This window comes from Patagioenas fasciata, chromosome 23 (assembly GCF_037038585.1).
Source record: "Patagioenas fasciata isolate bPatFas1 chromosome 23, bPatFas1.hap1, whole genome shotgun sequence".
NCBI classification, from domain to species: domain Eukaryota; kingdom Metazoa; phylum Chordata; class Aves; order Columbiformes; family Columbidae; genus Patagioenas; species Patagioenas fasciata.
In genome coordinates this window covers 7,392,027-7,531,529 of record NC_092542.1, presented here as the reverse complement: position 1 = coordinate 7,531,529, position 139,503 = coordinate 7,392,027, and the positions used below count along the sequence as shown (strand labels likewise).

Here is a 139,503-nt window from a genome sequence, read left to right as displayed (position 1 = left end):
TAGACAGAGGAAGAAGAAATAAAAAAAATCAGAGTCAGACGCAGAGATATAAAATGCCCCAGAGTAAATACAGCAGCTCCTCTCAGGAACATTTTTCCACTCAAACCCTTGATAGGAAATCCATTGGATAAATTTGATGAAAGCAGCTGAGTTTGATCTGCTCACACACTGGAGCACAAGGAGGGTGATGGCTGGGTACGATGCCATGTGGTCACTCGTGTCTCGGGAACTCATAGTCCAGTAGAAGCCAATGGCTGTGGAGGGGATGGTGAGGTCACTTCTGCCTCTGCAGGGGACAGGCCAACAGCAGGAACATGGCTGGGAAAGGACTGTGAGGTCACACATACGAGATGAGCAATCGGGCCCAATCCGCATGGCTTTGTGAACGGCACGTCCTGCTTGACCACCCTGATCTCCTTCTATGACAAGGTGACCGGCTGAGCAGATGAGGGAAAGTCTGTCGTGGGGAGTGAATGCGCCACACAGGCTGTGCGTGTTGTGTCCTTAGACTGCAGTAAAGCCTTTGACACCGTATCCCACAGCATCTCCTGGACAAGCTGCAGCTCATGGCCTGGATGGTGTATCTGTGATGGATAAAGAACTGGCTGGAAGGCATTAAGAGGCACTGGTCCGCTTCCTGTTCACATAGGCAGGCAGATGAATGCATCACTGCTCTCTACCCCAATGTAGACAGGCACAAGGCCTTCTCCTGGATTTCCCACCAACACCACTGTTTTCTCCAGCATCCTCATCCTGGACTGTGGAATGGCCAGAACAGCCCTCCCAAGACATTTTGACAAAGCGTTTTTTCTGCACCATCCCCACATCCCTGCTCAATCCCCTCATCCACAGCTTAAGGACCAGAAAGGTTGGATACAAGCGGGGCAGTGAGAAAAATGGTCAGGAAAGCTTTGAGGTGCACAGAGAGCCCATAAACCTGTTGGCAAGCTGTTCTCTTCTGAACAAGCCCAGAGGACCTGGACAGGATTTGCTGTGTCTCAGAAACTCACCTGGAAGGTTGGGATATGGAGAAAAGGTTTGGTCTGTGAACTGACAGAGAGGTGCTGGTGGAACTGGCTGGTGTGACCGTGAGACATCTCTCAAGCACCTCAGAAAAGTCCTGGCTCTCAGGGAGGTTGCATGGTCAGAGAGAAAGAAAATATCAAAAATGACTTATCATAGAATCATAGAATAATTGTGGTTGGAAGAGACCCTTAAGATCATCGAGTCCAACCATAATCTAAATCTGGCACTAAACCATGTCCCTAAGAGCCTCATCTATCTGTCTTTTAAACACCTTCAGTGATGGTGACTCCACAACCTTGCTGGGCAGTCTGTTCTGTTGCTTCTAAACCCTTTCCCTGAAGAATTTTTTCCTAATATCCAATCTAAACCTCCCCGTGTACAACTTGAGGCCATTTCCTCTTGTCCTATCACTTGCTACTTGGGAGAAGAGACCAACACTCACCATGACAGAACCTCCTTTCAGGCAGTTGTGGACAGTGACAAGGTCTCCCCTCAGCCTCCTTTTCTCAAGGCTGAACAGCCCCAGCTCCCTCAACCGCTCCTCATAAGACTGGTGCTCCAGACCCTTCACCAGCCTTGTCACCCTCCTCTGAACTCTCTCCAGCACCTCAATGTCTTCCTTGCCATGAGGGGCCTAAAACTGATCCCAGGATTGAAGGTGCAGCCTCACCAGTGCCCAGTACAAAGGGATGATCACTTCTTCAGTCCTGCTAAAGCTTGGATTGGATCAAGGCTTGAACACCTTGGTGTGACCCAGTTTCTGACAGGTTGGACTGCAGACTCCTGAGGTCCCTTCAACCTCAGTTCTCTTGTGATCCCATTGTCATGTTGGACTCTGTTTCTAACTGGGGCAGAGCAGATGATGATGGGGCAGGATCCACCTGTGCTGTAGGTGACCATCTAAACCAACATCTCAGCCACTCAACCAGCCAACACCTCAGTGTGACTCGCTCTGGTCAGAGTGTGAGGAGTCCTGGGCAGGGAAGGTTTAGAGGGCATTGGGTGCTATGCAAGACACAAAACGGTCTTGGCTTAATTCTTGTAGGCCCATCAGATGTCAGTTTGTGTCAAGGAAAATCAAAATAAGAAGAACTGAAGACAAAGATCCAAAGCAAAGGAAGGTGTCAACATACTTTATTTTTCTTTGAGAGGGCTTCTTTTGTCTGAAAAGGAAAGAGTTTTCCAGAACTGGGCATGGATTTAGAACACAAATGTCTTCAGCTCCAGGCACACAAACACCTGGTGCCAGTGTAGGTGCCCTGGGAACCCCTGCCCAGGCTCCATCTGCATTGAAAGGTGCTCTGGTCTCCCCAGGTCCTGTGTGATAGATGGAGATCCCAGGCCAGCACCTCAGGTACACTGGGGCCCCTAAAATGGCACTGGCTGTTTATGGTGAGACAGCTGATGACTGATGTTTGTCTGGAAGTGTAATAAGGGTAGGAGAAGAAATATTGGCCTTCCCCTGTACTTCTATTACCAACACCCTATTATTTCATCTCCCTCGTCATTCAGGAGTTCCCTCCTCTCCTGATTCAATGTCCCTGTCAAAGGACAACTTTCCAGCAGACTGTCTGGACATTTGCCCTTCCCAGTGCTCTCAGGTTTCTCCTCCACTTGCTCTTTTGTCATTCAGTGGCCTCTCAACTGTCTGGTTTCTGCTTCGAGCTTCGGGGAGTTACAAACTTGCCCCATTCTTCAGAGCTCTAATTAACATGGCAATCAACATGTTCATTGTGTTTATTTCTATCCTCTCCTGTCTCTCTGTCTTAACCAGTTCTTGTGTGGATGTCCCTTGTGGATGGTGGACCTCACCAGATCCAGCTTACACACACAGCTGAGGAAAGTGTTTTACTGTTTATTAAACTGTGCAGTGTTTGCACAGGAGAGCAGGTGGAGCTGGTGCACAGGAGCTGCAGCATCTCCTGCAGAGCTCAGTGGAGAAGTCTGATGTGAGGAGAAGCGATGCAATTTCTGGTGGCCAATGAGGGAACCGGCAGACTGGGGGCAGGGGGTGAGGAGCAAGGTTGTCCATACAGTGTCCAGCCTCAAGGGACTGTTCTCCTGCCTGTGCAGATGTCTTTGGGAGACCCTCTGGATCAATGTCCAGTGTAGAATGCTGCTGTCACTTTTTCTATAAACTGAAAAATGACAGAAAATACCCTGGAAAGAAAATACCCTCCTTTATGAAATCTTTGAAATCTTCATCAGCAAGTGTCCCATTGAAACCTCTCCAGTTAGTTCTACAAGTCTAGAAGATTTGAATGAAATTACCGAAAGAAACAGAGCTCGTTAGGGCTTTCTGTCTTTTAATGAGCCCCATGGTGTATTTGGTGGTGAGTCCATGAACCTCAGATACCAAGCACAGACTGAAGAATCTGCTCAAGAAGTCCAAGTCAGAGAAAACTCCAAAGTACATTGAAGCATTAATGGGCCCCACTGAGGGCTGTTACTGACAAAGCCTCCCCGGGGACTCGTTAGGGCAGATAATTGGAGGCTGTGATTGCATCAAGCAAAGGCAAAGTGCAGCAGCTCTGATGCTGAGAAAACCCTTGGTTTGTTTGATGAAGGACGATGGCCAAGCCTTGAGCCCCTGCCCCTAGGAAGGGAGATCCTGTCCCTCACGTGTGGCTCAGGGCTCTTGGTGGGGATGTGGGGAGTGCAATGCCCAGTGCAGGACAATGGTGTGACACCTTCTGGCCTCCATGGGGAGTGCAAGGAGGCAATGGGTGCCATGGCCGTGACAACCATGTGTCTCCTCTTAGGCCTCGCTGTCAGGGACATCAGTCACAGCCAAGGGGACAGAGACCTTGGCTCTTTCAGGGACATCAGCCATAGCCAAGGGAACAAAGACCTTGGCTCTTGCAGGGACATCCAGCCTTGCCAATGCCCTTGGCCATGTCCACCACAGTCCATCCTACACTGTCCCAGGCCTGTGGCTGTTTCCCCACAGGCTGCAGACATCCCATGTGCTTCCCAACCTTGTTCTCACCCCAGTGTGTCCCCACCTGTGCTGCTGTCTCTCCGTCCTCACCAGCTGTTCCTGGAAACACAAAGCCATGACTGATCCAGAGTCCTTCTGAATGACCACAGCACTGTGCTCAGAATGACATTTCTTTATCCTGAGCTCCACTCTGTGCTTCCAGAGCTGCATTTTCTGATGGTTTTCCTTTCTCATGCTGTTTTCCTCTACCATCTTGTAAAGAGATTTTCAAGATTTCTGAAGCTACTACTGCCCTTTCTTGTCATGGTTTTACCACAGCCACCAACCAAGACCATGAGAGCTGCTCATATCATGCTCCCAGTCCCCAAGTGGGATAAGGGAGAGAACTGAAAGGGAAGGGGAAACTTGTGGGTTTAGAAAAAATATAATAAGACAATGAAAATAATACATTGCTGCTACTAATATGCTTATACTAAAATACACATAAAGTAAAATATATGACACTCAGTGCAATCTCTCACATAACTCCAGTTGTGCTGAAAAGGCAGCCCAAAAGAAGAGAGCACCCTGGTCCTGAACAGCTGATCCCAGCAAGAGAAAGTAAAAGTGCAAAAGGCAGAGAGGCCCAAGGGCCAATTGAAAAACAACGAAACATCATAAAACTGAACTAACACTGAACTCCCAATAGAATGGAACTTCTGAACAGAGCTAAGCAAAGGAGCTGGAAAATTGAAATTAACTGGTTGGAAAAGGCATTTGCAGCTTTATACCGAGCATGACACTAATGGTAGAGAATAGCTCGTTGATTGTCCTTGATGTCAATCAAGGTTCTGTCTTGTCTGTGTCCCCTCCTGCCAATTTGCACCTGCATCTGGATTCCAGAGAAGTCCTTGGTTTCACTGAAAATAGTCCACGTAAATTAAATAGAAATATATAAATTAAAATAAGAAAATCTACTCAGTGCAATCCCTCATGTAACTCCAGTCACACGGAACAATTAAATAATCTGGACATCCATAAATCCATGGGCCCAGATGGGATGCATCTGCGGGTGCTGAGAGAGCTGGCTCAAGTCACTGCTGGACCACTCTCCATCATCTTTGCCAAGTCTTGGGAAACGGGAGAGGTGCCCGAGGATTGGAGGAAAGCAAATGTCACTGCAGTCTTCAAAAAGGGCAAGAAGGAGGACCCGAGTAACTCTAGACTGGTCAGCCTCACCTCCATCCCTGGGAAAGTAATGGAACAGCTTATCCTTGTTGCCATCTCAAGGCATATCAAGGATAAGAGGGTTATTAGGGGCAGTCAGCATGGCTTCACCAAGGGTAAGTCATGCTTGACCAACCTCATAGCCTTTTATGAGAATGTACCAAGGTGGATGGATGATGGCAGAGTGGTGGATGTGGTCTACCTTGACTTCAGCAAAGCCTTTGACACAGTCTCCCACAGCATCCTCACAGCTAAGTTGAGGAGGTGTGGTCTGGACAATAGAGTACTGAGGTGGGTGGCAAACTGGCTTAAGGAGAGAAGCCAGAGAGTGGTGGTCAATGGTGCGGCGTCCAACTGGAGGCCAGTATCTAGTGCTGTGCCTCAGGGGTCAGTACTTGGGCCGATATTATTCAATATATTCATTAACGATTTGGACGAGGGAATTGAGTGTACTGTGAGCAAGTTTGCTGATGACACCAAGCTGGGAGGAGTGGCTGACACTGGAAGCTGTGCTGCCATCCAGAGACCTGGACAGACTGGAGAGTTGGGCGGGGAATAACCTGATGAAATTTAACAAGGGAAAGTGTAGAGTCCTGCATCTGGGCAGGAACAACCCCAGGTTCCAGTATAGGTTGGAAAATTACATATTAGAGAGCAGTGTGTAGGGGAAAGGGTCCTGGGGGTCCTGGTGGACAACAGGATGACCATGAGCCAGCACTGTGTCCTTGTGGCCAGGAAGGCCAATGGCATCCTTGGGTGTATTACAAGGGGGGTGGTCAGTAGATCGAGAGAGGTCCTCCTTCCCCTCTACTCCATCCTGGTGAGACGCCATCTAGAATATTGTGTCCAGTTCTGGGCCCCTCAGTTCCAGAAGGACAGGGAACTGCTGGAGAGGGTCCAGCGTAGGGCAACAAAGATGATTAAGGGAGTGGAACATCTCCCTTATAAAGAAAGGCTGAGGGAGCTGCGTCTCTTTAGTTTGGAGAAGAGGAGACTGAGGGGTGACCTTATTAATGCTTATAAATATATAAAGGGTGAGTGCCACAAGGATGGAACCAGGCTCTTCTCGGTGACAAACAATGATAGGACCAGGGGTAATGGGATCAAGCTGGAACACAAGAGGTTACACTTAAATTTGAGAAAAAACTTCTTCTCGGTGAGGGTGGCAGAGCACTGGACCAGGCTGCCCAGGGGGGTTGTGGAGTCTCCTACTCTGGAGACATTCAAAGCCCGCCTGGACACCTTCCTGTGCGACCTCACCTAGGCGTTCCTGCTCCAGCAGGGGGATTGGACTGGATGATCTTTTGAGGTCCCTTCCAATCCCAAACATACTGTGATACAGTGATACTGTGATGACCATGTTCCTGCTGCTGTCCCGTCATGTTCTCAGGTGGGATGGACATGACAACCCATCCCCAAGGCCTCTTCCTGGGTAGGGTCTGTGAGCACCTAGGCAGAGGTTCTTTCCCAGCCATGTCCCTGCTGCTGGGCTGTCACCTCCAGAGACAGAACTGACCTCACTGTCCCATTCACAGTCCCATGATGCTTACTGGTTTATGAGTTTCTGAGACTCAACTGACCTCATAATACCACACCCATCCATCCCCCTCCTTAGCACCCAGGACCTGACCAAGACTGAAGCATGTTCTACACAGTCCTACACCTGCCCCTCTTTCCCACAGGCTGCAGACACCCATCTCGCTTCCTCACCTTGTTCAAATTTGTCAAATATATTTCCTACTAACACTGTGAGAGAGAAGCACTCCTCACTGGAACTCCTGTGTTTCTGTATCTCCTCTTCTGCCCTTCCTTTTATTTTTTTTTATTTTTTATTTTCTACCTCTTCTCTCTCCAGAAACCTCTCCAAGGCAAAAATTCTGACAAATCACAGAATAACTCAGGTTTGCAGAGAGCCCTTGTCTCACTCATCTTGTCTCACTCTCCTGCTCACGGCAGGTGAACCACATCAGGTTGCTCAAGGCCTCCACCCAGGTTTGCATCATCCTCAAAGGCACTGAAAGTTCACTCTGTTACATCATAGAAAGGGAGAATAAAAATGTTCAACAGTGTTGCCCAAGTGCTGGTCACTGAGAGATGACACCAGTAACTGGCTGCACGGAGGACTTTGGACCACTGATGATATTTGGGCTTGATGGTTCAGCCAAAGTCCCACCCAGCATCCACTTCTTGAGCCCCATCAGCACCACTCTGACCAGAAGGAGACCATGTCTGAGCCTTGCAAACACCCTGAACACAACATGCCTTTCTTTCCCCTGTCCATTTGGATTCAGCAATCCCTTCCTTGTCCTTCACATTCCTGGAAATGGCTGCAGGAGGACGTTTCCCATCCCCTTCCCAGGGAGGGAGGTAATGTGGCCAGCCTGCTATTCTCCCAGTTCCTATTCCTGCTCTTCTTGAAGATGGGTTTGAGGTCTGCATTTTTTAAGGACTCCAGAACCATTCCAGTTCCTATGGCACTTTTGAGAGCACAATCTGGAATCACAAGCAAGGGTGACAGAGCAGACAGGAGCACTTGCAATGATCCTGTCCAAGGCAGCTGAGATCAGTCTCATTGGGGCAGTGAGGTTTGTTCCTGGAGTCACAAACACGAATGTCAGGGTCTGACAGGCATCCATGTCTAGGCTGGCCTCATTGACCCCCTTCTGCACCCAGGGATGCTCAGAGACAGAGTCTGTCCCTTTTACACACACAGAGGCAGGAGTCACAGTGTCCCTGTGGCCTCCTGCTGCCACTCACAAAGGACAGGAAGCACCTCATCCCTTTAGTGTGTCACCCTGCTCTGCACCCATCTGAGATGTCCCCTGACAGGAAGAATGGACACAAGGGCTTCAGTTGAAGGAAGCACAGCTCAGTGCTGCATTCAGGCAGTTAACAATGGGATGTTACTTCGATCATGATGTAACCTCAAGATCTTGTCTGAACCACAGGCCTTCATGGAACCCCAAAGAATAGTTGATGGTGTTTGTGTTCACTCGGGTTCATGTCACCTCACGTACATGGTGTGCGTGCTCTCATCTCAGCTGTACAATACAATCTTGGACTGCTGACCTACTCATTCAGTGTCCCTCCACAGAGGGAAGAACAGCCTATGTGGGTGAGTCCTCAGTGCTGGAAATGGAGGTTGTAAGGGGGCCAGTCCATGATGATTGACTTGAAGCTCCTTCCGTGGGGTGTCCAGTGCACAGGGGCACAGCCCAGCCCCTGCTCTGCTGGTCCTGCAGGTCTCTGGCAGGAGACCTGGCTGTGAGAGGACACTGCTGTGTGCCAGCCCTGCATACACACACACTGATCAGCTGAACAATGGTGTTTCATCTGTGGGTAACTTTCTTGGGCATGTTCTTGGGAGAAGCTTTGCAAGAAGACCTAAACCCTCAGGCCCTACCCATAGGAGATCACTTTTCTTTATAGAAGAACTGTTCCAGAGTCCAGCTCTGTCACAGCAGTGCCCATTGCCTGTCCCTGCCTGCGCTCACAGCACTGACACACAGCAGGACGGGGACCAAGCTGCCAGAGCACTCAGGCCTTGCACCAACACAAGGGGTGAGAAGGAGAGTGGGGGAGTGGAACCAGAAAAGCACTGGTGCTTCCTGGCAGGGCTGCCACGCTGGTCTCTTTTCCCTTCCACCCATGCACATTGGAACTATCACTGCAGCTCCAGAGAGGACTTGGAGAAAGAATGTCAGTAAAAATATTGGTGAAGGACCCTTTATTTTGCTTAAACACAGAGAACATGATTTCACATTGACACAGCCACTCACTGAGAAAAGAAATGCAGGCAGTGAATTATAAAGGGAATAAAAATATTATCATAAAAAAACCAAAATAAAACACAACTAGAGACAAAAAATACTGCACACAGGATAAACCTGCAATGAGAATGTCTTCTTATGCAGAAGAACACAGAGACAGTTTATAGGTTCAGAAGAAATCCAGTCATCAGTTTCCTCAGGGCATCCTTGAGCTCCTGGTTCCTCATGCTGTAGATGAGGGGGTTCACTGCTGGAGGCACCACCGAGTACAGAACAGACACCACCAGATCCAGGGATGGGGAGGAGATCGATGGGGGCTTCAGGTAGGCAAACATGGCAGTGCTGCCAAACAGGGAGACCACGGCCAGGTGAGGAAGGCAGGTGGAAAAGGCTTTGTGCCGTCCCTGCTCAGAGGGGATCCTCAGCACGGCCCTCAAGATCTGCACATAGGACAACACAATGAACACAAAACACATAAAAACTAAGCAGGCACTGACCACAAGAAGCTCAAGTTCCCTGAGGTAGGAGTGTGAGCAGGAGAGCTTGAGGATCTGGGGAATTTCACAGAAGAACTGGCCCAGGGCATTGCCCTTGCACAGGGGCAGTGAAAATGTATTGGCCGTGTGCAGCAGAGTAGTGAGAAACCCAGTGGCCCAGGCAGCTGCTGCCATGTGGACACAAGCTCTGCTGCCCAGGAGGGTCCCGTAGTGCAGGGGTTTGCAGATGGCAACGTAGCGGTCGTAGGAATACCTAGAATACTCTGCACCAAACAAGAAACAAAAAAAGAAGACCTGTGCAACACACCCTGCATAGGAAATGACCTTGGTATCCCACAGAGAGTTGGCCATGGACTTGGGGACAGTGATGGAGATGGCGCCCAGGTCAAGGAGGCAGAGGTTGAGCAGGAAGAAGTACATGGGGGTGTGGAGGTGCTGGTCCCAGGCTATGGTGGTGATGATGAGGCCGTTGCCCAGCAGGGCAGCCAGGTAGATGGCCAGGAAGATCGAGAAGTGCAAGAGCTGCAGCTCCCGTGTGTCTGCGAATGGCAGGAGGAGGAACTGGGTGATGGAGCTGCTGATGGACAAGGGCTCTCTTCAAGGGAGGCAAGGAAGCGAGATGGGTGTCTACAGCCTGCAGGGAAAGAGGGGCAAGTATAGACCTGTGTAGAACACGCTTCAGTCTTGGTCAGGTCCGGGGTGCTAAGGAGAAGAATGGACAGGTGTGGTATTATGAGATCAATTGTGTCTCAGACACTCATAATCCAGACAGAAGTGTGTGGCTGTGAAGGGGCAGTGAGGTCAGTTCTGTCTCTGGAGGTGACAGCCCAGCAGCAGGGACATGGCTGGGAAAGAACCTCTGCCTAAGTACCCACAGGCCCTACCCAGGAAGAGGCCTTGGAGATGGGTTGTCATGTTCATCCCACCTGAGAACATGACGGGACAGCAGCAGGGACATGTGCAACTTGGAAGGTGAGGACTGGATATCGGGAGTAAGAAATGTCAGTGGAAGGGCAGTGCTGTGGTGTAAGAGCTCACCCAGAGGGAGCTGGATCAGCCCATGGTTTGTGTTCCAAGAGCAGCCAGTGAGGGTGCAGACACAGCAGTGAAGGTGCAGAAATGCTGGGGTGAGAGCAGGTGGGGAAGCGAGATGGGTGTCTGCAGCCTGCAGGGAAAGAGGGGCAGGGGTAGGACCGTGTAGAACAGCCTGTGGTGGAGATGGCAAAGGGCGCTGGCAAGGCTGGAAGGGACCCACAGAACCCAGGTCTCTGTCCCCTTGGCCATGGCAGTTGTCTCTGCCACTGAGGCCCAGGAGAAGCCATGTTGTCCTCATGGCACCGGGACCTCATTGCCTCCTTGCACCCCCATGGGGAAGCTGGAAGTTGTTGTCCCAGTGTTGTCCTTCCCTCGGCCTTGCACACCCACATCCCACGGTCCCAGGAAGAGCCCTGAGCCTCAGAGTGCTCTTTACACACCTGCCTCTTTACCTACACTGTCAGGTTGGGGCTGTGACACCTCCCTGAGGAGCCTGTTCAGTGTCCAGCACCTCTGGGTGAAGAACCTTTTCCTCATGCCCAACCTGACCCTCCCCAGGCACATCTTCTGCCATTCCCTTGGTTTCTGTCACTGTCACAGAGAAGAGCTCAGCCCTGCCCCTCCTGCTCCTGCTGAGAAACCTGCAGCCCCATGAGCTCTGCCCTTAGTCTCTTCTGCTCCAGTAGAGTACACCTAGGGACTTCAGCCACTCCTCATGCAGCTTCCCCTCCAAACCCTTCACCAAATTTGTAGCCTCTTCTGGACACTCTCCAGTAGCTTTATCTCCTGAGGTCTCCCCAGTGCAGAGCAGAGCGGGACAATGCCCTCTTTACCCAGCTGATCGTGCTGCGCTGGATGCACCAGGACATGGGTCCCTCTTGGCTCCAGGGACACTGGTAGCTCTTGTTCAATTTCCTGTCAACCAGAACTCCCAGCTCCCTCTCTGCAGAGCTGCTCTCCAGCATCTTGTCCCCCAGCCTGTATGTACCGTAGGGACAAAGTACCTCTCTGAATCGTGGTGAGAGGTCTGGGCTAGAGGGATTAGTCCATGATGATTAGGGCAGATTTGATGGGGTGTCCAGTGCACAGGGGCACAGCCCAGCCCCTGCTCCGCTGGTCCTGCAGGTCTCTGGCAGGAGGCCTGGCTGTGAGAGGACACTGCTGTGTGCCAGCCCTGCACACACACAATATTCAAGTGTACACTGGTGTTTTTATCTGTGGCCACTTTTGTGGTCATGGTCTTGAGATAATATTTGGAAGAAGACCTAAACCTTCAGGCCCTGCCCTGAGGAGATCACCTTTCTCTCCGGAAAGGCTGTTGTGAAGCCAGCTCTGTCACAGCAGTGCCCATTGCCTGTCCCTGCCTGTTTAATTGTTTAAATACAGTGAATTAGAAAGGAGATGACAAAAATAACATGATTTATTAAAAAATAAACATCACCAACACACAAACACACGAAAGTCTGGGCCTCTAATGAGTTTCATTAAAACTGTTATCTGTTAAAGAGCAGATGACAGACAGTTTATTACTTTTTAAATGCATCCCGCCATTATTTTATTCAGGGCATCCTTGAGCTCCTGGTTCCTCATGCTGTAGATGAGGGGGTTCACTGCTGGAGGCACCACCGAGTACAGAACAGACACCACCAGATCCAGGCTTGGTGAGGAGATTGAGGGGGGCTTCAGGTAGGTAAACATGCCAGTGCTGACGTACAGGGAGACCACGGCCAGGTGAGGGAGGCAGGTGGAAAAGGCTTTGTGCCGACCCTGCTCAGAGGGGATCCTCAGCACGGCCCTAAAGATCTGCACATAGGACACCACGATAAACACAAAACATCCCTCAAAAAAAAAAGCACCAAACATAAGAAGCCCAATTTCCCTGAGGTAGGAGTGTGAGCAGGAGAGCTTGAGGATCTGGGGGATTTCACAGAAGAACTGGCCCAGGGCATTGCCCTTGCACAGTGGCAGTGAAAATGTATTGGCCGTGTGCAGCAGAGCATGGAGAAACCCAGTGGCCCAGGCAGCTGCTGCCATGTGGACACAAGCTCTGCTGCCCAGGAGGGTCCCGTAGTGCAGGGGTTTGCAGATGGCAACGTAGCGGTCGTAGGACATGATGGTGAGAAGATAAAATTCTGCTGAAGCTAAGAAGACAAACAGAAAGAGTTGTGCAGCACATCCTGCATAAGAAATGACCCTGGTATCCCACAGAGAGATGGTCATGGACCTGGGGACGATGGTGGAGATGGAGCCCAGGTCGAGGAGGGCGAGGTTGAGGAGGAAGAAGTACATGGGGGTGTGGAGGTGCTGGTCCCAGGCTATGGTGGTGATGATGAGGCCGTTGCCCAGGAGGGCAGCCAGGTAGATGCCCAGGAAGAGCCAGAAGTGCAAGAGCTGCAGCTCCCGTGTGTCTGCGAATGCCAGGAGGAGGAACTGGGTGATGGAGCTGCTGTTGGCCATTTGCTGCCTGTGGGCGTGAGGACCTGTCACAGGAGGGAAAAACACTAACAAGTTAGCGGAGATACCTCTGAACAAAGTCAAATCCATTTTTCATAGACCCTCCACCAGCTACATGCACTCTTTCAGTTTCCAGGAGACGTTCCTTCATCTCCATGGCTGGAGCTCTCTATGAGGAGCAGTTGAGGGAACCGGTACGGTTTAGCGTGGAGAACAGGAGTTTGAGGGGAGACCTTATTGCTGTCTACAACTACCTGAAAGGAGGTTGGAGCACGGAGGGTGTTGGTCTCTTCTGCCACGTAGCAAGTGATAAGACAAGAGGAAATGGCCTCAAGTTGTGCCACAGGAGATTTAGATTGGATATTAGGAAAAATTCTTCCTGGAAAGGATTGTCAGGTGTTGGGACAGGCTGCCCACGGCAGTGTTGGAGTCACCACCCCTGGAAGGGTTTAAAAGGCGTTTAGATGAGGTTCTTAGGGACATGGTTTAGTGCTAGTGATCGGTAAACTTATGGCTGGACTCGATGATCTTACAACTTAAATGATTTTATGATTCTATGATACGATGAAGAGCAGGGCCTCTACCCATGGGGTCTTGATAAGTCACCCAAATTTGGCAGTAGGGGGTAGAGACAAGTTCTAGGGATCAGTTTGGTCATATCAAACCACTGCTAACACAAAGATGCTATAGAACATGTCTGCACCTTAGAGGGAATCATGCAGGATCGAAGGACACCTCAATGAGACAACCAAGTGTCCTAATGATGGCACTTGATTCAGGGAGACTCAGCTCATTCCCCAGCCCCATAGACTGCATTGCCCACACCCCACAGGTCAGAGCAAAGCTGGACACGTGTTCCCATGGACACACCTGCAGGAAAGGACCCACAAGATCAGGCTGTGACTCTGCAGATGAAACTGCCATCCCCAGAGAGCCTGACAGCAAGAACAAGATCCCAACAGCAGTGACCCAGAGCAGGGGAGCAAGAAGGACAATGCGGTGAGGGTGGGTGTGAGAGAGGCCAGGGCAGAGGCAGCCGGGCACTCAGACAGCGTCACCCTTCCCCAGCTGTGCAGCCACCTCCCAGACACCAACATTGCCGGGCAGCTGCTCTCAGCCCCTGTGCTCTGCAGAGGAACTGAAGCTCTGGCTGCACAGGAGCTGCTCCATGCCTTGGAGCCCCCGGCCCTGAGGGCAGAGGCTTTGCTGGGTGGGACAGGAGGCCAGGGGGCTGCTCACAGGAGGGATCTGCACTGCAGGGGATCACAGGGACTTTTCTCTGTTCTCCCTCCCATAACAATTCCGGGTTTAGTTTCCTCTCATTTCTGATCATTTCCCTGCTGCCTGGAGATTCTCCCCCTGGGAGGTGTTTCCCTGTCCATGTCTCTTCCCTGTCAGTGCTCACAGACCCCATCCCACCCTCTGTGCCCTCCCCCTGGCCCTACAGATCCTGCCTGTTCACAGGGCACTGCCTGGGGGCATCTTCCTGTTTGCAGGCTGGAAAACAGGACAGGTCAGACTAGGCTGAGGGGTCCAGCAAAGGTGATGCAGGTGCTGTGCACAGGCAGAGGGGTGGTGAAGGGATGTTAGGAGCCTTCTGACAGATGTACTGATCACTCAGAGCTGCAGTTCAGGAGTCTCAGTGACTTGTTTAAGCATGAGAGCTCATTTTCATTTTATCCCTTCCTGCACTCCACACCCCTTGGGAAAGGAAACTGAAAAGACAGGCTCAGGAAAGCTCCTTTTCTGTCTGGTAATCCTTGCACTGATCTTGTCCTTGAGGCATCCGATTGGAAAAATGCTGGGGGTTATCTGGAGCTGTGAGCACCACTGACCCACACAGCACCCTCTCCACAGCAGAGACACATTTCCTGCCCTATAGGGTTTGCTCCTTCCAGTCACATCTTCTCCCCTTCTGGTTGTTAGGATCTCCCCGGGCAGGCTGGGCGTTGACCCTGGCAGGTGGCAGAGTTCCTGCCCCAGCACAGCCGGGGGTGCAGGGACCCTGCTCTGCAGGACAGCCCTGGGCACCCCTGGGTGCTCCCCCTGCAGTCACCCTCAGCAGAAGGTGCCATGATGCCCTTTCTCATTGATGGTGCCGCAGGGAAGCCCTGCTCTGGCGTGTGTTCTTCTCTGTAACAGAGATACTGTGAGAGAGACCTGACAGATCCTGTAAATTGTGGGATGTATCATCTTTAGGGTCTCCCTCCAGGAAATGCAGCTGCACTGTCCCACAGCCAGAGACTTACCGTGTAAGGATTGTGAAGATTTGTCTCTCAATGAGCTCTCAGCAACGAACCACCTACATTGCCTTTCCCTCTCTCTGCCTGGCTCCTGTGCCCTCGGTGCTGCAGGCAGAGCCCTCAGCCCTGCTGCGTGTGCAGAGGAGCTGCTCCTGGGCAGAGCTGTCTCTCTGCAGCGCTGCCGCTTGCCAGGAGCTCCCTCTGTCCCAGGAGCCCAGCCCAGCTCAGCAGCACAGGAGCAGCCCGTGATGTCCCTTTCTCTGTCCCCTCTGGGCTCCCTCTACGTGTCCCTGGGACTGCAGAGGCACATCCTTTCAAACAGCCTCAAGTAATCAGTGATGTTGATTCTCTCTCCTCTGAACAGACACTTCTTGCCAGCATTATGTTCTTTGTATTAAAAAATAATTCAGTATGAGAATCATATTTTCTTGTCCCATCATTACACAGGACACCAGGAATCTTACAGTAAAGTATCTAATTTCTGTAAACTGTGGATGGGAATATCTTCACTTGGATGAGTTTAGGCATTATATTCTGGTTTTATACTCCTAGGTCCAGAGAGACATTCATCAATCTTTGGTCATGTCATGTCTGTGCTCTGAAGCAAATTCTTTGCACACATGGGGTCTTGGGCACTTGGTACCAGGTTTATTCTGACAGGTCAGAGCTGGGCTGGTGCCACCTTGCTCTCAAGAAGGCAATATTCTCCTATGCCACCTCCACGTCAAACACGGAAAAGCAAAAAAAAACCCCGAAAGTTATGAAAGAAGGATGATTTTGGGATAATTCTGTCCTGGAGGTGTATTTTTAAAATTATTAAAAAAAAAAAAAAGGGGAAAAAGCATTGTTCTAAGAACTTTGTTCAAGACACAACTACTGAGGTGTAGTACATTTTTAGAAAAGCAAGAATGACTGCTAGGAATGAACTTAAAGAGCTTCATTTATCATCATCATCATCAGGGAGAATAAGGAGTTCCCTGTTTCTGTTACTAGTGACAGTACCACTGTTCAAAAACATCCTTCAGAGCATCTCCATTTTTCCTGGGCTCCAAAGCTCAGCCTGCTCAGATTTTGAAAGGATTGCTTCAAATCCCTGTGACCCAAATCTCTACAACTGTCTCTCCTCAACAGCCTTTTACCCCAGGAATGGGAAAACTGCCAATGCAGACACCAAACCAGTGCCCAACCTGCCTGGAGAGCCAGGACAGTTGTGCCACACAACAGCGGCCTCTGAGGGAAGCTGAAGGTGATGGAACTGAAATGGTTTCAACCCAAACCATACAATCATAGAATCATTGAGGCTGGAAAAGACCCTTAAGAACATGGAGTCCAACTATAAATCAAAAACTGCCAAGGCCACCACTAAACCATGTCCCAAAGCGCCACATTATCATGACTTTTAAACACCTCCAGCAATGGAAACTCCAGCCCTGAGCTGGCAGAACACCATTGGCTGCAGTTGGCCATAAGATACTGGTCATGACTGTGAGTTCAGCCCTCGCTGGCAGAATGTCTCACACCCTCACTGAGGAGGGCAGGGGGCTGGGAGATGGGAGCACGTTTCAGTTTGCAGATCCCAGGACAGAGCCCAAACCATCCTGCCCTTGAACTCTGGCATCCCAGTTCCTGAGATGCAAAGCTGGTGGCCTCCTGTGGATAATCATGTTAAAAAGCATGAATAATCCTTCAAGTGTTTGTGGAATTTGTCTTGGAATGTGTAGTTATATTTAAATATCTGTAAAATAGTACCCTGCATCTGTGGTAGCCCCTCTGACAATGACAATTAGATAGGTACTGGCACTATAAGGCTTCAAACCTCATCCACAAGCAGACATCTAAGGGGTTCAGATGAAGGGTGGTCTGGCAAACGTCACCCTTTGTGTCCCCAGGTGCAGGGACACTGCTCATGTGCCTCTGCAGAGAGCAGCAGGAGCTGGATCCCCTTCTCGGGACAGACTCCTTCCAGGAGAGACACAGACACAGGGGGAACTCATCAGCTCTTTACAGCTTTCACTCGGCATCAGTTTTGACACATTGGGTGCTGTCCTGTGACTGCCCTTTCTGCACAAATGATCATACAAAGACAACCATTCAGTAAGACATGATCATAAAGGGGCTGTTATGGACAAGAAAGCTCACCATGAACTCTGGAGAGAGCGAGGAAGTTTATAACAAGCACCAGGAAGAACCAAGAAGCTCAAGGCCTCTTCTGAAGAGCGGGAGGCCCTGAGCAGCCATGATTGGCCATGTGTAGGTGTGGGAGAGGGTCAGGGCATGTCAGGGAGAAGCAATGAGATGGCTGATGGCTTCAGTGAACCCTTCCAGCCATGTCTGAGCCTAGAAAGGGAAAGCAGTTGATGTCTGCAGGTGGAGGAGGAACAGGAGGAAGATTTTCCTGGGAATATGGAAGGAAGAAAGGCCTCTCTTGGGCTACTCATGTATGGCAGTGACATTTCCATCCTGTGGGCATGGCTGTGCCTGGGAGGTGGGGAATGGCTGCTGCTGGGGTGGCTGTGCTCAGTCATGGCCCATGAGCTGACCCTGCTCTGCTCCTCTCTTACACTGCCCACACTTGGATGGTCCTCAGGAATCATCCATGAGCCTGGTGGATGAATGAACCTCCTGGAGTGATGGGTATGGATCCAAACAGAGGATTCAAGCAAGTGTGAGACTGGGACATTGAGGTGATTGGTGACCATTGCCAGGTGTATGAAAGAAGCTGGATGAGTTGTGAGGAACTCACAGACATTTGCAGCTCCACAGAAAACCATACCCTTGCAATTAAAGCAACAACGCTTGACATAAAGCCCACCCCAAAACACAAAACACTCACAGTGACCACAGGCAGAGCCTGAGAAACATTTGACTGAAAGGGTCTCCTTTGTCTGGTCCTGGGGTCAGGGTTTGGCCATTCTGATGATGAATCAACATCAACAGCTGACAGGGCACCAGAGCCACCTCCACATTGCCTTTACCACCTCTGACCATTGTCTCCAGGGACAGGGACTGCTTGTGTCAGCAATGGCCCTTCCTGGGGTCCCAAACACCCTCAGAAACTTGGGGTTTGTTTCTGCCCTTCAGTTCATGACAGGTTTGTTCATTCTTTCAGTACCTGCAGTTCAGGATCGCGGCAGCAGAGGGCTCAGTAACATCCAAAATGCCTTTACAAGACAAGGCTCTGTGCAGCACTTTCCTAAAGACTTGAACTCTGGTGTGGATGATTTCAGAGATTTCAGATTTGCAGCCAAACAGTGAGCATTTCCATAATAAACAGTAATAAAGCCAAATCTCTAATATTTCCGTCCCCCTCCCAAAACCCTCATTTCCAGAACAGCTGGTATCAACAATCTCCAATAAATATGGATCTAGAGAATCTCCTGATAATGACTGAATGTGTCAGAGAAGTGGGTGCCTAAAGCATCACTTGATGAGGAGACGGGCCAGGACACCTCAAGAGGAATCACACAACTCTGGACCAAGAGGTGGGTGTTCCTGGGAATCTCAGGTGCCACAGCACAGTGATACTTGTGTTCAGGGAGCTGGTCAAATGACCCATCTCCTGTTCTATAATGGTGTCTGAGTTTGCTCAGGTCACCGTTGACTTGAGCCCCATCCACTGCTGGGTGTTCTCCAGACTCCTGCCTTCAGGAACAAAGTCCCAGGAGACCTTGCTGATGAAGATAGATGCAAAGAAGCCATGAAGAACCTCAGCCCTGTCTGATTCTACTCTTATGAAGTTCACCAGGAGTTCCACATTCACCCTGTCTGTTATTTTATTGGAACTGAAGCAGTGTCAGCCGATTTCAGCTGACTCCAAAATGGACCCACTCCTTGCCAAATCTGAGCCACTCAGTGATGCTGGCAGCACCTCTGGGATATTGTAGTTGAGAAAGGGTAAAAAACGCTGCACAACAGCAGGTGTGACAGAGGAGGGAGGAGATGTGCGAGAAAACTGCAGGTACCAAGGTCATATCCCATAGGACCCAAGCAGGTCCCTCAGCAGGCCAAAGCTTGCTCTCCTGAAATCCTGCTCTTGGCCTTGTGATCATCTCCCAGGAGCCTCAGCTCCCCTTTCCCATCCCTGACTGTTCCATCCTGACCAACTCTTTGTCGTTTGTAAGTGTGAAGTCCCACAGGGCACCCCACCCCACTGACTCCTCAGTCACCCGTGTCAGGAAGATGTTGTCAATGAGCTCCAACCCCTCCTGGATGGCTGGTACCGTGCAGATATTGGGATATCTCAGGTCTGACACGAGGACACCGCCCTGAAAACATGATGCTTCTTTCATTTGTCTTGAAGGAGGCCTCATATATTTTCTCTTCCTCATCAGTGAGTCAGTAGCTGATGTCCAGTTACCACAACACTGCCCATGTTGTTCTGCCTTTTCCTGATCACTCCTCAACCTTCAGCTGACATTTTCTGTTCCCAGGCTGAATTTCATGCATTCCTGCTGTTCTCTCACAAGAGGGGAATCTACCCCTGTGAGTGCAGACCTCTGACATTGTGAGTAACAGACCGCCAAGACCCCACGGTTTCTCCAGGAGATGGTATTTGTAGTGTCCTGTAGCTCCTTATCCTGTTATCTTAGGAGAGAAACCCTCATCAGGAAAAACCATCTGCATGAAAACATTAACAGCTGAGCAAATGGAGCTTCAGTCCAGGGAGAGTCCAGACCTTGTGAATATCTGGTATTCGGCCAGCAGAAAGCTCTGAAGTTGTACAAAGAGAAGTGACCAGTGCTGTATCAGGGTGGGACAATAACCCCATCCATCAGGACAGAGCAGGACCTGACACGCTGAGCAGTGACCCTGAGGAGAAGGGCCTGGGCACTCCAAGGTCCCCACACCAGCCCGTGGTGCACGCTCTCCATGAACAAGGCAGCTGCACACGGGGCTGCATGAGGAGGAGCGTGGGGACCCAGACACCTGGAGTTCTCATCCCATTCGGTTCAGCACTGGTGTCACCCCACACACACGGGGGTGTGCCAGTGTGCGGCTTCCCAGTTTGGAGAAGCAGGGAGGAACTGGAGAGTGCAGGGCTCTGCCAAGGCAGGTTCAGCACCTTGTGCACATGGTGTGGGATGCTGAGGGACCTGGGCTGCTTCAGCCCAACAGCACTGGGGAGGCTGCATCAGTGCAGGAGTAGCCTGAGCATGCTTGAAGGGTGGTTTCAGAGGTGGTGGAGGTTTTCTGCATACTGGGAAAGAGCATGAGAAAGAAATAACGGCACAAAGGGCATCTGGGGAGGTCCACGCTGGACATGAGCAACAAGGAATGTGACTGGAAGGGCAGTGCTGTGGTGGAGCAGGTCAGCAGAGGGAGTCTGCATCAGCCCAAGGCTTTGTGCTTCAAGGAACAGTTGGGGAGGATGCAGAGATCTCAGCAAAGGGAGGAAGATGCTCAGACAAGAGCAAGGTGGGGCAGCAGGGGGGATGTCTGCAGCCTGCAGGGAGAGAGGTGCAGGGGCTGCCACAGCACAGGACAGGCTGTGGTGGAGATGATCAAGGGATGTAAAGAGGCTGAAAGCCCCAACAGACATGAGCTCTTTCTCTCCTTGGCTACGGCTGTCGTCTGCACCTCTGATGCCTGTGAGGAGAGACCTTGTCCTTCCAGCACAGGGGCCTCATGGCCTCCTTGGCCCCAGCCAGGAGCCTGGGAGGTGTGGGACCATAGTCCTGCCCTTGGTCTTGCACAGCCCCACATCACACTGTCCAGGAAGGGCCCTGGACAATGTGGGAGGGACAGGATCTGCCTTCTCAGGGCTGGGGGTCAGGGCTTGGCCCTTTGGTTAATGAAACACATTCAGGTTTACTCAGCATCAGAGCCACCTTTCGCTTGCTTACCCTTTCTTCTGCTTCAAGTTTTCTGTCCCAGCTGCCCTGGGGATGGTTTCTCAGTTGTGTCCCTCAGTGGGATTCATTAACATTACAAGAAACTTTGAAGTTTAGAACTGAGTTCGACTTCTTCAACTTGCCCTCAGGGTTTGAGGTTCATGGACTCAGCACCAAACTCAGAGAGGGGTCATTAAAGCGCCTTGGGCTGCTCCTGTGCTGCTGAGCTGGGCTGGGCTCCTGGGACAGAGGGAGCTCCTGGCAAGCGGCAGCGCTGCAGAGAGACAGCTCTGCCCAGGAGCAGCTCCTCTGCACAGCGCAGCAGGGCTGAGGGCTCTGCCTGGGGATCTCAGGGATGCGAGCAAGGCAGAGAGAGATTAAAGGTGGTCAGGATTGGGAGGATGACTGAGAGCTCACTGGAGGAGAAACCTTTGCAGCCCTTGCCATGGTAAGTCTCTGGGTGCAGGGCAATGCAGCTGTAGCTCCTGGAGGCATCTCCTAAAACTGGCCCAGGCACAGCTGGTGGGATCTGTAAGGAGGGGGCTCTTGTCAGGCAATGTTGAACAGCTGTGAAGCTGGGTGAGCACCCAGGGGTGCCCAGGGCTGTCCTGCAGAGCAGGGTCCCTGCACCCCAGGGCTGTGCCGGGGCAGGGACTCTGCCGCCTGCCAGGGTCAGCGCTCAGCCTGCCCGGGGAGATCCCATGGCAGCAGCTGTGGGTGGAAGGAGCGACCCCTGGCAGGGCAGGTAGGGAGCTTGTGGGGTTGAAGGGTGCTGTGTGGGTCAAGGCTGCTCAAAGCTCCAGATCACCCCACAGACATGGCAGAGGGTCCTTTTGAACAACGACATCAAGAGAGGAACAGCTGCAAGGGAAGGAGTCTGTGCTTTCAGTTTTCCACTCTTGATTGTCTGGGTGTGCAGTGGGAGATGGGGATATATTTCTCTCTTTGGAGAAGACACTGAGACCCCAGTTCTTGTTAGGACTTGTCTGATCTGCTCCTGAGCCCCTGCACACACAGAGCTGCCCCTGGGCAGTGCCAGGAGGTGTGAGCAGGGCAGAGCTGAGCACACAGCGGGTGGGACGGGGTCTGTGACACTGACAGGGAGCAGACCCAGGGACAGAGACACAGCTGCAGGCAGCACAGACATGGGCAGGGAGAGGGAGATGGACCAGAAATGCTGGGGTGAGGATTCATCGCCTGCAGTGGAAACGCTTCCCAGTTCAACCCCCTGGTCTGTTCCCCAGCAGACCCTCTGCCCCAAAGCCATGGGGTCCAGGTCACGAGTCTCCACCTCAGCAACTGGACCTCCAGGTGAAGGGTTCCTGGAACGTGGTACACAAAAAAGGTGCTAAAAGTACTTGCTCTACAGTGTCATTATGTGAGTGGCAGCAGCACAGTCGGGTAAGGAGAAGGTTCCACAGCATGCCCGTCTGCCTTTCTGTCCTTGTTTTCTTTTTTCTGGTAGCACTGCAGTGTCCTTCCCTGTTTCTCCACCTGTCCCTGGTGCTCTTGCTCTCTGGGGTTGGGGTGGCAGTATGGGTCAGTTTTTGTTCTCACACCAACTCAGGGGGTCTTGCCGCAGAGGTGTTTCATGGAAACGAGATGCCCAAGCTGCTTTTTAAACTTTGATTAACTGTTTTTATTCAGTTGGCAGAAAGAGAGAATGAACAGAAATATCCCTCCATCAGGGAGGGGGTTTTCCATGAGAAACAGCCTGTTTATTTTCCTCAGTGAAGTCTCCCCTAACTTGTCACTGTCATTTCCTCCTTGCACAGGTCCTCATACCCAGAGGCTGCAAATGTCCAACAGCAGCTCCATCACCCAGTTCCTCCTCCTGCCGTTCGCAGACACACGGGAGCTGCAGCTCTTGCACTTCTGGCTCTTCCTGGGCATCTACCTGGCTGCCCTGCTGGGCAACGGCCTCATCATCACCGCCATAGCCTGGGACCAGCACCCCACACCCCCATGTACTTCTTCCTCCTCAACCTCGCCCTCCTCGACCTGGGTGCCATCTCCACCACTGTCCCCAAGTCCATGGCCAACTCTCTGCGGGATACCAAGGTCATTTCCTATGCAGGATGTGCTGCACAGGTCTTCTTTTTTTGTTTCTTGTTTGCTGCAGAATATTCTCTTCTCACCATCATGTCCTACGACCGCTACGTTGCCATCTGCAAACCCCTGCACTACGGGACCCTCCTGGGCAGCAGAGCTTGTGTCCACATGGCAGCAGCTGCCTGGGCCACTGGGTTTCTCAATGCTCTGCTGCACACGGCCAATACATTTTCACTGCCACTGTGCAAGGGCAATGCCCTGGGCCAGTTCTTCTGTGAAATCCCCCAGATCCTCAAGCTCTCCTGCTCACACTCCAATCTCAGGGAACTTGGGCTGCTTTTGGTTAGTGCCTGTTTATTTTCTATGTGTTTCATTTTCGTTGTACTGTCCTATGTGCAGATCTTGAGGGCCGTGCTGAGGATCCCCTCTGAGCAGGGTCGGCACAAAGCCTTTTCCACCTGCCTCCCTCACCTGGCCGTGGTCTCCCTGTTTGTCAGCACTGGCATGTTTGCCTACCTGAAGCCCCCATCGATCTCCTTCCCATCCATGGATCTGGTGGTGTCTGTTCTGTACTCGGTGGTGCCTCCAGCAGTGAACCCCCTCATCTACAGCATGAGGAACCAGGAGCTCAAGGATGCCCTGTGGAAACTGATGACTGGATTTCTTCTGAACCTATAAACTGTCTCTGTCTTCTTCTACATAAGAAGACATTCTCATTGCAGGTTCATCCTGTGTGCAGTATTGTTTGTCTCTAGTTGTGATTTTTTTTTTTTAATGATAATATTTTTATTCCCTTTGTAATTCACTGCCTGCTTTTCACTTCTCAGTGAGTGGCTGTGTTAATGTGGAATCGTGTTCTCTGTGTTTAAGCAAAATAAAGGGTCCTTCACCAGTATTTTTACTGACATTCTTTTTCCAAGACCTTTCTGGAGCTTTAGTTCCCATGTGCATGGGTGGAAGGGAAAAGAGTCCAGCATGGCAGCCCTGCCAGGGAGCACCAGTGCTTGTTCTTCCAGAGCTGTTCTGGTTCCACTCCCCCACTCTCCTTCTCATCCCTTGTGTTGGTGCAAGGCCTGAGTCCTCTGGCAGCTTGGTCCCCGTCCTGCTGTGTGTCAGTGCTGTGAGCGCAGGCAGGGACAGGCAATGGGCACTGCCGTGACGGAGCTGGACTCTGGAACAGTTCTTCTATAAAGAACAGTCATCTTACTAGGGCAGTGTCAGAAGACTTAGATCTTCCTGAAATTTCTGTCAAGAACATGCCCAAGAAAGTGGCTCACAGATGAAACACGAGTGTACAGCTGAACAGTGTGTGTGTGCAGGGCTGGCACAGCAGTGTCCTCTCACAGCCAGGCCTCCTGCCAGAGACCTGCAGGACCAGCAGAGCAGGGGCTGGGCTGTGCCCCTGTGCCCTGGACACCCCATGGAAGGAGCCTCAGGACAATTATCATGGACTGTGCCCTCACAACCACCATTTCCAGCACTGGCCTCTCACCCACAAAGGTTGTTCTTCCCTCCACAGAGGGACACTGAATGAGTAGTTCAGCAGTCTGTGTTTGCTTTGTACAGATGTCAAGGTTTTGATTGTGGAGTGACAACCGTGGCAGATGTAGTGTTAGTCCCTTCTGCTCCCCCTTCCTTCTTCAGCCCCCTCCTCTCCCCGCTTCCCACTAAGGACAGGTGATCAGGAGAGAAATGAGGACAGAGAGAAGACAGTTGGAAAAAATAAAAATGTTTTACTAATGCTACTAATAAAAATAGAGAAAACAATACAAAATATACAAAACCAATCTCTAAAGTCCCAGCAACTGCTCAGGCAGATGAAGGGCTGGCAGCCGACGCCCTGGACTGGACTCCGCAGCTGACGGCAGCTGGATTCAGTCTGTCACTAGGCCTCACTTCACAAGGATTGCTAGCAAGGTCCTCTCCTAATGTCGGCCATAAGCAAAAGGGATGAGATCCCCGTGATTTCCCACTTTTATATGAAGTATTCAAATGAATGGGATGTTATATTCTGTTGGTCAGTTTCTGGTCACTTGTTTCACAGAATCACAGAATGTCAGGGGTTGATGGGACCTGGAAAGCTCATCCAGTGCAATCCCCCCATGGAGCAGGAACACCCAGCTGAGGTTCCACAGGAAGGTGTCCAGGCGGGTTTGAATGTCTGCAGAGAAGGAGACTCCACAACCTCCCTGGGCAGCCTGGGCCAGGCTCTGCCACCCTCACCATGAAGAAGTTTCTTCTCAAATTTAAGTGGAACCTCTTGTGTTCCAGTTTGTACCCATTACCCCTTGTCCTATCTTTGGTTGTCCCCAAGAAGAGCCTGGCTCCATCCTCGTGACACTCACCCTTTATATATTTGTAAACATTAATAAGATCACCTCTCAGTCTCCTCTTCTCCAGCTCCAGAGCCCCAGCTCCCTCAGCCTTTCCTCACACGGCAGATGCTCCACTCCCTCCAGCATCTTGGTGGCTGCGCTGGACTCTCTCCAGCAGTTCCCTGTCCTTCTGGAACTGAGGGGCCCAGAACAGGACACAATATTCCAGGTGTGGTCTCCCCAGGGCAGAGCAGAGGGGCAGGAGAACCTCTCTGACCTACTGACCCCCCCTCTTCTAATCCACCCCAGGTACCATTGGCCCTCCTGGCCACAAGGGCCCAGTGCTGGCTCATGGTCACCCTGCTGTCCCCAGGACCCCCAGGACCCTTTCCCCTACACTGCTCTCTAACAGGTCATTCCCCAACTTATACTGGAACCTGGGGTTGTTCCTGCCCAGATTCAAGACTCTACACTTGCCCTTGTTATATTCCATTAGATTTTTCCCTGCCCAACTCTCCAGCCTGTCCAGGTCTCTGATGGCAGCACAGCTTCCAGTGTCACCACTCCTCCCAGCTTGGTGTCACCAGCAAACTTGCTGATAGTGCACTCTATTCCCTCAGTTTCTCATTGCTCCTCTCGCAAGATGTACATTCGTCCTTATCAGTGACCTCACATTCCATTGCTATGTTAACCAGAACATGTAACTGATTTTCCAGGAAAATGCAGCTAATATGAAGCTTTAGCTGACAGGCAAATTCACTCAAAGAGAAACTTGTTTTAAACAAAACCAGGACAACAGATGAGAAGTGAGCATGTACATGAGGTGACATGAACACAAGTGAGCACAAACATCATCAGCTATTCTTTGCCTGTGGCACAGACAAGGTCTTGAACTCACTTCATGTTGGGAGGAACATCCCATAGGAAATCACCTGAATGCAACAGTTATACTTCCTTGAACTGAGGTCCCTGTGTCCATTCCTCATGACATGGGACATGGGTGACACACCAGAGGCCTGAGGTGTCTCCTGTCCTTTGGGAGTGGCCACAGGAGGCCAGTGCCCCTGTGTGTAAAAGGGACTGACTCTGTCTCTGAACATCCCTGGGTGCATAAGAAGTCCATGAGGCCAGCTCAGATGTGGACACCTGACAGACACTGACATTTCTGTGTGTGACTCCAGGAACAAAGCCCACGTGCCCAATGAGATTCATCTCGGCTGCTTTAGGATTCTTGTAAGTGTTCCAGTCTGCTACCTCACCATTGTCCATTATTCTGGATTGTGACCTCATAAGAACCAGGGTAATCAGAGAGGTTCTGGGGTCCTTGGAAAAGGCAAGTATCAAAGCCATGTTCAAAGGCCGGGAACAAGTATTGGGAGAATTGCACATTGGTCAGCCTGCCTCTGTCCCTGGGAAGGGGGTTGGACACATCCTACCATAGAGTGAGATTTCAGCTCTTTTTAAGGTGAGGAAAAGGTGGGTTGAGGCCTTGAACAACCTCCCCTGGTTCACCCGGCCTTGAGCAAGAGAGTGAAACAACATCAGTGAGACAAGGGGTCTCTTCAAGCAAGGCAAAGAGTTGGGATGTGTGTCTACAGCCTGCGAGGAAAGAGGGGCAGGTGCAGGACTGTGTAGGACACGCTTCAATCTTGATCAGGTCCTGGGTACTAAGGAGGGAAATGGATGAGTGTGGTATTATGAGGTCAGTTGTGTCTTAGACACTCATAATCCAGTCAGAAGTGTGTGGCTGTGAAGGGGCAGTGAGGTCAGTTCTGTCTCTGGAGGTGACAGCCCAGCAGCAGGGACATGGCTGGGAAAGAGCCTCTCCCTAAGTGCCCACAGACCCTACCCAGGAAGAGGCCTTGGACAGGGGTTGTCATGTTCATCCCGCCTGAGAACATGACGGGACAGCAGCAGGGACATGGTCGTGTCTGTCAGAGAAGCTGAAAGGCCAGCAGCAGTCCAGGGATTTAGAAGATCATGGTGAGGTTACTTGTCTTCTGTCAGGTAAATGACCACAAGAAGCCTAACGGGTTGGGTTCCCTGCATGAAGGGCAGTTTCTGAGATGGTCGAGCTTTCCTTGGTAATAGGAAAAAGCAGAAGAGGGAGAAAAAAAGTCAGAAAGTGCAACTTGGAAGGTGAGGAAGAAATGTCAGTGGAAGGGCAGTGCTGTGGTGCAAGAGGTCACTCAGAGGGAGCTGGATCAGCTCATGGTTTGTGTTCCAAAGAGCAGCCAGTGAGGGTGCAGACACAGCAGTGAAGGTGCAGAAATGCTGAGAAGCAGCTGAGGGACCCGGGGGTGTTTAGCCTGGAGAAAAGGAAACTGAGAGGAGACGTTTTTGCTCTCTACAACTATTGGAAAAGAGGTTGTAGTATGGAGGGTGTTGTTTTTCTCCTGAGTAGCAAGTGACAGGATGAGAGGAAATGGCCTCAGCTTGTGCCAGAGAAGGTTCAGAATTGATATTAGGAAACATTTCCTCATGGAAAAGGCTGTGAATCAGTGGAACAGGATGGCCAGGGAAGTGGTTGAGTCACCATTCTTTGTTCCTTAGAACAGCTTCTAGGAGGATCTGTGCCATGATCTTCCCAGGCACAGGTAAGAGGCTGACAGGTCAGTACTTTTCAGGGTCCTCCTTTCTACAGCAGAGAAACACTGCCACACAGCACAGCTTGGAACGTGGAGACTGGACATGAAGAGTGGGAAATGTCACCCAAATGGCAGTGCTGTGGCACAAGAAATCATCCAGAAGGAGCATCAGATCAGTCCATGTCCTTGTGTTTCCAGGAACAGAGCATGAGAGTGCAGACACATCAGTCAACGCATGGAAATACCAGGGTGAAAGCAAGGGGAGGAAGCGAGATGGGTGTCTACAGCCTGCAGAGAAACAGAAGCAGCTGTGGAACAGTGTAGGACAACCTGTGGTGGAGATGGCAAAGGGCACTGGCAAGGCTGGATGTCACCAAGAGAACCCAAGCCTTTGTCCCCTTGGCTATGGCCATGGCCTCTGCCACCAAGGCCTGTGAGGAGACATGTTGTCCTGAGGCACTGGGGCACCTCATGGCCTCCTTGCACACCCCCAGTAAGGCTGGGAGCTGTCACACCATTGTCCTTCACTCAGCATCACACAGCCCACATCCCCCTGGCCCTGGAAGAGCCCTGAGCAATGTGTGAGGGACAGGATCTGCCTTCCCAGGGGCTGGGGGTCAGGCCTTGGCCTCTGCTTCACCCAACAAAACCAGGCTTTTCTCAGCACCTCAGCTGCCTGCACATTTCCCTTTGTTTATCTGCCACCATGGCCTCCAATTCTCTGCTCTAACGAGTCCCTGGGGAGGCTCTGCTGGTACTTGCCCTCAGTGGAACTCATTAATACTTCAAGGTACTTAGTACTTTTTTCTTCTGCCTTTGACTTCTGGAAAGGTTTGTGCAATTTCCTCTCAGCACCTGAGTAATGTTCAAGGACTCAGCACCAAATGCACCATGGGGCTCATTACACTGAAGAAAGCTCTAACAAGCCATGTCTCTTCTTGTAATTGTCTTCCAATCTTGTCTAGTTAATTAAAGAGTTTTCTTGGTGTAATTATGGAGAAAGATTTCAAAAAGCTTCTGACAACAATGTCTTTCTATTGTAAAGAGTGTATTTTATTACTTATCAGTTTGGAGAAGAGCTGATTGCAGCATTGTCTGATGTGGATCCAGGGTCTCTCCTAAGCAGGTCTGGACTGGCTGGAGAAGCTGTCCCATGAGGTCTCACACCATGTGCACAACCTTGCTCCTCACCTCCCCAACCCCATCGTTTCTCTCATGGCCCCCTGGGCCTTGCATCCCTTTTCCTTACACCAGACTTCTCCCCTGCAGTCTGCAGCTGGATGTGCCGGCTCCTTTGCACCAGCTCCCACCTGCTCTCCTTGGAGACCTGGCTGCACACAGCAAATAGGGGCTTTGCTTTACCTTTGAACAAACAAAATAACACTGATGAGAGTCATGATTAAAAGAAAACACACTCCTCAACTGTACGCCAAGGACAAACTGCCACCACTGAGGTTCACCTTCTCCAAGGCATAACCATGCAAGTAATGTTGTAGAGAGAAAGGAAATTGTGAAATAAACACAATAAAAGAGTTGACTAAAGACAGAATTAGACAGACTACTGAAAGAAAAGGAAGCTTTTAAGTCCTTGGAGCTGAAAGCAGCAACTGGGTTGTTGACAAGTGTCTGAGTGATCAAACAGTAAGAGGAAGGGAAAACCAGAGAGCAATCGCAAGTGCTTGTGTGCAGACAACAGAGAGAGTACAGAGAAGGGAAATGTTGTCGAAGATCAGAACCTCTCCTCTTGTTCTTAATGCACATCCTGAAAAGTCTGTTTTCTCTCTTTTGAAAACACTCGTATTTAAAGTATTCAAAACAAAGAAAGGAGAATTAAAACACCAACAACGTTTGATACTTCATGTTGGAAGAAGACATTCCCTTCACTCTACATCTTTCATTTGGTCTGTTTTTCTCTCAATTTTTTTTTTTTTTTAATGTTCTCTAGATTTCTCTCCTACCAAAGCCTCCAGCATTAAGAAAGATAATCCTTGTGTCTTGCACAGAGTCGAAGGCACCAAACAATCCACTGCCATGGCCTGTCAGGGCCACTTTTTACCCTTGGCACACAGTGAGTCCTGCTGGAAGCTGTTGGCCACTCTTGTCTGATGGAGGAAAGAAGGAGAAAAAGGTTAATTGAACTGTTCTCTTTTTAGATGGCCATGTTGACAGTGATCTCAACAGATCTCTGTATTCTGTCTTACTATGTGATCAAAAGGAAAAAAATATATTTATGTGTTGATAGGTCTATAGTAAAATATATAATTGTGTCCAGTTACTCAGCAAAATACATTTCCTACCAGCACTCTCGAAGGAAGGATCTTTATTCTGAGAAATTGCTGTCCCCCAAGCCTCTGTGACTTGAGACTTGAATTTGGAGAACAATCAGCAGTGGATGGGGATCAAGTCAGGGGTCACTGGAACTACCACAATCCTTTCCAGTCTATGGGACAGCAGGGGCAGCATCCCAGGAGCTGAGACAGCAGGACGGTGTCACAGTGAGGCCACTCTACACCACCTTGGAAAGGTCATGGAGACTGGGGGGACTCCTCGACCACTGGCAGCTCTCACACAGTGTGTGCACTTTTCAAAATGGCCAATGGGTGAGCAGGGGAACTAAGGGCTGTGCCCCAGAACATGTCCACTGGGACCCCATTTCTGGGTGTCTGGAAGAGAAGGTGACGGGGTTTACCCAGGGCAGGTTGTGCCTGTCCATGCTCTTTGCTTTCTGTGAGGAAAGTACAGGGTTGTGGACGTGTGGAAAACATTGATGGTCTGTTACCTGGAAGTCAGCAAGGCATTTGGCATCATCCCCCACAATATTCTTGTGCCCAAGGCAGTATATTATGGTCTGTGTTAGTGTGTAACAAGACAAGAAAAAGCAATCTGGATGTTTGGGCTTGAAAAGTTGCTATAGGCAGTGAGAAACTTTCCAGTCATGAGGACAGTCAAGCACTGGAACCTGTGTCCTAGGAGTGTGCATCCACTCTACCCCAGAAAGTGACCAAGATGTGTTTGGATCAAGCCCTGAGTAATCTGGTCTGACCCTGCTTTGAGCAGGAGGTTGGTCAGAAACCTGCCGAGATCCCTTCCAGCCTGAATGACGCTGTCCTTTCATCCTCTTCATGTTTTCAATTTAGAGACAGCTTTCAGGTTCTCTCGAGCACAGGAATAATTCAGAGAAGGTCCAGGGCTGCTTTACAAGTGCCCTCAAACAGCCCTGACCAAAACTTGTTCATCCCCTTTCATTTACCCCCACCCAGGTTCTTTTTTGCTGTCCTCACGCCCACCTTGTTCATCCTTTCAGAGCAGGTCATTCAAGAGGTGTCAGCCTCCATGTACAGAGTCTGCGCATCAGCCAGGCAGCAAAGCCACCACTACAGAAATGTTGAAAAGGCACTTAACCAGCTCCTTGCACACAGGAATCCGAATGCCATGTCTGCTGAGATGGCAGTAAACACCCAAACTGTAAGTGAAGGGAATGTGAGGATTTTTTGGGTATCCTGGCTTGTCTGCTGACCCGTGCGGTGCTTCAGGCTGTGAAGAGAATCAAAACCAGCCATTTGACTGGGGTAGTTCCATTTTACACGTGTCACACAGGGCAGATGAAGGGAGCTCAGAACTCCAGACTCTGCTGCACAGCTGGGACTGCAGAGACTGGAAATGCAGGTGACAGTGTGTGTCAGTGCACACCACATAAAGATTCTGGCTTCCTTTGTGCCTCTGCACTGACCTGGGATCTGTTCCTTGGCCACCTTGCTCTCAAAAAGGCAATATTCTCCTATGCCACCTTCACCTCAAACACGGAAAAGCAAAAAAACCCCCAAAAGTTATGAAAGAAGCATGATTTTGGGCTAATTCTGTCCAGGAGGTGTATTTTTAAAATCATTTTTAAAAGGAAAAAAAGGGAAAAAAAAAAAGGAAAAAAAAAAGGAGAAAAGTTAGGAAAGATGCGTGATTTTGTGTTATTTGTGCGCAAGAGGTGTAGTCTTTACATGATTAAAAAGAAAAATATGGGAGAGAAAAAGCATTGTTCTAAGAACTTCTTTCAAGACACAACTACTGAGGTGTAGTATATTTTTAGAAAAGCAAGAATGACTGCTAGGAATGAACTTAAAGAGCTTCAGTTTATCATCATCATCATCATGAGAATAAGGAGTTCCCTGTTTCTGTTACTAGTGACAGTACCACTGTTCAAAAACATCCTTCAGAGCATCTCCATTTTTCCTGGGCTCCAAAGCTCAGCCTGCTCAGAGTTTGACAGGATTGCTCCAAACCCCTGTGACCCAAATCTCTACAACTGTCTCTCCTCAACAGCCTTTTACCCCAGGAAAGGGAAAACTACCAAAGCAGTGCCCAACCTGCCTGGAGAGCCAGGACAGTTGTGCCACGCAACAGCAGCCTCTGAGGGAAGCTGGAGGTGATGGAATTGAAATGGTTCCAACCCAAATCATAGAATCATAGCATCATTTATGCTGGAAAAGACCCTTAAGAACGTGGCGTCCAACCGTACATCAAACACTGACAACTCCACCACTAAATCATATCCCTCAGTGCCACATCTCCATGTGTTTTAAATACCTCCAGCAATGGAAGCTCCAATCCTGAGCTGGCAGAACACCATTGGCTGCAGTTGGCCATAAGATACTGGCCATGACTGTGAGTTCAGCCCTCGCTGGCAGAATGTCTCACACCCTCACTGAGGAGGGCAGGGGGCTGGGAGGTGGGAGCACGTTTCAGTTTCCAGATCCCAGGACAGAGCCCAAACCATCCTGCCCTTGAACTGTGGCGTCCCATTTGCTGAGATGCAAAGCTGGTGGGCCTTGTGTGGATAATCATGTCAAAAGGCATGAATAATCCTTCAAGTGTTTGTGTAATTTCTCTAGGAATGTCAGTTTTTAAAGAAAAATAAAACTTTCATATGCTTATATTTAAATATCTGTGAAATAGTAACCTGCATCTGTGGAAGCCCCTCTGGCAATATCAATTAAATAGGTATTGGCACTATAAGACTTCAAACCTCATCCACAAGCACACATCTACGTGGATCAGATGCAGGGTGGTCTGGCAAACGTCACCCTTTGTGTCCCCAGGTGCACGGACACTGCTCATGTGCCTCTGCAGAGAGTGGCAGGAGCTGGATCCCCTTCTCGGGACAGACTCCTTCCAGGAGAGACACAGACACAGGGGGAACTCATCAGGTCGTTACGGCATTTCACTCGGCATCACTTTTGACATATTGGGTGCTGTCCTGTGACTGCCCTTTCTGCACAAATGATCATACAAAGACAACCATTCAGTAAGACATGATCATAAAGGGGCTGTTATGGACAAGAAAGCTCACCATGAACTCTGGAGAGAGTGAGGAAGTTCATAACAAGCACCATGAAGAACCAAGAAGCTCAAGGCCTCTTCTGAAGAGCGGGAGGCCCTGAGCAGCCATGATTGGCCATGTGTAGGTGTGGGAGAGGGTCAGGGCCTGTCAGGGAGAAGCAATGAGATGGCTGATGGCTTCAGTGAACCCTTCCAGCCATGTCTGAGCCCAGAAAGGGAAAGCAGTTGATGTCTGCAGGTGGAGGAGGAACAGGAGGAAGAATTTCCTGGGAATATGGAAGGAAGAAGGGCCTCTCTTGGGCTACTCATGTATGGCAGTGACATTTCCATCCTGTGGGCTTGGCTGTGCCTGGGAGGTGGGGAATGGCTGCTGCTGGGGTGGCTGTGCTCAGTCATGGCCCATGAGCTGACCCTGCTCTGCTCCTCTCTTACACTGCCCACACTTGGATGGTCCTCAGGAATCATCCATGAGCCTGGTAGATGAATGAACCTCCTGGAGTGATGGGTATGGATCCAAACAGAGGATTCAAGCAAGTGTGAGACTGGGACATTGAGCTGATTGGTGACCATTGCCAGGTGTATGAAAGAAGCTGGATGAGTTGTGAGGAACTCATAGGCATTTCCAACTCCACAGAAAACCAAAGCCTTGCTGTTAAAGCAACAGTACTTGACATAAAACCCACTCACACTGACCACAGGAAAAGCCTTTAAAAACATTGGAGAAAAATCTACCAGGTCCCAGGGGTCAGGGCTCAGCCATTCTGGTGATGAACAAGCATCAAGGGCTCACATGGCATCAGAGCCACCTCCACATGGCCCTCACCACCTGTAACCAGTGTGTCCAAGTCTTTTCTTCACCAGCCTCCAGGGACAGGGACCTGCACTGGTTGTTTCCTTCACAGCTGTGTCAGTGATGGCCCTTCGTGGGACCTTCAACACCCTCAGAAACTTTGGGTTTGCTTTTGCCTTTCACTTCATCAGAGGTTTGTTTCAGTAGCTGCAGTTCAGGATCACGGCAGCAGAGGGCTCATGAACATCGAAAATGCTCTTACAAGCCAAGGCTCTGTGCAGCATTTTCCTAAACACTTCAAGTCTGGTGTGGATGATTAGAGAGATTTCAGGAGTAGTCAAACAGATAGCATTTCCATAACAAATAGCAATAAAGTCGTTTTTCTTCTATTTCCTTCCCTACTCACACTTCCCTCCCTTTCCAGAACAGGTGGAATCAGCAACCTCCAGTTCATACTGATGTGGAGCATTTCCTGATAAAGACGGAATATATTGCAAAAGTGGGTGCTTAAATCACCATGTGAGTGAGGAGACAGGCCAGGACACCTCAAGAGGAATCATAATCCTCCTCCACTCCTCTGGATTAAAAGGTGGTTGTACCTGGGAATCTTAGGTGCCACAGCACAGCGATACTTGTGTTCAGGGAGCTGGTCAAGTGACCCATCTCCTGTTCTGTAATGGTGTCTGAGCTTGCTCAGGTCACCCCTGACTTGAGCCCCATCCACTGCTGGGTGTTCTCCAGACTCCTGCCTTCAGGAACAAAGTCCCAGGAGACCTTGCTGGTGAAGATGGAGGCAAAGAAGCCATGAAGAACCTCAGTCCTGTCTGATTCTACTCTTAGGAAGTTCAGCGGCAGTCCCACGATCACCCTGTCTATTCTTTTACTGTAAGGAAGCTGTATCAGCTCATCTTGCTGCGCTTCTCCTGCAGGTATCAAGTCCAGGGCAGCTTTGGCATCATCCCCACATCCATGGACAAGGTTTCTAAATTCCTCCTTTGCAGCTTCCCCTTCTTCCACCTCCTGTGTGCTGCCTTTTTGCCCTGGAGCTCCATCAGTTCAGAGGAGCAGCGTCATGACATAAATGCTTCTTTTCACGGGTACTTGCAGAGATCATTCTTGTACTTGGAGCAGGCTGTCCTGTAAGGCGTCTCAGATTTCCTGAGCTCCTTCACGCTTCAGACCTACTTCCACGTCACCACGTCGCCCACCATCCCCCAGTACGTCAAAGTCTTCTCCGCTGGAGCCCACCAGCCTGTGCTCTGCTGCTGGCCTTCCTCCCTCCCCTCTGCTGCCTGGGACCCCACTGTGTCCTGGTCACAACAGCCAAGGTGGACACTGATGTTCACATCCCTCACCAGGGTTTCCTTGTTTCCCAGTTCCAGATCCAGGTGAAGATCACCCTCGCTGGCCCACAAGGCAGCTCTGTCGAGCAGTTGGCCCAAGATCCTTTTGGACTGTTGGCACCTGCCACTTCACCAGGGCAGTGAATGTCAGGGCAATTACAGGAGTTTGACCGATGTGAGACAGAGCCCATTTCAGCTGGCTCCAAGATGGATCCACTCCTTGCCAAATCTGAGCCACTCGGTGATGCTGGCAGCACCTCTGGGATATTGTATTTGAGAAAGGGTAAAAAACGCTGCACAACAGCAGGTGGGAGAGAGGAGGGAGGAAATGTGAGAGAAAAGCACTGCAGACACCAAGGTCATATCCCATAGGACCCAAGCAGGTCCCTCAGCAGGCCAGAGCTTGCTCTCCTGAAATCCTGCTCTTGGCCTTGTGATCATCTCCCAGGAGCCTCAGCTCCACTTTCCCATCCCTGACTGTTCCGTCCTGACCAACTCTTTGTCGTTTGTAAGTGGCAGCTGCACACGGGGCTGCATGAGGAGGAGCGTGGGGTCCCAGACACCTGGAGTTCTCACCCCATTCGGTTCAGCACTGGTGTGACCCCACACACAGGGGGGTGTGCCAGTGTGCGGCTTCCCAGTTTGGAGAAGTACGGGGGAACTGCAGAGTGCAGGGCTGTGCCAAGGCAGGTTCAACGCCTTGTGCACATGGTGTGGGATGCTGAGGGACCTGGGCTGCTTTGGCCGAGTGGTGCTGGGGAGGCTGCAGCAGTGCAGGAGTAGCCTCAGAGTGCTTGAAGGGTGGTTTCAGAGGTGGTGGAGGTTTTCTGCATAGTGGGAAAGCACTTGAGAAAGAACTAATGGCACAAAGGGCAGCTGGGGAGGTCCAGGCTGGACATGGGCAGAAAGGAATGTGACTGGAAGGGCAGTGCTGTGGTGGAGCAGGTCAGCAGAGGGAGTCTGCATCAGCCCAAGGCTTTGTGCTTCAAGGAACAGCTGGGGAGGATGAAAGATCTCAGCCAAGGAAGGAAGATGCTCAGACAAGAGCAAGGTGGGGCAGCAGGGGGGATGTCTGCAGCCTGCAGGGAAAGAGGTGCAGGGGATGCCACAGCATAGGACAGGCTGTGGTGGAGATGATCACGGGATGTAAAGAGGCTGAAAGCCCCAACAGACATGAGCTCCTCCTCCCCTTGGCTACGGCTGTTGTCTGCACCTCTGATGCCTGTGAGGAGACACCTTGTCCTTCCAGCACAGGGGCCTCATGGCCTCCTTGTCCCCAGCCAGGACCCTGGGAGGTGTGGGACCATAGTCCTGCCCTTGGCCTTGCACAGCCCCACATCACACTGTCCAGGAAGGGCACTGGGCGACATTGATGGACAGGATCTGCCTTCCCAGGGCTGGGGGTCAGGGCTTGTCCCTTTGATTAATGAAACACAACCAGGTTTACTCAGCATCTAAGAGAACTTCACCTTGCTTTTCCTGACCTGTTGTCACTGCATCCCGTTTTCTTCTGTAACCAGACCCTGGGGTCAGTTCCTCAGTAGTGTCCCTCAGTGCGACTCATTAACATTGCAAGAAACTTTGGAGTTTGAATCTAACTTCTTGAGAGGTTTCCTCAGTTTCCCCTCAGGGTCTGAGGTTCATGGAATCAGCACCAAAGCCACCAGAGGGGTCATCAAAGCGCCTTGGGCTGCTCCTGTGCTGCTGGGCTGGGCTCGGCTCCTGGGACAGAGGGAGCTCCTGGCAAGCGGCAGCGCTGCAGAGAGACAGCTCTGCCCAGGAGCAGCTCCTCTGCACAGCGCAGCAGGGCTGAGGGCTCTGCCTGGGGATCTCATGGAGACGAGCAAGGCAGAGAGAGATTAAAGGTGGTCAGGACTGGGAGGATGACTGAGAGCTCACTGGAGGAGAAACCTTTGCAGCCCTTGCCATGGTAAGTCTCTGGGTGCAGGGCAATGCAGCTGTAGCTCCTGGAGGCATCTCCTAAAACTGGCACAGGTACAGCTGGTGGCATCTGTAAGGACGGGGATCTTTTTCAGCAAATTCAAAAATCTGAGAAGCAAGTTGTGCACCCAGGGGTGCCCAGGGCTGTCCTGCAGAACAGGGTCCCTGCACCCCAGGGCAGCTGGACCTCCAGGTGAAGGGTTCCTGGAACGTGGTACACAAAAAAGGTGCTAAAAGTACCTGCTGTACAGTGTCATTTCGTGAGTGGCAGCAGCACAGCCAGGTATGGAGAAAGTTCCACATCATGCCCGTCTGCCTTTCTGTCCTTGCTTTATTTTCTGGTAGCACTGCAGTGTCCTTCCCTGTTTCTCCACGTGTCCGTGGTGCTCTTGCTCTGTGGGGTTGGGGTGGGAGTGTGGGTCAGTGGTTGTTCTGACAGCAACTCAGGTGGTTTTGCCCCAGAGCTGTGTTCATGGAAACTGCATGCCCAACTGCATTTTAAACTGTGATGAACTGTTTTTCTCACTTGGTAGAAAGAGAGAATGAGCAGAAATATCCCTCCATTGTGGAGTGGGTTTTCCATGAGAAACAGCCCATTTCTTTTCTTCAGAGAAGCCTCCCCTAACTTGTCACTGTCTTTTCCTCCTTGCAGAGGTCCTCACGCCCACAGGCAGCAAATGTCCAACAGCAGCTCCATCACCCAGTTCCTCCTCCTGGCGTTCACAGACACACGGGAGCTGCAGCTCTTGCACTTCTAGCTCTTCCTGGGCATCTACCTGGCTGCCCTGCTGGGCAACGGCCTCATCATCACCACCATAGCCTGGGACCAGCACCTCCACACCCCCATGAACTTCTTCCTGCTCAACCTCGCCCTCCTTGACCTGGGCTCCATCTCCGCCACTCTCCCCAAGTCCATGGCCAACTCTCTATGGGATACCAGGGCCATTTCCTATGCAGGGTGTGCTGCACAACTCTTTCTGTTTGTCTTTTTAGCTTCAGCGGAGTTTTATCTTCTCACCATCATGTCCTACGACCGCTACGTTGCCATCTGCAAACCCCTGCACTACGGGACCCTCCTGGGCAGCAGAGCTTGTGTCCACATGGCAGCAGCTGCCTGGGCCACTGGGTTTCTCAGTGCTCTGCTGCACACGGCCAATACATTTTCACTGCCACTGTGCAAGGGCAATGCCCTGGGCCAGTTCTTCTGTGAAATCCCCCAGATCCTCAAGCTCTCCTGCTCAAACTCCTACCTCAGGGAAGCTAGGCTCATTGTGGTTAGTGTCTTTTTGGACCTATGGTGTTTTGTGTTCATTGTGTTGTCCTATGTGCAGATCTTCAGGGCCGTGCTGAGGATCCCCTCTGAGCAGGGACGGCACAAAGCCTTTTCCACCTGCCTCCCTCACCTGGCCGTGGTCTCCCTGTTTGTCAGCACTGCCATGTTTTCCTACCTGAAGCCCCCCTCCATCTCCTCCCCATCCCTGGATCTGATGGTGTCTGTTCTGTACTCGGTGGTGCCTCCAGCAGTGAACCCCCTCATCTACAGCATGAGGAACCAGGAGCTCAAGGATGCCCTGAAGAAACTGATCACTGGATTCTCTTCAAAGGCATTAAACATTCCATCTTCTGCATATCACTTATGACAAAACTCCTTGACAGATCCACCCTGTCTTACTTATAGTTTGTAGTTGTAGATGATTGTTTGGAGTTGGAGCAAGGATTGATTGGTTTGCTTTTTAAAGTATGATAATATTGCCCACCAAGAGATGTCATTAATCATCCCACTTCTAATTCTCTGTCCACATTTATAGTTCAAGTCATAGACCTTGTAAATGAGAAGTCTTGCTCTCTGTGTATTTAATCAAAATAAATGACCCTGCAGTGAACTGTTTGTCTGAGATCTTTCCACCTTTGTGAAGCTCAATACAAGGTGTCTGTGTGCGAAGATGGAGCAAACCGTCCCAGCAGAGCAGCTCTGCCAGGCAGCACCAGCCTTGTTCTTTCCAGAATCCTTCTCTTTCCACTCCCACACTCTCCTTCTCAGCCCTTGTGTTGGTGCAAGGCCTGAGCGCTCCCAAGGCTTGGTCACCGTCCTGCTGTGTGTCAGTGCTGTGACCAGGACAGGCAATGGGCACTGCTGTGACAGAGCTGGCCTCAGAACAGCATCTCTATCAGCAAGGGGATCTCCTTAGCACAGTGCCTGAAGGTTTAGATCTTCGAGAGCTGTTTCAAAGAACATGCCTAAGGAATAGACTCTGAAGATGCTCATTGCTTTGCTTGTTTCTCTGTGGACTCAGTGTGATGGGATCAGGGTCCCAGTGTGGCTTTTGCGGGACTTCAGGCTGGTTGTTCAGGTGTTGCTTGTTGGTGGCCAGCACCCACACAGATGGTGAATAAGGCAGGGTCCCTCTGAGCACCCTCCATGGCCACCCAAGAGTCTGTGTGGGAGGTTGTTAGTGGCAGTGACCACCATCAGCGGGGGCTGCCTCCCCGCCTGACCAGTATGGCCCTGCAGAGTCACCACAGCCCGGGCACCACAGCCCACTTGATCTACAGAGCAAAACCCCCAGCTCGGGGCTGTGTGGAGCGTGGGGACAGGGGGCAGGAATGGCAGCCAGGCCAGTGCAGGTGTACTCTCCTTGGGCAAAGGCTCTGTGGGGAGATGGGACACCCCAGGAGAAGAGCAGGGCACTGTTTGTGTGCAGGCATGGAAAGAGAAACCCTTTGCCTGTGGGTGACAGCTTGGGTCAGGCTGCCCTGTCCCTGGGGCAGCAGGAGCTGCCTGAAGAGCCCCAGGGCCAGGACTTGGTGCTGTCCTGGGGAGCGGGGCTGGCACAGGGAGCTGAAGGATTCCTGGTACTGGGATATCCTGAGCGTGGCAGCCAGAGAGACACTGTCACTGACCCCCATTTCCTCCATTTCATTCTACAGGGCCTGCCCAGATGGAGCTTCTCTGCTGGGCTGGGCTGGAAAGTGGCCCAGAGAGGGTAACACCTGTGAAAAGCTGAAGTGTGTGAGCATGCAGGGTGGGGGCACCAAACTGGGAGGAAGGGCTGACACACCAGCTGTGCTGGCATCCAGTGAGACCTGGACAGGTTGGAGGACTGAACAGAGGAGAACCTGAGGAAGTTCTACAAAGGCAAGTGTAGGGTCCTGCACCTGGGGAGGAATGACACCAGGCACCAGTACAGGTTAGGGGCAGACCTGGAAGGCAACTCTGTGGAGAAGGACTTGGGAGTTCTGGTTGACAACAGGTCGAGCATGAGTCAAAAATGTGCCCTTGAGGCCAAGAAGGCCAATGGTACCTGGGGTGCATTGCGAAGAATGTGACCAGCAGGTCAAGAGAGGTGAATCCTCCCCCTCTACTCTGCCCTGGTGAGGCCACATCTGAACGTACTAGGTCCAGTTCTGGGCTCCTCAATTTAAGAAGGAGAAGGAATTACTGGAGAAAGTGCAGCAGTGCACTACAAAGATGACGAGGGGTCTGGAGCATCTTTCTGATGAGGAGAGCCTGAGACAGGGGGTTTGTTCAGCTGGAGAAGAGAAGTTGAGAGGGGATCTTATCAATGTTTATAAATATCTCAAGGGTGGGTGTCAAGAGGATGGACCAGACTCCTTTCAGTGGTGCCCAATGATAGGATGAGGGGCAACAGGCACAGGCTGAAGAAGAGGAGGTTCCATCTGTATATGAGGATAAACTTGCTTACTTCGAGGGTGACAGAGCCCTGGAACAGGCTGCCCAGAGCAAGTGTGGAGTCTCCTTCTCTGGAGACATTCAAACCCACCTGGACATGATCCTGTGCGATCTACTCTGGGTGAACCTGCTTTAGCAGGTGAGTTGGACTGGATGATCTCCAGAGGTCTCTTCAACCCAAACCAGTCTGTGATTCTGTGTGGCACACAGCAGTGATCTCGCATGGCCAGGCCTGCTGGGAGAGACATGAAAGACCAGGAGAGAAGGGTCTGGTCTGTGCCCATGTTCCTGGACACGCTGTGGCAGCTGTCCCAAGGCATTTGTCACAGATCAGCCCATTGCAACCACCATTTTGATTATTGTCCTCTCACCATATCTGAGAGAGGTTGTTTGTCCCTGCGTGGAAGGCCTCTGAATGACTAGGTCAGAAGCCTGAGTGTGCACAGAGGGCAGATGGGAGCACGCACACAGTGTTTGAGGGGGGAAATGAGCCCAAAGGAACACAAATGCCTCAGCTATCGCTGTGGAGGACATGGAGGCCTGTGGCACGGTGTTTTGAGGTCACTTCATGTTGAGAGTGACTTCCCCAAGAAACCACCTGAATGCAGCACTGGGATGTGCTTCCTTGAACTGAGGTCAGTGTGACCTCCCTGGAGACCCAATACAGCTCCACCACCCAGACCAGCTGCTGCCCAGCTTTGTGACTGTTGACGGCACCATCCCTGCTTGCAGCACTGTCACTACTATTTCCTGCAACTCTTGCATGTACTGAGTGCTGAGGTGTTGTGTTGTTAGTTTCTTTGTTTTCTGGTGGCCACATTCTGCAACCACTGTTTTCCCTAAGCCACCCACTTCATTTTGCAAGAGTCACAGACTGGACGGTCTGTCTTCAGAAGGCACCTGCACCTTGGCTATGGGGATTTCTATCCCCTACAGTCATCACTTCCTTCTTGCCGTAGATACAGTTTTGTGTTTGTATTTTAGAGCCATTTGTCCCCTTCCTGTTCACATGGACATCCTGGGAATGCATCACTGCTCTCCGCCCCAGTGTAGACAGGCACAAGGCCTTCTCCACTGGACCTCTTCACCTCACCAGTGGCACTGTTTTCTACAACACCCTCGTCCTTGACTGCGGGATGCCCAGAACAGCCCTCACAAGACAGTTTGACAAAGCCTTTTTTCTGCACCTTCCTCACATCCCAGCTCAATCCCCTCATCCACAGCTTAAGGACGAGAAAGGTTGGGTACAAGTGAGGCATTGAGAAAAATGGTCAGGAAAGCTTTGAGGTGCACAGAGAGCCCATCAACATGTTGGCCTGCTGCTCTCTTCTGAACAGGCCCAGAGGACCTGGACAGCATTTGCTGTGTCCCAGAAACTCGCCTGGAAGGTTAAAATATAGAGAAAAATTTTGGTGCAGGAAGGGACAGACAGATGCTGGTGGAACTGGCTGGTGTGACCGTGAGACGTCTCTCCAACACCTCAGAAAAGTCCTGGCTCTCAGGGAGATTGCATGGTCCTCTGAGAAAGAAAATATCAAAAATGACTTATCATAGAATCATAGAATAATTGTGGTTGGAAGAGATCCTCAAGATCATTGAGTCCAACCATAACCTAAATCTGGTATTAAACAATGTCCCTAAGAACCTTATCTTTTAGACACGTTCAGTGATGGTGACTCCACCACCTCTCTGAGCAGTCTGTTCCATTGCTTCAAAACCTCTCGGTGAAGAAATGTTTCCCACTATCCAATCTGAACCTCCCCTGGCACAACCTGAGGCCATTTCCTCTTGTCCTGTCACTTGGTACTTGGGAGAAGAGACCAACACCCTCCATGCTCCAATCTCCTTTCAGATAGCTGTAGAGAGTGATAAGGTCTCTCCTCAGCCTTCTTTTCTCCAGACTCAATCCCCCAAGGTCCCTCAGCTGCTCCCCATCACATTTGTGCTCCAGCCTCTTTACCAGTGTTGTCACCCTCCTCTGATCTCTCTCCTGCACTTCGATGTCTTTCTTGTCATTTAAAGTGCGACCTCACCAGTGTCGAGTATGAGGGAATGATCACTCCTCTAGTTCTGCTGGCAACACTATTGCTGAAAGAAGCCAGGAGGCTGGTGGCCACCTGGGCACACACTGGCTAATGTTCAGCTGCTGTCAATCAACACCCCAGGTCCCTCACTTCCAGGCAGCTTTCCAACCACTCTCCCTGAGACTGTAGCGTTGCCTTGTTCTGACCCAAATGCAGGATCCGGCACTTGGCCTTGTTGAACCTCATACAAGTGGCCTCAGCCCAACCCTCCAGCCAGTTGGATCCCTCTGCAGAGCCTTCCTACTGTCCAGCAGATCAACACTCCCACCCAATTTTGTGTCATTTGCAAACTTACTGAGGGTGCACTCGATCCTCTCATCCAGACCACTGATAAAAAGATTAAACACAACTGACCCCAATACTGAGCCCTGAGGACACCACTCATAATTGGTCACCAACTCAATTTGTCTTCATTCAACACAACTCTTTGGGCCCAGCTAAAGCATCCCTGTAGTCCCCTTGAGTCTCCTGCCAATTCTTCCAAAGGTTATACATTCTCCTTTTATTCCCAAGTTCCAGCCACAGCTCTGTTCAGCCAGGCTGGAAATTCTTCCCTAGAGCTCGCCTTCTGGCACAAGGGCACAGCCACTCCTGCACCTCTGAGATCACATTCCTGAAGAGAGAACAGCCTTCCTGGACTCCGTTGTCTTTCTGGACTGCCTCCCAAGGGACTCTGCCAACCAGCCTTCTGAACAGATCAAAGTCTGCCTTTCGGAAGGCCAAAGTAGCAATTCTGCTGACCATCCTCATCGAGTCCAACTCCTGTCGCTGCACAGGACATCCCACAGGTCACACTGTGTGTCTGAGGACGTTGTCCAGTATCTTCTTGAACACTGTCAGGTTGGGGCCGTGACACCTCCCTCGGGAGCCTGTTCAGTGTCCAGCACCTCTGGGTGGAGAACCTTTTCCTCATGTCCAACCTGACCCTCCCCTGGCTCATCTTCTGCCATTCCCTTGGGTTCTGTCATTGGTCACTAAAGACAAGAGTTCAATGTCTGCCCTTCTTCCTCCCCTTGTGATGAAGCTGTAGGGCGTGATGCGGTCTCCTCTCAGTCTCCTCCAAGCTGAACAAAAAAAGTGACTTCAGCTGCTCCTCATACAACTTCTCCTCCAAACCCTTCATTAACTTCATAGCCCCTTCTGAACACTCTCTAGCAGCTTAGTATCTTTTTAATACTGTGACACCCAGCCCTGCAAACAGTGCTCCAGGTAAGGCTGCAGGAGAAGACTCTAGAACATAGGAGAGATGCTACATCAGCATCAATGAGATGATGCTGCAATCACCTCTTCTCCACACCAAAAAATAATAATAAACTATATCCTTTAATCAAAAAAAGGCATTTTATTACAAGATTTTTGAAATCTTTCTCCAGAACTACACTAGGACACTTCCCTAATTGGCAGTACAAGACTAGAAGTAAATTACAAGAAGAGACATGGCTTGTTAGAGCTTTCTTCAGTGTAATGAGCCCCATGGTGCATTTGGTGCTGAGTCCTTGAACATTACTCAGGTGCTGAGAGGAGATTGCACAAACCTTTCCAGAACTCAAAGCCAGAAGAAAAAGTACTAAGTACCTTGAAGTATTAATGAGTTCCACTGAGGGCAAGTACCAGCAGAGCCTCCCCAGGGACTCGTTAGAGCAGAGAATTGGAGGCCATGGTGGCAGATAAACAAAGGGAAATGTGCAGGCAGCTGAGGTGCTGAGAAAAGCCTGGTTTTGTTGGGTGAAGCAGAGAGGCCAAGGCCTGACCCCCAGCCCCTGGGAAGGCAGATCCTGTCCCTCACACATTGCTCAGGGCTCTTCCTGGGCCAGGGGGATGTGGGCTGTGTGATGCTGAGTGAAGGACAATGGTGTGACAGTTCCCAGCCTTCCTGGGGGTGTGCAAGGAGGCCATGAGGTGCCCCAGTGCCTCAGGACAACATGTCTCCTCACAGGCCTTGGTGGCAGAGGCAATGGCCATAGCCAAGGGGACAAAGACTTGGGTTCTCTTGGTGACATCCAGCCTTGCCAGTGCCCTTTTCCATCTCCACCACAGGTTGTCCTACACTGTCCCACAGCTGTTTCTGTTTCCCTGCAGGCTGTAGACACCCATCCTGCTTCCTCCCCTTGCTTTCACCCTGGTATTTCCATACATTGACTGGTGTGTCTTCACTCTCATGCTCTGTTCCTGGAAACACAAGAACATGGACTGAACTCATACTCCTTCTGGATGATTTCTTGTGCCACAGCACTGCCCTTTGGGTGACATTTCTTCCTCCAAATGTCCAGCCTCCATGTTCCAAGCTGTGCTGTGTGGCAGTGTTTCTCTGCTGTAGAAATTAGGACCATGAAAGCTACTGACCTGTCAGCCTCTTACCTGGGCCTGGGAAGATCATGGCACAGATCCTCCTAGAAGCTGTGTTAAGGCACAGGGAGGACAGGGAGGTGATTTGAGACAGCCAGCTTGGCTTCACCAAGGACAAGTCCTGCCTGACTAACCTAGTGGTCTTCTACAATGGAGCAACTACATCAGTGGATAAACGGCGGGCTATGGATGTCATCTATCTGGACTTCTGTAAAGCCTTTGAAATAGTCCCTCACAACATCCTTCTCTCTACATTGGAGAGATATGGATTTGATGACTGGACTGTTCTATGGATGAGGAACTGTCTCAGTGGTCACACCCAGAGAGTGGTGGTCAATGGCACAATGTCTGGATGGACACTGGTGACAAGTGGTGTCCTTCAGGGGTCCATACTGGGATCAGTACCATTTATTATCTTCATCAGTGGCATAGTGGGATCAAGTGCATCCTCAGCAAGTTTGCAGATGACACCAAACAGAGTGGCATTGCTGATACACCTGAGGGACAGTAGGGCATTCAGAGGGACCTGCATAAGCTGGAGAAGTGGGTTCGTGTGAGTCTCCTGAGCTTCAGCAAGACCAAACGCAAGGTCCTGCATCTCCTGGGGCAGCCCTGGGTATCAGCACAGGCTGGGGATGAAGGGATGGAGAGCAGCCTTGACAAGAAAGATTTGGGGAAATTGGTGGGTGAAAGACTGGACTGGAGCCGTCAATGTGTGCTTGCAGCCCAGAAGATCAAACGTATCTTGGGCGGCATCCAAAGGAGCATGACCAGCAGGTCAAGGAAGGGGATTCTGCTCCACTCTGGTGAGAGCCCACCTGGAGTCCTGCATCCAGCTCTGGAGCCCTCAGTACAGGAAAGACATGGATGTGTTGGAGAGGGTCCAGAGCAGGGTCACCAAGATGATCAGAGGGATGGAACAGCTCTGCTGGCAGGACAGGCTGGGAGAGTTGGGGTTGTTAAGCCTGGAAAAGGGAAGGCTCCTGCGAGACCTTATTCCCATGTTTCTGTACTTAAAACATGTCGATAAGAATGATGGGGACAGACTTTTTAGCAGGGCTTGTTGTGATAGGACAAGGGGTGATGGTTTTGAACTAGAAGAGGGGAGATTGAGGCCAGACATGTGGAAGACATTTTTCACAATGTGGGTGATGAAACACAACCACTGGTTGCCCAGAGAGGTGGTGGATGCCCCATTCCTGAAGAATTCCCAGGCCAGGCTGGATGGGACTCTGAGCAGCCTGATCTGCTTGAAGATGTCCCTGCCCATGGCAGGGGAGTCGGACTAGATGACCTTTGAAGCTCCCTTCCAACACTCTCTATGCTTGTATGATTCCTATCTCCAAGGAAAGCTCCACCATCTGGGAAATAACCCTTCAAGCATAGAATCACAGGATCCTAGAACCAGAAAATCATTTGATTTAGAGGAGACCATGGAGTCCAACCATAACCTAACTCTAGCACTTAACCATTTCCCAGAGAACCTTCTCTATACATCTTTTAGACACCGCCAGGAATGATGACTCAACCACTTCCCTGGGAACCCTGGTCACTGCTTCACAACCTTTTCCATGAAGAAGCGTTTCCTTATGTCCAATCTAAACCTCCCCAGGCACAACTTAAGGCCATTCCCTCTTGTCCTATCACTCGGTGCTTGGGAGAAGAGATCAACGCCCTCCATGTTCCAACCTCTTTTCAGGTAGTTGTGGACACTCATAAGGTCTCCCCTCAGCCTCCTGTTCTCCAGGTTAAACATCTCCAGTTCCCTCAACTGCTCCTCATCACACTTGCTCTTCAGCTCCTTACCAACTCCATTCCCTTCTCTGAACTTGCTCCAGAACCTCAAGGTCTTTTTTGTCATAAGGGGCTCAAAGCTGACCCCAGGACTCAAGGTGCAGACTCAGCAGTCCTCAGTACATGAGAACAATCACTGCCCTAGTCCTGCTGGCCACACTATTGCTGATCCAACCAGGATACCACTGGCCCTATTTGGCCACCTGGGCACATGCTGGCTTAGGTTCAACCACTGTCAACAACAACCCCAGGTCCTTTCCATCCTCAACAAATTTCTAGCCGTTCTTCCCTCAGCCTGTAGCGCTGCCTGGGGTTGTTGTGCCCCAAGTGCAGGATCCAGCATTTGGCCGTGTTGAACCTCATACAATTGGCCTCAGCCCATCAATCCACCTGATCCAGATCTCTCTGTAGAGACTTCCTACCCTCTAGCAGGTCAACACTCCCAACAGACTTGGTGTCATCTGCAAACTTATTGAGGGTGCACGTGATCCCCTTGTCTAAATCCTTGACAAAGAAATTAAACAGAACTGGCACCAATACTGAGCCCTGGGGACAACACTCATGACCGGCCACCAACTGGATTTGGCTCCGTTCACCACAACTCCTTGGGCCCGACCCTCCAGCCAGTTCTTTATCTATCGCAGATACACCATCCAGGCCATGAGCTGCAGCTTCTCCAGGAGATGCTGTGGGAAAAAGTGTCAAAGTCTTACTAAAGTTTCCCTCATCCCCTATACAGGGTGCCTTGTCATGGAGGAGATCAGGTTTGTCAAGCAGGACCTGCCTTTCTTAAACCCATGCTGCCTAGGACTGATCACCTGGTTGTCCTGTGTCTGCCACATGATGGCACTCAGGATGATATGATCCATACTATTCCCTGGGACTGAGGTCAGGCTGACAGGACTGTAGTTCCCTAGATCCTTCTTATGTCCCGTCTTGTAGATGGGTGTCACATTCACCAACTTTCAGTCAACTGGGACCACCCCACTCAGCCATGATTGCTGGTAGATAATGGAAAGAGGCTCAGGGATCACCTCTGCCTGCTCCCTCAGCACCCGTGGGTGTATCTGGCCACACAGACCTGTGGGTGTCCAAGTGGTGTAGCAGGTCACCAACCATTTCCCCTTGGATTGTTTGGACTTCATTCTGCTCCTCATCCCTGTCTTCTGTCTCAGGGGGCTGGATACCTGGAGCACAACTGTTCTGACTATTAAAGACTGAGTCAAAGGAGGCTTCTAGTACCTCAACCTTTCCCTGTTCTTTTGTCAATATATTTCCTTGTGCATCCTTTTTTTTTTTTTTGCTGAAGTATTTATAGTTTGTTTTTTTTTTCCGTTTGATGGCACTGCTCAGATTCAGCTCCAGTTGGGCTTTAGCCTTTCTGATTTCTTCCTGAACAGCTTCATGACATCCTTGTAGTGATGCAGGGAATTGACAATTAACTAATTAACACTGAAAAACTAACACTTGACACTTGAGGAACTAACCCTACCCCACATCACTAAAGACACTTAGAGAGCTGACCCTTTAACCCACATCACTCTTGCCCAGCCTTGCTTAACTCCGTGTAACTTATTGTATGAAAAACAGGAGTTCACTGACACCTTGCAAAGATAATAGTCCTTGGTGCATCCTTGGGTGAACCAGATTACAGAGTCTTGGGCACAGGACAGGAGATACGCCAGTTTTAACCGACTCAGCAGTCTGAGACCCAACCAACTCATCACACTGGACCAAAGTTGACCGTGTACAGAGAAAGAGGACCCGGGTTCACGATCACTGCACAGTTGAAACCAGGAGGAGCCGGAGGTGGAGACTCTGGAAATGGTCTCCTGAACTCATTGTAATAAGAACCGCCCTCTTGGGGACAGGTTATGAATATGTATAGGTGTTCCATTTAACCAAGTTCACAGCTACTGTAATTTTACTCACGCATTAGGTGAAATGATTCCCCGTGAGTCCGGCGTCGTAAATAAATGCATACCCTCTTTATAACCTCAAGGGTTGTAAGGTCATTCTGCGCCTTACAAGCAAATTTGGGACTGGGACACTGAGGTGATTGGTGACCATTGCCAGGTGAATGAAAGAAGCTGGATGAGCTGTGAGGAACTCACAGGCATTTCCAACTCCACAGAAAACCAGACCCTTGCAGTTAAAGCAACAGCACTTGACATAAAACCCACCCCCAAAAAACAAAACACTCACACTGACCACAGGAAAAGCCATGAAAACATTGGAGAAAAGTCTACCAGGTCCCAGGAATCAGGGCTCAACCATTCTGGTGATCAACAAGCATCAAGGGCTGACATGGCATCAGAGCCACCCCCACATGGCCCTCACCACCTGTAACCAGTGTCTCCAAGTCTTTCCTTGACCAGCCTCCAGGGACAGGGACCTGCACTGGTTGTTTCCTTCACAGCTGTGTCAGTGATGGCCCTTCATGGTGTCCCACACACCCTCAGAAACTTGGGGTAGGCTTTTGGCTTTCACTTCATCAGAGGTTTGTTCATTGTTTCAGTAGCTGCAGTTCAGGATCATGGCAGCAGAGGGCTCATTAACATAGAAAATGCTCTTACAAGCCAAGGCTCTGTGCAGCATTTTCCTAAAGGCTTCAAGTCTGGTGTGGATGATTGGGGAGGTTTCAGGAATAGTCAAACAAAAAGCATTTCCATAATAAAGAGCAACGAAGCCAAATTTCTTCTATTTCCTTCCCTGCTCGCCCTTCCCTCCCTTTCCAGAACAGGTGGCATCAGCAGCCTCCAGTTCATATTGATGTGGTGCATCTCCTGAAAAGGACAGAATATGTCAGAAAAGTGGGTGCCTAAATCACCATGTGAGTGAGGAGATAGTCCACGACACCTCAAGAGGAATCACACTCCTCTGGGCCAAGAGGTGGGTGTTCCTGGGAATCTCAGGTGCTGTGCACAGTGACACTTGTGTTCAGGGAGCTGGTCAAGTGACCCATCTCCTGTTCTGTAATGGTGTCTGAGTTTGCTCAGATCACCCCTGACTTGAACTCACCCACTGCTGGGTGTTCTCCAGACTCCTGCCTTCAGGAACAAAGTCCCAGGAGACCTTGCTGGTGAAGATGGAGGCAAAGAAGCCATGAAGAACCTCAGTCCTGTCTGATTCTACTCTTATGAATTCAGCAGCAGGCCCATGTTGCCCTTGTCTATTCTTCTGCTGTAAGGAAGATGAATCAGTTCATCTTGTGCCCTCAGACTCCCCTGCAGGTATCAAGGCCAGGGCAGCTTTGGCATCATCCCCACATCCACGGACAAGGTTTCTAAATTCCTCCTTTGCAGCTTCCCCTGCTTCCACCTCCTGTGTGCTGCCTTTTTCCCCTGGAGCTATGTCAGTTCAGACGAGCAGCCTCATAAGACAAACACTTCTTTACATGGTACTTAGAGACAACATTTTGTGCTTGGAGCAGGCTGTCTTGTAAGACTGATCAGATTTCCTGAGCTCCTTCATCCTACCCAGACCTACTTCCATGTCACCACGTCGCCCACCATCCCCCACTATGTCAAAGTCTTCTCCGCTGGAGCCCACCAGCCTGTGCTCTGCTGCTGGCCTTCCTCCCTCCCCTCTGGTGCCTGCGAACCCACTGCTTCCAGGTCACAACAGCCAAGGTGGACACTGATGTTCACATCCCTCACCAGCTCTTTTTGTTTTCCAGTTCCAGATCCAGGTGAGAATCACCCTTGTTGCCCACCAAGTGGATATGTCAAGCAGTTGGCCCAAGATCCTCTGGACTGTTGGCACCTGCAACTTTGCCAGGCCACTGAATGTCAGTCAATTACAGTTCCCCATAGGAAACTGCTCATCAACTGGAGTTTGATCAACATCAGACAGCGTCCATTTCAGCTGGCTCCAAGATGGACCCAAACATCGCCAAATCTGACCAGTGATGCTGGCAGCACCTCTGGGATATTGTATTTGAGAAAGGGTAAAAAATGCTGCACAACAGCAGGTGGGAGAGAGGAGGGAGGAGATGTGAGAGAAAAGCACTGCAGGTACCAAGGTCATATCCCATAGGACCCAAGCAGGTCCCTCAGCAGGGCAAAGCTTGCTCTCCCGTAATCCTGCTCTTGGCCTTGTGATCATCTCCCAGGAACCTCAGCTCCACTTTCCCATCCCTGACTGTTCCATCCTGACCAACTCTTTGTGGTTTTAAGTGTGAAGTCCCACAGGGCACCTCACCTCACTGACTCCTCAGTCACCCGTGTCAGGGAGATGTTGTCAATGAGCTCCAACCCATCCTGGATGGCTGGTTCCTTGCAGATATTGGGATATCTCAGGTCTGTCACGAGGACACTGGCTGGAAACATGAGGCTTCTTTAATTTGTCTGAAAGAGGCCTCATCTAGTTCCTCTTCCTGATCAGTGTCTCAGTAGCTGATGTCCAGTGACCACAACATTGCCCATGTTGTTCTGCCCTCTCATGCTGACTCCTCAGTGTTCAGCTGACATTGTTCCTCCCCAGACAGAGCTCCACACATTCCTGCTGCTCTCCCACATGAAGGGAAACTATTCCTTTGACTCCAGACCTCTGGCATTATGAGTATCAGACACACAAGACCCCACTATTTCCCCAGGAGACAATATTTATAGTGTCCTGTAATGCCTCATGTTGGGAGAGACACCTTCATCAGGATAAGCCAACTGTATGCAAACTTTAGTAGTTGAGCAAATGGAGCTACAGTCCAGGGAGAGTTCAGACCTTGTGAATACCTGGTATTCACCCATCAGAAATCTCTGATTTTTGACGAGATGAAACGACGAGTTCTCAGTGACCCTGAGGAGAAGGGCCTGGGCACTCCAGGGTCCCCACACCAGCCCGTGGTGCACGCTCACCATGAACAAGGCAGCTGCACATGGGGCTGCATGAGGAGGAGCGTGGGGACCCAGACACCTGGAGTTCTCATCCCATTCGGTTCAGCACTGGTGTGACCCCACACACACGGGGGTGTGCCAGTGTGCGGCTTCCCAGTTTGGAGAAGCAAGGAGGAACTGGAGAGTGCAGGGCTGTGCCAAGGGAGGTTCAGCACCTTGTGCACATGGTGTGGGATGCTGAGGGACCTGGGCTGCTTTGGCCCAGCAGTGTTGGGGAGGCTGCAGCAGTGCAGGAGTAGCCTGAGAGTGCTTGAAGGGTGGTTTCAGAGGTGGTGGAGCTTCTCTGCATGGTGGGAAAGAGCATGGGAAAGAAATAATGGCACAAAGGGCAGCTGGGGAGGTCCAGGCTGGAGATGAGCAGGAAGGAATGTGACTGGAAGGGCAGTGCTGTGGTGGAGCAGGTCAGCAGAGGGAGTCTGCATCAGCCCAAGGCTTTGTCCTTCAAGGAACAGCTGGGGAGGATGCAGAGATCTCAGCAAAGGAAGGAAGATGCTCAGACAAGAGCAAGGTGGGGCAGCAGGGGGGATGTCTGCAGCCTGCAGGGAAAGAGGTGCAGGGGATGCCACAGCATAGGACAGGCTGTGGTGGAGATGATCAAGGGATGTAAAGAGGCTGAAAGCCCCACCAGACATGAGCTCCTTCTCCCCTTGGCTATGGCTGTTGTCTGCACCTCTGATGCCTGTGAGGAGACACCTTGTCCTTCCAGCACAGGGGCCTCATGGCCTCCTTGTCCCCAGCCAGGAACCTGGGAGGTATGGGACCATAGTCCTGCCCTTGGCCTTGCACAGCCCCACATCACACTGTCCAGGAAGGGCCCTGAGCAATGTGGGAGGAACAGGATCTGCCTTCCCAGGGCTGGGGGTCAGGGCTTGTCCCTTTGGTTAATGAAACACATTCAGGTTTACTCAGCATCTAAGAGAACTTCACCTTGCTTTTCCTGACCTGTTGTCACTGCATCCCGTTTTCTTCTGTAACCGGACCATGGGGTCAGTTCCTCAGTAGTGTCCCTCAGTGGGACTCATTAACATTGCAAGAAACTTTGGAGTTTGAATCTGACTTCTTGAGAGGTTTCATCAGGTTCCCCTGAGGGTTTGAGGTCCATGGACTCAGCACCAAACCCACCAGAGGGGTCATTAAAGCGCCCTGGGCTGCTCCTGTGCTGCTGAGCTGGGCTGGGCTCCTGGGACACAGGGAGCTCCTGGCAAGCGGCAGCGCTGCAGAGAGACAGCTCTGCCCAGGAGCAGCTCCTCTGCACACGCAGCAGGGCTGAGGGCTCTGCCTGGGGATCTCAGGGAGACGAGCAAGGCACTGCCCTGGCTCAGAGAGCTCCGCTGAGCCCCTGCAGAGGACGCGGAGGCCAATTCACACCTGAGTTTTACATACAGGAACACTAAACCAGCCCCCAGGAGCATCCCAAGCCTCTGGAGACACTGGTACAAGCGCAGTTTCCCCTGGCGAGTCCCTTCCCACCCGCAGCTCGTGGAAGCCTCACCCAGGGTGCTGGAGAGACCCTCGGTCGGGGCACCGAGGTCCTGGGCTGCGGTCAGCGGTGTCACAGGGTGGTTGGGCAGCTCCTGGCGGGGCTGTTCACGCCGTCTCCTCTGGTGAGCCGTGCTCAGCCGCTGCTGCGCGGTCTCTGGGAGAAAGGGAGAGAGAGAAGCTGTCAGAAAAGCTTCAGGGCTTGGGCACTGTGGCCCCAGGCCCAGTGGGGAGGGTGAGGAGACACCTCCCTGATGCAGACGCTGCTGCTGCTGCTCCAGCTGCTCCTGCTGCTGCTGCGGGACCTGCTCCTCCTCTGGCCGCTTTGGGTTTAAAAGCCCAAGTCTCTTTCGCCTTGTGTTCCCTCCCCCTGAGAGGCCCCCAGTCTGGACTTTTCTTTGCTGTACCTTTTAAGTTGTATTTTGTCTTATAATTCAAGTATCTTTTTAAAATGCAAACGCCTGAGACTCTGATACAGGGAACCTGGGGACAAGAACGTTCCTGTGGCAGTTTGTGCACACGAATCCGCGTGTGGCACTGCTTTGCTGATGGAGCTGGGAAGGAAATCCTCGTCCTTCTCTGGAGCCGAAAAACCACACGCGGTGGTTGGAGAAACTGCCAGTTTGACCTGGAAGGACGAAGCCAGAATTTGAGGGCAGAAATCAGTTGCCCCAGGTCCTTAGGTCTGGAGGTTGCTCTGGGATGTTCTTCTGGTTTTTAAAGGCCATGTTCCAGAACACAACGATGCCAAGTGAAGGGTCCAGGCTGTGTTTTCCTCCCCGCGCATTTCCCTGTGTGATCTGCTCTGTGACCCCCCCGTGAGCAGGGGTTGGACTGGGGGTCTGCAGAGGCCCCTTCAGCCCCACCAGGCTGGGATTCTGTGGCTCTGTGACTCTGCCCTGCGGTTCCCCAGCACCCCCAGGATGTTCCACAGCCCACAGGCAACTGCAGCTTTTCCTTTTCGGGCCGATTTCTGAAAAACCCCTGGCTCTTGTGCTGGGCTTCACCTCCCGTCCGGGTACCCCGGGGTGACAGCGGGGCCTCTCCGGTGCCTTCCGCGGGCTCTGCCCGGTCGGAGCAGCAAGACCGGCGATGGGGAGGGGCTCCCGGGGAGGGCAGAGACCGTCCCGCGGGGCTGCGGGGACGTTTCTAGGCAGGCTCCGCGCTAAACAGCCCCGTTGCTAGGGCAGGGGGGCATTCCCAGCCCGGCGCTGCGGTAGACAGACCCGTTGCTACGGCTGCGGGGCCTTCCAGGCCGGACTCCGCGCGGCGCAGCCCCCGTCGCTATGGGAACGGGGCCCTTCCAGTGCGGGCGGCGCGCAGCATGGCGGTGCCCCTGCCGAGCGCGGCGCTGAGCGGCGTCCGGAGCGGGCGGGCGTTCGGCACGGCCGGTGAGTCCCGGGCCGGGGAGCCCCGGTTCCCCTGCGCGGGCAGCGGGAGCCGCTTGGGGCGTGGCGGGGAGAGCGCTCGGGCGGCTGAATTCCTGGCGTGGCCGGCTCGGGGAGGCGGGGGTGGCTCCGGCTCTTCCCGGGCTCTCTCGGCCTCGTCTCTTGGGCTCTGGAGAAAGCGGGAACTCTCTGGCAGCGAAGAGGTGGAGTGAACAGCAGAGGCAATGCCGCTGTTCGGCGGCATTTTTTATTTCATCAGCGCTGGGCAGCACTGGTAGACGCTTGCACCTGGGCAGGAACAAGCCCAGGTTCCAGTCTAAGCTGGGGAAGGACCTGTTGGAGAGCAGCGAAGGGGAAAGGGACCTGGGGGTCCTGGGGACAGCAGGGTGACCATGAGCCAGCACTGGGCCCTTGTGGCCAGGAGGGCCAATGGTACCTGGGGTGGGTTAGAAGGGGGTGGTCAGTAGGTCAGAGAGGTTCTCCTGCCCCTCTGCTCTGCCCTGGGGAGACCACACCTGGAATATTGTGTCCAGTTGTGGCCCCTCAGTTCCAGAAGGACAGGGAACTGCTGGAGAGAGTCCAGCACAGGCACCAAGATGCTGGAGGGAGTGGAGCATCTCCCGTGTGAGGAAAGGCTGAGGGAGCTGGGGCTCTGGAGCTGGAGAAGAGGAGACTGAGGGGGGACTCATTCCTGGGGATCAATATGGAAAGGGGGGTGTCCCGGAGGCACCCCAGGTTCGTTTAAGGGACAACAGGGTCCAAAACAACTTCTGTTAAACCGGTGAGAAACAGGGTTTTAGCATCCAAAAGTGACTTGAATACAGGTTCGGATACCAGTTGAGGAAAATTATGAAGGGGCAGCAACCAATACGACAGGCGGTGCACAGAGTGCATGCACGTGGCTTCACCAAAACAGTGCCGGAGCCGTCCCTGAGTCCGGGAGGAGTCCGCACTTGCCTGAACACGGTGTGGGGTTATTTTGAAGAGATACACGTACTGTAGTGAGTACGGAAAGTGCACACTCGCGATTCTGCGAGGCTAAATTTATAATACACTCGCAATCCTGCGATGGGCAGTTTCACTCACACCCGCGGCGGCAAGGCAGCGGAGTCTCCATCCCGGGGGGGCTCTCGGCGGCAGCATCTCGCTCGTGCTGCGAGAGACCCGCGACAAATGGGCGGAGTCTTGACGAGAGTCCCATTTTTTATTGGCTGATCACATCTGACTGTGGGCATTCCAGAAGCTTCTCTGCACCCCCACTCTGGCTGTGGGTGCCCCTGAAGCCTCCAAACATCCCCCACACTGGCTGCGGGCGTCCAGCGGCTCCCTGGCACCTCGGCGCTCCCTTCTCCTAATGGCACTGGCCAGGGGCTCTGGGGCCAAACAAAAGAAGCTGTAGCAGAGAGAGAGGGAGATGTGTCTACTCCTTCCATGATGAAGGAGGGAGGGGGAGAGAGGGGGGTTTGCACCCTGCCACACCCACTGTCCTGTCCTGTACCCCACTATACTGCCCCTTCACCCTGCATACCCTCTCCCTACCCCCCTGCACCCCAATGTCCTCCACGTGGTGCTGGTGGATGGATCCAGCTCAGCACAGGGTGGGGTGCCCGACTGCTCTTCCTGGGCCCCCCCCCAAAGCCTGCTGTGAACCAGCAGGTCCCAGTACAGCCCAGCACCGCTGTGCCTGCCCAGGGGGTTGCAGCCAGTGGGGGGTGCCCAGGAGTGGGTGCTGACAGTTTGGGGGAGCACCCGCCTGGCCCCAGCCCAGGGCAGCATGTTGGGGTGATCCTGGGTCCCCACACCGTGACACCCAGCAGCAGCCACTACGTGTGTGTCACAGGGCTGTGCTTGTCCCCCTGTCCCCTGCAGGGCTGGGGACACACACACATACCCAAGCACCTCAGAGCCCCCACCACCCCCTCCCACAGGCATCCCCACTCTGATGCCTTTATCACCCTGAGCATCCTCACCTGCACCCCCATGCTCCTGGACACCAATTTAAGCCCAGCAGCCCCAGTGCTGGGATGTGTTGTGCTCAGCTCTGTTCCCTGTGCCCACTTTGGGGGTTTCCTGCTTTATCTGCCCCCACTTAGGTGTTTTATTTCCCCCTGATGGATGCTGGATGTGCAGTGGGACCTGCTGCTGTTGCCATGGTCCCCCTTTGCTGCCCAGGGTGGGGGTGCTGGGACCACCTGCAGCCCCAGCTCATTTGGGGGGTGATGACTGGCAAACCAGCCTTCCCCCCACCCCGGGGGCACCCATTCTGCCCCCCTCTCTGTGCACTCTAGGTTCTCCCCATCCCTCTTCCCCTCTGCATCCTCTCTCCAGTTCCTCTGATCCCAAAATATCACAGCTCCTGTGCTTCCCCGTCACACCCCCCATGCCCCAGATTCTTTCCTGGGTCTCCCCCATTCCTCTTTACCCCTCCAAATCCCCTCCAGCTCCGTTGCCCTCTGCAGGACTTTGCTCCTGTCCCCTGCTCAATCACCTCTATCCCCACCGAGCACCTTCAGCTTGGCTCTGGTCCGTGCATGCTCACTCCCACCCTGTGTGACACCCCCTGCACCGTCCCATCCCTTTCCCCCTCCCCATATACACTTGGATCCTCTCTGAACCCGTCTCCAAGACCCTCCCTGGCTTTCTGTGCCCCCTGCTCTGCTCCAAGCTCCTCTGGGGCCACCCAGACCCCTCTGTCCCTTCCTCTGCTCCCCGTGCAGCAGAGCGGCCTGTGAGAGCTCGGGCAGGATGTGCTCCCCGTGTTCCCCCTGGATGGGACCCTGCCCCACGGTCTCACAGCGAAGAGAGCCTGGAAAGAGGCTTTGCTGTCATCCGCTCTGGGTCGCCCATGGCATGGCTGGGCTGGGACAAGCACCAGCCGCCTCCTTCCCCAGGGGAGCTGGAGCTGGTCACATCGTTGTGCAGGTTTTGGCAGTCGTTCTCCTTGCTGGTGTTCTTCAGATGACCTGAATCCCAGAGCACGAAATCTTTCCCATTGAGATTTCTCCCAAACAGGCACGGGTGTCAGAGCCAGCGAGCTCCAGAGTGAGCGCTGTGCTGTCCCCGTGCTGTCCTTTGTCCCTGCGTGAGCAGTGAAAGCCTGGCAGCTGTGTGGGGGTGTTATTTTTCTCTGCTAAAGTGGCTGAAGCATTTCAAAGGGTTTCCCCAGGTGTTCTTGGCAGAGAGCTAAAGCCAGGCACATTTCCCTGGCCTCTGCATCACCCAAGACACTTCAGTTCTGCTTTTCCACCAAGCTGAGTGGTGTCGTCAATGCGCTGGAGGGAAGGGGTGGCATCCAGAGGGACCTGGACAGGCTGGGGGGTCCATGTGAACCTCGTGAAATTCAACCAGGCCAAGTGCAAGGTCCTGCACCTGGGTCAGGGCAATACCCAGTACCAGCACAGACTGGGGGAGGATGGATGGATGGATGGATGGATGGATGGATGGATGGATGGATGGATAGCAACCCTGTGGAGAAGGGCTGGTGGGTGACAAAAGGGACATAAGCTGGCAATGTGCACTCGCACCCAGAAAGCCAAGTGTCTTCTGGGCCACATCACCAGCAGGTGGAGGGAGGGGATGCTCCCCCTCTGCTCTGCTCTCCTGGGGCTCCCCAGAGAACCGAGTCCAACTCTGGGTTGTCCGGCACAAGACAGACATGGACCCCAGGGGCTCTGTCCCTCTGTCACCAGTGCTGCCTCAGTCCCACCCTGCTCCCTCCAGCATTTTAGAACGATCCTAAAACCCAACCTGTGGCTGGTGATGCCAACCCAGGCGATGTGTGGGTCAAAAATCACCATCACATATATTAACCCTCCTAAAACCAACATGGAAATGGCAGATGTTTGTGCCTCCTTGTGTGGATGCAGCTCTGGCTGCCTCGTCCCGCATCCCACCCTTGCAGCTCCAGGACAGACCCCACACTGGTGGCCCTGCCTGCATCTCCCGTCCCAGAACAGCCAAAGGAGCCGCTTGTTTTGGCCTCCAACTGGCTGATTTAGCCTGGTTCCCTTTCTCCATGAAGGATAAAACCCGGTGCTGAGGCTCCGGTGTCAGTCCCAGCCTGTGCCTACCCTTCGTTGTGTGTCATTTCATGTGATTTTGATCACATCCTTGAAAACAAAAAGAACCTCCAACCCACTCAATCTCAGCCCTCCCAAGGCAGAGATATTTCCGCGTGGTGAACGCTCCCATGCAAATTCTCCCATGTCCTATTTTAGGTTTCTCGCCGGCACTGGCTGCAGACAACTGCGCTGGAGCTCCTGTCAAGCCTTAGACAAGGGTCTCAGGGATATGGGTCAGTGCCAGGGGTGGGTTATGGTTGGGTTCCATGATCTTGAGGGTCTTTTCCAACCAAAATGATTAATGAGTTTTTAGGGTTTATCCCAAATGATGGGAACCCCCGGTTCCAGCTCTGCTCTTTACCAAATACCTTTTAGAGGCTGAAGAGGAAGGAGACGCAACACCTCAGCATACGGAGGGTCTTCCCCAAAGCTTCCCAGTGTCCCTTCTGTCTCCTCTGCACATCAGGGCAGGGCACAAGGGACAAAGTACCACCAGCACGCTCTGAAAGGTCATCATTTCTACCAGCTGCAACCTGATCTGGGTGAAGATGTCCCTGCTCATGGCAGAGGTTGGACTGCATGAACTGTGAAGGTCCCTTCCAACCCAAACTGTTCTGTGAGTCTGATGGCTGCACTCCAGTGGCGGGGATTCAGTTCAGGAGGGACCCAGGTTTTCAGGAATGCGGACCCAGGAGTTTGGGAGAGAGGACCCAGGAGTCCTGGAGAGAGGACCCAGGCGTCCGGGAAAGGGACCCAGGAGTTCAGGCGGGGATTCAGGTCAGGAGGGACCCAGGAGTTCGGGAAAGGGACCCAGGAGTTCGGGAAAGGGACCCAGGCGTTCAGGAAAGGGGACCCAGGAGTTCGGGAAAGGGACCCAGGAGTTCGGGAGAGAGGACCCAGGAGTTCAGGTGGGGATTTAGTTCAGGAGGGACCCAGGAGTACCCCTAAGGACCCAGTAGTTGGGGAGGGACCCAGGAATTTGGGAAAGGGACCCAGGAGTCCTGGAGAGGGGACCCAGGAGTTCGGGAAAGGGGACCCAGGGGTACCCCTAAGGACCCAGTAGTTGGGGGGGGACCCAGGAGTGCCCCAAGGGACCCAGGAGTTCGGGAGAGAGGACCCAGGCGTTCGGGCGATCCCGCTGCGTGGCCACGCCCCCTCTCCATCACCCCGCCCCCCTCTCCTTGGCCCCGCCCCCTCCGCCCCTGCACCGCGCGGCCTCCCCGGAGCCGAGCGGGCTCCGTCCCTCTCCTCCCCCCCCGCCCCCCCTGTGCTCCGGGTGCCGAGTTCGAATCCCCCCGCAGCCGCCTCCTCCCCCCGCTCCCTCGGTGTGCGGGGCCTTGCGGGAGCGCTGCGTGCGGGGCAACGCGGGGCGGGAGCCCCCGGCGCCCCCGGGATGCGTGAGGGCGGCCGGCAGGGCCTGCGGCTGAGGGGAATCAACCTGACAAGAGGTTTTGTTCCATGGAACAGGACAGGATGGGTCTTCCCTGAATATCGCTGGATCTGTTACAGTTGGATTAATATTAGGATGGCAACCAGCCCTGTAGCCATAGAACTCTTGTAATCAGTAACCAAACTCTGTTCTTAAAGCTGACATAGATTTATGGTATATTCTTACAAGGCAGGTAACTGTAACCGAGCCTTATTCTTAAGGTGGACATAGATTTACGATATATTCTTTTAAAGTTGGTACCGTAGAAAATAACTGATAATTGTAGCATCTTTTAGATAGAAAGTTTGTGTTATTATAGGTGTGGAATATTCTAATGGTTGTCAGGGGTGTAATGAATATGTATGTGACCGACTTGTATAATAAGGTATGGTCTGAATCAGCTGTTGGAAGCTTTGGGTGCAAACCCCTGGTTTCCCAGCGCTGGAATAAAGCACCGCATGGAACTGTGCCCGTGGTTCTGTGTCCTGATTGCTGACATTAGCACAAATCACAACTGCATTTTTCACATCCTCCTCCTCCTCCTCCTCCTCCCGCTCCTGTCCGGGATGTGCAGCTGCAGCAGGCTCAGTGCCAGGGCCACAAGGTGCAGGGGCACCAAGAGCGGGGCCGCAGCCGAGCGGGTCCAGCAGAGCCTTGGGGAGGGCTGCCCTTGGAGCAGGGCCGGAGCTCCAGCCCTCTCCCTGCAGGCCTTTCCCTGCCCCCCCAGCGCTCACCCACTGCCCAGCGCAGCCTCACAGCCACCAAGGAAACACCCACAGCGTGAGACCCAGCGGTTTGCAGGGGGGGCTTTACTGATGGGGGCAAGAGCTGGTGCCAGCAGCCTGGCCGGCACTGGCGCTCGTCACGCCGGAGAAGGCTCTTGCTGCGCGTCTCTCTCGCGAGCCTCAGCGCCTGAGACGGTCTCCTGGCACTGGCCGACGTGGAGCAGATCCGCTCTCCAGAGCTGCGGAGTTGAGTACAAAGCTCTGCAGTCTTGTATGCACAGAGGTGCAGAGCAACAAGTCTGGTCAGGACACCTGTGGTGGGATCTGCTGCTGTCTGGAGAGAGCAGGTCCAGGTCCCTGGGGTGCAGTCCCACCCTGCTGCTCTCCGTGCCCCCAGGGCTGTCAGGAAAACACCCTCTTTGCCCAGCTCTGGCCTGAAGCTGGCCCACAGCCCCTTTTTCAGAGGCGAGCACTCCAAAAGGCAAACACTCAACTGGGAATGCTCTTTCCCCAGTTGTTTTTCACGGCCTGCGGTACCTGGGCCTCCCATTGCTCTGGCTCTTTTTTCCAGGCCTTTGGCGGTGCCACTGCTGCGCTTCTGCTCTATCTTGCTGCACAAGGACTCCCAGAGCTTGCGTGTTTCCTCCTCCGTGCACACGCGGGGCTGCGCCTGCAGGACCACGGCAATGCAGCAGCAGGCAGTGCTGGTGTCCCTGGCAGGGGCTGGGGGGATTTCAGCGCCCCCCTCCCTCCTGCCCCTTCTTTTCAGCCTCTCCATCAGCCCTGCTTTGCTCACGGTCCCGACTGCAGAGCCTTTCTGCAACGACCCCTGAGCCAAGGGAGCGCGGGGCTGAAAGCAACCCGGCTGCTTGCTGTCCCAGACCAGCCTGGCCGCACCGTTGCGCCGTCACCATTACAAACGCCACCACATCGAGCCTTGGGGACGTACCGGTCCTGCCCTCCTCTCCCCCGCCTTGGCAGGGGGTGCAGCCTGGGGTGCAGCTTCCCGCAGGTGTTGGCTGCTGCCTGCCTCTTTCCCCGACCGTTCCCAGCGCAGCACGGCCAGCTCGCTGCAGACACACAGCGGGAGGAGGTGGTGTGAGCACAGGAGCGCGCTCCAGCCGGGCTCCCAGCTGGGTGCCAGCCGCGGCCGCAGGAGCGGCTCTGCCGAGAGGCCGGTGCCAGGAGAAGCGGCTCTCTCCCGCGGGGCTGCGGGGAGCAGGAGGAAGGGACTGCGGGAGAGGAAGCGCTGCCCGTGTCCAGAGAGATTTACCACTGGAGCTTGTCCTGCAGATCCAGCTGCTCATCCCTCTCCCCTCTCCTCTTGCGGGCCACCTGCCCCAGGATGCAGGTCACCACCTCCCGCAGGGCCCGGTCTGTCCGTGGGGAAAGGCTCCTGCAACAGCAAGGACAAAGTCTCCCTGACTCTGCAGCTGGGACCGTCCTGCCTCTTCCCACACTCAGCCCCACAGCTATGCGGCCCCGTTCTGCCCCACAGCCCCCTGGAGGCAGGAGGGGTTTCAAGCCCCTGCTCTGGCCCCTGCCGTGGGGTCTAACCCAGCCCGTTCCCGTGGCTGCAGAAATCCCCGGGCGCCCTGTGCAGCCCCGTGGCTCGGGGGTTGGCTCCCTGTACCCACCACCTCTGGCTCTCCCCCCACCGCCCCAGGGCTCGGCTGGAGCGGGCACACTCGTACCGCTTCGGGGGGATGCTGTTGTCCTCAGGGACTGTGGGGGGCTCTTCTCCGGCCTCTTCCCAGTCCTCCATAATGGTCCTGATCTCCAGCAGGTCACAGCTGGACTCGTCTGACTCCACGCTGCTCGGGGAGCTGTCTGAGGAGCACTCGGGGGAGCTGGATTCCTGCACAGGAGGAGACTCTCACACAACAGCCCCGCACCCGGAGGGTGCTGCTTCCCAGCACGCAGACCCCAGAACACTTCTGGATGGACCACAGGGGACGGGGAGAACCGGGAGAAGGAGCTCAGCAGGCCCTGGGGTGACCTCTGAGTGTCACCAGGGTTTCACTGCAACTCTGTGTCCCCCTTCTTGCTCAGGAAGGGCAGCATCACCCGCCCGGCTCTGCTGCAGCAACGCTGCTGTGACGGCTTGGGTGCCAGAGGTGCTTTGCGGTCTCAGCCGCCCCGTGGGAGAAAGTGCTCTTCTTCTGCAGGAATCCCAAGTACCTGGCTCCTCTGCATCTCCTCTGGGTTTTCTGCCTCTCCTTCCACACCGGGTGTCTCCTTTTCTGCCTCGGCCTTTGCTGTCATTGCTCCGGCTGACGGCCGTTTACTTTTTTCCCCTACCGCCGCCTCTTTTTTCTTCTTTTCCTCTCCTTCCAGGAATTTCTGGATATACTGTGGAAGCTTCTCCTCTTTCTTCTTCTGCCGTTTATTCTGGAGGCCGAATGAAATGCAATAGCAGGCAGCATTAGTCTGTCCTGCCACGGCTGAGCTGTTTCCCTCCCTTCCCTCCCTTCTCTTCTGCCTCGCTGTCCACGCTGGTTTGCTCCCAGGTTCCCGCAGGCTCCACCGAGGAGCCCGTCTGGGATGACCAGGGAGATCAGCCACCACCGGGCTACAAACCAGCCGGCAGCTGGCGAGCCCAGACCAGCCCTGCAGCCACCGGGCCGACAGAAACAGCCCCACGTGAGGGCTCTGGGGGTGTTTCCAGGCTACTGGAAGTGACAAGTATATTCTCAACTGACAGTGACCCGCCTCTCTCCAAGCAAACACCAAAGCAACCGGTCAGTGGTCCCGTGAACACCCAGTGAAGAATCTTGTGAGCGCTGGCATGTGTGGAGCAACGCTGCTCTACAGTCCAGTAGGATGTGCTCCTGCAGCATCCGGTGTCGGGTACCTTTTCTCTCCTCTCAATGGCTCTGGCTATGAAGTCCACTTCTCTGGGGGCAACCAGAGGCGGTAGCTTTCCTTTCTCCTCCTTTTCCTTCAAGCAGCTCCTCTGGATGACCGGTAGCTGCCTGCAAAGACACAACAGGGCGTGTTGGCAGGAGCGCAGGAGGAGCTGGTTCTGCATCCTGTGCTTCCAGGTGGCGCACCTGCTTCTGCAGCAGAACGGGCTCTGCTCACATCCTTGTGATCAAGTCCCCAGGCACAGAGAAGACCCCAAGCTGTCAGCCTCGGATGTGCCCAACAGCCCCCCTGCAACCCAGGATGCCCAGGTCTCGGCCCTCTCTTGCTGGAGCACCCAGAGGAACAGGGTCCTGTGCCCGGAGATAGCGCTACGCCCTGTACGGGCAGGTTGGGCGCTGGGGACACAGTGTCAAAGGGAGGAGGACACGACCCCACGGAAAAGCCATCCTGCCACTGAGCTCTCCGTAAGACAGGCGTCAGCGCAGAAGAGGCTCCTGGTTACTCAGGGCAATCCTCTGCAGTAACTAACTGCAGAACTCTGTTCTCAGCAAACAGAAAGGCCAGGCTCATTTCAACCTGAAGGGAAAGCCAAAATGACCTTCTGCTCCTGGAACGAGCCTTTGCACTTGGCTACTCAAGAGATCTGCACATCGGAAGGGAAGAAAGAAATGGTGGTGCCAGCAGAGTCTGCCAAGAAGCTGCAGACACTGCCATGAGCAAGAAACCGTGAGTCAGTGGGACGTGGGCAAAGCGCACGTGGGGTGTTTCCGGGAGAAACGTCTCGCTCCCACAGAGACCGGAGCAGGGGGCCACGCTCACCCGTTTATGCGAGTGTCTCACCTGGCGCGAGGCTCACTCCCCTCGGCTTTCTGACCCTGCTCCGGCGTCACAGTCAGGGCAGGTAACCGATGTGGAGGAAGCCTGGCTCGACGGAGGAGGCGCTTCCCGGCAGCATCCTCTAGAAACGGGAAAGGAGACGGTTCTTCAGAACAGCATCTCGGTGTTGTTCTGGGAACCGGGTGCCACTCGTGTGCCAGTTCCAAGGAGAGTGACGTGCGGGTCTGCTCAGGGCTGTGGTAACACTGGGGAAGGTGGTCCTTTTCACCCCTTTGGGGGAAAGCCATGTTTCCTGGGAGGTCTTAGGCCTTTTCTGACACTGTTTTAACATCCAACGCCCCATGCCCACAGTGCACCGTTATTCCCTGGGGAAGACTGTTTGCATGGCTTTCTCTCATCCGTGTGCTGAAATGGGGGGTTCCATGGGAGATACTGGTGCTGTCCAGGAGTCATTCTGGGGAGGGGAATCATTTATCTCAAGGGAACCCGGCTCTGGGGTTTCTGCATTGGTCCCGTGCACACAGATTTGCTGCTGGGGCAGGTTCACACCACAGGCCATCACCTTTTCCCTTCACACATCCGTTCAGGTCTATCAGCGCTGGCACTTTGGGCACGGTCTCAAGTTGGTACCTGGCAGAGGAAGAAGGCAGCAGGCTGAAGAAAGGACACCACGTTGTTTCCCACCGCAGCCCAACCCGGAGGGACGCAGCAGAAGCTCCAGTGCCGGGAGAGGCCCCGTCAGCCTGTGCCCGCGTTTCTCCATCCTTCCCTGAGAATGGCCGTCCTCCCACAAAACCCCCTTGCTGCTGCTGGGGAAATGACTCTGCTCATCGCGCACATGGAGAGCAGAGTATTATCTAGTGCTCTGGTTTTCTAAGACGCCTTTGAATTCTGATCTTGCCCTCCGAGTTCCTCGTAGAGCCTTGCAGATTAACGTTTCCGGACCTAAGAGCAGTCTCTCCCAGAGAGGAAAGAAAAGGAGCAGGAGAAACGTAGCGGGAAATGTTGCCTAAATGCGTCTCTAGGTCCACAGCAGGACAGATGCAGAAGCCGTGCCACTGTCCCCCGTTCCTCAAGTGAAGTCAAACGTACCATGGCAGGACGACAACACGTCCAGAAGAGGTCTGGGAAGCAGCGGTGTCATGGCGTGAGATGACCGAGTCCCTCATCTCCGGCATCTGCAACGAGGACAGAGGCGGATGACGGGAGGAGCGGACGCTGGGAAGGGCCGGCTGCTCGCTCCGCCTCAGCCCAGCGCCAGCAAAGAGCCAGAGCCGCCCAAGGGCTCTGGGCTCAGCAAGCCTTGCCCTGCCTGTGCCTCTGCTCCCGGCCCCCAGAGTGGGGCACGCAGCGCTCCCCGCCATCAACGCCGGCCTTTTCTCGCAAAGGGCAGCTCCTCTGGGGGTGGCTCTTGCAAAGCCGGGCCATTGCACGCCAGGGAGGTGCTCTGCAGAGAGCCTGCTGTGCTCTAGAGCTCCAGGAGCCCAGGGGCTGAACGAGGCATGGCCGGCCAGGGGAAAGCAGCCCCCAGAAAGCATTTCAGAAGCAGCAGGAGTGGCGCTGGGAAAGTGAAAATCCTACCTCGAGAAGAGCTTGCAGCATCTTGCCAGAGCCATTCAGCCTTTCCAGAAAGTCTAAGTAAAATCTCATTCTCACGTCTTTTCCCTGGACAATCAGCATGCCCACGTCCCTCCAGATGATGGCAACGTTCTGCCCGTTCTCTACGCAGGCATGGAAAAGGTGCGTGGTCCTTTCCATGTAGAGCTGCACGGTGCCCTCAGAGACAGCGTTCTCTGAGGCTATCTGAGCATACGGCAGCTGCTCGAAATCTTGGTGGCCTGAAAGACGAGAGAAGAGGAACACATGAGCTTGCAGACCTGCTGGGCAGGCTACAATCAAAGGTCTGCAGCCTCCAGGCCCTCGGGCAACACTTTGGTACTGGGCTGTCTGGCTGGGCCAGCGCCTCTGAGGAGACGCTCGGCTTGTCCCTTCCTCTTAAAGTGGGCAGTGAGGTGCGGAGCAGACAACGGTGGCTTCTCTGATACAGAAAGGGAAACAAAGAGTCTTAGGCACTTGGTGGGAAGAAGAGTGACTGCGGGACAAAGTGGGGAGATAGGCGCCAGGTCCCAGGGCAGCTGGAGGGTGCCAGCCCACACTCGGTGCTGTCTTTGTCTTTAGAGAGAAACGCACCCCAAACACAGCCCCAAGCTCCTGGTGCTCCCCGGGGTCCCACAACAGCTGCCCCAAAGGCAGCAGTGACCAGAAGGCGCAGGTGTCCCGCCAGTGGCTTTTGGAAGGAACCGTCTTTCCCCCCTGGGTTTCCCCTGCTTTTCCCCCGTGCAAGGAGGCTGAGGGAGCTGGAAGAGCCCCGGCATTTGCCTGGACGAGGTCTAGAGCAGCGGAAAGGGGGAGCAAGAGTTGAAGCATCATGGAACCGGAAGACACCACACCAAGGAAGCTGTGAGGGACCCTGTTGTTGAAGCAGGACAAAGAGAGTGCGCTCTTAGCTGCATTGTCCTCTGGTGATTCTTTAAAACAAACAGCTGGGTAGGGTCCTTCCACAGCCGGCTGGCTTTGTCGAGTGGAGCTCTTGGCAGGGCCGCGGTGGGTGGTTGGTGCTCCCCTCAGTCACCTCTGGAGAGCACAGCACCCCTCCCACCCTGCTCAAGGCCAGCGCCGCTTTCACGCTGCTCACCAGGGAAGTCTGTGCAAGCACAGCGGAGCTCACGGTCCTGCGCAACAGCCTTTTCAGGTTGAAACACGGGTCTCTCCACGATCACCAGATCCTGGTCGCTGAGGGCTACTCGCTTCGTGACAACCGCAAAAGTCCCGATTCCGGGAATGCGGACAGCCTGGAACAGAGGAGATGGCAGATGGGAAGAAGCCTTGGAGGGGCAGACGGGTGACTTGTCAGAGGAGGCTGATGGTGCTTAGTGCCCTGCCCTGGCCTGAGGTACAAAGGAGCAAGATGGGCTCCTTGGGAGAACACAAACAGGGGCTGCGCTTTTCCCTCGCACCCCCCTTCAGCTACGAAGAACCAAATAGGTGAGGGAAAGCTGACAAACACCCTCTGGCTCAATCAGATAGAAGGCAGGGGGTTCCCACGCTTGGAATAAATCCAGATGTGTCCCAGGCTTCCAGGTTTTCACATGCAACTCTGACGGGGGGACCTTCTTGTACATCTGAATGGACAGAGAAGGTGTCCATGTCACGGTGTGCATTGCAGTGTTGTGCTGGGGCGTTGCTCCTGCTTTCAACGAGGGGAAGAACAGCTGCACCCCATGGCAAAGGGCTGTCAGGACTTGATCAGCGTTCATCAGGGTGTGAGGGGAGAAGGAGGTGAGGCCCACCTGGTGGAGAGCCAGCTGCAGGCTGAGGTGATACGATGTGCTGGCCCAAATCTTAGCGAACTCTGGAAGAACAAGGGAAAGACCCGTCATGCTCTGAGGCAGCAAGCTCAAGACCGTTCGGCCCACTCCTGTCCAAGGAGCGATGCATCTTTCACTCAGGCATTTCAGGTGGTCTCTCTCCAGCCCGGCAAGAACCAAGGGACACCTCATGCTGCCTCCAAGGGGCTCCTTTCCTTGCGGGTGCAGCTCTCCAGGGTGTGACCCACTCCCACGGGAAGCCGGCAGTGCTCTGCCCTGCCCACGGGGGCACGGGGCTGCGCTCCACGCGGCTCTCGGAGGCTCAGGGCAGGCCCTGGTGTCTCCCCAGCAGGGGCTGGTTTTGCCGGGTCACATCTCTGAACACACAGAGCCCACGTGGCCCACGAGCACCTTCAGCTCTTCCATTCAGACGTGAGCTCAGCGTGGGCAATGCCCAGCGCCAGGCAAGGGCAGCCCCTTGGGGTCAGAGGCTTCTGCCTGGGCTGCCCCAGGAAGGCAGGGGCCACGTCAGGGAGGGAACCAGGAGCCCTGGCTGCCACATCAGCCCCTCAGCCCTTTGGGATGGTCAAGCAGGTCCCTCCTTGCACTCACCACTCCTGAGCAACCACCCCCCACAGTCCTCGGGTTTCCATGCCTGATTTCAGAGATGTCCTTGACCCAGACACACATGTGAAATTGGGCCTGAAGGCCTTACCATAACGCTCCAGCTTCTCAATAGTTGGGCTCAGGTGAGGCTGCAAGAAGAGCTGTCTTGCCATCTTAGTTCCACTCCTGCTTCAAGTCAACAACTGCAGAGAGTGGCTGGACAATGGCTTTACTGCTTCTCCTTGTCCTCGTCCTTCTCCTCCTCCTTCTTCTCCTGATCCTTCTTCTCCTTCTCCTTCTCCTCCTCCTCCTTCTTTTTCTCTCCTCCTCCTCCTCCTTCTCCTTCTCCACCCTTCACCCTCCTTGGTGCTGTCCTGCTCCCTCTCTCCGCCTTCTCCTCCTCACTGCAGAGCAGCTACTCCAGAGCAGAGCGGTGCGAGAGCAGCTCTCAGCACTTGGAGTCCACTCGGCCTCACCGGGTGAGTGGGGCAGACGCTGGTCACGACAGGGACAGGGGGGCTGTCACCACTGTGACGTGTGGCTGTCCCACTGTGACCCCGGACCGTGTCACAGAGGGGCTGCACACACCCTCCCCCCAGGCCCTGCCAGGGGCTCTGCAGTGGGCAGGGGCTTCCGGGAGCTGCCCCCACCCCACTGTCTCCTGAGCGGGAGGGGTTTCCCCAGGCCACCCCTGCCATGTCCCCACATGGGGACACCGGGCTGCAAGGGCCGATGGGCTTCCTTCCACCCTTCCCCGCTTCTTCCTGCCCCTCTCACCCAACGTGTCTGCAGCGGGGAGCGCGGCTGCCCTGCCTGGCGCAGCTTGGGCAGGCGATGGCTGCTCACACCGGCTTTGGAGCCGGCTGCACCCCTCTCCCACCGGCCCCGGCAGCACCGGACCTGCTCCCACACGGGTCCCGCTGCAGCTCCCGCTGCTCACGGTTCCCAGTGCTATGGAGAGGACTGCTCTGATTTGCTGAAGGTGCTGAGGGGGGTGCCGTTGCCAAACTCGGGGAGTGGGTTCAGGCTGCCGAACCAAACAGGGTGGTGATGGATGGCCGCTGCTCCCTTGGTGTTCCCAGGAGAGAGGCCTGGTCCATGCAGCAGCACTCGCGGTGCCCTAGGGCTCATTAACGCTCCGTGCCACAGGTCGCCCGGCTCCAGGCCGCCCGCCTGGTCCCACGGGCCGTCGAAAGGCTCAGGGTCGATAACTCTTGCGGGAATGGCAGGGTGTGCGGTTCCAGCTAAAGGGCCTTGGACAGATTACACAGAAGTGTTTTCTATGGGTGTAAGACGTGATGGCCCAGACCGGTGAGAACGATATCTCGGGTCAGAAAACCACCCCCGTGTGTGCGATGTGTGAATGCTGGGCCTGGGCGTGTGAACGAGTGGGTCGGAATGCCGCCCACAAGATACGCATGGGAACGTGACTGAAACCAGTCACAATAGGAGTGTGGTGTGTTTAGAATAACAATTATTGAACAAAGTCATTTGTCTAACCTCTTAGCCCAAGCTCATCCCTGTAAATCTATAAATGGAGAACCGTTAATAAAAGAGAGCTCAGCTCTGCCCGGCTCTGCTCTTGCTGCCAACAAGAACCCTGTGCCTGTGCGCCCCGTCTGCGTCTGTGTGAATCGTTCCTCATCGCCACAACGCTGACAATCCTTTTCTCAGAACCCTCCGGGTCCCCAGCACCCTCCTGTCTCGTCCTCCCTAACAATGATTCAGTCCCCATTCCTCCCCGTCTGCACAAAAACGTGGTTTGCAGGTCACCAAGCTGGGGACCCATCCCTGGGGCCGCACAGGCAGTGCCCCGGCCTTTCTGCCTTGTGGACCTGTGGATTTTCTTGAAGAATTCCTTGCCAGATTCAGGCAAGCGTATATCCGTAAGATAATTTCTCTCTAAACACGTGGGTGTATTTTTCCTGGGGTTAGGGACTGTAATAGACTTAACGATATATTTGTTAATCAGACCGGTCTAAATGGATATGTTATCAGTGGCTGTGAAACCTGAGCGTGTGATATTAGTATATGCTGCCATTAAACAATGCAACCTGTACGTAGTCTTTGTAAAAAACTTGTTCCACAGATACGTGTAAAAGCCTAATTTAGCGTACCCTGCAGAACATTCAGGAAGAGACTGACAGAGAGAAGGGCCCAGTTGCATCCTTGTGTGAACGGGATAACGGGGTCTTCAGCACAAAGCGGGAGGAAAACCAGCTCAAGGCCTTGGAGCCCTGGCCAAACCCAGCGTGCTAGGCCAAGGATAAGAAATGCACAAAAGAACAGACCGCAGCCTTCATCCAAAAGACCCCCGCCCGTGACCACCCGCAGACACCGCGCAGGCGCAACAGGAAGGAGCCAGAGCTGAAGACTATAGATATAATTCCTTGGAACTCATTTTAATAAGAACGGCCTTGTTGAGGAAAAGTTATGAATGTGTATAGGCGTTCCTGGAATAACCATGAATACGTAATCCTTTGCCACATGTAACCAAGCTGGCCGCTCCTGGAAAGGCGCCGTGGTGCAGCGCAGGCTCCCCGGCCGCCCAGCGCTCTTTTGCCCGCTTGCTGCAATAAATTCTAAGCAATTTATTCCGACGAGTGCGTGCTGTTTGTCGTGATCGTCTGTAACACCGTGCACGTTTGCACGCGCACTTTCCGTGCTTAATACAAGCACGTGTATCAATTATTTCCTCGCACAATCGCGGGTGTATTTTCCTCCCCTGCTTCCGCACAAGCACGTGTAACTTTCCGTGCACATCTGCACGTGTATTAACCCTCGCAGGACTGCGAGTGTATTGTAAATTTACCCTCGCAGAATCGCAATTTGGGGGTGTCCTGGTTTTGTCACAAACCAGACTGGGTCTCTTTCAGTGATTTTCTCTCAGCTAAGCTCTTCTCGGTCGCTGTACCTTTCTGGGTCAGCCTGCATATTTTTCCCGGGATGCCCGTGGCGCCGAACTGGAACTCGCCTCCAACCCTCGTCATCTTTTCGGTCCCCTAGCGGTGCCCGACAGCGACAGGGCAGGGGCTGTCTCAGGTCCTCCCCCTCTGCCCAACAGGGCAGGGCTCCATCGCCTTTGGGGGTGTCCCCTGGAGCCTCTCCGAGTGGCGCCAGCAGCTCCGCGCTCAGCACCAGCGGGTGCGGCCCCTCCTGAGGGGATGGGGGATGAGGGGGCGGGGCCACCGGCCGGCGGCGCGCGAGGCTGAGGCGGCGAGCTGCGATTGGCCGGGCGGGCCGCAGCGGCCGTTCCCGCCTGAGCCTTGGGGCGGAGCCAGAGCGGGAGTGCGGGGGGCGGCCGGGCCAGGAGCCGCCCGCAGAGCGCCCGGAGAGCGGGCTTCGGGGACTCTGCCCGGGAACGAGCGGCAGGAGGGGAGGAGACGGCCCCAGCGGTACCGGGTGAGCTTCTGGCTGGAGCCTGGGAGCTGTTCCTCCCAGCGAGGGCTGTCGGGCACTGAACGGGCTGCCCAGGGCAGGGCTGGAGCCGCCATCCCTGGAGGGGTTTCCACAGGAGCTCCTGAGGGCCGTGGGCAGTGCCGGGGGGTTGTGCTTGGACTCCAGCACCTTCAAGGTGTTTGACACCCAAAGGGATTCTGTGGCACACTCAATTTTCACATTGCCATGGAGCCCGGAGGTCCCAGCGGGGTTTGGATCAGCGTGTTCTGGAACATTCTCAGTGGTCGGGTCTGTGTGCAGAGTGTGGTGGGAACGAGAAGAGAGGAGATGGAGAGAACAGTGGGGAGGTGGAGGAGCAGGAGTGGAGGTGAATACCAGAGAGAGCGAGTGTGTGCGGATCAGCAGTGATCACCCCAAACCTGCCCCGCAGACACGGCACCCAAAATCCTGCACCCCAAAATACTCTTCCCAAACCTGCACCCCAGATCCTGACCCCAAGCTCTGCACCAAAACCCTGCCCCTCAATCCTGCACCCCCAAATCCTCCACCCCGATCCTGTCTTCCCAAACCCTGCACCCCAAATCCTGCACCCCCAAATTCGGCCCCACCAAACTCTGCACCCCTAAACCCTACAACTGAAACCTTGCACCCCCTAATCCTGCCCTCCCTACCTTCCTGAACCCCGAAACCTGCACCCCAAACCCTGCATTCCCAAATCCTTCTGTCCTACACCCTACACCCCTAAACCTGCCCCCAAACCCTGCACCCCAAAGAATTCCCTCCCAAACCTTGCACCTCCAAATCCTGCACCTCAAAGGCCTGGAAACCCAAGCCCTTCAACCCCATCCCTGCAACACCAAATCCTGTACCCCAAACCCAGCACCCCAGAATCCTGCACCCCAAATCCTGCCCTACCAAACCTTTCACTGCAAACCCCTGCACCCCAAGATTGTGCTGCTCTATACACTGAACCCCCAAATCCTGCAGCCCCAGGTCCTTGCCTCCCAAGACTCTGCACCCCCAAATCCTGCACCCAAATCTCTCACCCCCACCACCCTGCACCCCTATCCCCTGCACCCCAAAACTCCACACCTCCAAATCCTGAACCCTGAAACCCCGCACCCCCAAATCCTGTGCCCCAGTCCTATGCACCCCACACTCTGCACCCCAAACTCTGCACTCTTAGACCTGACTTCTAAACCCTGCACCCCAAACAGTGCACCCCCAAATCCTGAAGCCCCAGATCCTTCCCTCCCATACCCTGCAGCCCCAAATCCTGAACCCCCAGATCCTGAATTCCAGGATCTTGCACCCCCAGACCCTGCACCCCCAAATCAGACACACGAACACCCTGCACCCCCAAATCTTGCACCTCTAAGCCTCCACCCCTTAACACTGCACCCCCAAATCTTTCACCCCAAAACCTCAACCCAGAACCCTGTACCCCAAAACCCTACACCTCCAAATCCTGAACCCTTAAACCCTGCACCCCCAGATCCTCCCCCCAAATGAATGAACCCCCAAAACCTGCACCCCCAGATCCTGCTGCCCCATACCCAGCACCCCAAACTCTGCACCCAGAAATCCTGCACTCTCATAACCCTGCACCTCAAACAATTCCCTTAACCCTGCACCCCCAAAACCTGTAACCCCAATCGCTGCACCCCCAGATCCTGTCCCCAAACTCTGCACTGCCAGATCCTGCCCCCCTAAACCCTTAAAGCCCAAATATTGCACCCCCAGATCCTTCCTCAACACCCTGCACCCCCAAATTCCGCACCCGAAAACCTGCACCCCCAGATCCTGCACCACCAAGTTCTGTGCCCTGAAGCCCTGCACTGAAAATCCTGCCCCCTAACTCTGCACCCCCAAATCCTGCACCCCCAAATCCTGCATCCCCAAACCCTGCACCCCCAAATCCTTCAACCCCCAAAGCCAATGCACTGCCAAACCCTGGACCCCCAGATACTGCACCCCCGAAACCTGCACGTTGAAATCCTGCACCCCCAAACCCTGCAGCCCAGAACCCTATACCTGATATCCTGCCGCCCCACAACTTGCACCCCCCAAACCTGCACCCCCAAATACTGCACCCCCAAATCCTGCACCCCAAAATCGTTCCCCCAAACCATTCGCCCCCGAATCTTTTATGTCCAAACCTGTCCCCCAAAACCTTGCACCCCTGAACTCTGCTCCCCCAAAGCCGGCCTGTGAAACCTTGTCACCCAAATCCATCACCCCCAGATCCTGCTCCCCAAACCCTGCACCCAAAATCCTGCCCCACAAACCCTGCGCCCTCAAATTCTGCCCCCCAATCAATGCACTGACAAACCCTGCACCCGCAGATCCTTTCCCCCCAACCCGGCACCCTGAAATCCCTCACCCCAAATCCCTGCACTCTCAAATCTTACACACCCCAAAAATGTGCACCCCCAAATCGTTCACCCCATATCCTGCCCCTTTAAACCCTGCACTTCAAAACCCTGCACCCCCAAATCCTTTCCCCAAACACCCTGCACCCATTAATCCTGTACCCCCAAATCCTGCACCCCAAGTCCTGAAACTTCAAACCCTGTGCCCTCAGATCCTTCCTTACCCAACCCTGCACCCCCAAATCCTCCAACCCCCAAATCTTCCAACCCCCAAGTCCTGAACCCTGCACTCCCAACTCCTCACCCCAAAGCCCTGCACCCCCAAATCCTGCCTCTAAACCCTAAACAACAAGGTTCTGCACCCCAAACCCTGCTCCCCCAGATCCTGCTCCCCAGATCCTGCACCCCAGAATCCTGCACCCCCATACTGTGATCCCTGCACCCTGCACCCCCAGATCCTTCCCTCCCAAAACCCATAGCCCCATAACCCTGCACCCCAAAGCGCTGCACCTCCAGATCGTGAACCTTTAAACCCTGCACCCCAAATCCTTCCTCCCCAAAACCTGCACCCCAAAACCCTACAATCCCAGATCTTGCACCTGCAAATCTCTGCACTCCACAACCCTGCACCCTCAAAACCTGCACCCCTATATCCTGCCCCCCAAAACCCTGGCACCTCCAGACCCTTGACCCCCAAATCCTGCAACCCTAAACCAGGCACCCCCAAACCCTTCCCCACCAAACCCTGCACCCCTCAGACCCTGAAGCCCAAATCCCTCTCCCAAAGCCCCTGCACCCCTTAAATCTTGCACCCCTGAAATCCAGTTCCCTAAGACCCTGCAGCCACAGGTCCTGAACCCCAAACCCCTGCGCCCCAAAATACTGCACCCCAACCCCTGCAGGCCAACCCTGGCACCCCAGAGCCCTTCAACGCAAAATCCTGCACCCCCAGTTCCTGAACACGCAAAACCTGCCCCCCTAAACCCTGCACCCCAACACTGCACCCCAAAGCCCAGCACCCCAAGACCCTTCATCCCCAAACCCTGAGCCCCCAAATCATGCACCCCCAGATCCTGACTCCCAAAACCCTGCACCCACAAACACTGCACCCCATATCCTGCACCCCAAGATCCTGCTGCCCTAAACCCTGAACCCCCAAATCCTGCACCCCCGATTCCTCTCTCACAAGCCCTGCACCCCAAAACTCTGCACCCCCAAATCCTCTCCCCCCAAACAATGCACCTGGAACCTTGAACCTGCGAACCCTGCACGCCCAGGTCCTGAACACCTGAACCCTGCCCCCGCAAATCCTTTAACCCCCAAACCCAGCACCCCAAACCCTGTACCCCCAGATCGTTCCCAAAACACCCTGCACCCCCAAACCCTGCACCCCAAATTCCTGCCCTACCAAGCCCTTCACCCAAACCCCCGCACTCTTAAATCCTGCACCCCTAAACCCTGCACCCCCAAATCCTTCACCTCCAGATCCTTCTTTCCTTCCTTCCTTCCTAAAGCCTGCACCCCAAATCGTGCCCTACCAAACCCTTCACCCCAAACCCCTGCACCCCGCAGTCTTGCTCCCCCTAATCCTGCCATCCCACACCCTGCACCCCAAATTCTGCCCCCCAAACCCTGATCCTTGAAACACTGCACCTCCAAACCCTGTACCCCCAAATCCTTCCCCAACACCCTGCACCCCCAAACCCTGCACCCCAAGATCTTGCTCCCCTAAATCTTGAACACCCAAACCTTGCACCCTCAAATCTTACACCCCAAACCCTGCACCCCCAAATCCTGAAGCCCCAGATCCTTCCCTCCCATACCCTGCACCCCCAAATCCTGAACCCCCAAATCCTGCACCCCTAATCCTCCACCCTCTTAACAGTGCACCCCCAAAACCTGAACCACCAAATCCTTCACCCCCAAAACCTCCCTCCTCCAAACCCTGCACTTCAAAATGCTGCACCCCCAAATCCTTCTCCCCAACACCCTGCACCCCCAGATCCTGACCCCAAAACCCTGCACCCCAAATCCTGTACCCCAAAGCCCTGCACTCTCAAATCATACATGCCCAGAACGTGCACCCTAAACTGTGCACCCCAAAATCCTAAACCCCTTAACCCTGCACCCCCAAATCCTCCAGACCCATGTCCTGAACCCAGCACCCCAAAATCTACCCCCCAAAACCTACATCCCCAAATCCTGCACCCCCAGGTCCTGAACACCCAAAATGTGCACCCCCAATTCTGCCTCCCCAAGAACTGCACCCCCAATTCTGCCTCCACAAGACCTTCACCCCCAGTCCCTGCTCCACTAAATCCTACACCCCCAAACCCTGCACCCCCAACCTCCTGTACCCCAAATCCTGCCCCCACAAGTTGCACCCTAAAAACCTGCACCCCAAATCCTGTCCTACCCAACCCTTCACCCCAAACCCCTTCACCACAAGATCCTGCTGCCCTAAACCCTGCACCCCCAAATCATCCCTCCCAACCCTGCCCCCCAAACCCTGTCCCCCTAAAGCCTGACCCCTAAACCCTACTCCCCAAAACCCTGCTCCCCAAAACCCTGCTACCCCAAATCTTGTACCCCCAGATCCTTCCCCCAACACCCTGCAATCCCAAACCCTGCACCCCCAGTTCTGGCGCTAAACCCTGCACCCCCAGAACCCTGCACCACTGAACCCTGCACCCCAAAACCCTGCTCCCCCAATCCTCCCCCCCAAAACTCTGCACCCCAAAACCCTATACCCAAAACCCTGCACCCCACAAGTTGCACTCCATATCCCTGCACCCCCAAATCCTCCAGCCCTCAGGTCCTGCACCCCCAGGTGCTGAACACCTGAACCCCTCACCCCAGACCCCTCACCCCAAAGCCCTGCACCCCCAAATCCTGCCTCTAAACGCTGAATTACAAGGTTCTGTACCCCAACAGCCTGCTCACCCAGATCCTGCACCCCAGAACCCCGCACCCCCATATTCTGATCCCTACAGCCTGCACCCCCAGCTCCTGCACCCCCAAAACCTGTACCCCTAAATCCTGCACCCTTCAACCCTGCAGCCCACAACGCTGCACCCCCAACCTCTGCAGCCCCAGTTCCTTAACGTGTGAAACCTGCGCCCCCAAGTCCTGCACCTCAAAACCTTACACCCGGAATCCTGCCCCCCAAACCATGCACCCCAAAATCAAGGCCCCTCAAACTTGCACTCAAAAGTCCGCACCAAAAAACCCTCCCCCCCCAGTTCCTAAAGACATGGAACCTGCACCCCCAAATCCCTCACCCCAAAACCCTGCACCCCAGTACCCAACACCACCAAATCTTGCACCTCCAAATCCTGCCCCCTTTAGCCCTGCACTTCAAACCCTGCACCCCAAATCCTGCAACCAAACCCTGTACCCCAAATCCTGCAACCAGCCCTTGTACCCCTAAATCCTTGACCTCCACATCCCGAATCTCCAAACGCAGCAACCCCAAAACCCTACACCCCCAATCCCTGCACCCCCAAATCATTGTCCTTCAAATCCCACACCCAATGCTCGTACACCCCAAGATCTTGCACCCCCACACACTGCACCCCAAATCCTGCACCCCCAAATCCTCCAGCCCCATGTCCGAAACCCCCAAACCCTGCACCCTCAACTCTTGCACCCCCAAACCATTCTCCCCCAAATCCTGCAACCCCAAACCCCACACCTCCTGCACCCCAAAATTCGACACCTCCAAATCCTAAACCCTTAAACCCTGCATCTCGCAAATCCTTCCCCCCAAAACAGTGCCCCCCAAACCCTGCACCCCAGATCCTGCAGCCCCTAACTCTGCACCCCAAACGCTGCACCCTCAGATCCTGCGTCCCCCAACCCTGCACCCCAAATCCTTTACCCCAAAATTCCCCAAACCTGCAAACCCAGATCCTGCACCCCCGGGTCCTGAACATGCGAACCCTGCACCCCCAAATCCTGCCGTACCCAACCCTTCACCCCAAACCTCTTCAACCCAAGATACTGAAACCCTAAGCCCTGCCCCCCCAAACCTACATCCCCAAATCCTGCACCCCCAGGTCCTGAACACCCAAAATCTGCACCCCCAAATCCCTGAACTCCAAAAACCTGCACCCCCAATTCTGCCTCCCCAAGACCTGCACCCCCAAACCCTGTACCCCAAATCCTGCCCCCCACAAGTTGCACCCTAAAAACCTGCACCCCAAATCCTGTCCTACCCAACCCTTCACCCCAAACCCCTTCACCCCAAGATCCTGCTGCCCTAAACCCTGCACCCCCAAATCATCCCTCCCAACCCTGCCCCCCAAACCCTGTCCCCCTAAAGCCTGACCCCAAAACCCTGCTCCCCAAAACCCTGCTACCCCCAATCTTGCAACCCCAGATCCTGCTGCTCCAAACCCTGCACCCCCAAATCCTCCAGCCCCACGTACCGATCTCCCAAACCCTGCACCCCAGAACACTGCACCCCACAACCCCTTCACCCCCAAATCCTGCACCCCCAGCCCTACCCCCTAAACTTTCCACCCCCAAATCCTGCCCTACCAAGCCCCCCTTGTCCCCAGGGCCCATACTGGCACCATGGGGACCCCCCTTGTCACTGGGGAACCATTGTGACATCCTGGGGACCTCCTCTGTCCCCAGGGTCCATTGTGACATTCAAGGAACCCATCTTTGTCCCCAGGGCCTATTGTGACACCATGGGGACCCCTTCTTGTCCTCAGGACCCATTGTGACAGGGTGGGGACACCCCTTGTCCCCAGGGCTCATTCTGACATCCTGGGGACCCCGCTTTGTCCCCAGGGCCCATTGTGACACCGTGGGGACCCCGTCTTGTCCCCAGGGCCCATTGTGACATTCTAGGAACCCCTTTGTCCCCAGAGCCCATTGTGACATCCCAGGACTACCCGTTGTCCCCAGGGCCAATTGTGACACCGTGGGGACCCCTCTTGTCACTGGGGCCCATTGTGACATCCTGGGTGACCTCCTTTGTCCCCAGGGCCCATTGTGACAGGTTGGGGACCCCCCTTGTCCCCAAGGCCCATTGTGACACTGTGGGGACCCCCTTGTCCCCAGGGCCCATTGTGACATCCCAGGACCACCCATTGTCCCCAGAGCCCATTGTGACATCCTGGGGAGCCCCTTTGTCCCCAGGGTCCATTGTGACGTCCCAGGACCCCTCATTGTCCCCAGGGCCCATTGTGAAAGGGTGGGGACCCCCTTTGTCACTGGGGACCCATTGTGACATCCCAGGACCCCCCATTCTCCCCAGGGATCATTGTGACACCATGGGGACCCCTCTTGTCACTGGGGACCCATTGTGACACCATGGGGACCCCCCCTTGTCATCAGGGCCCATTGTGACATCCTGAGGACCCCCCATTGTCCCTGAGGCCCATTGTGACATCCTGGGGACCCTCTTGTCCCCAGGGCCCATTCTGACACCATGGGGACCCCCCATGTCACTGTGGACCCATTTTGACACCATGGGGAAACCCCTTTGTCCCCAGGCCCCATTGTGACATTCTGGGGACCCCCTTTGTCCCCAGGGCCCATTGTGGCACCATGGAGACCCCCATTGTCCCCAGGGCCCATTGTGACATCCTGGGGACCCCCCCTTGTCCCCAGGGCTTATTGTGACACCGTGGGGACCCCCTTTGTCCCCAGGGCCCATTGTGACATCCTGGGGACCCCCCTTTGTCACTGGGACCCATTGTGACACCATGGAGAACCCCTTTGTCCCCAGAGCCCACTGTGACATCCTGGGGACCCCCCCTTATCCCCAGGGCATATTGTGTTGTCCCAGGACCCCCCTTTGTCCCCAGGGCCCATTGTGACATTCAGGGCACCGCCCTTTGTCCCCAGGGCCCATTGTAACATCCTAGGGACCCACTTTGTCCCTAGGTCCCATTGTGACCTGCAGGCGACCCACCTTTGTCCCCAGGGCCCATCGTGACACCATGTGGACACCCCAAGTCACTGGGGACCCATTGTGACACCATGGGGACCTCCCCTTTGTCCCCAGGGCCCATTGTGACATTCAGGGGACTCCCCATTGTCCCCAGAGCCCTTTGTGACATCCTGGGCACCCCCCTTTGTCCCTAGGCCCCATTGTGACGTCCCAGGACCCCCCATTGTCACCAGGGCCCATTGTGAAATCCTGGGGACCCCGCTTTGTCCACAGGGCCCATTGTGACATTCAGGGGACCCACCTTTGTCCCAAGGGCCCATTGTGACACCATGGGCCCCCCCCCTTTTTCTCCAGGGCCCATTTTGACATCCTGGGGACCCCCCCTTGTCCCCAGGGCCCATTGTGCTATCCTGGGGACACCCCTTTGTCCCCAAGGCCCATTGAGACGTCCCAAAACCCCCCGTTGTCCCCCGGGCCCATTGTGACATTCAGGGAACCCACCTTTGTCCCCAGGGCCCATTGTGACACCATGGGGACCCCCCTTGTTCCCAGGGCTCATTGGGACATCCTGGGGACCCCGTTTGTCCCCAGGGCCCATTGTGGCACCATGGGCCCTCCTTTGTCCCCAGGGCGCATTGTGACATCCCAGGACCCCACTTTGTCCCCAGGGCTCATTGTGACACCGTGGGGACCCCATTTGTCCCCAGGGCCCATTGTGACATTCAAGCTACGCCCTTTGTCCCCATGGCCCATTGTGACACCATGGGGACCCCATTTGTCCCTGGGGCCCATCGTGACATCCCAGGACCCCCCATTGTCCCCAGGGCCCATTGTGACATCCTGGGGACCACCCTTTTTCTCCAGGGCCCATTGTGACATCCTAGGAACCACCATTGTTGCAGGGCTCATTGTGACATCCTGGGAACGCCCCTTGTCCCGAGGGCCCATTGTAACATCCTGGGGACCCCCTTTGTCCCCAGGGCCCATCATGACACAATGGGGACCCCCCCTTGTCACTGGGCACCCCTTATGACACCATGGGCCCCCACTTTGTCCCCAGGGCCCATTGTGGCACCATGGGGACCGCCTTTGTCACTGGGGCCCATTGTGGCATTCCAGGATTCCGCTTTGTCCCCAGGGCCCGTTCTGACACCTTGGGGACCCCCATTGTCCCCAGGGCCCATTGTGACACCGTGGGGATGCCTTCTGGTCCCCAGGTCCCATTGTGACATCCTGGGGACCCCCTTTGTCCCCAGGACCCATTGTGACGTCCCAGCACTCCCCGTTTCCCCAGGGCCCATTGTGACACCGTGGGGACCCCCCTTGTCAGTGGGGCCCATTGTGACATTCTGGGTGACCTCCTTTGTCCCCAGGGCCCATTGTGACACCGTCGGGACCCCTCTTGTCCCCAGGGCCCATTGTGACATCCAGGGCACCCCCTTTGTCCCCAGAGGCCATTGTGACATCCTAAGGAGCAGCCTTTGTCCCCAGGGCCCATTGTGAGATCCAAGGACCCCCATTGTCCCCAGGGCCCATTGTGACATCCTGGGGACCCCCTCATCCCCAGTGCCCATTGTGACACCATGGGGTCCCCCCTTTGTCCTCAGGACCCATTGTAACATCCCAGGAGCCCCCATTGTCCCCAGTGGCCATTGTGACAGGATGGGACCCCCCTATGTCCCCAGGGCCCATTCTGACATTCAGAGGACCCGCCTTTGTCTCCAGGGCCTATTGGGACAACATAGGGAACTTGCTTGTCACTGGGGACCCACTGTGACACCATGGGCCCCCCCCTTGTCCTCAGGGCCCATTGTGACACCCTAGGCACCTCCCATTGTCCCCAGGGCCCACTGTGACATCATGTGGACCCCCTTTGTCCCCAGGGCCCATTGTGACATTCCAGGATTCCACTTTGTCCGCAGGGCGCATTGTGACACCGTGGGGACCCCCATTGTCCCCAGGGCCCATTGTGACACCGTGGGGAACCCCCTTGTCCGCAGGGCCCATTGTGACATCCCAGGACCCCTCTATGTCTCCAGGGCCCACTGTGACATCCTGGGGACCCCTTTTTTCCCCAGGGCCCATTGTGACATCGCAGGACCCTCCATTGTCCCCAGGGCCCATTGTGACATCGCAGGACCCTCCATTGTCCCAAGGGCACATTGTGACATCCTGGAGACCCCCTTTTCCCCAGGGGCCATCGTGGCACCGTGGGGACCCCCTTTTTCCCCAGGGCCCATTGTGACATCCCAGGACCCCCAATTGTCCCCAGGGCCCATTGTGACATCCTGGGGACCCCCTTTGTCCCCAGAGCCCATTGTGACATCCTGGGGACCCGCTTTGCCCTCAGGGCCCATTGTGACGTCCCAGGACACCCCGTTGTCCCCAGGGCCCACTGTGACATGCTGGGGACCCCCTTTGTGCCCAGGGCCCATTGTGACACCGTGGGAACCCCCTTTGTCCCCAGGGCTCATTGTGACATCCTGGGGACCCCCCTTTGTCCCCAGGGCCCATTGTTACACGGTGTAGACCCCCTTTGTCCCAAGAGCCCATTGTGACATCCCAGGACCCCTCTTTTTCCCCAGGGCCCATTGTGACATCCTGGGGACCCCCGTTTGTCACTTGGGCCCATTGTGACATCCCAGGACCCTCCTTGTCCCCAGGGCCCATTGTGACATTCAGGGGACCCCTCTTTGTCCCCAGGGCCCATTGTGACATCCTGGGGAACCCCTTTGTCCCCAGGGCCCATTGTGGTGTCCCTGGACCCCTCATTGTCCCCAGAGCCCATTGTGACATCCTGGCGACCCCGCTTTGTCCCCAGGGCCCATTGTGGCACCATGGACACCCCCTTTGTCACTGGGACCCATTGTGACTTCCCAGGACCCACTTTGTCCCCAGGGCTCATTGTGACATCCTGGGTACCCCCATAGTCCCCATGGCCCATTGTGACATCCGGGGTACCCCCTTGTCCCCAGGGCTCATCGTGGCACCGTGGGGACCCCCCTTGTCACTTGGGCCCTGGGGTCCTGGTTTTGTTAAAAACAAGTTTCTCTTGTAGTGAATTTGCCTGTCAGCTCAAGCTTCATATCAGCTGCATTTTCCTGGAGAACCCAACACATGTTTTGGCAAACCCAGCAAGGGAATGCAAACTTATTGATAAGCACGATGGACATCTCGCGATAGGGGCAACGAGAAACTGGTGACCGAGAGACTGACCAACGGTGAATAACATTCTGTTCACGTGAATACTTCATATAAAAGTGGGAGATCACGAGGATCTCGGCCCTTTTTCCCTTTTTCCTTCCCTTCTGCTCATGGCCGACATTAGGAGAGGACCTTGCTGGTTGTCCCTGCGAACTGAGGCCAGTGAGAGACTGAATCCAGCTCCGGTTGGCTGCAGAGTCCAATCCAGGACTTTGGGTGCCTGCTCTGCAGTTGCTGAGACTTACAAGATTGGTTTTGTATATTTGTATTATTTTCTCTGTTCTTATCAGTAGCATCAGTAAAAAATCTTGAACTTTTCCAACTCTCTCCCCTCTGTGCTTCTTCCCCTCCCGATCGCCTGCCCTGAGTGGGATTGGGGAGAGGGAGGGGCAAAAGGGGGAAGTGGGGGGGAGAGGAGGTTGACAACACATCTGCCAGGGTTTGATTGTCACCCCGCAATCTTAACCCTCGACACCAGCCTATTTCCATTTCCCTGCCCACCTCTATGTCCAGGCCTCCTGGGCACTGGTGCCCTCTGCCAGGAAAAAGTGGGTGGCCCTGTGGCATCCCCAGGGATTTTGGGCCATGAAGGCACCCAAGAGTGGCCCTGAGCAGGCGAGCAGGTGCCACCTGCCAGCGATGCCCTGACCACTCAGGACAAGGATCCTGGACCTTCCTGTGGTCTCAGGGGAGGCGCCCACCGCAGTGGCCCAGGAGGGAGGGCCCGCAGCTTTTGTTGACTTTTGTTCACTTTTAAGAGAGGCCTTTGGAGAAGTCAGGTGGGAATCAGGAGCTCCCTGCCGCAGGTTCCCCGTACACTGCCTTTTAGGGAGTTTCATTTGCAGACAAACGATTAAACTCCACTGCTTCATCAGACGAAGTGAAAAGATCAAATGCAGAACTCAGAACATCACTTTGTGGAGCAGCAGCGTCTGAATTCATGGCAATCTATTCAAGACAAACTTATACTCAGAGGTGCCCCAACAATATCACTCCTGTTACACAGTTTTAGTACAAATGCCCAAGTATTTAAGGACAAGAAAAGGAATCATTTAGCTGCACAGAACTGTCTTCCAAACATATGGAAGGTATTCGTTTAGGTATTTCTTTGAAGCCCCAAGTCACAAGTAAGAAACAGCACCAAGTTTAACAATAATGGTTTCTCAGTGGTTTTTGAGAACTTTTCCAAAAACCATTAGGCAAAAAAAAAAGCATTGAAAAACAAGAGCTGAGTGATACAATGTGAAAATGGCAAAAACCACACTCCAAACAATTGCTATTGCAAGAAACAGAAATCACACACAAGCTGTACAAACACACACGTTACCGGCTCTGGGCAGACAGATGCAGACCACGGCAGCACGTTCAGCTGTGCAAACCTTGAACCCACACGATCTAAAAACAATCTGACATTATCTGTACAACACAAAGTCAGACCGGAAATATTCTGGCGCATTCACAATGAAATACAATGTGTTGCTGGGCACAAACACCAATATTCACATCAGAACTGTGCAAACCATGGCATTACTCACTTTGGATTTACAACACAGCCTATGTTTTACTGGAAAACACATTATGTTAATGTTTGGAAAGTTAATACAAGGCTACATTGTTTAGAATTCATTGTAGTGTGTAGGGAAAACAGTGAGAACGTGTGTTTTTCATGCTGCTTTTGACAGGCTGTGTCTCATCTCGGTGTACTAAATGTGGCTTTTCTTCCGTGTGCACACCGAGTACAGACCCCTGGTTTTGGGATAACAGTTGTATCACCCAGATGGACACCAATCAAAGCCTTGCCCAGCCCAGCTCGCTGGAGCAGCGGGGCGGGTGCCGATGGGGCTCCAGCCGCACTGCCCTGTTTGTCAGGAGCCCCAGCGGTGCCTCCACCCGGCTGAGCAGCGAGCGGCCCAAAGGCGCAAGGCTAAAATCGAGATATTGTCTTCAATGAATGTAATTGTGATCTGTTTGTATATTTGAGCTTGGCGTGCGGTTTGCGTGTCTGAGCTCAGCCTTTTACTTCGCACGTTTATATTTGGTACCAAAAGAATTTTGTTCGGGGAGATAATTACAAAATGAGAACCGGTTCCATTATTAAAGTGCCACCGCGCTCCCCGTTCAGATGCATCTGTACACATGAGAGTAAATGAGAGGGGGAAGTGATGTGAATGTGAAATTCTGGGTTAGCTGTGTTGCAGTCAGTGTTGTTCTGCGCACAGACTGATCTGGATCTGAAATTAGTGTAAGAAACTACAAAAGGGAGGAGCTGAGGGATGTAACTATTGCTCAGCTAATTGAAATTGCATATGAAGTTTATAGTCGCAGGAACTAAATGAAGGGAGAAAGAGATTTTAAATCAGACTCTGCCTTTAGGGTTTCCGATTCATAAAATACAACCTGGGGATAAAGTACTAATTAAAACCTGGAAAGAGGAAACTCTGACCCCACGATGGGAAGGACCTTTTCTTGCCTTATTAACTACAGAACCAGCCGTTCGGACTGCAGAGAAAGGATGGACACACGGCTCTCGAGTTAAAGGACCACGGACGGGAGAAAGAACCTGGGGAGTAACCCAAGGACCAGGGGAATTGAAATTGAAATGGACACGGGATTGGTGATGTAACCACTATCAGCACTGTTAATGTGAATGTCCAGTACAAAGAGTGAATCGCCCGTGCACCCAGCGCTGTTTGGCTTGTGCTCTAACGAACACGTGTTCAAGGAATACAGTTAAGGAATTGGATTAAATGTTGTTTATCCATAGAAAAAGCGTAAGCTACGTATTTCAGTTCCTCATTTGCAAAAATGCTGTAACTCTGTGCAGCACGACCCCTCATCTTTATCTCTTTATCTTTCCACCTCTTTCTGGCATTAACAACGCCCAGATCAAACCTCTCAGCACAGACACTGAGAAATGCCCGCGGCCCATGCTCTGTCAGTTCCTTGGAGCTGCTGCTGTTCTGAGATCCCAGGAGGAGAAACTTCTCTTCAGCCGAGTTTAACACGGAACCTGTTCTCAGCAGCCGAGCCTTCTCCTCTGTGCAAGGGCAGCAAACCGCAGGTTTGGAACCCACAGCCCCTCAGTCCCGCTGCAGCCAGCGAGGAGGCGACGAACGAGCGCGGACACCGAGTCCGCCCGCGGGACGCGCCGGTCGCGCTTTGTGCTGCGGGGTCAGCGGTGCGGAGGGCGGGGAGGAGCTCATCTGAGAGCTGAGGCTGACCTGCAGTTCAGGGGGTTTTCCACTGCACTGAGCCACCATGACGGCACGGCTGCCAGAGACTTTGTTATTTTAATAACTGCTCAACTCATTCACATTTCGTATAAAAATTTGGCGGGTCAGGCGAATAATCGGACAGCTCTGGCGGGGTCCTGCCGGCAGCGCCGCTCGGCTCGCCCCTCCCGGTGACGCAATTTCCGGCTACAGGGCTGGGGCGAGCGGAGGCTGCTGAGCGGGTCCGGGGGGGCGAGCGGCGGGTCCGGGGGGGCGAGCGGCGGGTCCGGGGGAGCGAGCGGCGGGTCCGGGGGAGCGAGCGGCGGGTCCGGGGGAGAGAGCGGCGGGTCCGCGGGAGAGAGCGGCGGGTCCGCGGGAGAGAGCGGCGGGTCCGGGGGGGCGAGCGGCGGGTCCGGGGGAGAGAGCGGCGGGTCCGCGGGAGAGAGCGGCGGGTCCGGGGGGGCGAGCGGCGGGTCCGGGGGAGAGAGCGGCGGGTCCGGGGGGGCGAGCGGCGGGTCCGGGGGGGCGAGCGGCGGGTCGGGATGGGGGCGGGAGAGGCGCCCGCGGTCGGGGCGCGCGCACAAGGATCCGTGTGCGAACGGGCCCTTGGAGACCCCGGTCCCGGGAACCCCCGGAGCTGAGCCCACAGCTGCCGGTCTCTTGGTGCTTTGTGCAGGTGACAGCGCAGAGGCCGCCATGAGAAACCCGGGTGTCCCCAGCACGTTCCTGTTGGAGCAGCGCGTGGCCTGTGCAGCTTCGTGTGGGCCAAGGGAGGCGGCTGTGTCCGTGTTGGCTCAGGTCGGTGCAGTTGCGCTTGGATTTAGAGCAGTGACCCTGGCTGGCTGGTTGAGCCTTGGGGGTTGTTTATTGCTGAGAATGGCAGGGGTCTGTTCAGCAGGTCTTGAATTGCTGTGCACTTTACCCTGCAAGAAGGGTTCGTTTTCAGTGTTATTCATTCAGCGTAGCTCTCTCCATTGTACGGATAAGTTTTCCCGCTCTCAAAGGTTTCCTCTCCATTTGGTGGTTGAATTTCTCAGCGTCTCTTCTGCCGTTTGTTTTCCTTCTCCTGCAAAGTGGGGTGGGAAGGAGAAGGCAAAAGGCTCCGCTGCTTCCAGGCGGGGACTTGGTTGCTTGTATAACGTATGTCTGGTTCATCTCGAAGTAGACAGAGAAGAGTGGTGTTAGAAATCAATCAGCTGCCTCCTGTTGGAGGGACAAAGTGTGCTGGATTTGAAGGCGTTGGGCAGGACAGGAAGAGCTGCCTTCCTGGGTCAGTGATGGGCGTTGGCATGTATTGTCTGAGCTGGAGCTGATGGCTGTCACCACTTGAGCTCTAGAATTACTCTGAGACCCAGGAATCTCCAGTTCCTTGTGGAGCTTTTCCAGGCTGTGGAAGCCCCTTTCTGTCACAGATTGTAACGCAGCCCTTGGAGAAGGGGGCACTGCTTGAGGTTCCTCAGTTTGGGCATTGGGGAGGCGTCGTTCTTGGGCTCACACTGAGCGTGAGGAGACGTTTTCACGTGAGCTGAAGGCAGCTCTGGGTACCCAAAGCTGTTAACCGGTGTTAACAAACGCTGCTGCTGAGATTTGGGGGTGAAAGTGCCACAAATGTGATTTCCCAGGGAAAACAGAGAGATTTGTCAGTGCCTGGTTGTTCCATGGCACATTGTAGTTAAGCACAGTGGTAATTTTGCATCGATTTTACACAGGATTACTGGCTCTAACAGACTGGTTGCATCAAATGAATGTTGACTTGCTGCACTGGTGGCCTTGTGAACAGCAGATGGCTTCTGGAGGGGGTGACATCTCCTGTGAGCCCAGGAGTGCTGAGCCCATCATACAGGGAACGACCTCCCCTCCCCGAGCAGGGCAGAGGACCCAGGGGTCCAGGCTGCCTGTCTGTGCTCCTCCCCTGCCCCAACACCAAAATACATTCCTTGGGGGACAGATATGGGCCTGGACTAAGATGGTACATAAGATGTTTTTCCAGTAATTGTTATTAAAAACACACTAAACTCATGTGATGTTTATTTCAGTTACGTTCCCACTCGTTCACAGACCAGGCCCAAGGACATCACAAATCCCATGCGCTTGGGAGCGGTTATCTGGCCCGAGATACCATTCCCACGAGTCTGGGCTATAACGTTTTACAGTTATGAGAAACGTACTTCAAAGTACTCTGTCCAAGGCCCTTTCTATGTTATTATGTTAGTATTATGTCTTTGACCGCCCAGATGGTCATGTTAGTATTGATCTTCCTTTATCATCCAGATGGCTGGAACCGCACATCTTGCTTTTCCACATTTACTTTCCAAGAGGCTGCTGAACTGTGGCAAGGTGTTGCTGTCTGTACGGAGAACATGGTTGTAAAAGTACATCATGGAGATGCTCACACAGCCCAGAGTCAGCCACTGAAGAATATCAAAGCAAACACAGGTATGTCCCTCAAGGGCTGCCAGCTCTGCAGGGACAGAAATCGGGTCTTGGGAATCTGAGATCCCTCTTCTGCTCCAGTCAGTGAGCACAGACTGGTGCTGGAAACCGCTCAACATCCAGGTCGCCCGGGCAGCAGCCACTGAGACTGGAGTTATAAACCGACCCCACAGTGCCCAGAGGATGCTGACCAGGGCCCCCAGGATGGGGATGTTTGGGCCAGGGGTGCAGTGAAGGGAACCCCGCGCCCTGCAAAAAGCCAGGGAGATCTGCAAGGCGGGCGGGGGAGAGGGCAGGGGAGGCCGTGCCCCTGGGGACACAGCTCCATCCCCCAGCTGCTCTGAGCCCCACTCCGGCAGGACTCCCCAGGCTGTCCCGAAGCAGAGCGGCATCCCGGCTGTCCAGCTGCTCCCCTGGGACCCCCCAGCCTCTGGGCTCCAGCCTGTGCCCAGGGCAGCCAGGGAGCCCCAGGCGTGCGGGTGCCCCAGGACCTGCTCCTCCCCGCTGCCCCAGCACTGCCCTTCTCTATGGGCTCTGCCCGCTGCCAGGGCTGGGGGAGCCCAGGCTTCCAGGCTGCTTTAACTGCCCTGGATCCCCGATCGGTCACTCTGTGAGGCACCGATCTTGGTGAACGGGCTTCTTGTGCCATGGGCCCCGGGCAAACAGAGCTTATCAGAGCCGCTGTGGGAGCAAACATCCCTCCTTGTGCCAGGGGAGCTCCGTCCTGCAATGAGCTCCGAGCGGCTGCCTGGGAACAAGCGCCCGCTTCATCACGTCCCTCTGGATGGCCACGTCCTGCTCAGGGACAGCGCTGGCCTGGGCCGAGGATGGGGGCATTGAAGGGACACTCGGTGGGGACAAGGGCCTTTGGTGAGCTGTAGCCCAGTCCCAGGAAGGGACAGGGCTGGAGCCAGAGCCTTGTTGGGGACAGGGACACTGGGACCCACCATGTGGGATCAGCTCTACAGGGCGGGACCCAGGTTGTCTGGGAGGGCACAGTGACCCCAGGCAGGGACAGGTGAGAGCCAGGGCAGGGGATGTTCCCTCTGCTCTGTTCTCAGCTGTGGCTGCAGACTGGACCAGTTGGGGGCTGGCGGTGCAAGGGAAATGGGGTGGGCTGGAGCTGGGCACTGACACCACCCCAGCACTTCCCCCAAGCCCAGCCCTCCTCTCCCAGAGCCCAGGATTCACCAGTGCTCCCCATTGGCAGCGCCACCAGTGACTGAGGATCCCAGTCACCAGCTGTCCACATTGCCCCAGCTGTCCTCCCACCTCCCAGAGCTCCCTAATCCTGGGGTCCCTGGTGCCCCAAGAAGAGGAGTGACTCCCAGCCCCTCATTTATTTAAGGGGCTGGAAAGGGCTCAGAGATAATTGTGCTTAGAGACCCCAGATTTGAGGCTGGTGTCATCTCTAGGGGGGGTTCCATAGGGAAAGACTGGCCTGGGAGTTGAGGGGCACTGGGAGATGGTGGTGCTGGGAGGTGAGGGGCACTGGCAGGTGGGGGGATCAGGCTTTTGGGGTTGTTGCAGGATGGTTTCGAGTTGGAGCAGTGGGTCATCACCATAGGGTGTCTGGCTGTCAGGGACACACTACTGTCCCCCCTCACCACTGTGGATGCCCGGGCCCTTCCCCGTGCAGCTGCCCCATGCAGGAAGCGGCACTGATGCCAGGGAAGGCAGCTGGATCAGTGCTCAAGGTGGGGGTGACTCTGTGCCAAGGCTGGGTTGCCAGGGCGGGTGTCTCTGCCAAGCTTTGCCCTGGGGTCTGGAGGCGTGGGGAGGGGCAGGGAGTCCTCCTGGGAGGGATAAAGGTGCCCTCACCTTTTCTGGCATCACCCAGGACTCGCTGCACCGCAGAGGAAGATGAAGGTCGCAGTGCTCAGCGTGGCCCTGCTCTTCACCATCCTGCTGTGCACCCCAGAGGATGCGCAGGTGAGGCTCCAGTGAGGGCCCCCACCGGTTTCTTGTCTTGGTGCCCCCACACCCCTCTTCTTTGGGCCTCCCCATTCCATCCTTTAAGACCCCTCAGGTATCTCCTCCTCAGGATCTCCTCTGTGTCCTATAGAGGGTCCCCAAATGCTCTCCCTTTGATGGATGCCAATGCCTTTCTTTCCATCTTTCCACTCCGTCCTTTGCCTTTCACCCTGTCCACTGCGGTAGTGCCCCCAGATCCCCCTCCTTGAACACCCCCTCCCAAACACTTTCCTGATCCCCGCGTTTTGTTCCTCTGCTGTCCTCTTCCTCCTGCCCCCACCAACAACCTCACTTGAATTCCCCGTGTCCCCTCCCCTTGAATTCTTTACCCCTCACTTGCATCCCATGCAGTCCTGTCCCTCCAACACCCCCAGCCCGGTCCCTTGGGTTCTGCGAGTTCACAACAGTGCCCTGCCTGTGTGTGACTCCAGGAACAAACCCCACTGGCCCAGTGAGATTCGTCTCAGCTGCCCTCATTGCAAGTGCTCCTGTCTGCTCTGTCACCCTTGCCCATGATGCCGGGCTGTGCTCTCAAAAGTGCCACAGCAATCAGAGAGGTTCTGGGGTCCTTGGGAAAGGCAGACATCCAACCCAGCTTCAAGAAGGGCTCTTTATTAAAATGCAGCCGTTTTTCCGCAAGGAGAGCTGCTCCTCCACCTGGGTCAGCGACGCCAGCAGCACAGGGCCTGCAGGGACCATCGCGATCGTGGCTGCTCCCTCGGACTGCTCAGGATGAGGATGGTCTGAGTAGCGAGGGAGCGGGTGGAGGGTTTACTGTCCTTCTCCAAGGGCTGAAGGGCTGCAACAGAAAGGAGCAGAGCCCAGATGATCTCCCACATCTGCAGAGACCCCCAGGCATCCCCTCCTGAGCAAGCTCCCTACTCACCACTGCAGATCTCAGCCAGCTTCTCCTCCTCCCCTTGGTCCCTCAGGGGCCGCGCAGCCAGCCCTGGGCACAGAGTTCCGTCAGACCCCTGTTGCCTCCCCCTCACCAGAGCTGGCCCCAGGGGATAGCCCAGAGCTGACATAGCGGGACCGAGCAAGGCGGCCACCAAGGCCACCCACGTGGGCAGGGTTGGGAGGGGAGGCCAAGGCCCTGCACGGGGCGGCCGGGGCTCTGGCAGCCACAGGGCTGCTCCTTGCGCCAGGGCAGCAGCGGGGACTGGGGTCAGGCTGCTGAAAGAGGGACCCGGGGGCTGTGACTCACCGATGAACCTCACGGCCGCCTCTCGCAAGCTGGCCTGAGCATCCCTCAAGTATGGCAGGCTCTGACTCAAGAATTCTTGAGCCCTGCTCCTGTCCTGCTCCACCTGGAGAGGGCACAAAGGTGTGAGCATGTCACCGTCTGCACCCCACCCCCGAGCTGGCTGGACCAGTCCCTCCTCCCAGTAACCCAGGTTCCCCTTTCCCCGCAGGCCTCTCCTGCCCCCCAGCCAGGAGCCCTGTGGGGCTGAGGCTGAGAGACAGACACAGGCAGAGTGGTCCCAGGGGTGCTGAGCGCCCTCCTTCCCGCCGGACATGGGGCAGAGGGGAGAGCCCTTGGGGGCTCTGTTCTTGAGGACAGGGAACAAGGGTGCAGCTCGGGGCTGCAGCAGGGCGGGCGAGGCACATCTGCAGAGCACACAGCACAGACATGTGGGGCAGCCCTCAGCCAGCCTGGGCCTTAGCTGTTCTCACCAAGCTCTCTCCAGTCCTCCATGTCTGCCGAGTCCGCACCAGGTGTTGGAGCTGTTTCCATTCCAGGAGCTCTGCTGCACCAAGGAGGGCTTCCCTGGCGGCCTGCGGGACAGCAGAAGATGGGACATGGCACCCACCGTCTGCGTAAGGAGACCTGGTGTCCCCCTGTTCTTGGCTTTGTTCCTGGAACACCTGCCCTTTGGGGCCAGCGACTTGCCCTGGCCCAAACATCTGGGGCTCTCTTGTGCACAGCCCTGGGGGACAGGGACTGAGGCTCAAAGCTCGAGACCCAGCGCCTGCAGGGACAGCTGAGGAGCCCGTAGGGATGCGCCTGTTTAGGCCTCGGTGGCCACGGGCTGCTGCTGAGCCCTGTGGGACCAGGTATGGCAGGTGGTGGAAATGGCCATGGCAGCTTCTCTACTGCTACTCATGCTGGGTCTGTAGGGACCCTTCCTATGGGCTGGAGGAAGCTGCCAGTTGCCAGCAGCCCTGTCCCCTGGTGCCCAGGCCACCCGTGTGCTGCCAGCACACCCTTCTGTGCCTCAGTGCTCAGCGTGGAGATCTGTACCTTGGCCACGTTGTTGCTCTGGTCGCTCAAACGAAAGAAGAGGGGGAGCAGCGCACGGTGCACGTAGCTCTTCATCCTCTTCTTGTCGTGCGCCATCACTGACTGCACCCGCTCTCGGAAGAGGCGGATGGAGAGCTCTCGCAGCTGGCTGGACTCCTGGGAGGAAGGAAGAAAGGCGGACTTCAATCCCAGCAGCTCTCTGCCCATGGTGAGCAGGGGCAGTATCGGGGCTGACATGAGGGGAGATGCTCCATGGTCAGGTTGTGCAGCAGGGAGCTGTGCTGGGCTGCAAAGCCCAGAAGCCATCCCACGAGAGCCCAGGGGAGCAGAGCCTGCTCCCAGTGCTGCCCACGGGGCTGGGCCGGAGGGCAGCTGGCACTGCAGGCTGCCCACCCGCAGGGCTCAGGCTCCGTCATCAGCCTTACATCGTCAAAGAGGGGCAGGAGCTTTTCCTCCAGCTGCTCGACAGCGGGTCTGGCCTCTTCCCTCTTCAGATGTCCCATCACGCTGCGGAAGAATGCCAGGACTTTCCTTTTCATTTCTGTGTTGCCGTAGTCGAGCAACCCCACAACTTGTGGCAGGAGGGATTGTATTTTTCTTGCCTGTACGAAAAAGAGTTTCATTTTTGTGAAAGGGTCAAAGACCACCCTGGCAAAAAAAGCCGGTCACTGAGCACCAGCCTCCTGTCCAGCTTTGTGGCAGGTGGTGGCACAGGAATCTCTGTGGCAGCCTCCTGGCAGGTGGTGGCCATGGGCACAGCCACGGAGATACAGGAGAGTAGGGCCAGGGCAGGGAGGGAAGAAAAGCAGTGACTCCCTGTGTCCTGCTCAGCCGCTCCTTTTCCCACAGGCCCCCGTGGGCAGATGTCTTGGAGAGACTCCATGCCTGGAAAGCTCCCCAGGCAGCCATCAGGCCCCAGCACGGCAGGGAGGGCATTTGGAGCTGTCAGCCACTACCTGACCCCCAGCCAAGGCCAAGCCACCGCCTCACCCAATGCCCCAGCCCCAGCTGCCAACATTGCTCCTCTTGATGCAGCCCTGCTCACCATGTCAGCTCTTTCTGACCCACTGATGACGCCTCCGGGAAACGTGGAGTCTATGACCAGGAGTCTTTTGCGCAAGCTTGTTAAGGTCTTCTTCAGAGGCCGGGGTGTGGAGATCATCATGTCCCACATGTCCAGGGCAGTCCTGCAGGAGAGCGCTCTGTCAGCAGGGCAGCCTGGGCCACAGCAGCGTGTCCGGGCTCAGCGCTGCAGGATGGTTGGATTCCCTGGGCAGCAGCAGAGGCTGAGCTGGTGCTCCCGTGGGGCTGGCTGAGCGTGGGGGGCTCTGGGCTGGCTTGCTCAGCTGTGGCTCCTGCGGGCCTGGCTGACCCCCAGCGCTGGAAAGCGTGGTGGGATGGAGGGTCCTGCTCCTCGGGGGTGTCCTGCAGGATTCCTTGGCTCTGTGCCCCTCTCCCCACAGTGAACAAGCCCTCATGGCTTTTGGGGCCAGTACCTGTCTCCTGGTGGAGCAATCCTCAGCAGCGTTGTGAGCACCTTCCCAGGTCTCCTGTCAGCCATGAGGAGAAGCAGGGATGCCATGCTCTGCCGGGCTGGTGCTGTGTTGATGCTGTCCAGGTTTTTGTGGATGCATCTCATGATCTTTGGCAGCTGGAGGAGACACAGGTGAGGATGGCACTGCCACTGAAGTGCAGCCACTTCCTCAACTGTCCTTCCCATCCCTCTCTGCCACCTTCATGTGGCTTCAGATTCCTGAGACACCAGGGCTTGCGGGGGAGGGATGGAGGGAGGAACAAGGCCTGACAGGGCTGAAGGGCAGGGCAATCCAGCCTGGCAGGGCAATCCAGCCACAGGCCACTTACATCCACCAGCCAGAAGTCAGGGAATTCCATGACCATGTCCAGGAAGTCTGTTGCCCGCTTCTTGTCAAAGATGCTGGCGTCTCTCATCGCCTCGATGAACACAAGGACGATGTCTGTCCTCTCAGAAGTTCTGAGGTGTCTCGCACAGGACTATGGGAGAAAGGAAAGGAAGGAAGCGAAGCCAAGTCACACCGAGCGCCCTGATGCTGCTGCTTAGCCAGGCAGTGCCAGCAGCCCTGCAGAGATGCCCGACGGTGCTGGTGGCAGAGCCCGCAGCAAAACTGGCAGCAGGGGCGGCAGTGGCTGCACGGGGAGGATGAGAAGAGAGGCCCGGGGTGAAGGAGGAGGGTTGGACTCATGGGCACAGGGTGCTGGCCCTGCCGTGAACCAGGGCTTGCTGGTGGCCAGCGGGACTGGGACTGCTGCTGGGATACTGGTGCCAAAGCCCTGAACCCAAGCGCGTGTCCAGGGCTGGCTCTGTGGGCCGTCAGGGCTTTGCAGGCCCGTGCCGGCCACAGCTCCCAAAGCAGCTGCCTGGGCAGCAGCCCCGCGTGGGGAGAACTGCAGGCCGCTCTGGGGTGCAGGGATGGGGAGACGGCCCGGCTGGAGGGTGCCTGGCTCCTTACCGCCAGCGTGGGATGTCTGAATAGCGCAGAGCTCATCTTCTCTATCCTCCCCACAGCCCTCTCCTGCACACATTCTCTCTCAGAGCTGGTGTATGTCAAGAGCATCTGGGAAGAGAGAAGCTGCTGGTGAGCCCTGGGAGCAGCCAGCACTCCAGCAGAAGCAGCACTGCCCAACTCCTGGGCTGGACTCTGTTCTCGAGCAAAGCCTGTAGTGGGGTTCCTGCCCTCGGACCCCTCGCAGGCTTGGGACAAATGCCCCGGGCCAGCCCCATGGCCAGGCAGGAAGGCAGATGCCACCCTCTGTGGCCACTGTGCTGCGGAAGAGCCTGGCGGGCACCCCCTGGCTCCCCGGCAAGGCGGGCACCCTCCCGGCAGCGCTCTCTGCACGGCACGGGGTGGCACTGTCACCTCCAGAGTGAGGAACAGCCCTTGTGAAGCCCACTCTTTGCACACGCCAGACCTGGAAGATATTCTGGAGCAGCTCGCTGACTCTGGAGGCTGAAGAGCCGAGCACCAATGCCTGCAGCATGTTGTCCATGGCTTCCATGGTCTGCAAGAAGACAACGAGTTTTGGCCATGTTTCCTGCCATCTGTTTCACACACGGGGGACTGATCTGAACTCTCCGTGCCAAGAGGCAACTCCTGTGCTGATCTGCTGTGCCTGGGAGAGACTCAGGGGCAAGTAATCTGCTACAGCCAGAGCAGCAATTGGCACTGGATGTGGCCAGGACAACTGGCAGCAGACAATGGTGTGAAAGCAGAGCTGAGACCAACCCTGCCTTGTATGTCTGGTTATATATCAGCACGGGGTGAACAGGGAGCAGCCAGAGGGACTGTGGGCTCCCGTAGTTCACCAAGCACTTACTTTTAAGAAGAGATAACGGCCCATATCCTGCATTTTCTCTTCTGGAGGAAGCAAGAAGACACTAGAGAAGCAGGCTTGGAGGAGGCTTGCCTCCTTGCCCTTCAGTGCCCTCTCCACTGCGCTGCAGAGAGAGAGAAGCCAGTCACACTTTGGTATTTGGAGCAGTGCCTTGAGATCTCGCGCAGGGGTCCCCGGGAGGGATGGGTAGGTACCTCAATTCGGCAATGGCAAGCATGGCGTTCCACCGCACCGCCGTGCGCAGTTTTTTTCTGGGCTCCTCTTCCAGCAGCACCTGCAGAGCACAGCCGGGATGGGACCTGGCAGCTGCCAGCACCCAGTGCCACCAGTCCCCGGCCCTGCCCAACGCTGTCCTCACAGGGTGCCGGGGGCATCGCCCCCTTCCCCAGAGACGCCAGGTATCCCCTCACCTTGATATTCTCTGCCAGATCGTATCTCTGGCAGAAGAGATCTAGGCCCTGTGGGAGGCCGTGGCGCTTGCTTTTGTAGCACAGGTCACAAATGTTCTGAAGAAATGGAATCTTCTGGCTCTCCTCCTGACAGCCAGGGGACAGAGAGACAAACAGGGAGTGTGAGATGGGGACACAGAGCCAGCGGCACCACAGCATGGGGATCCAGTGACAACTGGAGACCTGGGAGCAGCAGCTCTGCCCAGCCAGCACCCTCCAGCAGCCCTGCAGCAGAGCCCCTGTCAGCAGACACCGGCTCAGCCGCCTTCCAAACGGCCACGGTTACCTTTTCTGGGCTGCTGACAAAGGACGCGATGGAGTCCACGCGTCTCCTTTCGAATTGGTATACAGGTAACCAGCCAGCATCTAATAAAGGAGGAGAACAGGGAGGGCTGCAGAGAGGGTTTGCAGGCAGGAGAGAGCAGAGGAAGGAGCTCTGCCCCATGTCCGTCCCGGTGCCCGCTGCCCCGGCACAGTCTCCCCGTGCGTGTCAGGGCTGGAGGGTGCCCGGCAGACGGGCTGAGATGCTGGAGCCAGGCAGGACGGGGAAAGCCCCCAGTGCAGCGGGCGAGGAACTCGCTTCAGACGGGCAGGAAAGGTCCTCGTTCCACGGCACGGCTGCCTCCTGCCCGCCCAGCTGCCTCTCGCTGCCCGTGCCCTGCAGCAGGAGCTGGGTCCCCTCTGCCCGCAGAAGCTGTGCTGGGGCCGGCTCCCAGCTCGGAGCAGCCCTGGACTTCAGGCAGCATCATGCCCACCACCCATGGGACTCCCTGCCAGTGTGAGGGGAAGCGTGATCTGGGTGTGGAGCAGAGAGCGACTGCTGGGACCCACCCTGCCCAGACAATCAGGGCCCCTCAACTCACCGATCTGCAGTGGCTGGACCACATCCACCTGGTTGGGCTCTGGTGGAGATCTGACCTCCTGGGGAGCCCCAACCTCCTCCTGCCAGGCCAGCCTAGGTTGGATGGGGGGCCTCTCTGCCATTTTGCAGACAAAGGCTAGGACTAAGGATGGGGAAGGCGGATGCTTTGGCAAAACGCCTCGGTGCTGCAGGTCTGCCAGAGGCAGCGGTGAAAGGTGTGGGCTGCGCTCGTGTGCTCCTCGTTGGGGAAAGACGTGAGCTGAGCTCAGGAGCTCCTTGCTCCGAGTCTGCCAGGGGCAGCAGAGAGTCTGCCGGGGGCAGCTAGAGCTGGGTTGTGGTTGGACTCGATGATCTCAAGTGTGTCTTCCAACCCAAAAAATTCTCTGATTCTCTGAAAGACGTGGGCTACGCTCGGGGGCTCTCGCCAGCTCCGTGCTCGCACCCTGTCCCGTCACCGTCCTGTCGGACAGCGTGGGCTGGGCCCGCAGCTGCGCTGAGCACATGTAGGGCAGTGGGTGTCACCAAGTGAGGTCACAAAGGGCCCCACTGTGACCCTGTGCCTGGGCAGGGAGGGTCAGGATGCCCCCTCGGGAGGCACAGGCCAGCTCAGCCCTGGGCACCTGTCTGTTTCAAATTTCAATCCCAGTTTCTAAAAGTTCCAGCACCCATTGTTCTGAGCATAGTCTCGAACAGTCTGTTGCACCGCTCCATTGTCCCGGCGGCTGGTGCATGATGGGGGTAGTCACAGACTCACTCAATGCCACGGTCCTGGCTCCAGCCGTCTATGAGGATGTTGCGGAAAGCAGTCCCGTTGTCTGGCTCAGTTCTCTCTGGGCTGCCGTGTGTGGCAGATGCACTCGATCCCCCAATCACCCTCAGCCAAAGCCGCAGCAGATTGGTCCAGGCTCCAGAGGAGGGAAGAGCCTGAGCCGTAACCAGGCCAAGAACTCCTTCCAGGAGACCCACAGGGAAGCAGAAGAGCAACTGAATGCCGGTAACTTGTGAGTGCACAAGTCTCGTGCAGACTTTTCCTACTGTATGCAATTTGACTACAAGTCAATCACTTCATTCTATAAATATGACAGCCTGGCTGAGCCCACTGTGAGCTCTCCCTGCTAAATAAGGGAGCTGTATGGCAAGGGTTTTACTACTCACAGGTCAGTGGATGAGTCCAATTTAAGCTTAATATTAATCATTTACCTTAAGTAGAGGCACACTAAATATAATCAATTCTTTATGGGCATACGGTTGTATGATTTTTAATATACTCTTTGCTTCATGTTACTTGGTAAGCTGTATTTGCTAAAATATTAAGCTGTAAAGTTCTGCTCATATCTACCAAAAGCAACTACAAACTACACTGAACACTTAGAAGATAAGGCCTATATTGCACGTCGCTGAGAAGAAAGGAATTTGCGTTCAGGCAAAACAGTACCTGTGTTAGTAACAGAATCAATTTTACAAAATGTTCCCTTCTGGAACAGGTACGGGATGGGCCTTTGCTGGCTCTGCCCTGGATATCACTGGATCTGTTACAGCTGAATTAATATTAAGGTAGCAACCAACCTTGCAACCATAGCATTCTTGTATTTAGTAACCAAACCCTATTCTTAAAATTGACATAGATTTATGATACATTCTTTTAAAGCAGGTAACTTAGAAATAACTGATAAACATGCGAATGTTACTTAGCATCTCTTAGATAGACAGTTTGTGTTAGAATAGGTGTGGAATACGCTAATGGTTGTCAAGAATTGTAATGAATATGTATGCGACCAAGTTGTATAAATAAGGTGTAGTCTGAATCAGCTGTTTGAAGCCAGCTTTGGGTGCGAACCCCTGGTTTCCCAGCACTGAAATAAAGCACCGCATATAACTACGTCTGTGGTTATGTGTCCTGATTGCTAACACCTGCAAGGTTATGGACAATAAACAATGTCTACAGCTGAACACAACAAAGCCCACGTGGAATCAAAGAAGTTTGCCACTGGAGCTTTAAACATGGACTCCTGAGTGAATGGTTATCAGGAAGGGAATGCCTGAAAGTTTGGTTTTGCAAACGGGTACAGGCCTCCACTGAAAGTTTGCCTTCAGAGCTTGAAAATACAGACTCTGGAGCAAACGGTTATCAGGGAGAGAAGAATCCTGACCGTGTGTACCGTGACGGGTATGGCCACACCTGAGAGTCCGTCCTCGGAGCTCCAGGACACAGACTGCAGAGCGAACGGGTATCAGGGAGGCAAGAATCCCGGCAGTTTGCTTCGTGAACGGCTACAGGCACCTGGAGAGAAGGTCAGCAGCATTCGGCTTGCCATATTTCCCCCCTGCGGTAAATAATAGAGTGAACCTGCCACTGAATTCTACAAGTTGCACTTGTCTTTAAGAAATCTAAACGCTGTTCTGCAGTGCGCAGAACCCTAAATTACTCCCCATGGTGTTCCATGTCACCACAGGACTTGCTTTTCAAGGCCCAGGACAGTGTTGCGGGCAGTGCCGTGGGGCACAGTGCGTGTTTCCAGTCATCTGGTGGTGGCTTCCACCATTGTAAGCACAGAGCTCTTGCCGTGGCGGGTCTGTGGCACCGTGATATGGTCAATTTGCCTGGCCTCTCCGTATTTACACTTTAGTCATCATCCCCCATACCACACAGGCTTTGTGATAGAGGGAAATAACCAACACTTTCCGCGTGCCTAGTTTGGAGCCTTATGTAACCAATTATGTTAAGTAGAAACAGAACCTCGTTGAGTGCCAAGGTAAGAAGTTTTACAGCACCTAGATGTAAACTTGAGGCACCAGCTGTAAACCTGAGAAGACGAGATAATGAAGATTTACAGCAAAAGGGGGGAACCAGTCTGGTTTCAATTGACTTGGCAGCTTGGGTTCCAGTCAGTTCAACATAATGAGCCAAACGGAAAGAGTTCACTGTGATGAAGCTGAAGGAGCCTTCATCCACAGACCCTCAAAGACCCCTCCTCAAGACTGCCAGATGGCACTGCACAGGTGTAACAGGGAGGGGTCAAGGAGGAGACCATGGAAATGATTACCTGGGACTCATTTTAATAAGAAGTGGGGAAAGGTTATGAATATGTATAGGCATTCCTGGGGCTATTATGAATATGTAATACCTTACTGTATTTAAACACATCTCATATTGTTAGAAGTTGCCCCATAACCCCCCAATAACCCCATTACCCCATAACCCCTGAACTCCTGGGTCCTTCCCAAACTCCTGGGTCCCCCCTGAACTCCTGGACATCCCCCGTGTCTCCCCCCAATGTCACTGGGATCCCCAAATAATCAAATAAATTATTGGTGCCTCCCCCAACCCGGGGTCACTGTCACTTTAAGAGCTGGGAGGGGGCGGAGCCTCGTGAAAAACAGCTCAGCCAATTAATGCAGGGGGTGGAGCTGCAGGGGAGGGGGCGGAGCCCCAGGCGGAGCCACACACACACACAAACACACACAAAACCACTCAGCCAATCAGCAGGAGGGGGGCAGAGCCACAGGGAGGCAGAGCCACACACACAGACCTACAGACCCAATCAGCAGGTGGTGGGCGTGGCATACCTGGGCCATGCCCCAGACGCCTGGGTCCCCTCTGGGGGTCAATGGGCTAATTAGCCCCCTCACCAATTAGCACCTCCCGCTCTTTAGTAATTGCTTTTATTCGTTATTACGTTAATTAAATGTTGGCCCCTAACGAGCCACCCCCCATTCGGTGGGGTCCTTAATGACCAGATTCCCCCACTCATTAACTCAGCCCTTAATAAGCAGCTTTTCTCTGGATGTTCGTTAGTCGGATTCCTCAATGAGCTGCTTCTCTGGATGTTGATCCTCTGGATGCTCATTAGAGGTTCCTTAACGAGCTGCTTCTCCCGATGTTAATTAGTTGGGTTCCTTAATGAGCAGCTTCTCTGGATGTTAATTACTTAGGTTTTTTAATGAGCAGCTTCTCTGGATGTTCATTAATTGGGTTCCTTGACGAGCTGCTTCTCTGGATGTTCATTAATTGGTTTCCGTGATGACCTCATTAACCTCAATCCAGCTCCTCAATCAGCCGCCTGCCCCTCCCCTCATTAGCACTAAAGATCTCCTGCTGCCCCATAGCCTCATTAGCGCTAATTAGCTCATTAACGACCTCCCTCGTCTCCCTTGCCAGCTCCACCATCGTCCCCATTGGTGCCTCCTGGCTCCAGCTCATTAGGAAGCGGCACTTCCTCTGCGCGTTAACGAACGTTTGGCGCTCGTTACCATCCAAATTACGTCGTCCCCGGCTCAACAGCTGCTCCAGGTGAGCCAGAGCCGCGATTACATAATTATTGTTGTAATTAGCGGCGTTATTTGGGGTGTAATTATCGCTATCGTCCCCAGGCCCCTCCAGCAGCTCCGCCACAGCCAGGACCGTCCCAGCATCTCCCAAGGGGCCCGTTGGGTACCCGGCGCCCTTCGCATCGTCCCGGGCGGCTCGAAGGGCCTGGGCGGTGGATCCGAATGCCCGGCGCGTCCTAAGCGCGGCTGCCACGTCGATGGCGGCGCCCGGCAGCTCTGGCACCAGCGACTCGTCCCCTCCGTGGAGGCTCCAGGCGAAGACGTAGCCAAAGAGGACGTTGGGCAGCTGGAAACGCAGCAATGGGGACGGCGGAGGTGCCGGGAAGGAGCTCAGTGCGGGGATGGATGAGGGGATGGTGGGTGGTGGAGCAATTTGCGGCTCATCCTCATCTTCATCCTCATCTTTATGTTCATATTTATCCTCGTTTTTACCTTTATTTCGGCGCCACCACCACGGTCTCCACGCCGGAATCAGTTTTGCCACCTCCCCCGTGCGGATCAACCGCTGGAAAGCAGCTCGTTCCACCGCGCTGAGCGAGCCCCACACTCCGCGGCCTGCGCGCCCCGCTGAAGCCTCGGCCTCGCGTAGCTGGCGCGGCTGCCTCAAGGCGGCCCCCAGGCCGGGGAGAGCCGGCGGGGGACCCCGGTCGGAACGCAAGGTTTGCAGCACCTGCTCGCGGTAAAAAGCTTCGGAGCAGCCGCCATGGGCGCGGTAGCAGCGGAGGGAGCAGAGGCGGCGGTTGCAGCGCGGGCAGGTGTACGGGGCGGCGGCGGCTCCGCAGAGGCCGCACGGGGGATCCGAACCCGGCGTCTCCATCTTCCCGGCTTCCCCGCTGCTTCGGGTGTTTCCGCGAAGGCTTCGGCGCCGTTCGGAAGCGCTCGGGTGTCCCCGCCCGCGCTTCGGCGCCGTTCGGAAGCGCTCGGGTGTCCCCGCCCGCGCTTCGGCGCCGTTCGGAAGAGCTCGGCTGTCCCCGCCCGCGCTTCGGCGCCGTTCGGAAGAGCTCGGCTGTCCCCGCCCGCGCTTCGGCGCCGTTCGGAAGAGCTCGGGTGTCCCCGCCCGCGCTTCGGCGCCGTTCGGAAGCGCTCGGGTGTCCCCGCCCGCGCTTCGGCGTCGTTCGGAAGCGCTCGGGTGTCCCCGCCCGCGCTTCGGCGTCGTTCGGAAGCGCTCGGGTGTCCCCGCCCGCGCTTCGGCGCCGTTCGGAAGAGCTCGGGTGTCCCCGCCCGCGCTTCGGCGCCGTTCGGAAGAGCTCGGCTGTCCCCGCCCGCGCTTCGGCGCCGTTCGGAAGAGCTCGGCTGTCCCCGCCCGCGCTTCGGCGCCGTTCGGAAGAGCTCGGCTGTCCCCGCCCGCGCTTCGGCGCCGTTCGGAAGAGCTCGGGTGTCCCCGCCCGCGCTTCGGCGTCGTTCGGAAGAGCTCGGCTGTCCCCGCCCGCGCTTCGGCGCCGTTCGGAAGAGCTCGGGTGTCCCCGCCCACTCTTCGGCGCCGTTCGGAAGCGCTCGGCTCTCCCCTCCTCCTCTTCGGCTCTCTCCAGTAACGCTCGGTTGTTGCCGCCCCCGCTCGTTTCCTGCAGGGATGGGGATGTTTTTTGTCCTCATGCAGATGCTCGGCCGACCGCCGGATCTCAGAAGCTGGGGTGCGGGAACCCCAGGGCTCAGACAGCCTGTGCTGAGACTCGCAAATCAAAAATGTAATTAAAATCTGAGTGTTGCCACAACCATTTTCCTTTCATCGTCCCTATTGCCCCCATTGTCCCCCGTCATCCCATATCGTCCCCATTGCCTCCTATCGTCCCCATATCATCCCACATCGTCCACCCCATCGCCCCCATTGTCCCCATATTTTAGTGACATTTTGACCCTGAGGTGATTTTAGTGACATTTTGACCCTGAGGTGATTTTAGTGACATTTTAACATGAAGGTGATTTTAGTGACATTTTGACCCTGAAGTGATTCTGGCACCATTTTGATCCCATTTGACCAATGCAACCCCTGACATTATCTCTGATTTTATGCCCCATTTTGGGGTGACACCCCCAATCCCTGCAGTCCCCAGCGCCGTGTCCATGCTGAGCGACGACCTCCTCAAGTTCTACCACCACATCACCCACGCCATGCTGGGCGACGACGCGCAGCTCATGAAGGTGAGTGTAATATGGACACCCCCAAGCCCCCCACAATCCCCAGCACCTCCACTGGGTGTCCCCATCCCCAGGTGGCCCTGCAGGACCTGCCGAGCAACACCAAGACCGCTGCCCTCCTGCCGTATTTCGCCTATGTGGTCAGCAGGCTGAGCGCGGGGCAAGTGATGGGGTCCCCCCCGAACTCCTGTGTCCCCTTGAACTCCTGGGTCCCCCCACTCGCAGGTCAAATCCATCAGCCATGATCTCCCTCAGCTTCACCGCGTCCTCCACATGGCCCACGGCCCCCTCCACAACCCCTTCCTGTTCCTGGGCCCCTACGTGAGCAGCCTGAGCTCCAGCGTCATTTACTGCATGCTGGAGCCGCTGGCCGCCCCCATCAACCCGCTCAATGACCACTGGCCGCTGCGCAACTACGCCGCCGTGCTGCTCAGCCGCATCTTCTGGTGCGCATCCCTCCTTTTTTTCGGCGAAACCCGCCCAAACCCACAGGATTTCAGCGTTTTTTCCACCCCGCGCAGGATGCACGGCGGGGCGGTGAACGGCCTGTGCAGCACACGCTGCTGGCGCTGCAGAAGGCTCAGTGCACGGAGTGTTAGCTCTCTAAGGGTTCGCTCCTCCCGCGGCCGCATTACCAGCCCAACTGCGGGCGGAAGTGGTCCGGGGCACCTTCCTTCCCTCGGCACTTCCGCCAGCAGTTCACTCACATTCGCCTCCCAGCGGAAGCGGGACCCGACACAACTGTTCCGCCCGGAGTTGCCCCCCCGCCCACCTCCCCCCGGCGCTGGCTTTTGGGTCCCGTTGATACAGGGAACTAATTAGCTAACCCTTAAAGAGCTAACCCTTAAAGAAAACACTTGAAGACCTAACCCTTAAAGACCTAATGCCACTCCCCACAATTTGTCCATCTGTCCGTCTGTCCGCAGGCGCTTGAGCGTGTGCTCTACCTGCACCTCCCCGCCTACTGGGCCAACCTACAGGCTGTGCTGGACAACTGCTTGGCGTCCAACATGCAGGTCAAGGCTGACGGGCACAAGGTGTACGGTGCCATCCCGGTGAGCGCCGCCGCGCCGGGGGGACCCCAGTTTGGCTGTTGGGGAAATCCCCAATTGGGCTGTTGGGGGGGATCCCCCGTTTGGCTGCGCGCCCCCCAGTCCCACCACCATTCGCCTTGTAGGTGGCAGTAGAGCGGCTGCTGAAGATGAAGGAGCAACCCGGCATCCACCGTGATGGCGCCAACACCAACGTGCTGCCCGAGGGCCCCGTGCTGTCCCTGCATCGCACGTATGCGGAGCTCGACTTCTTTGGCAACAGCTTGGACACGCGGTTTGGCGCCGGCACCCCTGCCGTGCCACCCCCCGACTGCACCTGCCGCACCGCCCACCGGGAGCGCGGCGGCGGCCGAGGGACAAGCGCTTGCTGCTGCTGCTGCTCTGATCACCAGCATCACCGGATCACCACATCCCTCGCTGAGATCCCACCGAGCGCTGTAGCAGATCCACTGGTCAATAAATCCGGTCCGCCAGCGGCACCGAGGGTTCATCACTGTGTCCGTCCCGTGATGTCAAGATCTGGTTGCCCAGGAGCAGATTGTGGTTGCCCCAATAAATCTCAGTGTTTCCCATCTCTGTCTAAAGTTTTTTGGGGTGCTGAGATTTGTTCGTCAAGATTGAGCAGAGGTCCCAGACGCCTGCGTCCCTGCACCTTCATCAGGTGGGGCTACTAATGAGGCTGGGAAAGGGGACACAGGACCCCCAAACCCATCAGCACCATCTGCAGCTCCCCGGTGGCCCCAACAAGGTGGAACTGCGGTGGGCCTACCCACGGGACAGACGGACGTGTGAGCGGCTCAGGGTTTATTTGGGGGTGATCAGGGGTGAACAACATGCAATCCCGGTCCCCCCCACAACTAAACCGCCCTAGAGGTTGCGGTAAGCGCCCACGGTAATGTCGAAGAGCCGGGGGTGGCAGAGCTGCCCCCCGCGCTTGTCCAGCAGGAAGAAGAACGGGCGACCCCGCACCTTGATTGGGACGGCGGCCGCAGCCTCGGAGCGGTGAGCGTGGCAGGAGACGTGGCGGAGCGGGACGGTGAACGTGGCGCCGCGGCCCAGCCCCAGCGGCCCGTGGGTGCTGATGGTCACGGCCGCGCCGCCGCGGAGCAGCGTCACCCGGCGAACGGAGCGCAGCGGGAACACACAACCTGCCGCCACGATCACGGACCCTGCGGGGGAAACGGGAACGGGGGAGAATGGAGCGAGGGGTCAGCGCGGCGCGGCCCCCGCTCCCCACAGCGCCGGTACCGAGGGTGAGGCAGGAAGCGCTGAACCCCAAGCGCCATTTGTGATCGCGGGGCCGCAACGGGTCGGCGGGCCCGGGGCCAGCGGCGGGGCGGAGCGCCGTGAAGGCGAAATGAGCCAGGTAGGTCCAGAACAGCCCCTGCCCGGCGCAGAACAGCCCGGCCAGGCGGAAGAAGCGGTCGCGGTCGTGGCGGAACAGAACGACGTCCCGCGGAACCGCCGCGTCCAGCGCTGCCGCCGCCGCACGGACCCGCGGCGCCGCCATTGTCGCCGTCTCTTCCGGGACACCCGGCTTACTTCCGGCCGCCATCTTTATGTCGGACGTGAGGCCAAGCTGCCCTTACCCACCCCCCCCTTCAAGGCGCAGCGCACCCCAAACTGAAACGCATCGCTTTATTGATATCTCGATTTATTTACAAAACGCTGGGGAATACAACGCCGGGGGAAGGAGAAGGAGCAGGCGCCGCTCACCTGAGAAACGCCACCTCTGGGATCTTGCCTTCCATCTGCAAGAGAAGTGGGGGGGCGGCTCCGCCCAGTGTCCCCATGTCCCCACCAGTGTCCCCACCAGTGTCCCCAACCCCAGTGGTGTCCCCATGTCCCCACCAATGCCCTCATGTCCCCACCAGTGTCCCCATGTCCCCAACCCCACTGGTATCCCCATGTCCTGCAAAATGAGGGGACCGCCCCCCAAACCCACCTTGAGCTGTGTTGAGACCTGCCCGTCGTTGTCCTGCAGGCACCTGGGAGGGTAAGAGGGTGAGTTTGAGGGGTCTCAGTTTCGGGGGGGATGGAGGATGGGTTTGGGGGTCCCCGTGTCAAGGGGGCATGGGGCGCGGGGATGGCGCGGGTGCCGGGAGCCCCGGGCACGGCTCCTCGCTGGGGGCGGGGCGGGCAAACAGCTCCCAGTTCACGATGCACAGCCTGGAAATGGGGGGAAATGGGGGAAACCGGGGGGGAAAATGGGGATGGAAACGGGGGGGAAAACAGCGGAACGGGGGGAAACTGGAGGGGAAAGGTGGGGCAACGGGGGAAAAAATCCTTCCTTAGATCTAAGAACTTTAGGTCTAAATCTCTCTCAAAACACATTGGAACATTTCTTCCTTAGTTCTAAGAACCTCTTCTTTAGTTCTGGTCTAAATCTCGCCGTTAAACCCATTTCCCCCTCGGCCCGGCTAAAAACCCCGTCCCCGTTTTTCTTATCGCCGCCAAAATCCCGCGGGAGGGTCTGAGGAGCTTGAAGCGCATGGCTGGGGGGGAAGGCTGAGAACCCCCCCATTAATTTGCCCCTCCATTAACATATCCCTCCATTAACATATCCCCTCATCAACATGTCCCCCAGTAACGTACTCCCCCATTAACGTGTCCCCCCACTAACAAGCCCCCTTCATTAACATGTCACCCCATTACCGAGTCCCCCATTAATGAGCGCCCTGCATTAACATAGCCCCCCAATGAGTCCCCCGCATTAACGAGCCCACCCGTTAACAAGCCCTCTCATTAACATACCCCCCACTAACATAGCCCCCCATCAACATACCCCCTCCATTAACATACCTCCTCATTAACGTGCCCCCACTTAATCTGCTCCCCCATTAACATGCCACCCCATTAGCCTGCCCCTCCATCAACATACCCTCCCTTCATTAAAGTGCCCCCCAATTAATGTCCCCCCCCCAGTTCCTGCTGTCCTTGAAATACTCGTTCAGGCTGTTCCTGGGGTGTGCGCTGTCAGGGCTGTGTTGGGGGGGGGGGGGTCCCGTTTCCCACCCCCTCCACAACCTCCCGAGCGCACCTGGGGGGTGAAGGGGATGGTGAGGGAGCAGCAGGCGCCGTCGTGATGCGCATCCAGCAGCCCCTGCCGGCCGCTGGAGTCGTAGATGGAGTAATAGCTGGGGCGGGGGACACAGAAAAGGGTGAGGGGATGAGGTTTTGGGGGAACGGGGGTGTGAAAAGAGTGGGGATGAGACACCCCCGGCACTCACTGCTGTAAGAACCGAAGCACCCAAACCTTCAGGTCATCTGAGCCAAAGTAGCTGCCCTAAAAAACAAATAAAATGTGGGGGGAGGGTACAGTGGTTGCTTCCCCCAGGTGAGTGGTACCTCCCACAGAGTGGGGTATGGGGAACGTCGTGGGGGCCTCAACGTCAAAGCTGATGGGGGGGGAGGGCAGCCCGTGGCCAGCCTGGGGGGGTAAAGGTGGGGATGAGGGGGAGAGATTGGGATGGGGGGGCAAAAGGGGGATGGGGGGGAAAGATGGGGATGAGGGGGCAAATACTGGGGTGGGGGGACAAAGATGGGGGACAAAAAGGGGATGGGGAAAAGATGGGGGGGAGGCAAATATTGGGATGGGGGCAGAGGTGGGGATGGGGGGAAAGATGGAGATGGGGGGCAAATATTGCGATGGGGGAGAGATGGGGATGGGGAGACAAAGATTGGGGGAAAGATGGGGATGGGGGGAAAATATTGGGATGGGGGGCAAAATGGGGCTGGGGGGAGAGGCAGGGATGGGGGACAAATATTGGGGTGGGGGAGACAAAGATTGGGGGAAAGATGGGGGGGGAGAGACGGGGATGGGGGCGAATATTTGGATGGGGGGGAAAAGATGGGGGAGCAAAGAGTGGGGGAATGGGGATGGGGGGACAATGATGGGGGGCAAAAAGGGGAGGGGTGGAGAAATGGGGATGGGGGGAAAAGATGGGATAGGGGGCAAATATTGGGATGGTACTGGCCCCAAAAGCCATGAGGGCTTGTTCACTGTGGGGAGAGGGGCACAGAGCCAAGGAATACTGCAGGACACCCCCGAGGAGCAGGACCCTCCATCCCACCACGCTTTCCAGCGCAGGGGGTCAGCCAGGCCCGCAGCAGCCACAGCTGAGCAAGCCAGCCCAGTGCCCCCCACGCTCTGCCAGCCCCACGGGAGCACCAGCTCAGCCTCTGCTGCTGCCCAGGGAATCCAACCAGCCTGCAGCGCTGAGCCCGGACACGCTGCTGTGGCCCAGGCTGCCCTGCTGACAGAGCGCTCTCCTGCAGGACTGCCCTGGGCATGTGGGACATGATGATCTCCACACCCCAGCCTCTGAAGAAGACCTTAACAAGCTTGCGCAAAAGACTCCTGGTCATAGACTCCACGTTTCCCGGAGGCGTCATCAGTGGGTCAGAAAGAGCTGACATGGTGAGCAGGGCAGCATCAAGAGGAGCAATGTTGGCAGCTGGGGCTGGGGCATTGGGTGAGGCGGTGGCTTGGCCTTGGCTGGGGGTCAGGTAGTGGCTGACAGCTCCAAATGCCCTCCCTGCCATGCTGGGGCCTGATGGCTGCCTGGGGAGCTTTCCAGGCATGGAGTCTCTCCCTGTGGTGGCCCATGGTGGCCCTTGGTGGCCTCATCATCCCCTGCGGTTCCTCCGGTTTCTTTGGTTTGATGCACTTGACCCAAAGTTGGTTTAGCAGAATTTGGTGGGGGGGTGGAAAGACCCCAAGATCCAGGGGAGAGGGGGGAAAATTCCCCTCCCACCCAAATGTGGGGGTCCCCAAGTGGCCAGTGGGTTGTAGGATAAGGGAGGGACACCCCAAAATCTGGGGGGGGCTGGACCCTGTGTCACCCCTTGACCGGGAACTTGAAGGGGTCCCCAAAATATGGGGGGAGTGTAAATACTGGAGGGGTCCCCCAAAGTCTGAGGGAGGTATCCCCAAAACTTGAGGGGTTCCCCAGATCCCAAGGGAAGATCCCAAAGCCCTGAGGGGGGTCCCCTCAAACCCTGCGGGGGTCCCCAAATTCGGGGGAGAGGGTTGCGGAGCCCAGGAGGGGTCCGCAAAACTTGGGGAGGGTTCCCCAGATCCCAGGGGGGGATCCTGAAGCCCTGGGTGGATGTCCCTAAATACTGGGGGGTTCCTAAATTGGGAGGGGAGGGGGGGTGTCCTTGTCCCTTTGCCCCCTTTGCCCCATCTCCATTTTTGGGGTGTTTTTTCGGGGGGGGGGCAAAGGAACAAGGGACGGGGCCGCGTCGTGCCTCCGTTTGCATGGGTGGGCGGGGCTGGTCCATTTACATCCATATTACAAGGAAAATGTGTCTCTTTTGGGAGGGAATGTGGGGGATTTTGGCAACAAAAGTGTCAGCTGGGGGGATGTCCCCTTAGTTTTGGGGGGTTCAGCCCCACTCCGCCTTCCTCATCCGGGTTCGGTGCTGCCAAGGACACGGGGGCCCTCCCGATGGCTTTTGGTGGGGTCTCCGCTCAAAATGAGGCCATGTCTCCCCCACCCCCACATGTCCAGGGTGGGGGGCACGAGGAACCCCCACCCCCCTCAGGTCCAGTGCTTTTGGGGGGGGCACGAGGGCCCTCACATCGACACGGGGTGAGGGGGTCACAAGGGGCCCATGTCCAGCTGGGGATGCTCAGAGGGGCCTTTATGCAAGGCTGCGTCCTCGTGCAAGGCCGGGTCTTTGCCTCAGGGTGGATCCTTGTGCAAGGCCAGGTCCACGTGCAAGGCCGGGTCCTCATGTGAGGGGAGGACGACGTGCGAGGCTGAGGCCCCGTGTGAAGTGAGGTCCTTGTGTGAGAACGGCCCACGGTGCAAGGCTGAGCCCTCGTGCAAGGCCAGGTCCTCACATGTAGCCGGTTTCTTGCACAAGTCCGAGTCCTCGTACAAGTCCAGGTCTTTGCTTTACTCCAGCTCCTCATGCAAGGCTGGGTCCTCGAGCAAGGCTGCCATCCCCTTCTGAGGCTGCTCCCCACCCGGGGCGGGTCCCTCGTGCAAACCCTCGTGCGAGGGGGTCACAGGCTGGTCACAGGCTGGTCACCAGCTGTCTGCCGGGCCCGGCCCCTCGCGCCCCCCGCCCTCGGGCCCCCCTGCAGGCTTCAGCTGTTGTTGAAGTTGCTGTTGAGGGGAAGCGGCGCTGGGGGTCACGAAGGCTGCCCGGTGGGGGGACTCTGCGGGGAGGGCGGGAACGAAGTGGGGGGAGCAAGGGGACCCGAGGGACACAAGGGGGGACACAAGATGGGGGAGAAACATGGCGACTGGGTGGCTAAAGAGGGGGGTAAAAGGGAGGGAATGAAGTGGAGGGGAGGGTTCACCTGGAGGGTGAACAGAGGAGGTTCTTGGGGGCATTTTAGTGCTGGGGTTGGGTTAATGGTCAGACTTGATCACCTTGATGGTCTTTTCCAACCAAACCGATTCTATGATTTGACAATTCGATGGTCGCTGGCCCAGCCGCCGTGGCCGCCCCGCTGACGGAGCGCTCTGCCCTGCAGCACCAGCATGGCCGTGGGGGAAGTGATGTTGTCCACACCTCAGACCCGGGAGAAGATCGTAAACCTGTTACTCAGCAAACGCCAGAACAAACCGTTGTACAAGCTGATCTTCTTGGCCACCGACTGGGCCTGCACCCACTCCTTGGACGTGACTTACCAAAAACCCGCCTTGATCGCCTATGGGGAGATCTCTCCGCTGTTATCTTACTGCTGCTTTTGCTTCAGTTGATGGGGCTCCATGAGTTTTTGTCGGAGGATTCTGAGGATGAGGACGGCATCGGGAGTTACGGTAAGGGGCACCCGAACATGGCTTGTCTGTTGCTCGACGGCCTCATCATGTTGTCAGAAAGACCTGACATGGTGAGCAGAGACTCCCACAGAGACTCCTGTGCCATGAAGCCGATGCTCAGTGACCAGCATTTTTTATGGCCAGGGCACTCTTTGCCCATTTCACCAAGAAAAAACACCAAATTTTCTTCCTACAGGCAAGAAAACTGCAGGTCCTCGTGCTGTGCCTCACCGGGGTGCTCAACCACAGCAATGTAGACATCAGGAAGAAGGCCCTGGTCTTCTTCCAAAACATGGTGGGCCAGTTGAAAACAAGGAACAACTCCATTGTTGTGTGTGTAGCGAGGAAGCTCTGGCCCCTCTTTGACGATGTAAGGCTGATGGAACCCGCGGACGGGATGACGCTGTGAACACACAGAATCACAGGGTGTCAGGGGTTGGGAGGGACCTGGAAAGCTCATCCAGTGCAATCCCCCCATGGAGCAGGAACACCCAGCTGAGGTTCCACAGGAAGGGGTCCAGGCGGGTTTGAATGTCTGCAGAGAAGGAGACTCCACAACCTCCCTGGGCAGCCTAGGCCAGTGTTCTGTCACCCTTACTGAGAAGAAGTTTCTTCTCATATTGAGTGGAACCTCTTGTGTTCCAGGTTGCACCTGTTGCCCCTTGTCCTGTCACTGGTTGTCACCGAGAAGAGCCTGGCTCCATCCTCCTGACACTGCCCCTTTCCATATTGATCCCCAGGAATGAGTCCCCCCTCAGTCTCCTCTTGTCCAGCTCCAGAGCCCCAGCTCCCTCAGCCTTTCCTCACACGGGAGATGCTCCACTCCCTCCAGCATCTTGGTGGCTGCGCTGGACTCTCTGCAGCAGTTCCCTGTCCTTCTGGAACTGAGGGGCCACAACTGGACACAATATTCCAGGTGTGGTCTCCCCAGAGCAGAGCGGAGTGGCAGGAGAACCTCTCTGACCTACTGACCACCCCCGTCTAACCCACCCCAGGTACCATTTGCCTTCATGGTCACCCATCCAAGTACAGACCAGGCCTGACCCTGCTTAGCTTCCCAGATCAGATGAGATTGGGTGTTCTCAGGGTGCTATGGCTACATATATTATATATATGTATATATGTATGTTCCCCAAGTATATCCTGATAGTATCTGAACTAAGGACAGAGTAGAGGGGCAGGAGAACCTCTCTGACCTACTGACCACCCCCTTTCTAATCCACCCCACGTACCATTGGCCTTCCTGGCCACAAGGGCCCAGTGCTGGCTCATGGTCACCCTGCTGTCCCCAGGGCCCCCAGGTCCCTTTCCCCTACGCTGCTCTCCAACAGGTCATTCCCCAACTTATACTGTAAGCTGGGGTTGTTCCTGCCCAGATTCAAGACTCTACACTTGCCCTTGTTATATTTCATTAAATTTCTCCCTGCCCAACTCTCCAGCCTGTCCAGGTCTCTGGATGGCAGCACAGCTTCCAGTGTCAGCCACTCCTCCCAGCCTGGTGTCATCAGCAAATTTGCTGACAGTCACTCTATTCCCTCGTCCAAATCATTGATTAATATTTTGGATAATAGTGGCCCCAGCACTGACCCCTGAGGCACTGCACTGGATCCAGGCCTCAACTGGACTCTGCCCCATTGACCACGACTCTCTGGCTTCTTCCCTTCAGCCAGTTCGCAGTCACCTCACTACCTGCTCATCCAGACTGGGCTCCCTCAGTTCAGCTGTGAGGATGCTGTGGGAGACTGTGTCAAAGGCTTTACTGAAGTAAAGGTAGACCAAATCCACTGCTTTGCCATCATCTATCTACCTCGTTATGTCCTCATAAAAGACCATGAGGTTGGTCAAGTGTTGCTTTATCTATGTGAGCCACGGAACCTGACACACCAATATGATGTTCACAGAGTTCGCTTTGTTGTCGGACCGGGCTGGCTTTATAGCAAAGCTGCCCTGTCCACGCGCCTTACAACAACGTGATTGGTTGTAACTCGTGTTATACAATAACATGATAGGCTGCGTGTACTGTCCAGCGCTCTGCACGCATGTGTCCGGAGATTGCTCACTCATTATTACCTTCTAATGGTGCTCCTTCAGTTTCTTTTGTCTCTGGCTTCACCTCTCAGCCAGGCTGGCGACAACCCCATCCCCCTGGGGCAGGGGGGGCTCTGCCACTACAGTCAAGCACGACTTCCCCTTGGTGAAGCCATGTTGACTGCCCCTAATGACCCTCTTATCCTTGATATGCCTTGAGATGACACCGAGGATATGTTGTTCCATCACTTTCCCAGGGATAGAGGTGAGGCTGACCAGTCTATAGTTACCCGGGTCCTCCTTCTTGCCCTTTTTGAAGACTGCAGTGACATTTGCTTTCCTCCAATCCTCAGGCACCTCTCCCGTTTCCCAAGACTTGGCAAAGATGATGGAGAGCGGTCCAGCAATGACCTCAGCCAGCTCCCTCAGTACCCGCGGGTGCATCCCATCTGAACCCATGGATTAATGGATGTCCAGATTGCCTAACTGCTCCCTAACCCAGTCCTCATCAACCCAGGCAAACTCCTCCATTGTCCTGCCCTCCTCTGGGCCCTCAGCGGTGCGGGATCCTCAGGACAGCCTCCGGCAGAGTAAACAGAGACAGGGGCGTTCAGTAACTCTGCCTTCTCTGTATCTTCTGTCACCAGGGCACCCACCTCGTTCATCAGTGGGCCTACATTGCCTCTGGTGTTAGTTTTATCTGCCACATATTTGAAAAAGCTCTTTCTGTTGTCCTTGACCCCTCTCGCCAGGTTTAATTCTAAGGAGGCCTTAGCTTTCCTGGTTGCCTCCCTACACCCTCTGACAACAGCCTTATATTCTCCCCAAGAGGCCAGCCCCTTCTTCCATGATCTATAAACTCTCCTCTTCCACTTGAGCACACCCAGCAGTTCCCTGTTTAACCACGCAGGTCTCCTGGCTCCCTTTCTTGACTTCCTGTGTGTCGGGATGCTCTGATCTTGTGCCCAGTAGAAACAGTCCCTGAACACTGACCAACTATCTTGAGCCCATTTACCTTCAAGCAGCCTTGCCCATGGGATTTCTCCTAGAGATTGTCTGAAAAGGCCAAAGTTTGCCCTGCTGAAGTCCAGGGTTGCTGCTCCTACCACATGAGATCCTGAACTCCACCATCTCATGGTCGCTGAAACCAAGGCAGCCCTCGACCTTTAGCACTTCAACCAGCCCCTCCTTCTTAGTGAGGATGAGGTCCAGCAATGCACCTCTTCTAGCCGGCTCCTCCACTGTTTTCTTCAGGAATTTCTCATCAATGCACTGGAGGAACCTCCTGGACTGTGTCTGGCTGAGTGGTCCTTCCAGCAAACATCAGGGGAGTTCAAATCCCCCATGACAACCAGGGCCTGTGATTGTGGGGCCACTCTTAGCTGTCTGCAGAGGTTTCAACAACTTCCTTACACTTATCTGGTGGATTGTGATAGACACGCACAGCAATATCACTCCTAATGCTCCCAGTGCTCCCAGTAACCGTCCCACTAACCCCTTGAGTTCTCCCAGCAGCCCCCAACTAACCTTTCCAGTGATCCCAGCAGCACCCATTGTTCCCAGTAATCCTCCAAGAACTCCCAGTTAACCCCCAGTACTCCCAGTAACCCTCCCCGTGCTCCCAGCAAGCCCCCACAGTACTCCCAGTAACCACGTAGTGTTCCCATTAACCTCCCACAAATTGTCCTACTGTTTCTAGTAATCCTCCCAGTAAATGTCCCCGTGCTCCCAGCAACCCCCCCAGTGCTCGCAGGGAGCCCCAGCAACCCCCCATTGCTCCCAGTAATTCTCCACTAGCACTCCCAGTGATCCCTGTAACCACCTAGTGCTTTCATGTGAGCCCCCAGCAACCCCCAGTGTCCCAAGTAACCCTCCCACTGCTCCCAGCAAACCCTCCAGTAACCCTCCCAGTGCTCCCAGTAATTGTCCACTAATCCTCCTAGTGCTCCTAATCTTCCACTGTTCCCAGCACTCCCCCAGTGCTCCCCGTAACTCTCCCAGTAATCCTCCACTAACCCCTCCAGTACTCCCAGCAACCCCCATTGTTCCCAGTAATCCTCCAATAACTCCCAGTGAACCCAAATGCTCCCAGTAACCCTCCCAGTGCTCCCATCAAGTCCCCACAGTGCTCCCAGTAACAACCTAGTGCTCCCAGTAAGGCCCCACCAACTGCCAATGTTTCCAGTAACCCTCCCCGCACTCCCAGCAACCCCCATTGTCACCAGTAATCCTGCAAGAACTCCCAGTAAACCCCCAGTGCTCCCAATAACCCTCACAGTGTTTCCAGCAACCCCGCCCCAGTGCAGCCAGTGACTCCCAGAACCCCCCCATTGCTCCCAGTAATACCCCACTAACACTCCCAAAGCTCCCAGTAACCACAATTGTTCCCAATAACCCTCCAAGAACTCACGGCAAGCCCCCACAGTGTTCCCAGTAACCCTACCAGTGTTCCCAGTAACCCCTCACTAATCCTCCTAAAGCTCCCAGTAACCCTCCCAGTAATCCTCCCAGTCCTCCCAGAACACCCCGCAGTGCTCCCAGTAACGCCTCAGGACCCCCAGTACTCCCAGTAACCATCCCAGTGCTCCCAACAATCCCCCACTAATCCTCCTAGTGTTCCCGGTAACCCTCACAGTGCTCCCAGCAAGCACCCCAGTGCTCCCAGTAACTCACAGCAACCCACCCATTGCTCCCAGTAGTCCCACACTTACACTCCCAGTGCTCCCAGTAACCACCTAGTGCTCCCAGTAACTGCCCAGCAACCCTCAGAATTTCAAGTATTCCTCCCAGTTCTCCCAGCAACCGCCCACAACCCCTCCAGTGCTCCCAGCAACCCCCAGTGTTCCCAGTAATCATCCAATAACTCCCACTAAACCCCCAGTGCTCCCAGTAATGACCCCAGAGACCATCCCAGTGGTTCCAGTAACCCAGCCAGTGTTACCAGCAAACCTAAAGTAAACCTTGTAGTGTTTCCAGTAACCCTCCCAGTAACCACCTAGTGCTATCAGTATCCCCAGCAACAACCAGTATTCCCAGCAACCCTCGCAGTGCTCCCAGTAACGCCCACTGATCCTCCTAGTGCTCCCAGTAAGCCCCCAGCAACTCCCAGTGCTCCCAGTAACCCCTCCCAGTGCTTGCAGTAACCCCCACTAACCCCTCCAGTGCTCCCAGCAACCCCCATAGTTCCTAGTAATCTTCCAAAAACTCCCAATAAACCCTCCGTGCCCCCAATAACCCTCCCAGTACTCCCAGTAAACCCCCCAGTGTTCCCAGTAACCACCTAGTACTCCCAGTACCCCACAGAAAGCCCCCAGAGCTTCCAGTAACCCTCCCAGTAATGCCCCACTAATCCTCCTAGTGTTCCTAGTAACCCCTCCAGCAACTTCCCCAGTGTTCCCAGCAAGGCCCCACAGGGCTCCCAGTAACCCTCACAGTGTTTCAAATAACCCTCCACTAATCCTCCTAGTGTTTCCAGTAACCCTCCCAGTGCTTCCAGTGACCACTCCCAGTGTTTCCAGTAACTACCTACTGCTCCCAGTAACCCCACAGCAACCCCCAATATTGCCAGTAACCCCCCCAGTGCTCCCAGTAACCACATAATACTCCCAGTAACACTCAGGCAACCCCCTATGCTCCCAGCAACCTTTCCAGTATTCCCAGTGCTCCCCCACTAATCTTCCTAGTGTACCCAGTAACCCTTCCAGTAACCCACTGAGTGCTTCCAATATCCCACAGAAAGATCTCAGTGCTTCCAATTACACTCCCAGTGTTCCCAGCAACCCCCACTAACCCTCCTAGTGTTTCCAATAACCCTCCCAGTGCTCCCAATAACCTCCTGCTAATCCTTCTAGTGTTCCCATAACACTCCCAATAACCCTACCAGTGCTCCCAGCAACCCCCCCCAGTGCTCCCAGTAACCACCTAGCGCTCCCAGTATACCCCCAGCAACCCCGCAATGTTCCCAGTAACCCCTCCCAGTGCTCCCACTAACCTCTCCAGTGATCCCAGCAACCCCCATTGTTCCCAGTAATCCTGCAAGAAGTCCCAGTAAACCCCCAGTGCTCCCAGTAAACCTCTCAGTGCTCCCAGTAAACGTCCCAGTGTTCCCAATACTCCCCCACAAATCCTCTTAGTGTTCCCAGTAACCATCCCATCAACCCCTCCAGTGATTCCAGCAACCCCTCCAATATTCTCAGTAACCCCCCACCAATCCCAAAATCCCAGCGCAGGAGGTTGCAGAGCTCTGGGCACTCACCCCACAGCCCCTGCCCCTCTGAAGGGCACAGCAGCTGCTGGGGACACAGACGGGTCTCAGCCTCCCCCACAGCCCCAGGGCTGGAGCTGGACATGGCACAACGACATGGAGACCAGTGAAAATCCAGGACTGTTGGTGTCACCTCCAGGAGATCCCCACCACAGATGGACTGTGCCCCTCAGTGCCAGCCCCTCTCCCCAGGCCAGATCAAGAGTCCTGGTCCAGCAGCAGAGCAGCTGGCCCCAAAAGAGTGTCTGAAGAGTTTCTCTTTCTCTTGGATTCGTCCCTGCAGGCACAGAAATGGTCCCTTGCTCTTCTCCAGGGACATCCCTTTCCCCAGATGAGGGTGTCCAGGCTGCTCTGGCTGGTCCTGGTTCCCTCCCTGTGCTCCCCGCAGGACCCTGATCTGGCAATGCTGCTCTGCAGAGCGAGGGGCTGTGGTGCCCTGGGGCCATGGGGTGACTTTGCACTGTCCATGCTGGTCGGGCTGGGAAGCAGACCCATCTGGTTGAGCATCACTGCTGTTGAGCCCTTTCCATCTTCCCAGAAGACTCAGGAGCCAAGGACAAGGCTGGGCAGGACCATGGGGTGACTCTAATGGCACTAGATTCAGCCTGTGGGCTTTCAAATACAGTATCCTCAACCATTGTCCAGTCTAATGTCACTTTGTCTGTTCTATTTCACAGCCTCTCCTGACATTGCAGATCCTTGTTAGCCCATGGGCTCTTCAGCTTCACGTTTTCCTCTGGGAGAAATTACCTTGCATGTTCACTCATTTTAGGAGATGCCACTCACTGTGCACTCAGATTCAGACAATGTCCCTGGAGGTCCCACGAGCTCTCCTGGCAGCTCCCGATTCCTGTTCAGGGTGGCATCTGCCATCAGCCCCCTAAAGGTTAGAGAGCAACAAGCAGATGAGCAGTTTCAGTCTGAGTGGCCACATGACCAAGAAGGGAGCTTTTGATCCCTAAAACATCACCTTGTAACTCTCAAGTTGTCACCATCAATCTACCAAGTTGGGGTTTTTTTTTTTGCTCTTCTGTGAAAAATATTTTGCTGCTTGTGCATTCTCAAAATTTCTCGATGGTGTATGGAGACAATAGAAGTGTGATGTTACGTATAAAATTTTGCATTTTTATCTCTAAAGGGATTCTCATATTCATATACACTCATGAGCTGACTGATTTATTTTTCTTTTCTGTATTTCTGTTGTTTTCAGAACACACAGATGACAACGCTCCAGTCCCTAAGAACTCACCAGAAACTGTTGGAAGAATGACGGCTGGAGGAGTTAAAGCTCCCGGCAAAACACACATTTTGTAAGTATTCCTAGGCCTTTGTATTCTTTGTGAGGCGTTTCAGTGTGGTTTAACCTTTTTTGTGGATATTAGTTTACAGAGGCATTCAGATTGTATCTTGCTTATTAAAGTGGCTGTTAATTTTTGTTGTGATGGGGTAGATCTGAATGGATCTGACCCAAAGTAGATTTTTCTGTCTGTGTTTTAATGCCTGTGTTTTAGGCCTACATTTTTAGATCTACTTTTTCAGGCCTACATTTTTAGGAGGTGAGGTTCACACTCTGGCAGTGGTGACTCTTCAGATGGTTTAACTGGGTTTGTTCTTGGGGTTGGTTGTTCTGAGACCCAAGTGTAGATCCCATTTCCTGGACACAGAGATATTCCTTGGTTTATGTGTTTGCTTTTATAGTAAAGACATTGCAGCATAAGCTTGGAATTTGTTCCCATCTGGGAAGAGTCTCATTCTCAGTGACTGTTTCTTCCATTTTGGTGAGGGGGGGATATAGCAGGTATTCATAGGCCCCAAATATGATTTTTTTTGCACACTAAAGATAAAGATCAAATAAATATGAAAGAATGAAGTGACAGTTCAATGAGTATGTGGAATCTCAGCAAGTTTCCAAGTGTCATAAATATTTCCTAAAATATTGCAGTGCTTTCAAGATTACCTTAAAGCACTTAAAGCAGCTTCTGGCAATTAAAACCTTTTTTTTTTTTTTTGTCTGCTAGATGGCTTGAAAATAACACAACTCCCTTGTAACTGCTTTCAAATGACATTTCTACTGCTATTTTTAGTCAATATAGCATATGTTTTATGACATATTTAGTATTTTGGTGCTTTCGTGGCTAAACATGGCAGACACCTGATCACAGTGCTTGGGCTTCCGCAAGGAAACACTCTTCTACAGAGATTTTTGCTGTGTCTTTGTCAGATGACTGAGTAGAGTGATTTGTCACAAAGTACGGATGTAGTTTTGGGTTGGTTTTTTTGAGTTGTACATAATGCACCAAGAGAGAAGAGTTTATGTATAAGAATAAATTTCCACATTCCTTAGGCGATCAGAACATAAAGTTTTGATGTTCAGGTTTTAGAATCTGGTTTCAATTCTTTTTGTTGTGTCCAAATGCTTTATTTAAGTTCTGATCACCTCTATTTCTCTCCTTAGAAGTCAAAAGGAGCCAGTGAGCAGAACATCAAAAGCAGTATGTAAAAACATAATCTCACCCTTTTTCCTAAACACCACGCTGAATTTTAACCAATGTAGCCTTGTATGAATTTTCCAAGCATTAACATAATGTATTTTCCAGTAAATGTTGTAAATATTGGACTCAGCAAGGTAAAAAGTGAGTCACGGTGTTGTTGCGAGGACAGTTCTGTGCAGCTCCGTGATTCCTTGTCGTGCCCCTAAATACTGGGGGATTTGTTCCTAAAACCATGTAATTGAAATGATTTTGTTTGGGCCCCTCGGAGTACAAAAATGAATTTAAATATTGTTGCTACACAACTATGAATTTACCTTTGGGAAAGGGGTGGTGTTTTTCTTGAGGTTTGCAAACACTGTCATTCTGCTGCTAAAATAAAATATTATATAAATGAGAAACACAAGGAAATACTTGACTGGTAAATGGTCTGGATCTGGATTTGCTGCTGAGGTCCATTACTATGTGTCTCTTATGCGTTTTTTATATTTTGTTTTTATTTTAATGTAAATGGCACTTATTGTATTCCAACTAATTCAGATGAGTTTTTATTTTTTGAAAACAGTTATTTTTCCCTTTATTTCCTAGCATGTGTGTCAACACAAACTCTGTGTTCATAAATACAGTTTATTTATTTTTTTCCATGTTTCTGTATGTATGTCAAAGCAGAACTTAGTGTAGTAGGAATAAATCGCTGGAAAGGTCGCCCATGATTGTGGAACAGTAAGGCAATAACATTTGAATTCGTTACAGCTTTTTTTGTGCTTCTGTCCCACTGTTACTATTCTCTGTCTTGAATGTACAATTGAATACGTGTTTAATTTTTTTGTGAACACATCGATGACTCTCCTGCACCTCTTTCTCTGGCACAGCTTATTAAGGTATTACAATAGAATATAAGGTACATATTCTTGTCAAATACTTTTAAAAAAAAGTGTTTTCTTCCTATTTTTAAATCTATACAGTGACCTATAACTGGACAAGTCTTGTAATATGAACAATACTTTAATATTTGATAATTTAAAGTCTTTATTTTATCTTTAAAATGTGTGTATATTTTGATACTCTCCTGTGATCTCTCAGTCCCAATGTCAAGTTGCAGAATTGCTCATCTTCAAGATGCAAAGCAGCAGCACTTCAGAAGCTGTTTTTACTGTTTTTCACACGTTTTGTTACTTTTGTGCCGGAAACTAACACAGTTTTCACAGAGTAATTTAATTATGGACATTTCAGGAGGATTTGCAACAGCCAAAACAGAAGTGTTTCTGTAACATGGACGATTGCACAGTGGTGTCTGAATTTCTAGGCTGGAGTTCATTTCCGAGAAATCTCTTCCCACTGGGAACTTCTTCCCTCTCTCACTGCAGAAATTAAATCATGTACATTCAGGAAAAAAAAATAGATTGGAAGGTAGCCACCAAAGGAAATCTAAATCTCAATTCTAAATGTGCCCTTGGTTCTGCAATCTCATGTGGAATTTTATGCTAATATGTGAAAAACTGCCCAAGTGTGTTTCACACATTTCAGCTTTTGAAGAAATTTAAGCGTTTCAGAAAAATGCAGGACAATAATGTAAAGTTGAGTGCAGACTGGCTCAGCAGGGAGGCAACGTGTTGTAAAAAGTTTTCTGCTTTATTATTGTGATGAATTAAATGCCATATTTGTATTAAAGTCTATTCCTAGTCATGTTTAGTGCGATTTGGATGTGTTGTGTAACTGTTTGGATTCAAATTAGTCAAGTGTTTGTCAAGTTGTCTGTAAATGTTACTGGAAATGATTTGATAGTTGTTTATCTGTATTTCATCAGTGTTGAGAAAAATAACATGTATATGAAAGAAACATTAATAAAAAGTAGAACGTGAATGGTTGATTTGTGGATAAAAGCATATAAATGCATATAAAAACAAAACCAGGAGTGGTTGATCTGAATGATTGGTGCTTGAAGGTCCAAATAATTTCCATCTTTCTCAATTAAATGGACAGTGGAGATCTTCTCCTTCAAATTATCTAGAGTTTAAAAATACTGGATAATACAGATTTTTCTACATGTAGCTCGGAAGAAAATGGGATTAGTTACAGAGGTACAAAAGTTTTGAGTTCCAAACACATAACGTGTGTGTCGCCCCGTTAATTCCCCATTGAACAGACGGCCAACCTGGCTGAAGCCAACACTTCTGAAGAAGAGAAAATAAAAGCCATGGTGATCCAGTCCTGCTGGGAAAACAATCCAGCCACGTGAGTGTTGGTCATGTCAGATCTCCTCTCTGAAAATGATGGAAAACTTGTCGAGGCATTTGCTCTAACAAGAGTGACACTTTTTTCTTTTTTTTCCCCAAAACACTTGTAGTTACGTGAAGAAACCTCCACCATCGTACACTTGTTTCCGTTGCGGAAAACCCAGCCACTATGTAAAGAACTGCCCGACAAAAAGTGTAAGACTGGGAGGACTTCTGGTGATGCCTTTTAGAAATATTTCAGTTTTCAATTTAATATTATCATATTACATTTTAATATTATCCTATGAAGAATTGTTTCTCTTGGGGTGAAATGCAGAGGTTGTCCAGCAATATTGCAGAGCCCTTCAAATACAAGGCAACCTGGAATTCTAAATTTTCTTTTTTCTTTTTTCTGTTCCATAGACAATAAATATGGCTGTAGATCATCCCCTGTGATCCTTCATGCTTGTTTATCTATTTCAGTATTACTGGAAATTTTTCTGTTTTGAACTCTTTTTAATGACATTTCGCAGTTTTTAGGATTCCGTACAAAACCAAGATGACCTGTTGACCCCACCTGTTGGATATTCGTGTGTTTTTGTTACACAAGTCTTTTGTTGAATATTCACGCAACCCATATGCTTGGCAAAAGGAGAGGATTAAAAGCTTTTGCTAGTTAAAATCATCACTGAAATGTCATTTCAAGTGTGGGTCTTCAGATGAGAGATGTCTGCATTTCTGTTCGTCACAGGACAAAACTTTTGAGCCTGTTCCCAGGATTAAAAAGAGCACAGGAATTCCCAGGAGTTTCCTGATGGAGCTGAAAGATCCCAGTACAAGGGGTGTGATGCTGACAAACACCGGAAAATACGCAATACCGATTATTAACGTGTAAGTACAGAATTAATTGGACTGACCCAAAAGGCAATGACAGAAACCACGTGTGAGTGTATGAGCGGCAATGCCAGCAAGTTGCACAGCACCTGTAGGTATGGGGGAAGAAGCGTTGTCAGTGTCTCATAATCTGAAAATTCCATCTATTCTCTCCCTTTGATGAAATCCAAAGCTTGGAGAAGCTTTCCTTTGCCCACCTTCAACTCTTTTATTTTCCATCCCGCCCTCCAGGGAAGCTTATGCGAGAGGGAAGAAGGAAAAACCTCAATTTTTACCAGCAGAACCGCCCTCCTCCTCCTCAAACCACGACCCTGTTCCCGAGGGGTTGTTATGTCTCATTCGTAAAAACATCACGACTGATGCCATCATTATTCCCTGCTGTGGAAACAGTTATTGCGATGAATGTGTTTGTTAATGCAAAGCATCACACCTGCTTTTCTGAAAGTAGAAATATAAGAAGGCAAGATCATTTAAAATATCAGAAAAGAAATATAAGAAATAAATATCATTTAACCCGCATTCTTCTCCCTGAGAGGGTTGGTTCAGGCCTCCAGAACTCAAACCTACCTACTCATGGCTTTTGAGACGTGTTTTATACATTAACCTTGAGGTTGGTGACTTCTCACTGGATGAGAAGGTGGAAAAAAGACCAGTCAACACATCCAGACACAGCCTCCTCTAATGAGACTAATTAGAACACCAGGACACAGCCCAGTCTACATCTTCAAATGTTGTAAGAACAAAAATATCAAAACTCTATAGCTATTTGTTGTATATGAGAAACTTTTTACACTATTGTACATTTATACCTTCATGTTCTTAATTCCAGACCATATTTCATCATTAATCATCTAAGTGCATTTATAATTGATTAGAATCCTCAAAATGTCCTTAGTTAGACTAAAAATACTCGGATGGCTCTAATTCTTCACAGGTATCAGGACAGCATTACTGGAATCTGAGGAACATAAATGCCCAACATGTCACTGGACGGATGTTTCTCCTGATGCTTTAGTTGAATTGCTGAATTGCTTAAGGCCGAATTTCTTGTTCAAACACATTATCTGTTGTTCCAGAAGGTCACAACTCTAAATTTAGAGACAATTTGTCCAATTCAGGTCACAGTTCTGTTTAGAGTGATTATTTCACATTCAAATTCAGCGTTAACACTGAAGGACTTTAAATACCAAAGTATTAAATAAAGGATTAAATACCAATCCTTAACATCCACATTTAATGTGACATGTTCCTATCTCTGTATGTTGATTTATTTTAGGTTTGACAGCATTTGCAGGAATGCACAAATAATTTGACTCTGCAGAGGCTTTTGTGTGGAGATCTGCTGAAGTTTCTGGAATATATTCTGTAACGTTACCTTTCGGTAAATGGTTTTTCTGCCTCTAGGCTGTGAACAACTTCAGAAATGGAACTGCCTGCACAAAAAGGGTCCGTAAGCAGCTTTGGCAGCAGCCGCTACCGCTCGTGACACCTCCTGCTGCTCCGGTGACAAACACGGAGCTTTCCAGATCTTGCTCTCTGCCCATCAGCAGATTGTCAGAAGAGAAGGTAAGTTTTACTTCAATATACACCATGATTTTTGGATTTCAGTAGGGCTTATTTTCCATGCGTTTGCATTTATTCCCCAGGATTATCAGGTTCCTGCTCCTAGACAAGCGGCTTTACCACATCTCCTGGGCCACCAAGGAAAATCAACCCCCACAACTGGTAACTATAACCTTAGAATTTCATTTAAAACCTTCTTTTCAGATAAACTGAATGGGATTTTTTTCTTTCTCCTCTCCCCATGCCAAAAGGTCAGCCAATGAGAGCCAGGGCAATTTGCTCAGCAGGTGACAAACCAGCCTGGGAACTGTGAGTATTGCACAGAAATGCTGAGCCTTGAGGTGATTCTGGTGCCACTGGGGCCACCATTTTGAGCCCTGAGCTGATCTTGGTGCAGCCATTTTGAGCCCTGAGGTGTGGGGCCCAAAACTGACACCAGGATTCAAGGTGTGGCCTCTTCTTATATTGACCATGTTTTGTTTTTTTGGTGTCTTTTCATAATAAAGTTCAAACTTTAATTGTAATAAAGGTCAAACTTATTTTAACAGGGAAAAGATGAAGTCTAAACCTGACGAGTTTACAAATGATTTTGTGAAGGAATTGATGAAATATAAAAGGAGTCCAAAGGAGCCTTCATATTCCAGGTAACTGCTTTATATGATTGTAATGGAGAAGTAGATTGTCTAGAAGAAGCCGCAGGAGTTCCACTCCACGTCTCTGTCATTGGATGGATTGGATGACTCCAGGGTTTTCGGTGACAGGAGTTTCCTGCATGGGTTACAGCTCAAATATGGTCAGAAAAACTGTCTTCATTTCATTTTTTGTTTCTCTCATGTGGATACACAGAAAGATTTTAACCTGGACTGCAGACTGATGGCTTCCACTAATATTTTGTTGACATGGTCAAATTTTTAACAGGAATTAAAAGATCAGACTTGTTTGTAAAGAAATCTTCAATTGGTGAGGGACTTTGAGAGGAGGAATGATGCTAATGAGCATACGGGGAATAATGTGAAATGGTTCTTTAAAAAATAATAAAGGAAAAGCTTGTGAAGAAAAAAATCAGGGCAGCTGATGTTTTCTATCCCACAAAGTCCCTTGGGCAGGAGTCTGAAGAGCTCTCTATTAGTCATGGTGCCAGGATCTGTCATATTTCTAGAAACTGAGTTTAGAAGCTTTTAGAGATGATTTTATCAACATATGGTCACTGTTCCTGGTCAGAGCTCAAGCTGGCTGAGGTCATTCCTGGACCGCTCTCCATCATCATTGCCAAGTCTTGGGAAATGGGAGAGGTGTCTGAGGACTGGAGGAAAGCAAATGTCACTCCAGTCTTCAAAAAAGGCAAGAAGGTGGACCCGGGTAACTATAGACTGGTCAGCCTCACCGCCCTCCCTGGGAAAGTGATGGAACAACGTATCCTCAGTGTCATCTCAAGGCATATCAGGGATAAGAGGGTCATTAGGGGCAGTCAACATAGCTTCACCAAGGGGAAGTCGTGCTTGACCAACCTCATTGACTTTTATGAGGACATAAGAAGATGGATGGATGATGGCAGAGCGGTGGACGTAATCTACCTGGACTTGAGCAAGGCATTTGACACAGTCTCCCACAGCATCCTCACAGCTGAACTGAGGGAGTGCGGTCTGGATGACCGGATAGTGAGGTGGACTGTGAACTGGCTGAAGGCAAGAAGCCAGAGAGTTGTGGTCAATGGGCTGGAGTCTAGTTGGAGGCATGGATCTAGTGCAGTGCCTCAGGGGTCAGTACCGGGGCCTATATATTCAATATATTCAACAATGATTTGGATGAGGGAATAGAGCGACTGTCAGCAAGATTGCTGATGACACAAATCTGGGAGGAGTGGCTGACACTGGAAGCTGTGCTGCCATCCAGAGACCTGGACAGGCTGGAGAGCTGGACAGGGAAAAATTTAATGAAATATAACAAGGGAAAGTGCAGAGTCTTGAATCTGGGCAGGAACAACACCAGCTTCCAGTATAAGTTGGAGAATGACCTATTAGAGAGCAGCGTAGGGGAAAGGGACCTGGGGGTCTTGGTGGACAGCAGGGTGACCATGAGCCAGCACTGGGCCCTTGTGAGTACCTGGGGTGGGTTAGAAGGGGGTGGTCAGTAGGTCAGAGAGGTTGTCCTGCCCCTCTGCTCTGCCCTGGGGAGACCACACCTGGAATATTGTGTCCAGTTGTGGCCCCTCAGTTCCAGAAGGACAGGGAACTGCTGGAGAGAGTCCAGCGCAGGGCAACGAAGGTGATTAAGGGAGCAGAGCATCTCCCTTATGCGGAAAGGCTGAGGGAGCTGGGGCTCTTTAGCTTGGACAAAAGGAGCCTGAGGGGTGACCTCGTTAATGTTTACAGATATATAAAGGGTGAGTGTCAAGAGGATGGAGCCAGGCTCTTCTTGGTGACAACCAATGATAGAACAAGGGGTAATGGGTTCAAACTGGAACACAAGAGGTTCCACTTAAATTTGAGAAGAAACTTCTTCTCAGTGAGGGTGACAGAACACTGGAACAGGCTGCCCAGGGAGGCTGTGGAGTCTCCTTCTGTGCAGACATTCAAACCCACCTGGACGCCTTCCTGTGTAACCTCAGCTGGGTGTTCCTGCTCCAGTGGGGGGATTGGACTGGATGATCTTTCGAAGTCCCTTCCACTCCCTAACATTCTGTGATTCTCTCATTCTGTGATTCTGTGATAATTTGTAAGATTTTTCTAGGACATCTGGCTGGAAGTGTTGATCAAATAGTATGGAAGATTAAATATATCGGATTAAATAGTATGTAGGATTGCAGTACAAGTGCTTTGTGTCCTCTACAAATTGCCAAATAAGTAGTGAAGATAAATAGACTAGACTGGCATTTTAAAATCGAGCATGACTGTCTGCAGGCTAAATCACATTTTCTTGCTGTTTGATACTGCCCTGTAGCCCTTGGGACTTGCTGTGTGGAAGAGAAAAAAACCCCCAACCAAACCAAATCTATCTGAGAGGAAAAAAACTGGGGAGAGTGACTGCTTTGAAATAATGTAATTATTTTTCTGTGTTGTGCTTTTTGAAGGTCCAAGTCTCCCTGTAGTGCTTTGTCTTACCCTAGAAGAACGTATACACACTACAACTCACGATCAGGTTCTTTGGGCCCTGTCAGGCTCTGTGAAACTCTGTCAGGCTCTGTTGGGCCTTGTCGGACTCTGTCAATCTCTGTACGGCTTTTTAATGCCCTGTTGGACTCTATTGGGCTCTTTCAGGCTTTGTTGGGCCCTGTCAGGCTCTGTCAGGCTTTGTCAGGCCCTGTCGGGCTCTGTCAGGCTTTGTTGGGTCCTGTCAGGGTCTGTCAGGATTTGTACAGGCCCTATCAGGCTTTGACAGGTGTTGTCGAGCTCTCTTGGGCTCTATCAGGCACTGTTGGGCCCTGTCAGTCCCTGTCGGGCTTTGTCGGGCTCTATTGGGCTTTGTCAGGCTCTGTCCAGCCCTGTCAGACTTTGTCTGGCTCTGTCATGCTCTGTCAGGTTCTGTTGGTCTCTTTCAGGCTTTGTTGGGTTTTGTTGGGCTCTGTTGGGCTCTATAGGTCTTTGTAGGACTCTATAAGGTTTTGTCAAGCTCTGTTGGGCCCTGTTGAGCTCTGTCAGGCTCTGTCAAACTCTGTTGGGCTCTGTCAGACTTTTTGGGCTCTGTCAGGCCTGACAAAGCTTGACAAAGCTAATAAAGCCCGACAAACACCTATAGAGCCCAACAGAGCCCAAAAGGGTGTGACAGAGCCTGACAGAGCCTGACAAAGCCCAACAGAGACCAACAGAAACCAACAAAGCCAGAAAGAGACTGACAGAGCCTGACAAAGCCTGACAGAGCCCAAAAGAGCCTGACAGAGCCCAGTTAAGCCTGACAGAGCTTGAAAGAGCACAACAGAGCCCAACAGGGCCCAACAAAGCCCGGCATACCCCAGTAAAGCCCAAAAAATACCTATAGTGCCTGCGCTCTGTCAGGCTTTGTCAGACTTTATTGGGTTATGTAAGGCTTTGTCAGGCCTTGTCAGGCTCTGTTGGGCTTTTTCAGGTTTTGTCAGGCTCTATAGGTCTTTTTTGGGCTTTATTGGGCTCTCTTGGCCTTTGTCGGGCTCTGTCGGGCTTTGTTGGTCTTTGTCAGGCTGTTGGGCTTTGCCGAAAGTAACCGACAGAGCCCGACAGGGCCCAACAAAGCCCAACAAAGCCCGACAAAGCCCAATAAAGCCTGACAAAGCCCATAAAAGCCCAACAAAGACCTATAGAGCCCAACAGAGCCCAGAAAAATCTGACAGAGCCTGACAAAGCCCGACAGAGCCCGACAAAGCCTGACAGAGCCCGACAGAGGCCAACAGAGCCCAAGAAAGACCAATAAAGCCCAAAAGAGACCAACAGGGCCTGACAGAGCCCGACAGAGCCTGACAAAGTCTGACAGGGCCGGGTAGAGCCCAACAAAGCCCAATAAAGACTGACAGAGCCTGAAAAAGCTTGAAAAAACCCAACAGAGCTTTAAAAACTCTACAGAGCACAACAGAGCACAACAGAGCCTGGCAGAGCCAAACAAAATCTGACAGGGCTGGACAGAGACCAACAGGGCCTGATAGAGCCTGATAGTGCCTGACAGGGCCTGCTAAAGCCTGACAGTGCCTGACAAATCCAATAAAGCCCAACAGAGCCCACCAAAGGCTGATAGAGCCTGACAAAGACTGACAAACCCCGGCAGGGCCCAACAGAGCCTTAAAGAGCCCGACAGAGCCCAACAGAGACTGACAAGACCTGGCAAAGCCCAACAGAGCCCAACAATGCCTGACAGAGCCTTACAAAATCTGACAGGGCTGGACAGATCCTGACAAAGCCCAATAAAGTCTGGCAAGCCCCCATAGAGCCCGACAGAGCCTGATAGAGCCCATCAAAGACCAAGAGACCCTGACAGGGCCCGACAAAGCCTGACAGGGTCTGACAGAGTCCAACAGTGGCCAACAGAGCCCAACAGTACCTGACAGAGTGTGAAAAAGCCTGAAAGAGCTGAACATGGTCCGACAGATTCAAAGAGGGGCCGCAGCTCTTTTGACAGTTGCTCAGTGCTGGCGTTGGCTTCTTCTCACTTCATGGTTTTTAAGAACACCTTGACCATGAGTGGTGATCACCACACGATCTTGACCTAGAATAATAGTTAGGACTCTTCCCTTTGCCTCATCTTGGAGACGGCGGCAATGGCGAGTAGGAATGGGAATGGGAACAACTCTGTGATTGAGAGTCGGAGCAAGTGCAGGAAACGCCTGATTGTGACATGCATGTATACGAACTTCTAAGGTAAGACAAAGCACTAGAGGGAGACTCGGACCTTCAAAAAGCATGACACAGAAAAATAATTACATTATTTCAAAGCAGTCACTCTCCCCAAATCTCTCAGATTTGGTTTGGTTGTTGTTTTTTTTTTTTTCTCTTCCAGAAAGTATTAAAGTATTTGACAAGAATATATACCTTATATTTTATTGTAATACCTTAATAAGCTGCGCCAGAGAAAGAGGTGCAGGAGAGTCATCGATCTGTTCACAAAACATTAAACATGTATTCAATTGTACATTCAAGACGTAGAATAGTAACAGTGGGACAGCAGCTGTAACAAATTCAAATGTTGTCGCCTTACTGTTCCACAATCATGGGTGAACCTTCCAGCAATTTATTCCTGCCACACTAAGTTCTGCTTTGAAATACATAGAGAAACACACAAAAAAGCCAAATAAACTGTATTTATGAACACGGAGTTTGTGCTGATACACAGGGCACCTCTAATTTCTGTTTTCCACAGTCTCTGGGTGTGAATTAGAGGTTCCTTCAAGAGCATCAGAATCTCTTCTGCCCCTTCTGTGAACTGGAGCAGCCACCTTCCTAGGAGTTTTTCCTTTTATCTCATGTACTTGTTCTTCAAGTTCTGAGGTAGGTCTTCCATGCTACCTATTCATGTTTTCTCCCTGCTCGCTTAGGAAGAACCACAGTGAACCTCTTTTTGTGGACTGCCTCTGTCCTCTCTCTTGAGGTTGGAAACGCCTTCTCCTAACAGCTGAAACATGGGTTCGTACAGGTCGCGAATGGTACGTGTCTTCTCTGAGTTCTTGGATTTCTTGCAACAGCTTTTCAAAGCGGTCATCAGATTTTTCACACGGTTTCTCCACAGCAGAGACACAAGCCCGTAGAGAACCAGCAAGGCTGTCCTCAAATTCCCCGAGCTGTTCAATTGCGATAGAAATGGTTTGTACTCCTGCTGTTCAGATCATTGATGCCAATGACTTAGCATATGCAGGTGATGCACTTTGTACAAATCTGTGCCACAGAGGTCGTGTACAATTGATTCTATCTGGGTCCATCCCCTGTGGGTTGTTTGATCCAAAACAGATGATCTCTCACACATCTAGTTCTCCCAGGAACTGTATACCTCTCTCCATAGTATACCATTTCCCTAAAGTGCATATACAATCTTCCTTGTAGGGAAATCTTACTCTCATAGCTGTCAGGAGTCAGGTACAGAGTGTGGTGATGTCAGGGTCTCTTGAAATTGCTCTATCAATGGTGGAATTTTTTGTCAGAGATCCCCGCTTTCTGGCTTCGCCACCTTCCAATTTGATTGTTTCTGCCCCATTGTCCCAGCATCGGAGCAGCCAGGTTACAATATTCTCACCTTCACAATGACTCAAGTCTTTTCGCAGAACTCTCACCTCACCTGGAGAAAAGGACTGAGGGGTGGTCACTTCCTCTCCTCCTAAAAATGTAGGCCTGAAAAAGTAGGCCTGAAAATGTAGGTTTATAAAATGTAAGCCTAAAAATATAGGCCTAAAGTTATAGGCCAAAAAACGTGGGCCTAAAAACATAGGTATAAAAACATAGGTCAAAAAATCTAAGTCTAATTTGGGTCAGATCCATTGAAATCTACCCCATCACAAGAAAATTTAACAGCCACTTTAATAAGCAAGATACAATCTGAATGCCTCTGTAAACTAATATCCATAAAAAAGGTTAAAGCACAATGAAACACATCACAAAGAATACAAAGCTGTAGGAATGCTTACAAAATGTGTGTTTTGCTGGGAGCTTTAACTCCTCCAGCCGTCATTCTTCCAACAATTTCTGGTGAGTTCTTAGGCACTGGGGCGTTGTCATCTGTGTGTTCTGAAAACAACAGAAATACAGAAAAGAAAAATAAATCAGTCAATTCGTGAATGTGTATGAACATGAAAATCCCTTTACAGATACAAATGCAAAATTTTATACATAACATCACACTTCTATTGTCTCCACACACCAATGAGACATTCTGAGAATGCACAAACAGCAAAATATTTTTCACAGAAGAGCAAAAAAAACCCCAACTCCTTGGGAAACTTAATCTGAGCCTAAAACTCCAAGATCCCTTCATGAGGATGGATTTTCCATTTATATTTTACACCACATTCTTCTTTAGACAAGGAGGAAAGCCATCAGACCTTTTAGATTAGGCCCAAACAAAAACCACAATTACATGAGACACTTACACTAAGCCTAAACTGCAAAGATTCCTCCATGAGGATGTTTTTTATACTGTACTTGCACAATCTGGATATGTTTAAATCTTTGAAAGCTCCATCACAGTATCACAGTATCACAGTATGTTTGGGATTGGAAGGGACCTCAAAAGATCATCTAGTCCAATCCCCCTGCTGGAGCAGGAACGCCTAGGTGACGTCGCACAGGAAGGGGTCCAGGCGGGCTTTGAATGTCTCCAGGGAAGGAGACTCCACAACCTCCCTGGGTAACCTGTTCCAGTGCTCTGTTACCCTCACTGAGAAGAAGTTCTTTCTCAAATTTAAGTGGAACCTCTTGTGTTCCAGCTTGATCCCATTGCCCCTTGTCCTATCATTGTTTGCCACTGAGAAGAGCCTGACTCCATCCTCGTGGCACTCACCCTTTATATATTTATAAACATTAATAAGGTCACCCCTCAGTCTCCTCTTCTCCAAACTAAAGAGCCCCAGCTCCCTCAGCCTTTCTTCATAAGGGAGATGCTCCACTCCCTTAATCATCTTTGTTGCCCTACGCTGGACCCTCTCCAGCAGTTCCCTGTCCTTCTTGAACTGAGGGGCCCAGAACTGGACACAATATTCCAGATGGGGTCTCACCAGGGCGGAGTAGAGGGGAAGGAGGACCTCTCTCGATCTACTGACCACCCCCCTTGTAATACACCCAAGGATGCCATTGGCCTTCCTGGCCACAAGGGCCCAGTGCTGGCTCATGGGCATCCTGTTGTCCACCAGGACCCGCAGGTCCCTTTCCCCTACACTGCTCTCTAATACGTCATTCCCCAACCTATACTGGAACTTGGGATTGTTCCTGCCCAGATGCAGGACTCTACACTTTCCCTTGTTAAATTCCATCAGGTTATCCCCCGCCCAACTCTCCAGCCTGTCCAGGTCCCGCTGGATAGCAGCACAGCCTTCTGGCGTGTCAGCCACTCCTCCCAGCTTAGTGTCATCAGCAAACTTGCTGATAGTACACTCAATTCCCTCGTCTAAATCATTAATGAATATATTGAATAATATTGGCCCCAGTACTGACCCCTGAGGCACTCCACTAGACGCTGGCCTCCAACTGGACTCCGCACCATTGACCACCACTCTCTGGCTTCTCTCTTTAAGCCAGTTTGCAACCCACCTCACTACTCTATTGTCCAGACCACACCTCCTCAATTTAGCTGTGAGGATGCTGTGAGGGACTGTGTCAAAGGCTGTTCCCTGGGACCTGTTGCCAGTTTAAAGAGTTAAAAAAAAAAAAAAAAAAAAGAAAAAGAGTTAAAAAAAAAAAAGCTGCAGCTCTAGTTAGGTTCTGTCATGGTGGTTTGGCGCAGGGGTCATGCATAATATGGGAATATTTCACCATTTCTGCTCTGTTTTTCAGTGTATTACACCAAAACATCTACCTGATGACATCATTTCAACAGCAAAACCAGCGATTTGCAGAATTCAGCTTCTTTGGGGAACTGAGAAATTGCTTGGTGTCACCAAGTCCTGCAGCGTCCTTGTCACCTGCAGAGTCACCACATCCCCACCATGGTAGCGGGCATTGTGACAAAGGTTCTGTGTCAGCTGGGAGTGGCAGCCGAGCGCCCCCTAGGGGAGGGAGAGCCTGTCAGCCCCGGGCCTGTCACTGTCACCTCACATTCCATTGCTATGTCTATCAAAACACGGATGTGGCTTTTCAGGAAATCAGCTAATATTAAAGCTTTAGCTGACAGACAAGAGAAACGTGTTTGAAACAAAACCAGGACATTCCACCCCTTATAACATGCCATTCACGGCATACTTAGACCTTATCAATACAAATTTATTAATATAATCTATCAATACAATCTAATTAATCACTACTAGTATATATGTATGTATATACATATGTACATATATACACACAGGAGTCATTAATCATCCCCAGAAAAAGTTCATTAAGGTCATTTGTAACAACAGTTTTCCAGGTCAGGAAAAATTATGCATCTAGTGCCTCTCATGACCGCTGTTTGTGGGTTAAAAGACTCTATCAACTTCAAAGAAGTTGTCAAGTGCCACTCAAAGAAGTCTGTGCTGGTTTCATCATCACTGTCTTGATCTGAAAGCCACTTATTAAACACTGTTAGTATGGCAAGTCACATCATGCAGTTCAGTATTGAATATTTTCACCTAAAATCAAATCCCTTTGAGGTACACACCAGACTTCTCCATCCTTAAGCATCACACACCAGGTGCTGCCACGTCCTTGGGCAAAAATAATCCTTCGAATGGGCTTACCTTTGCCTGAGGCGGGAGAAACCCAAACTGTATTTCCTAACATGATATCATGTGTACTACAGGGACTTTATCTCCTTCTACAATACATAGAATTTCTGATTGGGCAGGCCCAGCTCCATTGGTCGATCCTCTAGTATTGATCAATCAAATGGCTTTTGCTAAGTGTGACTCCCAGTTTTAAAAGGTTCCACCACATAATGTCTTTCGTGTAGTTTTTAACAAACCATTGGACCTTTCAATTTTCCAAGAGGCTGGTGCATGATATGGAATACGTCTGCAGAGAGGAATGGCAGGGAGTGACCTGGAGGTGGCTGAGCCTGCTGGCTCCCCTCCCAAGTCCCCCTGCCATGGTCACAGCCATGGCTGCATCCAGCACCAGGTGCCGGCCACCTGGGGCTGCTCCTGGGCTGTCCATGCCCTGCTGCCCTGCTGCCACGTCCAGGGCCTGGGAGGAAAGGCTGTTGGGCCCTGAAAATATTACTGCTGCTTGGCGATGACCAAGGTGTAACTGAAGAGGAGGAGGTCCCTCTTCTTCGTTGCATGGCGCTGGGTCACCTGCACACGCTGCCGGAGCAGTGGCTCGCCTGATGCCGGGATGGGCACACGTGGCTGCTTGGGCTCAGGCTCGTCCCTGCAGAGCAGTCAGTGTCAGGCAGGAGAAAATCGGCTGCTGCACGGTCCGGCTGTTCTGGGCTGTCTCCCATGCATGAGGAGAGCCTACCTGGAGCCACAGCAGCAATTCAGCTGGTCCATCTCGACCAAGCCAACAGAAACCTCCCGTAGGGTACGCTTGTGGGGCGCAAGGTGCTGGCGAGACGGATGGACAAGGTCTGCCAAAGGGCGTCCGTGTGCGGAGTCGTGCTGCAGGGCAAGAGCATGGCTCTTCCCCCTGACACTCCATGTAGGCACAGAACCATTGCTGGGACAGCGTCAGGTCAACACAGCCCCCCATTGTGACTGCAGTGCTGGGGGAGGGACACTGGCGGCTCTCCCCACTATGCCCATGTCTCTCTGGCGCTGGGAGCCCAGCCCTGGGCACAGCACTTCAGGCCTGGCCTCAGCAGTGTTGAGCAGAGGGGAAGGGTCACCTCCCTCCAGCTGCTGGCAAGGCTTTGCCCCGTGCAGCCCAGGGCACCACTGGCTGCCGCCTTGGGCCAAGCCCACCTCGCTGGCTCCTGCTCAACTTGGTGTCCACCAGGAGCCAGGACTTTTTGTGCCACGCTCTTTGCCAGCAGCTTTGCCAAGCTGTTTTGCCTCACAAGTCTGCGTGCAAGTCTCCAAGGATGCTTCCCGCCCATAGCATTGCCAGGGATTGCTCCTCATTTCCTAGGCAAGAACTCAGCAGTGCAATCACCCTGCTGGCTGATTGATAGGAGACACCCACAACGAACCTTCTTGGTTTTCCAGCCCCTAATCCTCACCCACAGGCTCTCAACTACATCACCCCTAACCATAAGGGCTACAAAGTCAAACCCCTCCCTTACACACACTGCAACTCCCCCACATCACCTGCCCTGTCTGTCCCTCCTCAACAGCCTGTTCAGTCCTTCCGAGCACTGATGCTCTCTGACCAATTTTCATATATGATAGAGTAGGAAATGCTTGTTTTTGAGAAGAAGTCATGGCCAGCCCCTCAGATCAAGAAGGACAGGGAACTGCTGGAGAGGTTCAGCGTAGGGTAACAAAGATGATTAAGGGAGTGGAGCATCTCCCTTATGAAGAAAGGCTGAGGGAGACGGGGCTCTTTAGTTTGGAGAAGAGGAGACTGAGGGGTGACCTTATTAATGTTTATAAATATATAAAGGGTGAGTGCCACGAGGATGGAGCCAGGCTCTTATCGGTGGCAAACAATGATAGGACAAGGGGTAATGGGATCAAGCTGGAACACAAGAGGTTCTACTTAAATTTGAAACAAAACTTCTTCTCAGTGAGGGTAACAGAGCACTGGAACAGGCTACCCAGGGAGGTTGTGGAGTCTCCTTCCCTGGAGACATTCAAAGCCCGCCTGGACACCTTCCTGTGCGACCTCACCTAGGCGTTCCTGCTCCAGCAGGGGGCTTGGAGTAGATGATCATTTGATGTCCCTTCCAATCCCAAACATACTGTGATACTGTGATACTGAGGCCACCCAGTACAACATCAGCCACCAAATTGGGTATTCAGCCCCTCCCAGTTTACATTCCTATATTGCAGTTTTAATATTATTTTTTATATTCTTAGGTCAGCTGCTGTTCCACATTGTCTAATCTTTCATTTTCCAGTGCTCTCCTGTTGCATCCTTTGGCAGGTGATGTTCTTGTCACCAGGTATGTCATCCTTCCCACATGTGATTTGCATGGTTTCTATGTGATTCATGGTGCTTCACTTGTTCTAACTTCTGCCTTCTGATTACGTGGTGATGTATCTGTCTCTGTGTTTGTGTGGCAGGTGTTACATCAGAAGCATTGTCCCAGCCAGGTCATTGCATCTCTTTCTCTTCTCCCTCTGCTGTCAGCATGACTGTGCCAGCTGTCTGATGTGCTTTCTGACCTCATGGACCCTCTCATCCTGCCTCCCTTCTGCTGTTCAATCTTTTTCTGCAAGAGAAGTGACAACCAGTCAGGGTCCCCTCTGTGGCACCTGGGCCTTCCAGAGCTGGACGGCTGTTGGGAACTGTCACCATCAGCCAAGGCTCTGTGTGAAGTCTTCTCCTGGCACAGGAACAGCTCTGGCTGTGCCTGGTGAGCACCACGCTGCCCCAGGGAGAACAGCAACACTGGCAGTGACTCCTGGGCAATGTCCAGCTGGGCAGAGATGATTTGAGGGCAGGTTGGCAGCAGACCCTGAGGCTGTGCCGGGGGTGAACACATCTGGCTCCTCCCAGCAGGATTTTTGGAAGTCCCTTCCCAGCTGTGAGTGCCAGGCCAAGGGCACGTGGCAGAAAGGTCCCCCACCCCCAAGGGTCCCAGCCCCTCACTGGCCTCTGTCCCCAAACTACTCAGACCTCTAAACAGGTTCTGGCTCTACCTGAATTATCTTCAGTTTTAAGACAAAAAAACAACCAAACTAAAGTGTACTTCTGGATGAGGATGGACCAGGTTTGGGATGCTGCAGGAGCAGGTGTTTCCCAGCATGGACAGACTGGGGGGACCTGTCGATCTCAGCACCCCTGGGCCCCAGCATGGCCCAGTCCAGCACCCCTGGGCGTGAGGGCTCAGCCCAGGGACAGCCCCACACCCAGGGTCAGAGCGGTTCCTGCTGCCGCCCCAAGGTTCACCAGCCCCAGTCAGCCCTGAGCCAGAGTGCAGGTGTCTGAGCTGGGCTGAGCTGGAAGGGGCTGCAAAACAGCTCATTGGGAGGAGGCGATGGAAGAAGGTGCTGTGTGTGTGGCATCGGGGATGAACTGACACCCTCAGTTTGGTATCTGGATCCGTGCTGGGCTTGCACATGGACTAAGCCCCAGCTCAGAGCACAAATTGCTGTTATGAGGCCTGGGTGCCAAGCGCTGTTCCTGCTGTCTCCTCACTGGTGTGACCCGAGTACAGAACTGCCCTGCCTGCTCCTGCCTTGGGGCTTGTGGAACTCGGGTG

At 53.6% G+C, this 139,503-nt stretch overlaps 5 protein-coding genes, 3 long non-coding RNA genes and 1 other non-coding gene across 13 annotated transcripts; 2 read left to right on the top strand and 7 right to left on the bottom strand.

The window, feature by feature from the left end:
• Window positions 1-49,244: 49,244 nt before the first annotated feature.
• Window positions 49,245-54,771, bottom strand: LOC139825498 (uncharacterized). The gene is made up of 2 exons (XR_011735574.1): window positions 53,666-54,771; window positions 49,245-50,064 (listed from the first exon to the last, which is right to left on the bottom strand). It is a non-coding gene; the product is annotated as an uncharacterized lncRNA (long non-coding RNA).
• Window positions 54,772-61,078: 6,307 nt separating this feature from the next.
• Window positions 61,079-63,343, bottom strand: LOC139825491 (uncharacterized). 2 transcript variants are annotated; one of them, XM_071798310.1, is made up of 3 exons: window positions 62,950-63,274; window positions 62,529-62,651; window positions 61,079-62,325 (listed from the first exon to the last, which is right to left on the bottom strand). In XM_071798310.1, the coding sequence occupies exon 3, from the start codon at window positions 62,031-62,033 to the stop codon at window positions 61,116-61,118; it is 918 nt and encodes a 305-aa protein (XP_071654411.1). In that variant the 5' UTR covers window positions 62,034-62,325; window positions 62,529-62,651; window positions 62,950-63,274; the 3' UTR covers window positions 61,079-61,115. The 2 variants fall into 2 exon arrangements, with proteins under 2 accessions (XP_071654411.1, XP_071654412.1); XM_071798311.1 differs by having other exon boundaries at window positions 61,422-62,325; window positions 62,950-63,343.
• A 4,368-nt stretch (window positions 63,344-67,711) lies between these two features.
• LOC139825492 (uncharacterized) lies at window positions 67,712-69,176 on the bottom strand. The gene is made up of 3 exons (XR_011735566.1): window positions 69,044-69,176; window positions 68,311-68,372; window positions 67,712-67,812 (listed from the first exon to the last, which is right to left on the bottom strand). It is a non-coding gene; the product is annotated as an uncharacterized lncRNA (long non-coding RNA).
• A 19,122-nt stretch (window positions 69,177-88,298) lies between these two features.
• LOC136111361 (small nucleolar RNA SNORD45) lies at window positions 88,299-88,383 on the top strand. The gene has a single exon (XR_010652748.1). It is a non-coding gene; the product is annotated as a small nucleolar RNA SNORD45 (small nucleolar RNA).
• Window positions 88,384-92,322: 3,939 nt separating this feature from the next.
• On the bottom strand, window positions 92,323-93,212 carry LOC139825505 (uncharacterized). The gene is made up of 3 exons (XR_011735581.1): window positions 93,114-93,212; window positions 92,644-92,746; window positions 92,323-92,385 (listed from the first exon to the last, which is right to left on the bottom strand). It is a non-coding gene; the product is annotated as an uncharacterized lncRNA (long non-coding RNA).
• A 651-nt stretch (window positions 93,213-93,863) lies between these two features.
• Window positions 93,864-95,401, bottom strand: LOC139825504 (uncharacterized). Its single transcript, XM_071798403.1, has 3 exons — window positions 95,178-95,401; window positions 94,727-94,868; window positions 93,864-94,283 (listed from the first exon to the last, which is right to left on the bottom strand). Exons 1-3 carry the CDS (start codon window positions 95,399-95,401, stop codon window positions 93,864-93,866), a joined length of 786 nt encoding a protein of 261 aa, XP_071654504.1.
• A 6,612-nt stretch (window positions 95,402-102,013) lies between these two features.
• On the bottom strand, window positions 102,014-103,629 carry ZNHIT2 (zinc finger HIT-type containing 2). The gene has a single exon (XM_065855180.2). The coding sequence runs from the start codon at window positions 103,508-103,510 to the stop codon at window positions 102,401-102,403; it is 1,110 nt and encodes a 369-aa protein (XP_065711252.1). The 5' UTR covers window positions 103,511-103,629; the 3' UTR covers window positions 102,014-102,400.
• Window positions 103,630-104,293: 664 nt separating this feature from the next.
• Window positions 104,294-123,311, top strand: LOC136111289 (uncharacterized). 4 transcript variants are annotated; one of them, XM_071798402.1, is made up of 6 exons: window positions 104,294-104,832; window positions 105,756-105,884; window positions 106,007-107,885; window positions 110,160-110,301; window positions 112,375-112,663; window positions 112,860-114,683. In XM_071798402.1, the coding sequence occupies exons 1-3, from the start codon at window positions 104,701-104,703 to the stop codon at window positions 106,553-106,555; spliced, it is 810 nt and encodes a 269-aa protein (XP_071654503.1). In that variant the 5' UTR covers window positions 104,294-104,700; the 3' UTR covers window positions 106,556-107,885; window positions 110,160-110,301; window positions 112,375-112,663; window positions 112,860-114,683. The 4 variants fall into 4 exon arrangements, with proteins under 4 accessions (XP_071654503.1, XP_071654502.1, XP_071654500.1 ...); XM_071798401.1 differs by lacking the exons at window positions 104,294-104,832; window positions 105,756-105,884 and adding exons at window positions 120,166-120,265; window positions 121,411-123,307 and having other exon boundaries at window positions 107,410-107,877; window positions 112,860-113,033; XM_071798399.1 differs by lacking the exons at window positions 104,294-104,832; window positions 105,756-105,884; window positions 112,860-114,683 and adding exons at window positions 120,166-120,265; window positions 121,411-123,311 and having other exon boundaries at window positions 107,410-107,877.
• On the bottom strand, window positions 106,671-107,459 carry TMEM223 (transmembrane protein 223). The gene is made up of 2 exons (XM_065855334.2): window positions 107,130-107,459; window positions 106,671-107,050 (listed from the first exon to the last, which is right to left on the bottom strand). Exons 1-2 carry the CDS (start codon window positions 107,434-107,436, stop codon window positions 106,749-106,751), a joined length of 609 nt encoding a protein of 202 aa, XP_065711406.2. The 5' UTR covers window positions 107,437-107,459; the 3' UTR covers window positions 106,671-106,748.
• Window positions 123,312-139,503: the final 16,192 nt, after the last annotated feature.

Coding starts and splice junctions, on each gene's coding strand:
- LOC139825491 (XM_071798310.1), bottom strand. CDS start 62,033: ATGGAGAGGCTGAAAAGAAGGGGCAGGAGGGAGGGGGGCGCTGAAATC.
- LOC139825504 (XM_071798403.1), bottom strand. CDS start 95,401: ATGGGAAGGACAGTTGAGGAAGTGGCTGCACTTCAGTGGCAGTGCCAT. Junction 94,869..95,177: donor ATTGCTCCACCAGGAGACAG/GTACTGGCCCCA, acceptor GCTCTCCTGCAG/GACTGCCCTGGACATGTGGG. Junction 94,284..94,726: donor GGTCAGAAAGAGCTGACATG/GTGAGCAGGGCT, acceptor TTTTTCGTACAG/GCAAGAAAAATACAATCCCT.
- ZNHIT2 (XM_065855180.2), bottom strand. CDS start 103,510: ATGGAGACGCCGGGTTCGGATCCCCCGTGCGGCCTCTGCGGAGCCGCC.
- LOC136111289 (XM_071798399.1), top strand. CDS start 107,441: ATGTCGGACGTGAGGCCAAGCTGCCCTTACCCACCCCCCCCTTCAAGG. Junction 112,664..120,165: donor GGACGGCATCGGGAGTTACG/GTAAGGGGCACC, acceptor TGTTGTTTTCAG/AACACACAGATGACAACGCT. Junction 120,266..121,410: donor CCCGGCAAAACACACATTTT/GTAAGTATTCCT, acceptor TTCTCTCCTTAG/AAGTCAAAAGGAGCCAGTGA.
- TMEM223 (XM_065855334.2), bottom strand. CDS start 107,436: ATGGCGGCCGGAAGTAAGCCGGGTGTCCCGGAAGAGACGGCGACAATG. Junction 107,051..107,129: donor CGCTTCCTGCCTCACCCTCG/GTACCGGCGCTG, acceptor TTTCCCCCGCAG/GGTCCGTGATCGTGGCGGCA.